The 103405-nt window shown below is 48.2% G+C and overlaps 2 protein-coding genes across 2 annotated transcripts; both read right to left on the bottom strand.

The window, feature by feature from the left end:
* Positions 1 to 3743: 3743 nt before the first annotated feature.
* On the bottom strand, positions 3744 to 19298 carry Clptm1l (CLPTM1 like). The gene is made up of 17 exons (XM_051151075.1): positions 19060 to 19298; positions 18379 to 18479; positions 16952 to 17141; positions 15326 to 15474; positions 14327 to 14405; positions 12717 to 12834; positions 12268 to 12362; positions 11547 to 11631; positions 9883 to 9986; positions 9310 to 9375; positions 8743 to 8793; positions 7961 to 8043; positions 7193 to 7227; positions 6458 to 6513; positions 6327 to 6371; positions 5708 to 5823; positions 3744 to 4334 (listed from the first exon to the last, which is right to left on the bottom strand). Exons 1-17 carry the CDS (start codon positions 19219 to 19221, stop codon positions 4250 to 4252), a joined length of 1620 nt encoding a protein of 539 aa, XP_051007032.1. The 5' UTR covers positions 19222 to 19298; the 3' UTR covers positions 3744 to 4249.
* A 30357-nt stretch (positions 19299 to 49655) lies between these two features.
* On the bottom strand, positions 49656 to 87953 carry Slc6a3 (solute carrier family 6 member 3). Its single transcript, XM_051151074.1, has 14 exons — positions 87643 to 87953; positions 85590 to 85721; positions 79098 to 79329; positions 69574 to 69712; positions 68451 to 68585; positions 65879 to 65982; positions 64354 to 64478; positions 61124 to 61236; positions 59978 to 60106; positions 59336 to 59435; positions 57435 to 57535; positions 55892 to 56059; positions 54847 to 54918; positions 49656 to 50153 (listed from the first exon to the last, which is right to left on the bottom strand). Exons 1-14 carry the CDS (start codon positions 87926 to 87928, stop codon positions 50130 to 50132), a joined length of 1860 nt encoding a protein of 619 aa, XP_051007031.1. The 5' UTR covers positions 87929 to 87953; the 3' UTR covers positions 49656 to 50129.
* Between the last annotated feature and the right edge of the window lie 15452 nt (positions 87954 to 103405).

Below are 103405 nucleotides of genomic sequence, written 5' to 3'. Positions count from 1 at the left end.
GTTTTCAATTCAGGTGAAAATATTTTCTTAGTGCCCCCTTCAGGAGACAGGGTCTGTCTGTGCAGCCCAGGACGGCCTCAAACTTATGTCTCTCCTCCTGCCTTACCCTCTCAAGTGGTATGGTAACACGTGTGTAACCATGCTCTTTTTTGACCCATGGGTATTTCAAAGTGTGGTGTTTACATTGTCTTACCACCAGGAATATGGTCTTTCTTGGTAAATGTTCCATGTGTTCTTCAAAAATGTATTTTGCCAATGTTTGTGAGGGTAGGGTCTGCAACTGTTAATCAGGTGGTATGGTACGTGTGTTTTGCATGACTCTTGCATCCTTACAGAACTTCTGCATGCTTGTCCTGTCAGTGCTGTAAGATTCTGTCACTGGTGGATAAACATTTGACTTTCTCCTTGTAGGTCAATCTCTGTTTCCTTGTTTGAAGCTCTGAGGCCGGCCATATAAACAGGACTACTATGTTCCTATGAAAAGTGGTATTTATGAGAAAACATACCTTACTCCCAGATAATACTCTTTCTCCTAAAAACCTACTTCCCCTGATATCAATAGGGTCAGCCTAGCTTTGTTTTGCTAAGTATCAATGTGGTGCACCACCTAGTTGTGTCTTTATACTTAAAACAGGTTCTTTCTTTCTTTTTTATGGGGGGGGGGGGACTGTTTGAGACAAGGTTTCTCTGTGTAGCCTTGGCTGTCCTAGACTCGCTTTGTAGACCAGGCTGGCCTCGAACTCACAGCGATCCGTCTGCCTCTGCCTCCCGAGTGCAGGGATTAAAGGCATGTGCCACCATGCCCAGCTAAAACAGGTTTCTTAAAAGCAGCACACAACTGGATCTTTTTATTCAGTCTGGCAATCCTTGGCTTTAATTGGAGGTGTGCAAACCATTTATATTTAATGTAACTGCTAGGATGTCTTAAGTTTACTATGCTGCTGTTTTCTACTTGACCCAGCTGGCCCTCCTTCATCTTCATCTGTTTTCTCTTGTGTTTTTGTTTTTGTCTCTTTGCTATTTTTGAGACAAGGCCTCATGTAGCCCTTGGACTTATATATACATGAGTTAGCCTACAACTCCCAATCTTCCTGTCTTTCCAGGGCTCGAATTATAGTTATATATGACTTGGGTTCAGTACTTAGAATGTTCTATGGTGGTTTAATGGAAATACTTGTGTTATGGTTTAGAAGTTTTAGGGTTTATAGTATGCATCTTTAACCCATCCCAATGGACCTTTGATTTACATTCTATCAGTTTAGTCATGTGCAACCTGTGTTTCATTTGCAAAATGCCAAAAGATGCTTTGGTCATTCCTCAACCAAATATGTGACAGTAGTCTTATGGGATGGCACTGGCTAGTGATACTGCACCCACCTGAGTTTGTACAGCACTGTTTACATAAGGACACATCTCTCAGAACCTGTCTCTGACATTGTGACTCATGATTCTAGCAATCTAGCAACTAGGATGCTATTGCTATCTTCTTCCCTGCTAGTGTAGATATGTTGATTTCTACATGTTATGAAACCCAAAACATTTTTAGCTTGATGTGGTTGCCAATTAAAGTGATTTAAGCAAGATGAAAGTTTTTTTGTTTTGTTTTGTCTTTTTAAAGACACATTATCCTCTATGAAGCCTTGGCTGTCTTGGACTCGCTTTGTAGACCAGGCTCTGGCCATAAACTCAGAGGTCTGCCTGCTTCTGCCTCCGCAAAAGCTGGGATTATAGGTGTGCACCACCACACCTGGCAAAGAACATTTTAAAATGTCCCCACCTGAACACTCCACATTACTTGGGCAGACCTGGATTCCAATCAGTGTGTCCCCTTTGGCCTCTCCTGCTGCTGTTTTGTGTTAATAAAATTCATGAAACCCATTTAGGATTTGAACTGTATTTATACTGGGCAGCAAATTCTAGGTTAGCAGAACTTACTCATTTTAGTGGTTTAGGTCCTCTCAAAGACATCCTCAGCTTCATTTTCTTTGTGCTTTGAATGTCATGCATCTTGTTTTAGGCTATTTTAAGAATTTTCTCTTATGGCTGAATCTCAGCAGCTTGAAGGCTACTGTGATGACTTGTAGTTTATTTTCCCCTTGAGTCTGGATCTATACTGTTCTAGTTTTTGTCATGTTTGAGGTTTTCCCAAACATGGTTTATTCGATACTCCCTCTACTTCTTCTCTTCTCATGGTTTGCTAGAAGCTCTGCTCCAATCACTGGTACTGTTTATATTTTCAGATGGTGGGCTGTGTTTCGCAGGACAGCCTAGGAACTCCTGGGCTCAAGCAATCCTACCTCAACTTCCTGAGTGCTGGGACTACAGTTGTATGCCATGCTGAACAGTACAAGTGTACACTAATGGGAAAAACAAAACAAACATGTTCTCAGAGGGCACCCAAATTATGGAGGGGACAAAAAGGCACCCACGTGGTCAGTCACAGGGTCTAAACTACACCTTCCTTACTCTACCACAGCCCTCATTCTCTGCAAATGCAAATATAATCCTTTTAGAAAAACTTGCAATATTGAGCTGAGCACTCATCTAACAGTCTGCTGCTCCTCTGCCCATGATTGGAAGGTATGTGGAGCCATTCCTTATTCCATTACAGTCCAAGTGGGAATCTGGCGTCTGTCTTCAAGGGTCAGTTTGGCTTACCCATGCCTGTGGTGGGGCTGAGACAACGTGCCAAGATTTTTAAGCCCTCATACCCAGACCTGTTCCTCCTCAGAGTTCATTAATGGGGACCCATCTTACACTTGTTCTGAGCCACGGAGTGAAAGCTGACTTTGTGTTGCAGCCTAGTGCCCTTCCATGGTTGTGTCTTGCAGGCGGTGCCATTGCTGAAGCAGCTGCTGGAGCCAGGGGTGTCTCTCACGTTTCTCAGGGAAGGGGAACGTTCTAACACAGGTTTGTAGAGAGAGACCTCTATTTCTTCAGTGCTCACTGAACTAGAATCTGTCACAGGCACCCCTCCATGCCTCAGCTACCCAAGCAAATGTCATTGCTTTTGACTTGTGCTCTGCCTGGTGAGGGTCTCCAACTCAGCTTCTAGCCTACCTCTTCCCCAGGACCCAGGTATAATGAACCTCTGCATGCCATGTGCCTTGCACAGCTGTGTTGGGGGTTTCCTTTAAAGACCCTTGAGGGTATGTCACCCATTACACATATGTGCATTAGCATGTTGACTGGTAATATTAAAGGGACTACTTGAAACTAGTGTTTGTCTTTTAAATCACTGAATCAGGTTGATATTGAGATTTGGATTTCAGTTTACTACCCCAGGATCATATCTCATGTACAGATGAGGTACAGAGAAGGATGAATGCATTCCACTTAGAGTAGCCTTCCCGGCGACCAACTCAGAGAAGAGTCTGACACTCCAAAAGGAAGAATACTGTCAAGAGGGGCAAAAGAAACCATTTTCAGCTACCCACAAGCCTGTAGGGACAGCAAGCTCCATGTCAGCAGAGCATACTTCCCCGACGGTTCCCACCTCACTCCACTTTCCTCTGGAAGCACTTCCTTGCAGCCTACTCATCTCCACAGCCTTTCTCCTACAAATATGACCAACCTGAATGCTGGCAACTATGACCAGTCATTAAATGACTAACGTGAGCTCCTAGGACATTCGTGGCTCCGTACCTGGGAAGTACCACGGGCACTTGCTCCTTTCAATACAGAAACAAATCTTTAGTACTGATTTCAGAGAAAGGCTCAATGTAAAAATCTGTAATATTTTCAGTATTATTATAGGTTAAGAAAAATTCACAGCCAAAGAAATTTATTTTAAAATAGAAACATACATACATTAAGCTTTAAACAATCAAATTTTAAACAAAAGGGAAAAAGAGCCATTTGATCCCAGAGTCCATACAGAACAACTTTATATGTGTGTGAAATCCACATAAGGAGCACTTGGACAAGCTGACGTGGAAATCCATCATCCTCTCTACCCTTTGTGCTCAGGTGTCCAACTGGCTGCCATGGGACACTCATGCACTGAGAGTTACCCTTGGGTGACTGCCCGTTGGCACCATCACCAAGACCCACGTCCATGTAGGGTGTATGGTTAAGTGTTACGGTTCCTTCAAACACGAGAAGAGAGGGTGCTCGGGGATACTGAGATGCTCAGAGGGATTTGGCAACGCAGAATATGTGGTGTCTAGAACTCCCCAAAGCCCTCAGGAATACTCATGGCCCAACTGTGGTGCTGTGCAGCGCTGCCTGGGGGCCTGGGCCAAGATGCTCAGTCTGGGTGGGGCTTCCGCTTAGGCTGCTCTTCATAAGACTCCCCAAATTCATTGACCCTGCTTTTATCCACAGGGTAAAGCCTGCAATGGTAGGGATGGATGACTATTAGCAAGACAAGTCCTTACTGTCCTCGAGGGGAGGACATGGCTCCTCTGAACATCTGGGACTTTCAGAGGTTCTGGGGCTGCCTCCCATCTCATGTGCCACAGCCTGCAGGGTTGGGGAATGACAACACCCCTGCAGTAGGGTGGGACCTGTGGGAAGCTATCCAGGCAGTCACCTAAGCAGCAGCTCTAGATGCTTCTCTGGCTTTGAGCATTCTGTCCGCAGTGGTTAATGCTCCTCAGTCCTGAAACCTCCCACCCTTATAACACATAGCCCTGCTTCTGGGAGGACACCAAGGCAAAGAGGGATGCAGTGTCCACTGTCTGGAGTTCTCCTTGGTACCCCACAAACAACAATGCCACCGCCCACCAAAAGCCCCAGGGCTGGGTTTCTGCTTGGATACCTGGAACCACCTCAGGGGGACCCCGCAGGATCCCACAGAACAACCTTGCATCCAGTAGTTGAGTTCCCACAAGTTTACTTCTACTTTCAGGTGTGTCAGGAAACCAACTATGGATGTGATAACCTCGGAACCAGATATCATTCAGCACATGGATGTGATGCTGTGTTCCTACGACAACAGTTCTTCCAGACACACAAGTACACGGACAACAATCCTAGCCCAGGAACATCTGCAAGCAGCTGGAGTAGCTTTGGGAAGACAGGCTCATCCTGCACTGCATGGCGTGGGAAGCTAGAGGAAGGCACTGTCACAATATGGGGATGGGGGTAGGGTGGGGACAGAATAGCATGACCCCAGTTCCAGCTGTTGGAGGATGGAAGGGAGGTGGCAACACTTTATACAGAAGCCCTTTCCTCAACATGCACTCAAGTCTGGGATCAAAGGAGATGAGGTTTTAAGGCTTGTTCTAGAAGATCCCCAAACCCGGCCCTACCCCAGGCACAGCCCACAGGCAGGGGCTACATGTGCACAAAGGAAGGCCAGAGGGAAAAGGGAGGCTAGGCAAGCACTTGCAGTTTAGCATTATTCCCCGGAGGTTCCTCCTTGGCTGAGCAGTTGGTCTGAGGCCCTGGTGGCTACTAGCTGTTGCTGCCGAGTACAGTCTAGGCTCAAGTGAGGAGCCACTGACTTCCAAGCCAGGCAGCCTGAGAGAAGACCAGTACCCCAGCCCCAGCCCATGCTGAAGACCTGTGCTTGAGGATTATTTGCCAGACACTCAGAAGTGGCACAGGACAACTGCAGAACAATCCTGTACTGTGTTATCACAAGACACAGCTGGGACGTATTTTGGGTAACAGAGAAAAGCCACCACCTGCCAAACCTGCCCGCAACAACAGACAGATGCAGGGCTCTACGGCTGAGGAGGTACTGCATGTGCACACTCACCACCGCTGGTAAAGGTAGACCAGGAACACCACATCGTCTCTGAAACAGGCCAGCCGGTGGGACGTGGGCATGGTGATGATAAAGGCAAAGACATCATCAATGAAGGTGTTAAAAGCCTGCAAAGCCAGATGGAGCAGTGAACTACCGCAAAGGCTGGAGCCCCGCCTTTCATAACCCATGTCAGAGAGCTGCCCCTCAGCAGATGGTGGGAACTTTATCTGTGTGCCAAGAGCTAATGCAGAACTAGCAGAGCAGCACCAGCAGGACAGGGAGTTCCTAGGCCACACGATCAGCCCTCTAGGGAACTGAAGCTGCTTCTTATCAGCTCAGCCAACCTAAGCCTGTGTGAAGGGTCCCAGCACTGCTGGGAAGACAAGGGCTCTGGTCTCAAACACAGAGCCACAGGATATTTGCATTTTGACAATGTTGCCAAAAAGGAATGTGGCCTTCACTCAGAACTCTCCTTTACCATGACTATGAGAACCTTCATCCTCCAGAGTTCGTACTTCAGAATCTGAAAAGATGTTTTAGTAGACAGGGCCAAAAGTACTGTGTCTGTGTGTGTAGGTAACCCTACAAAGGGTCCTCCAGTTGCTCCTAAAACAGCCCTGGGGCTTACCTTGTAGGTAAAGGCCTTCCAGGGTAGGTGTGCCACTGACTTCATCTGAAACAAGAAAGACACCACAGGTCAGCCAGAGGCAACACAGAGAAGACAGCTATATTGCCTTAGCAGTGACACCATGTCCTTACCTTGTAATTGACAAAGAGCTGGGGCAACATGAAGAGGAAGCCAAAGGCATAGACACCTGTGGAAACAGAAAACATCCATGAAAAAGAACCAAACATGCATTTTGTCTGGGCTATGCACCCTGAGACACCCAGCTCCCAAAAGATCGCAGCTGGCCTTCTCATAGTGCAGCTTCCTGGATAATAAACTCTCCAAGAGTCAAGGACAAATCAGAAACACAGCAGCACACTTTTTACTGATTGTCCCAAGGATCAAGCAAGTGCTGGGCACCAAGGTCATCAAAGACACACTGGGGAAAGAGGCAGGGTTAAGTCTGGGACTCATACCTAGAAGCATGGCCATTCTGCCTACTGGGAGGCTGCCTGACCTTACTGCGCGGCTCACTGGCACAGCCCAACTCTTTTGCTCTGCCTGGAGTCACACACAGTACACAGAGGCCATGTGCTCTGAGCCACACACAGAGCAGTAGGCATTGCCCAGCCCCCCCAGGATGTTCACCAAGGGTAACTTGCCATACTCTGGGCCTGGTACTCTGAGAAATTTGATGGAGTGAGATGTCAGATGGGCTCTGAATGCTTGTGTTGCCGGTTTTTTCTGGTTTTCAGGGAAGGAAACAGACTATCTACTAGGGTAGATACTCAAGCTGGGGAGCAGACACTAGCCTCTCATCCTAGAAATCTGTCCCAAGTGATGGAGAGGAACAGGAAAAACATCAAAGAGGAGACACATGTACTCACCATTCACAAAGCTGTTGATGAGCCAGGAGTACCAACTGAAACAAAAGTAAAGGAGGTGTGACCTTCGGAGAGGCCAAGGACATGTGGCTGAATTTGACACCCAAGCACTCAGGGTAGCTGGGATGCCAAGGTAGCCTGCAGATAGTGCTCTGTGGAAGCAGGCTCCTGAGGGGAGAGACAACTCTCTATGGAAGCAGGCTCATGTGGGGAGGCCCCACTGTGAGTGGACAGATTTCACTCCCAGGACTTTGGTGAGATATGAACCCATGTACAGCATTCAATCCTGGGGTCCTATCTAACTAGGGCCATGCTGCCCAACCCAGAAACACAATGCCCACATCTCTCCACCCGACACAGGGTCCTGAGGCATCTCCTAGTCCTTTTGACTCTTCTTGTCAGGCTGAAACCAGTGAGCAGAGCAGCAAAGCATTCACTTCTTCCTACTTCAAATTCTGTCAGTCTCTTTATTCAACATCAGTGAAGTAGGCGGAAAGCGTGAACTTCCCAGATTAAAAGTCTGTATGCCTGTGTCTGCTGTGTGGTCCCTGCAGCCGTTATCGGGAGCTGAGATGCACAGGGCATGTCAGTGTTTCCTGTCCTCTTCACAACCCAGAGCCTCGCACTGACTTTCAGAGCAGAAGAGGTAGAGCCTGGCCTGCATCTAACAAGTGTCCCCAGCTCCTGGCAGCCCAAGGGGGAGGGGAGGCAGGTGCATATCCCCTGTGCTCAGAAACCAAGTTAGGGTTTTCAGAACTCTGCAGCACCCACCTCTTATACTTGATATTCAGAAGTGAGTAGACAGCGCCCCCGACACAGAGAGGGTACAGGAGGTAAGACAAGTACTTCATGGCCTGCAAGGGACAGAGGCAGCTTCCAGTTAAATACCCCAACCACCAAACATCTCAGCAGATGCGGCATCTAACTTATGACGACAAAAGCAAGCAAAAAAGGCAAGCAATAACGTTTCAGATAACAGCACAATTGTGTCTAGTGGCCATGGAATTCTGCCAAGACCCCAAAGCAAGAACCTGAAAGCACACCATGGGCAGCAATGACTGTGATGCATCACCCCGATGTATCCAACATGCTGCCTCCATCAGAGAGGCAAATTCAGCCAGGAGAAAGCAAGGAAGCCTCCAGGTCACAGACCCAGGCTGCAACTGCACCACAGGCCCTGTATTTACTTTGGTTTGAGATTTGTGTTCATCTCACTGAAATCTGAACTAAACACCAAAACCATCCTGCACTGAGACGTCCTGTTAAACACATGTCTCATTTCCTAGCAGCAATGGGAAGGTACTAGGGCCTCAATGCCAGAGGGCTTCCGAGCTGGCTGGTAGACATGGTCTCCTAAGCAGCAGGAGCTGTCCTGGTGACACACTGGAAACCAGTGGCCAGAGAGCTCGTGCCATCCCTGGGAACAGGGCACAGCTACATGTTTACACTAGGGACTGCTGTTCAGGCTGGTTCCATCACATTCCCAGGACAGGTTCCCCACATTACAGAAAGGGCCAGTACTGCATGGTGTCATGGAGTTCCCAACTGCTTACCTGGGCATCATACTTCTCAGTCTTCCGCTCAGACTCACTGTGGGTGCCAAACTGTTTTAAGATTAATATAATGTCAGCTGACATTAATATGCATACATAGGCATACATTAATATCAGCACAGCAAAACTGGGACTGTAGCAATTAACAGTGTAGGGCCCACTGTACTACCCTCAGTGCCAACACTGGCTGCACCCAGCCTCTGGCCTAGGCACGAGCCCTGTTCCATTATCACAAAGGCCCAGACCCTTTGCTTCTACTGAGATAGCCCCAGTCTCCTAATGAATCAGATGAAGAAAGAATTAGCAACTGATAAGAAAGATGACTCGAGCTCTATCAGTGAGGTGCACACCAAGACCTGCAAAGCCAGCCTGTGTGAAGAGCCTCCCATCCTGTGAGGCACCTGTGCACATGTGTCCCTGTGTACTGGAAAGCTCTGTACCAGGCATAGAGACACAGACAGGGCACAGTGCCTATAGAAGGCTCAGCACTAACTTGGAGGCAACTAAGAAATGACAGCCTGTGAGCCTGCTCAGGAAAAGTATGGGGAGTGTCATCACAGGTCTCACCTGAAACACAGGTCTCAGGCCCCTCCAGGATACTGTCATTTTCAATGCCTTCTTCACTTTCCAAAGCTGCAGGGAGAAAAGGAAATGTACACTTAGTTCTAAGATGCTGGGGAAGGAGCTAGACTGCGAAGGACAAGACTGGCACCCATCTGCCCTGGTCCCATTGGTCACTGTTTCTCTTCCCTCTACCGCTCATGGCCACTGTGGACTGGGAAGGCTCTGCACTGAACTCATGGCTGTCCACTAGGTGGAATGTGCAGTCACTGGTAAAACACAAGGAAACCACCTCTGAGAACTAGACCTCTGTGTCTGCCTGTGCTTGGTGCCTTCCCTCCAGACTGGGCTCCTATGGCTCCTTTTCACAAGCATCTTGCAGAAGTTCACTTGGCTGTTCATTCAAAATCTGTCAAACCAGGAGCTTCTCTGATGTCACATCATCTGTCTCAAAGAGCTTATCACTTGTTAACACAGGGTCTACAGTCCCAAGATGCTCCCACAGACAGCTGCCTTCCTGAGCCTGCTGTTCCCAGGCGTGTAGGTCCTCACAGAGCCTCCTGTTTACCCAGGACTCACCTCAATGGCGGCCCCAACACCTGCAGGGATCAGCACCAGCAGGCTTGTTTGTTCATCCAGCAGGAAGAGGAAGATGACCACGGTGCTGAAGCAACGCCAGAGCACTGCGGACATGAGCACACAAGGTGGTGAGGGCATGATGATCCATCCCTTGCACACGCCTCCAACCACCTGGGAACCCCCTCAGCTCTCCTAGCCTGCCATGCCAATTAAGGAAAGGCAGCTGGGCTGGAGGTGGAGCTTAGCAGTAGAGCCTGTACTTAAAGAACACACAGCGAGGCTGGAGAGATGGCTTAGAGGTTAAGAGCCCTGGCTGCTCTTCCGAAGGTCCTGAGTTCAATTCTCAGCAATCACATGGTGACTCACAACCATCTATGGTGCATGCGGGCATAGCACAATGTGCATAATAAATAAATAAATAAATATTTAGCTAGGTGTGGTGGTGCACGCCTTTAATCCCAGCACTCAGAAGGCAGAGGCAGGTGGATCACTGTGAGTTTGAAGCCAGCCTGGTCTACAAAGCAAGTCTAGGACAGCCAAGGCCACACAGAGAAACTTTGTCTCAAAAAACCAAAAAAAAAAAAAAAAACAAAAAACAACAAAAAAAAAAAAAAAAAAAAAAAAATAAGGGGGGGGGGTGCATAGACCCTGGGTTTTTTGCCCAGCACCAGGTGAGACAAGACAAAGGGATAGCAGACAATAATGCAACTCTTGGAAGCACTTTAATAAATTACCAGATGAAGCAGAGGTCAGAGGGCATGGTCTAAGCAGGTGCCAGGTCTGAGTGATGGTCAGAGACACAAATGAGCAGATACTGGGTTGGCTGCTCTGGCTGAGTGCTTGCTCACCCTACACTTTGCTGTTTTGTACCATTCTATGGTTTGTTTCTTTTATAAAGCTGTGCTTTTGTTCACAGGATAGACTCTGAAGACACAGTCTGGTCAAGGCCACAGGTACCAGATTCAGCAGGCTTTTTCTCCATAGGTGCCTGGTGGCACTGAAGGGCTTCCCTGGCAGCCTTGTGTTTTACACTCACTGTGGCTGACCTGACAGTCAAATCCAGTTTTTGCTGGAGCAGCCACTCCATTCTATCCCTTACACTTACCTCAAAACTTGGCACATTACAACTCGACCTACCAGCCACGGCTTCTTCTTTTATGCAACAAAACCATCATAGTGGATCTTACACAGTGAAATGATTCTGCAAAGTCAGGTCTCACTAATGAGGACACTGCTCCAGGTACTGGGGAGCTTATTATGAGAACTGACTCTACAGGCAGCAGCCAGACCCCTGAGGCTATGGACAAAACCCTGGGGCACCCTGTTTGAAGGCAGGAGTGAGATGCTAGAAAGAAGGTCCGGTGCTATATCAGAATCTAGGAGCAACCAAGCTGCCCAACAGGACCATGCACCTTGAACCTCCACAGGCTGGCCAACTTCACACTCTCACACAGAAGGCTGTGCCCTGTGGCCTGCAGCCCCAATGGGATTCTGAGATGCTCACTGGCTGTTCAGACTGCAGAGACAGGGCTTGGGGTTATGCTGCTTGACTTAAGAGATATCTCTACAGGCATGCACAAGTCCACAAGTGTTGATGAAGAGCAGGCAGGAGCTCTAGGCTTCTCAGTGAGCCTTGGGCCGGGTGGACTGTTCCTGGGCCCTACCTGCTTTGGTAGACATGCCAATCATGCTCTTCTTTTTCTTCCAGAAACTGATGTCATTTTTAAATGCCAGGAAATCAAAGAGAAGCTGTAAAGAACAGGCAAATCAGCAGCTTGCAATCTAGTTCCTTACATCACTTTCCCTGACCAGCCTCTGCAAGTACACTAGGCCCAGATCTCAGGTTCAGCAAGACATGCTCACTTCCTACTAAACCCACTCCCACACATGCTCCAAAGGCCAGGCTTTTGGAACTTGGGGAGAGACATTAGTGGGGAATTTCTCAAACAGACATCTTTGACCCAAATCCCAGGGTGTTAACCTTGGAGTGTGGCCAACCAGGTACCCCAACCTAGGTCTAACCCCATTACTTACAACATCCCAATTTCTCACTGTGATAGACAGTAGAGTTTACTTTGGGGTAACTGGTATCTGAAAGCTCCACTATACCTCATGCCTCCCTACCTTGCAGCTGTTCCCAGTACACTGTCAGAGAACTCTCTGGTACCTCTATGCTCTACATATGACACACACAGGGAACGGCTCACTTTCCTAGCGCAAGAGTCTACTAGGGGTGTTGGCATGTGGACAAGGAACAATAGGGGCCGGAGGCCATGCAGAACCCAGGAACTAGGTCAGCTGACCCAAGTCACATGTGCCAGTGCCTGAGGGGACACCTCAATGTCTGTCCTAGTCCCTGTGACAAGAACCCAGGGGATAGCTCACGTGAAAGGCTGCAACAAAGAAGGTCAACGCTAAGAGATATAAGTTGGTGTCTACAAAAATTCCCTTCACTTCATCTGCGTCTTTTTCTGAAAACCCTGCAAGGAAAACACATTATAATTCAAGAAGAGCCATTTCAGTCTCAACCAATGTCACAAATACTCTTCCAAAGGTAGAAAATTTACATCTTGTCTGGAGCAAAAGTCAACAGATGTTGTAGTATTTAAAATATTGTGTTCTGAGTAAAGCCAATTTTCAGCTAACTTCTAAGGTCACATTCTAAGGGATAAAAAGAGCTGAACATTGCAAGCTTCTTGACCACAAGGCCAAAAATGACTGCTAGCAGGAAGTATAGCAGTATGGGTCTGTGTCAACTATTGGACAAATAGCCACAGCATGGTTTGGATTCAAACACCCCATCCCACCTTGGCCCAGGGCCCAGGGCCACCCACCAAACTGCTGCAGGGAGTACACAGCATCCTGCATGTGGATCCAGAAGCGCAGCCGCCCTAGTGAGATCTTGTCGTAGGACACAGTGAGTGGCAGCTCAGTGGTAGAGCGGTTTATCATCTGTCACCAAGAAACGCATAGGTGAGGGAGGGCCATAAAACACGGCCAGGACTCAGTACAACCTTGGGGACAGCTGTAGTCATGCACCATATCCCAGCAGATGTTGATACCCTGAGATCCCCGCACAACCTTGTGCGGGTCCATGCCAACCCAGGGGGCCTTACATAGGCCCTTTCACATTCAGACTGAGCCTTTCCCACAAGGACTCTACTGAACCACCCACTGACAGCTCTGAGCACCCATTTCCTACTCACCAGCTCAATGCTATGAATTACTTCTAACTATACCTGCTATAAGCTCATGCTTTAAGTAGCACCCTGTTCCACGTGTATCCAGCATTTTCCCAAGCTGCACAAGCCCTGACAACTAGGAGACAGGCTCACAACTAGCACTGGCTAGAAACTAGCCAGCTTACTAGCTAAGCCAAGGGAAGGTACCGGTGCCTGGCTGAGGTGCCATGGCCCTGTCCTAAAAGAGTGGGAGACTGTACACAAGAAGGTGTGTGTGCTCTCAGGTGAACCATGGAGGAACAGCATTTGAACCTGCACCCTATAGCAGGTGAACTGTGGCCATGTTGATGGTGCAGGACATGTGCACTAGTCATGAGCTGGAACACGCCATCTAATCTTCCTGCCCTGCCTGACCTCCAGCCATTAACACTGCCGGTGTCAAAAGGTTACACACAATGAAGCTGGCAACCAAACTGTGTCAGGGCTAAGCAGCTCTACAGTCAGACCTCCTTATTAGAGACTGTCCTGCCCCTAACCCACAGGTCATCTAGGTGCCGATGACACCTGAGGAAAGAAGACAACCCTGTATTACGGACTGTGGTAGCCTGGCATCCTGAACCACAGCCAGAATCAGAGCCCGGGAAGGGGCGGGGGTGGGGGCTATGCTAAGTTCCCTGCTCAAGAGATCTAGGCTGGCTGTTAGGGAGCACTCACAAACACCGGTAAGAGGCACACAGGTGCTCATCTGTGACCCCAGTCAAAGCTCTCCTTTTTGTACCAAAGTACTTCCACTGCTAGAAAACACTGACACAGCTCCTGGCAGCACCTATTAGGATGAACATGGGGTGACTTGATGCAGTACTAACCGCCGTCACTCTTCTTACAGTGCAAGGTCAAATTCAGCCAGATTCTTCTCCTCTCAAAACACCCCTACTCTCTCTGGAAAAACAGCTCTTTACTGCCTATAACAAGGACAGCAGAAGAGCCACCTCCATAGGACCTTGGCACTGCCAATGGCTATCCTAAGAGTTGTGGCACCCTCCTAGGCTTGTTCAAATGTGAATCTCTGGTCCCATAGCAAGACTGTCCCTAAGGATAAGGTGTACACGAAACTCTGATGCATCAAAGGCCTTACATACCAGGAGCAGCACTCAGGCCTTTTTGGTGGAGCTCTGTAGGACCACCACCTAAGAGGCAACACTCCCCACTCTGAGGGAAGCTCTGTGCTGTGTCCAGAGAAAGGCAAGGAGAGCATGGCTCACCATCAGGTCTTTCACCCGGTTGCTCAGCTGGTCGATGAACAGGATGGGGAGGTAGTGCACTGTCTTCCCAAGTTGAATCCTGGGGGTGTGAGGCACAATAGCCTAACGTCAGTGTCAGTGACCCCTTGGGTCACTAAAGATGTTGAGAAACTAGGAGCATCCCACCCACCCTCACTATTGGCTACTGGAATCTCAGAGGGACCTTCCAAATATACGCAGGAGGTGGTAACATCACATGACAAGTTGCCCTCTAAGTGGGTAGTGGGCACTAGCTAGGAAACAACCCCTAGGAGGGGTCTATCCATACACCGCAGCAGGCTGCCCGAGGAAGGCTGGGTCAGAGCTGGCCCTTCCTTATCAAGTGTTCAGAGTCTGGAACATGTACACTAATCAGATTTTATAAGAAAGTTTAGGGTTGAGGATTAAACTCAGTGGTAGAGTTCTTACTTAACATGGACAATGTCCTGATTTGATTCCCTAGCACCACAAACACACAAAGATTTAAACCTTACAAAAGAAAATATGGAACCTTTGACAATACCACGGAAATTATCTGTTGTGAATAGAAGTGACTCTGAGCCAGCAACTTTCAAAGCCCCACGACACCATGATGGCACAGTGACGATGGCAACACTGGGCTTCCTAGACACGATCACAGGCACACTTAACTAAGGGGGGCAAGCAATATTTAGGTCATGAATATTCAGAGATGAAATCTTTAAGTGAGTTCAGCTACAAATCCCACATTTCATAGCCCAGGTACATGTGGACAGGGCAAAGCCACAGGGTGCATAGCAGTCACAGATAACCTATAACCTATGCTTTCTGTTTCAGCCCAGTGGGACACTGTGATCATCATAACCTCCAGGTGGTAAGCAAGGAGGTGGATGGGGATTGCACAGGCATGGCATCCTCTACTTGAGGCCACCCACTACTGATGCCTGCTCTGTCGTCAGTTCCACGAGCAGCTTCCCTCCCTGGGTTCCACTTGAGACTTACATCTTCATGTACCGATGCACATCTGCAGGCAGGGAGGAACCATCAAAGACAAAGTCATCCACCATCACATTTAGTGTCAGCCTGGGTCGCCAGTGAGAGACAGGTTCGTCCAGGGCATTCAATGGCTTCTTCTCTGCTTCTATCTGTTGCTGTAAAGGACGGAAATGGAGGCCATGCTACTGGGACCAGCCTGGGGCAACAGGCTGGTCAGGGCCTCCATCTGAGAACTCACTGGCTCCCTGAACTGGTACAAGTAGGAAAGGAGGCCCAGTTGAGGGGTTCTAGTGATCTTAGGCTGCCAGTCCCAGACCACATCCTCCCTCCTCCCAACTAGTTCTGAGATCTTGAGGAGCAGTGCTGAGGGATCAGGGTCTGGGGAACTAACACAGCAGGCCTGCATCCCTGTGGGCTGGGGAAAGACCATCAAGAGACATCACTATACCAGATACAAACGACCAAAGAGTGGTCTTGAGAGGAGATGCATAGGACCAGGCACCAATTCTACACAAACTTAACGCAGGGAGAAACCTCTGGGCAAATCAACTTTATCTCAAATCCAGATGACTCGCTCAGGAGGCAGCACCGCCCCATTTCCTCCTGAACAACAGCTCTCACACAGCACTCCACATCCCAGGCAAGAGTAGCAACAGCCTGCATTTAATGGCTCCTACCCATCACACAACACACATAATACCATCATGGAGCTCCTCCCCGATGGAGACACAGCAGGGACAGCAGACAGGAAGAGGATTTTAAAGCTTGCTCCTAACCCCTAGACTACGGTTACTTTCTGCAAAGTTGCCATCACTCTTGTTTGTGATTTGTCTTACCTTATACTCAATACAGAACCAAGCATTGACTATTTGTCGCCCCCCCCCCCCCCAAGACAAGGTCTCTCTGTGTAGCCTTGACTGTTCTGGACTCGCTTTGAAGACCGGACTGGCCTCAAACTCACAGCGATTTGCCTGCCTCTGCCTCCCGAATGCTGGGATTAAAGGCGTACGCCAACACGCCCGGCTGACTATTTCTTGTTTTATGCCACGAGTCCATGAATGATTCCCTTGCTCCCAACAGTCTTAGTGTGTGGTTCAGACTGGTCTGGAACATAGGGCGACCCTCCTATCCTAGTTTCAAGTACTACACATCAGGAGTGAGCCATCTTCTTGGTTGAATAATACTTTTGTCAGTAAATTTTCCTTCACATACAGTTTTCTACAGGTGAACAAAATACAGTACCTATACTCTTCTTACAATTTTGAATTACAAGCATAAGAAGAAATGCCCAGTCATGCAGCGCGCGCGCGCGCGCGCGCGCGCGTGTGTGTATGTGTGTGTATGTGCCTGTACATACGTGGTGACTCTTACTTGAAAGTGCAGGTGAGCTCTGAAGAGTAACTGACCTACCAGGAAGACATACACACTCACCCGAAGATGCGGGAGGTGTGGAGCCATGGAAGGAGTCTGCTAGACCTTATCACTAACCCGATGCAGTTTATCCACACATCTATGGCATATTATGTGAAAGCCAGCCGTGTTCAAATTCCTTTAAGCTGCCATTGAATGACATGCACACAAACTCTGAACAAGAGGCGCAAACTTGCTCTGGTGTTGTGCTAAGCCCCTTACCTGCGTAGCAGACTCCCCAGTGAGCAGGTTAACTTCTTCTGGTTTGGGGATCATGTAGGTAGTCAGAGGACTGACCAGGTGAACCTGCTTCCCATCATGCCAGGGCAGAATCCCAGCATGATGTAGGAAAATATATGCATACAGCGTCCCATTGTTTCTTGTTTTCTTTGGTACAGAAACATTAACTGTCCTGAAACAGAACAGTCATTTTAAACATGTACACGTTAAGTTCCATGTTTATTATGTAGCCCACAGAGCCCTCAAACTCAAGTTGCCCAGCTCCCACTTTCTAAGTAGCTGGGATTAAGGGTATGCACCACCATTCTGGCTGACATGACAGCTGTCGTTTTAGATTTACACAATCTAATTTTAGGTCAGAACTACTAAAACTGAAACCTGCCTGCCTGTGACTTTACTGTCCTCAGAACATAACTGTGTCTCAAGCACTATAAAAAGTACAGCACTTCCTGCCTCCGTTTCATGAGCCTCAGAAGGGACTAGAACTGGCTTTAAAAGCCACGGTGGGAACTGCTACAAGGAGCAGCACACAGGACATGACTCCTCTAAAGTTCCTAAAAGGAAGTGTCTCTACCAGGGAACGGAGAGGAAGTCAGAGGTCATAGGTGCAGACTCTGACAGTGCTCCGCTGTGGTGTTCCTGGCAGGTGCACACTGAAGTGGGTGCAGGAGGGGCTGTTCCAGGAGCAGCACTAACGCTTTTCCAGCTTCCTCCAGGTTCTGAAGTGAATGCTTCACTGTCGCCCTGGACAACTGGCCCAGGTCTCATGAACGGGAGGCAAGGTTTACCTCTCTACAAGCAGTCAATAGTGACAGCACTTCCCACCCCCAGTTCAAGAGGGTGGGAGCAGGTGGTCAGTCACTGCCCTCAGGCCACAGGCTGACAGGCCTGGGCACTGATGCCCAGGGTGGGAGCTGAAGACTGGTTGAGTAGTGAGTCTGATGCCTGATGGGCAGTATAGGACCTTCACTTAATGAGCAAGCCATTTTAAAAATTTTCATTTGAACTTTTACAAGTTAGAATCATGTCAAATGCTAAATCATGCTAATTCTTCAAAGTTCCTATACAGCGTTGAGCACGGATGCTCTATTTTAATATCAAAGGCCGCTCAATTATGGCTTTCAGCACAAGCTTCCCACCATCCCACTTTCCCTCTTACAAGGAGCAGGTGAGCTACTTCTACTAGGTAGATTGATGTACCTACCACTCCTTGGGAGGCTACCTGGGCTGTGGTGTACCATGGGGCCATCAGACAGCAAGAAGAGCTACTTTCTAAAGTGACAAAGTCCTCAGCTCTTACTTCCAGCTCGACTACGGCTTACACACACCCCCAGACAGGAGCACTTCTTCTAGGATGCCCTCACCCTGTACACATTCCTATCAGTGGCCATCTGTCCCCACAGCCACACCTTTCAAATTTGGACTCCACATCAAAGTCTTCTACGTTCAGGACCAGGTCCACATTGTTCTCTGCACCAAGGCTGGACCGTGTGGTGGTGTAAACACTCAGCTGGAAAAGAAGGAGCAAGAACGTAAAGCCAAAAGGTTCTGACAGAAAACATGCCACTACTGGGAGAAGGCAGGCAACTTGAGGGCTACCTCCCGGGGGTGGGGGGGGGGGCGGGCGGTGAGCTTGTGCTTGAACAAAATGGCTTTTGTGTGACAGTGCTGTAAAGAAAGAACCTAAGTGTGGAGCTGACCTGTTGTGAATTCCCAGTAGAACCAGGAAGTGACACACAGGTGATGGGAGGGCAGAGCCAGCAGCCTGATGCAAAAATGGCTGGAGACTTCCCCCGGTAGCTTCCACTGGGGTCCCACATGTAGGGGAACTCGACCTCAGTTATAAACGGGGCAGAGCAGGGCACCAAGGGGGTAACAAGAGGGCAGCAGAGAACAGCGACGTTCCAACTCCAGCTCTCAGAGCCGCTTAACCAGACCACTGGACAGTGACATCTGTGGTTTTGGTGGAGGGGGTGGGGACACTTGGAGCCAGCATCCCGTCCCTGACCAGTGCCAATCGAGGCGGTAGCATCTGGTCGGGAGGCGCCCCCTTAGGGCTCCCTCCCTCTCCTCCCCACCCCCACGCTCACCTGCAGCTTGGGCCGCCGGGCCAGGTAGGGCTGGATGCAGTTGGAGTCGCCCGAGCACGGACGGGTGTAGACGATACCGTACATGACCCAGCAGGTGTGCACCACGTACACCACGAACACGCCCACCACCAAGCTGGTGAAGGAACTGCGGCCGCTCCACATGGCGCTGCCGCCTGCGGGCCGAGCGTCGCTGCCGCCCGCCGCTCACGGGAGAGCCGTAGCGCGCCGCCGCCTCCGCCGCGGGGAAACCAACGCGCCTCGCGCGGGCCGCCGGCCGCCCCGCATGCTCCCGCCGCCCACACCCGGCGCCGCGGGATTCGCCGGATTTGCCGGCCACCGCTTCCGGGACCCGAGCCACCGGCGGAAGTGGACGTGCGCGGCCCACTGGAAGCCCGACGCTCGGCCAAGCCTACGCGTCAGCACGCCGGGCGCGCCCGTGACGTCAGCCCCTCGCGCCGAGCTCCCAGCGTGCCCCGGGGAGACTAGACGGGCCCTCGGGTGGGACGGAGAGGGCCCTCCGGAAACTCAAACACCTGATATCTTGGGTGCGGGCTCACCGTTTTGATAACGTGCAATTCGAGATGGCCAGAAAAGGTCAAAAGGCCTTTACACAGGTCAATTGCCCCCTTTGCCAGGAAAAAAAAAATGAGTTCCTTTAGGTGATATAAACGTGGGTCCCGCCTAACCTCTGCGATAGGTAGGTTCTGTCTCAAGCTGACCTATGTTTTCCCGACCTGCACATCCACCACACACCCAGATAAAACCGACTGGGCTTAATTTTAACCTTTTAATACTTCTTGGTTTACAGTATACACAATTTGTAAAGTGGCGAGTGCCTTGACAGAGCCCAGGACAGTGGCCAGCTGAGATTGAGAAGGAAGTAAAACTATTCCTCCTGTTCCGGGAAGCTTGTTGTCGGTTGGCACTTTTCTGTAGGTAGTGGTTGCTTACTCTAGGGTGGGCTCACAAACCCAATTTTGTCTGAAGAGTTGGAACTCGTTGTACCCGTAGCCATGCTTGGTTATGGGACTCTGCTGTTTCTCACATGTATAGCCGGAAGCATGGTTAATCATTCTGTAAACGTGGTGCCATTAAACTGAAGGTTTCAGAGATGGAAGCAGAAGAATCCTGCAGACTAGCTTTCTCCCCATGACCTGCTCAGCCCATCTGCCTATAGCACTCAAGACCAACAGGCCAGGGGTGGCACTGCCACAGTAATCATCAATCAAGAAAATGCACTACAGACTTTCTCACAGGCCAGTCTGTTGGCGACATTTTCTCACGGAGGTTCCTTCTTTCCCAAAGACTCTTAACTTGTGACAGGCTGACATGAACCCTGCCAGCACAGGGCTTGGAAGGATTCCCAGGGAGACTGGCTTTATCTGAACAGACGAGAGCAGGATTTGTGGCTGCTGTGGAAGACGGCAGGGGTGGTGCTTGGTCACAAGAGCCCTACGGGGCTGGAGCAGGGCTGGAGCAGAGAAGCATTGGATACACCTGAGACTCCCTGCCCCTTACTACTTGTCAGATGAGTCTTCTTTTCAGGGTCACTTAATCTTCTATTTTTGTCAGCCTTGCAGTAATATTTGAGTCCTATGCTCAGGCCTTCCTTCTGGGTGATCTCACTGATCACGTCAAGATCTTTGCAAAACTGTCTTACCCACAGGTTACTCTTTCTATTCTAGCCAGCCTGTGGGTGAACTTACAGTCTGCAGTAGACTGGTAGGGTGAAGCTCTTGAGATCTACAGGGGCCAGGATGCAGAGAGACTTCAGAAATGGGATTCAGAACCCAGGAGCTCCGGGAATTCCCACCATTCTTCAGATGCCTAATTTTTTTGGTCAGGTTTCAGACCCATTTCTAAAAGGCTTTTTATTGATTCTTTGTGAGTTTCATATCATGCACTCTGGTCCCACTTATTTCCCTCCCCCCCCCTTGCTCTTGCATCTTCCTCCTAAATAAAACACACAAACACACACACACACACACACACACACACACACACACACACACAGAGAGAGAGCTAAGGCATAGGAAAACGTTTCATCATGGAAGCTGCAGTGTGTCACTATGTCCCACAGCACACCCCCTGCCCACACATCTTCACTTGCAAATGTTTGTTGCAATGAGTCAGTGGTCTGGTTCGAGGTCTCTGGCTTCTGTGACACCATCAATATTGGATCATCACCAGGCCTTGTTGCCAGGTGTCGTGGTGACCCTGAAGGAGAGATAAACCTATTTCTGCTTTGATCCCAAGTGTGGGATGGAGAAGAAGGCAAGATGTTTACCACTTAGATGTGCGAAAGCGGAATGTTTTCCCACTTAGAAGTCGAACTACTTCGTGGGGGAGCTTGGTGAAAAAAATATCACCGAAGAGACTGAGAAGATATATCTATATCTATTTAATCTATATCTATCTATCTATGCCCAAAACAGGAGAGGAGGCTTTGGTTGGGACTTGGTTTTTGGCTGTTCTTCCCTGCACTTCAAGAGGCTCCTAAAGAGAACTGCCCCAGGGAAAGCTTCAAGGCTTTGGACTCCAGCTGAGGCTTGAGGTTCTAGCTGCTGCTCCCGGTTCCAGCAGCAACTTTGGTGGAACTGCTGGTCTGCTGAAATCCTGCTGACTACGCCAGGGACTGATGTCGCTAAGGTGTCGTTGTAGTGTTCTTTAATATCCTTTATCCTTTTCTGATAGTTTGGGTTAGTCGGGTTGTTAGGGAGGTAGGCTCCTTTAATAAGTTCATAATAAAATATAATTGGTAAGAAAATTGAGCCTTCAAGACTCTGGCCCTTTCACGTGTCCCAAACATATGCACATAGATTTGGGGGTAGACCAACTCAGAGACCTGGATCTAGGCCTGGGTGGTAGCTGAGCTCCCCGCTCTCCCGTTTCTGCACCCCCAGGGTGAGTTCTCCAGCGTTGCTCCAGCTAGGCCACCCAGTGCTGCTATCTCCAGGAGGCAGGGTTAGCTCTCCTGCTCTCACGCCCTCTGGGCTGGCTCAACCCACACCCATGCCCCCAGAGCCATTTCCACTGTGCTGCCCAGTTGAGGTACAGGGCCTGCTTTCCCAGGTGCCGCAGCCAGTAAGGGGGCAGGGTTAGCTCTTCTGCTCTCATGCCCTACTGCAGATGGCAAAGAGGGTGAGGGGGAAGGCATCAGCCCTTCACCCACACCAACCACCTCACAGCAGAGAGTGGCAAGGCCAATTCTCTTTCTCTCTCTCTCTCTCTCTCTCTCTCTCTCTCTCTCTCTCTCTCACACACACACACACACACACACACACACACACACACACACCCTTGAGGCTGGCTCACCTGCATCTCCTCAACCAGGATCAGAACTATTGTGCTGCCTAGGCCAGGTTCAGGGTTAGCTCTCCTGAGTGTTGTAGCCTAAGAGGGACAGGGCCAGCTCACCTGCTCTCATGACCTTTGGGCCAACTCTTCTGACTGCTGCAGGTGGCGAGGGGCAAGACATATGCTCGTGGGGAGCATCACCCCTACACCCACACTAACTCACAGCAGAGAAGTGATGGGACCAGCTCTCCTTGGCTCTTGCCCTCTTGCCTCACCCGTAGCCTCTTGACCAGAGCCAGCTCTTCTGTGCAGGACCAGGCCAATTTTTATAGCTGAAATGGGCTTGGTATCACCTTGGTCACTCTTCATTTCTGCCGTCAACCAGGCTGGATTGAAGAGTGGAGTGTTTGCCATTTGGGGAGGGGTCTCATTAAGTAAGAGCCTATATGTACATCTGCACAGACTTTTCTGAGAGATTTGCTGTTGTGGATACAGCTGTATGCTCTTGGGGCCTGGAGTAGTGTTTTCACAACCTCCTGCCCTGGTTGGGTCCCACATAAAAAGGAGACTCCAGGATCAATCCCCTTGCCATGCTGACTGCTGAAGCCTGGCTTCTGAGCTGGGCTAGCATGTGACAGCATTCAAGGTTGGCACCCTTTGTCAATCACTGGCTATTGTGTTTCTAATTGAACATTGATGGGAGGAAGAACCAGGGATTGCGAACATAGAGAGAGATGCAGCCAAAGAGGAGAGGAGAAGGCTGCAGGTTGGGACCACACAGGTGGTGACTGGGAGAGGATCAGTGTGCAGGCTTGGAGACACCTAGGGATTCATCCCATGGAACTGATACCAGAAGGTTTACTCTTGTTTCCCTTTAACCTTTGCCCCCTCCTGTATAGGATAGTTGGGTTGTATAATAAAGTCTGGAGCTGGCCCCAGGGTCATGAGAGCAGGTAAGCTGGTCCTGTCTCTCTTAGGCTACAACACTTAGGAGAGCTAACCCTGAACCTGGCCTGGGCAGCACAATAGTTCTGATCCTGGTTGAGGGGTGCAGGTGAGCCAGCCCCAAGGGTTCCAGCAGAGCCCCTTGAATTTACTGTTTGTCTCTAAATGTTCTTCACAGGATAGAAACTTCTTGCTCGATCCCAGAAACCAGTGTCCAACCTTTGCTGGTCTCCTGTCTCATAGCTCATCCAATCTCGGGTACCCTGGACAACTGGGTATAATTGAAGTCTAGGTAGCTGCGACTGCTCAGGCGTTAGGGAGAATCCACAGTTCCAGCACTGACTTCAGCTCTGTGAACACTGGCCACACTCCAGCAGCCAACAGAGAGCAAAGATAGCCAAACACTTGTCACAGTTATCAAGACTGTCTCTGGGCCTAGGAGATCCTTATGTTTGTTCTTCTGAAAAACAATTCTAACCTTATAATAGTAAAACTGGACAGGCTGGAAATGGCTCAGCAGTTAAGAGTGTGTACTGTGCTTGCACAGAACCTGAGGTAGGTTTCCAGCACCAGCCCAGCTACACACACACACACACACACACACACAGGGGCGGGGGAGAATATTAAAAAAATACTTTTGAGACAGTTTTTGGTTTGTTTTGTTTTTCAACACAGAGTTTCTCTATGTAGTCCTTTCTGTCCTGGACTCTCTTTGTAGACCAGGCTGACCTCAAACTCACAGCGATCCATCTGCCTCTGCCTCCCAGAGTTCTGGGATTACAGGCTTGCACCACTGTACCCAGCTACTTTTAAATGTCTTATCAGTATCATTAATTGAGGTTCCTTAGAACATTTCAGAAAACAGGTTGAGAAAAAAAAATCTGAACCTTCGTGTTTGTGTTCAGTGTGAACTCTGACAACGACACAGGTCACAGTGCAGTATGATTGGGGAAGTGCAAATCCAAGACACGTTATCCCTCTGTAAGCTCCTGGGGTATTGTCAAAGCACAAAGAAAGTAGGAATGGCTTTCCTGTAAGGAACATCCCGGCAGTCTTGGGAAAGGGAGAAAAGATAGAAGAGAAGACAGGGCAGGATCTGGGTCTGCACAGGGCACCAGCCTGATTGGGCCCTGCTGACTCAGGACCAGGACTAACTCTTAGGTGTTTGGGAGAGGAAGTCATGAAACCCCTGCTCTTGTCCTCCCAGGATTTGCATTCCAGACACCAGGCTGGCAGGTGCATTCGGCCGGTTTAATTACAGTCTTCTGTTTGGGGATAAGGACGCCTCTGTTCTGTGACTGCTCAGCATGGTCCTGGGGCTGATCCCCACAGGGTCAATGTTGTTGGGCAGAAGCTTCTGGTCTCTTAACCAGGGTGGGCTGGAATTAGAGGGGCAGGGCGAAGGTGGTGGGCAGTAGAGGCGGGCTGCTAAGCATGAAGATTTGGACTTCTGGATTCCACTGATGCAAACTGAATGTAGTGTGGACATTGCTGGTCCACTAGGGTCATGACCCTCATTGATGGTCCAATTCCACTGACGGAAAATCAATGGGGTTGCCAGTGTCAGCTGTAAAACACAGCCCTGTCATTATCACACACGGAGCCAGGCCAGCCTCCCACAGAGCTGTCAGTGTGATTCAAGGCTGGGGCTTATAGCTACCTCAAGAAATCTGGTTTTGAGAAAATAATAGATTATATTCTCTGGAGTTCATGGGGAGCTGAGTAGCTTCTGACAGCCAACAAGCTGATGGAAATGGCTCTTTTTTTGTGGCTGCATCTGTTGCCTCATCAGGTCTTCAAGCTCCAAGCTAATGCCTTCCCTAAGCACCAGATCATCCCTGGCTGCCTCTGTAATTGCCCCCTTGACAGGTACAATAATGACAGCTCCTGGATATTTCATCTCAAGACTTAGTGTTAGTGCAAAGAGCCGTTCCCGAGCTAGCAAAAGTTACCACGAACAGAGAAGACTAAGGGTAGGACATAGGCACAGATACGGGCACCTAACTGTTCAGGCACATCAGAGAGAACGCCTCATTACAAGGGACACAACCCATCAAGAATCAGTATCAAGTGGGAGAAGAAAGATAACTATATGTGACAGCCTCCTGCTGAAACCAGTTCCCACAGCAATGTTCACGCAGTGACCCCAAGTTAGGATAAAAAACCCTCATACCCTACACATGTGGAAACTGAGCCAAGAAAGGAGCATTTCCTCTAGATATCTGAGGCATGCCTTTAAAGGGGTCCCCCTTTTTTAAAATTTATGTAATTTATTCAGATTACACCTCAGTTGTTATCCCCTCACTTGTATCTTCCCGTTCTTCCCTCCCCCCCTCTTTCATCCTATTCTCCTCCCCTAGGTCTGTGACAGAAGGGGACCTCGTCCCCCACTATAAGATCACAGCCTATCAGGTCTCTTCCTGGTAGCCTGCTTACTCTTCCTCTGAGTGCCACCAGGCCTCCCCACCAAGGGGGAATTGTCAATAGGAGGCACCAGGGTTCATGTCTGAGTCAGTCCCTGCTCTCCACACAATTGTGGAGAATGTGCTATCCATTGGCTAGACCTGGATACTGCATGCATTGTCCTTGGTTGGTACAATAGTTTGAACAGACCTGCCTGGGTCCAGATCCACCAGATTTAATGGTCTTCTTGAAGGTTTCTAGGACCCTCTGGATCCTTCTATTTCCCTGTTCTTCCTTACCTCTCTCACCTAGACTCCCAGTGGGAACTATCTAAGGGGGTCATCTTGGTTAGGTTAGTTGAATTAGAATGTTCTACCCTAAATGAGGATGGCACTATTCCTTGGCCCTGGGGGCCTGGACTATATGAAAATGAAAAAGTAAACCGAGCATGGTATTCATCTGCCCTTGCTTCCTAACAGCTAATGCACCTTGACCAGCTGCCACAATCTTCTTACCAAGACTTTCCACCATGAGGGAATAGGACCCTGGACTGTGAGCCAACATCAACCCTTTCTCCTTTAACTTGGGTTTCCCAGAGTATGTCACAACAATAAGAAAAGCAACTAAAACAGTATCATTGCCTGGTTTCCACTTGAGCGGGCACATAATGATTATGTAACAAGGATAAAGCCAGTGGAGAAGAGCCACACTCCTTATCTATGGATATGTTCAGTTGCCCTGGCCCTGTAGCCTTGGCAGAGCCCATGGACCTCTGCAACTCTCTGTTCAGGTGTATTCCTCATGGCGCCATTATAATAAGCCATGAAATGCAGGCAATAGATCTGGAATTCTTGGTGTCACCCTAGGAAGTTATTGATTCCAAAGTTAGGGGAAGAAAAATTGTAGCCAATTCCCTTGGGGGATTGGAATCCACTTGTGACTGGGTCCCCAGTGGGGACCCTTATGATGCTGAGCCCTCATCTTGTAGGGTCTACACTGAACCAAGTCATTGACGTCAGAAGTGGGTAGAATGGTAAGGTACCCAGTTAGTGCCCACAGAGCACTGGGGGATTGCTTGGGTGAGAAACACATGTACAGTTCAGGTTGTCCTATCTACAAAAAAAAAAATCAGTTTTCATTCTTGATTCCTTGGTGAATCACCTTACTTTCCTTGCCCATTCCAGTTCTCCAGGTGAGATGCTGACATGTTGGAGATGTCCTTCCCTGCTTACTTTCCATTTCTATCTCAGTTACTAAAGCCCACCTTGGTTTTACCAGGCAGGCTGTCATGAACACAGTGGCTGGTCTGGCTCTTCACAATGAAAAGAAAATCAACAGCAGTTCAGACACAAGACAGCCTGTGAACCCAAGAGCTTCTTTAGCCACAAGTGGAGGCAGCTGTGGGTCTACTGCCTGTTGGTGAAGACAGCTGGCATGTGGCTCCACCCCAGGCCAGGCACCACCAAAGGAAGCTAGAAACTCTTGAGGGGCTTTCAGCAGTTGTCTGATGAATAGGTTGACCTGCCAGTATTGGACATTGGACTGCCTAAAAGACACATGTAGGATTGTAAGACTGAGACCTCTAGAGAGATCTCTATTCTATTCCTGGAGTCCCCACTAAGAGACGAAGTCCGTTGTCAATGAAAACGCATAGGAATTTATTGAGCTATTGTGATGGGCTCTGTCCAGATCTTTCAAGCTGCAGACTCCGAGAAGCAGAGGCATGGGCCTTTTATAGGTTTTAGACAAAGAAATGAGTTTTACAGTATGTGATTGGTTGGCATTTGGGCAGGAAAGCTGCAAGTCTTGGCGTTTCGTGGTTGGATAATGGGTGGAGGGACAAGTTAACCTATGGTTGAAGCAGTCACAGGGGGCATTTAGGAACTTTCTTAGTTGGGGAGGGGTAGTGGAAATTTTAAACACAGTTAGATGTCCTTGAGTCCAGATGGACCCTGAGCATAGACTGAGACCTTGAGTCAAGTTGGACTCTTCAAGGTTTTTCCTGTCCCTGCCACACACACACACACAGTGATCTGATATCTATCTGTCCTTGGTTCAAGCTGGACCCTCTAGAAATTCACATGCTTTGGTCTTAATGGGGGTCCTTAAAGGGAGGACTGAGTAGGCCGACTTTTACATTTTTCCAGACTTTGGCCTTAATGGGGGTCCTTAAAGGGGCTGGTTACTTCAGGATTGGTCTCACTACACTTTCCTAAGATTTGTCAGGCATGGAGAAGCCTGAGCTGGGGATGTCGCACATACAGAGACACATCATTTCTAATGATACCACTATGTTCTGACCTTTCCAGGAATTTATCATGAATCACATACACTGAGGGCAGCTTGGGTTGTTCAGAAGGCTCCAGTATTTGCTCATTGTTCCCTGTGTTCATCTGCATTAGCCACAGACTCATGGCTTGTGTTCCAGAAGGGCTAGTGGTTCTCTGTGTGGTGTCAGCAGAAGAGGGGTTCTTGAGCCAGCACCCCAGGAGTGTTACCCTTGTCCAGGTTACCCTGATAAAGTGCCATGATTTGAACTATGGTAAAGATGGGAAGAGATGAATTTTTGAATAGTAGTTTCCTTAAGGCAATTACATAGGCACTTCAGAAAGATACCACCGAGTCAGCACTTCCTGCTCGATGGCCCTGCTCAATCCTAGAGAGACTAAAAACAGCTGAGGATCTAAATGTGAAAAAGGAAACATGGGCTCTGTGTAGTGGATGTAAACATGTTTTTGTTTTGATCTCAAGTGCGGGATAGGTATTGGATGGAAACATTTTTTTTTGTTTTGATCCCAAGTGTGGGATGGGGAACAGATTTGTGAAATAGCAGGTCATGTTTATCCACTTAGAAGTGAACCACTTCTTGGGTAGGGCTTCGTTTTTTTGCCAGCTGAAAAACATCCTAAGAGGATATGTATATATGCCCAAAACAGGAGCCTGGGTGTTTTTGGGTCTTGGATTGTTTGGTTGTTCATCACTCCACTTTGAGACCAGAGAACTGTTCAAGGGAAGGCTTCAAGGCTCTGGGCTCCTGCTGAGGCTCCGGGTTCCGGTTGCTCCAGGTTCCAGCAGCAACTTTGGTGGAATTGCTGGTCTGCTGAAATCCTGCTGACTACGCCAGGGGAATTGTTCCCAGGAACTAATACCCAGAAGGTTTCATTTTTGTTTTCCTTAATCTCCTTTCCCTCCTTTTTAGCGTAGTCGGGTTGTAAGAGAGGTACATTTATTTAATAAGTTCATAATAAAGTGTAATTTTTAAGGAAACTGAACCTACAGCCCTGCCTAAGAATTGGATGGAGTTCAGTTGCCTTGTGGGAAGGGAGCCTTAAATGCAGAATAACAAAAGACTGAGACATTCCACCATTATAAAATCAGTACACCCAAACAAATCTCAGCAAGGCACCACAGAGCTATGTCCACAGGCTGGCTCTATAGTGAAAAAAGACCCAGGATGGCCAGTGCAAAGCTAGAACAAGTAGATCAAGGTGGGAGGGCGGACATGACTGACTTCGATACTACAGTCATTACGTTGTCAAAGCACCTGAGACTATCTTAAAAGGAGAACTTGTTTATTTTGCACAGTTCTAATCAATCATGGTGGTGGGGGATCCATTTACATCTTGTTAGGAAGCAGAAAGGGGAAATAGAAGGAATGCTAGCAAGCCAAGGACAGACTCTCAGTGACTGGGTTTCTCCATGTAGGCCCAACCTACCTTTCACTACCAAAATGGTGCCATTCTGTTGTCAATCCATTGACGTGTTACTACGCTGAACAGATCAGATCCTTCCTGGAGATGTGCCCCCTCTGACCCAGCTGGGCCCTAGGTGGTCCTCAGTGAAGTTGATGGGATGAATCGTCGCCATGACCTGCTATGCAGCTGCAGTAAGCAGGAAGCGTTGGCACCAGTGCAGGAGCAGGCAGATGGACGGACAGAGCAGAGAAAGTTCAAAACTTGGCTCATGCGGGCATGGCCAACTTGCCGTCTTGGGGGAAAAGCAGGTCACTGGAAGGAAGAGGAGGGGCCTCTCAATAGGGGGCAGGGGTCAACAGATAGTCACAGAAAAACACAAGTTAACGTCAGGTGCATGAGACCTAAAGCTAAAGTGACGAATGACAAAATTTCTGGAATATGAAGGAAAAAGAACCAACAACCCCCAGGAGAGGCTTCATTGATGCATTTTGCTACACAGCATGAAAGGCACAACCCAGGAAAGAGAATCAACAAGTGTGCTGCTGAGTGGGGCAGTAACCAGACCCGCTCCAGCTGCAGTGGGAGAGGGGAATGTGGGAGCTCTCTGCTCTCCCAGGTTTTCTGTGGACCCAAATTTGGCCTGAAACATACTTATTTTAAGAAAAGTAATGTTAAAATGTGCATGAATTAAGTCACCACGAGCAAACCAAAAGCAGACATCTCTTGGACTAGCAGAGACACCGGGGGAAGGTTGAAGTGCCGAACGCTCACCCAGTGAAGGAAAGATGTTCAGAGGGTACAGATCCCAGCCTTTCTCTGGGTGCAGCTGGTGGGTGCAAAGACGCAACCATGGCATTCTATAGGACTTGAATCCTGCTTTGTCATTCCCACAGTGCCCAGTGGGTGTGGCTCCCTCAAAACAAACAAACAAACAAACAACAACAACAAATGAGCAGAGTAATAATTGCAAGAGTGAGGGCAAGGCAGATCCTGTGGGAGACTCACACGTGTGACAGTAGGAACAAGGATGTGGCTTTTCCACTTTGGAAGCCGCAAGCCTGATATCAGTGTCTCCAGCTCCCACTTCTCTGAGAATCGAGTCTTCCCAAACTTCCTGTGGCTTCTCGGGCTGCTGGAATGAGGTGGCATTCCTTGTCTCATGGGCCCACCATTGAATACGTGCTGCATCCTACATGGTCTCTTGGGGTCTCTTCTCTTCTTATGAGGACACATCCGTTCTTAGATTTAGGTTCCACCTCAGTTTGACATATCTCATCTTAACTAGCACATCTGTAAAGATCTCATGTCTTTCTTTAAAAAAGATTTGTTTATTTATTATATATACAGTGCTCTTGCCTGCATGTATGCCTACAGGCCAGAAGAGGGCATCAGATCACATTATGGATGGTTGTGAGCCACCATGTGGTTGCTGGGAATTGAGCTTATGACCTCTGGAAGAGCAGTCAGTGTCCTTAACCTCTGAGCCATCTCTCCAGTCCCCAAAGATCTCATTTCTAAGCCATGTGTCCTTCTAAGGTCTTAGGGGCACTTGAATTTGTGGGACACCACTTCCTTAGTCTGTTGGCTATCGAATGGTCATGATATAAAATCACACCACGGTGGTGGGGAGCTCGAGTGATGTTGGAGCACAGTTCTCACACTGGGTGTCTTGGCTAGATCTACCCTAAGGAAAAGATAATCTTCTGTTTCCATTCTTTTAATTTTAACTAGTCATTTTTAACTAGCTTACCAGAGTTTTCAACACAGTACAGAGAATTCTAGCACATCCAATATCACTCCCCCCAAAGCCATCATCTTACATAACCAATAGTGCAGGGTTCATGGTTGGGACACTGGTGACAGTATGGTACTGCCAACTGTGCAGAGCTAATGTACATGCTTTGGCCGAGTGTCCAGTCCAGGACCTCTTACTGTACCTCAACATCTCCTCCCTTCAGTGACCCTGGAAGGGGACATGCTCCAGGACTGGTTGTCACTGAGCACCAGGACGCTGTGTTGTCATCTTGTCTGTCATCTATTGTTGAGCTGGAGCTTGTGAAGTGGTGCCCAGACCTCTCCATGGTGTAGTCACCATTTGTTCTTTTCTTTTTCTTGGGGGGGGCGTTGAGACTTGGTGACTAAGCGACAGGCCACTACTTATCTTATTTCTGAGCACTTACTGTCCTGTGATGACTCTGGCCCAAACATTAGTGTGCTGTTTGATGAATGGCCCTTTCTGGGTCTTGGGTCTGGCCTTTCATTCTCTCCGGGTTGACTCTGTCCTTTTGGCATTTCACTTTGAGCCCTGCCTTACTTGTGGGGCACGAGTGCTCTGGGTTCACCATAATGCCCCTGTCTAGAAAGAGGGGTTTCCTTGGGTTGTGGGAGTACTCAGGGGTACTGGATATGCCTGTGTCAAGTTTTGCAGGAGCTAGGATGAGACATATGCTGTGGTGCCAACATCTGTGATGTGTTCCATCGCACACACCAGCTGGCTGTGTGTGTGCCATTTATGTTCAGTTCCGCAGCTCAGCCTGCTGCCTTCTCTCCACATCCTGGTCATGTTCCTCCTTCACAGCTGGTCTTTCCAGGGCAATGCTTGTTGTCCACGTGACAGCTTCTGGCTATCCTAAGCCTCAGCACAAACAAGAGGACACATTTAATGCTGTGGGCTTGTCCTGATGTGTGTGCGTGTGTGCGTGCGTGTGTGTGTATGTGTGTTGTCCAGGATTTTGCATGTTCTGGACAAGTGTTCTATCCCTGAGTTACATCCGCAGCCCTGGTTGTTTTGAGCCAGGGTCTGACTATGTTGCTCAGGCTGACCTCTCAAGCACCGAAGCAACAGGGTGTGACCTCCCCCCAGCTCCTTAGCTCTTCATGCATCCTGGCTAAGGGCCCCGAATGCGCCTCTTGTATTGGTCCCCACTAATTATGTCACTTGTTCTAATTACCCATAATATGTTTGTTTGCTTCTCAGTTCTGGAGCACACACAGTGATTTCAGAATTGCTATGTCTCGTCTCTGTAGACCAGCTTCACAAATGAGGGAATGAGGGCAGTGCACAGCTCTGCCTGCCTTCCATCTACTGTCAGAACTCTACCTCCACAAGTGCACTCAGACAAGTTCACTGATTCCTCAGCCACTTTGGGGATGGTTACTATTAACCATGTTTCTTCTGAGGGTCTGCTGCATATCTCTGTACCTCCAAAAGGATATGAAGTCCCTTGTAGCAACCAGACCTGCTCCTTCAGGCAGGAGGCTCCCTCTTTTGTTCTCTCCTCAGATGCTCTCACCCTTGCATGGGTAGGCATACAATTGGAAGGAGGAGATTGATGTCAGGGCCACAGACAAGAGAGAGTCCCAATAAGCCCTGGTGCAGGGTGCCCAGTGGCTGGCCATGCACAGGCAAGGTAAGTAGTCCATGGGCATTGATGTGGGGGACAGTCCAGCTAGGGGTGCCCACGTATGGCAAAGAGAGGCTCAGTCTGGGCAGAGTCCAGGGACTTGTGAGGGTACCAAACTCTGTCTGTGCCTGGGGAGGAAGATGTGCTGATGGTGGCATCTACTTTAAACTTCACCGGCAGAGGCTCAGGTGAGTTCTGAGAGACCTGGGTGGAGTAGGACAGGATCAAGCACCAGTGGAAGGGCCACCCTTTCCACACCAACATCAAAGAACATTGACACCACAGGAAAATCTGTCTGAGACCAAGGTGCAAATGCTAGGCCTCCAGATGGGGCCAGTGCAGAGTCCTTCCCTACTTTGCCTGACACACCTGGATCCCTGACTAGGAAATGTCACCTCTTCATTAGCAGGCTCCATAAATATCCACTCTCATTTGACTCAACTTTTACACACTACACTCAAGAGTAGATTCATGGTGACCAGACACAAAGGCTGGTTGCTGTGGCTGGATAGTGATGTCCTCTCTGATCATGTATACACATATACTATATACACATACACATATACATACATACACATACATATACACACATACACACATACATACACACATATGCACACACATATATGCACTTATAACACATGCACATATACATATATACAAACATACACATGTATGCACACACACACATATATTGGGACCTCAATGTGAGGTTATTCAGAGGTACAGCAGTGGGCATGGTGGTGCACACACATAGTCCCAGACAGGAGGCTGAAGAAGAAGGATTACAACAGTTCTCAAATCTGAGACCAGCCTGAACAATAGAGAAAGATCTTGTCTCAATAAAAGGGACATGGGTACAGCGCAATGGTAGAACCTTTATATAGCACATGTGAGGCCCCTTTAACACTACAGAAAACAAAAGAGGGGGCTTTAGGAGGTGAAGTTGCTGTGGGGTCCTTGGTGAATGAACAAGGAGGCCATTTGTAGTCCTCCAGCCCCACTCCCCCCAGGCATATTGAGTATGAGAGCACCTAGGCTCCCGCCTTCAAGCGATGAACAGTAAAACCTTAGGTCACAAGCCTCAGCAGCCTGTGACACAGCCTTTTCCACCCTCCTCCTCTTGGGGACAAAACTCAGGTTCCAGGAATTCAAGGGGAAGATGATGGGGCTAACCCTTTGCCACTGTGAAAAGGGTGGGAGACAGAGTTGCCTCTGCGGGGTGGAGCCCAGACACAGGAATCCAGCTTGGGCTCCTGAGCCCTGGAAAGCACATCTTTGTGTCTTGGCATGGCTGATCCTCAGCTGGCCACAAGGTCTTGATCCTGCGGGGAGGCCTGCTGATGAGTACCTAGCAGCTCTGGAGCCCTTTGAGGGCCTTTTCCTGATGTGCTCCAAGCACAGCTTCCTGTGGTCACTTCTGTTCATTCTGTGGACTTTCCCCCTTACTATTGAACTCTCAGGCTGAGTGGCCACACGGACCCCACCTCCAGACCCTGCTCTTCTCCAGACTTCACAAGAACAGCAGTGTGGGTTTTTTTGCATGTTTCTCTCCCTGGCTAGTTTGTGACTTTTCATGTGTGTGTGTGTGTGTGTCGGGGGAAACAGAAACAGGACACAGGTGAGAGTTCTAGGCTCCTGCCAGTACTTTATCAAAGCTCACAAGCACTCAGGTGTGAATGCACATGAATCCACCCATTCATCATGCATGCACACATTCTCACACATAGACATCTGCCTTGCATACACATATCACCAACTCGATGAGTGGTAGAGTAGTGCTGCTGATGCTGGCATGTGTCCCTGCTTTGCTTCACTGTAGGATGCTGTGCAGCAGCCATGGCCTTTCCACCCCCAGAGAGCTAAGAGGCTAGTAGCTCAGTTGAGCTTACTTTGACTGTGTTTTGTGAGTTGAAGGGGGTTGTGATGCAGGCACAATATAGAGATGTGTGGGCTTGGGGTAGGAGTGCCTGACAACACTGCCTGCAACTAGGAGGTCCTGGTTGTGACAGTAGATGCAAAGGTGTATAGTTTACTTTCTCTATGGCCGGATACATGACAAAAAAAAAAAAATGGCTTAGAAAGGATTTACTTTGGCTCTTGGTTTGAGGGTACCCATAGTGATGGAGAAAGCATGGTAGTTGAATGATGCCTGTGGTAGCAGGAGCATGAGGCTGCTTCTTCATCATGGGAGACCTAGAAACATAGAGGGAGAGAGAGGGACTGGAGCCAGAACCAGGGAAGGCCTGCCCTTCTGTGACCCACTTCCCCCAGTTAGGCCTCTGCCGCCTAAAGGTCCCACAACCTCCCAAAACAGTACTGTGGAGCCGGGCGTGGTAGGGCACACCTTCAATCCCAGCACTTGGGCGGCAGAGGCAGGTGGATCGCTGTGGGTTCGATGCCAGCCTGGTCTATAAAAGTGAGTCTCGGACAGTCAAGGCTAACACAGAGAGACCCTGTCTCAAAAAACCAAACCAAACCGAACCAAACCAAACCAAACAGTACTGTCCCCTGGGGACGATTGCTCCACTGTAGGACATGCTGTGGACATTTTGTGCCCAAAGCATAAGTACAGCGGTCTAACCTACTCAGTTATAGACCTCAAGTATTCCTGAGCTTCTTGGCAGCCAACCTGAAAGGGACTGACTGAGATGCACACACTTGCATATGCAGGGTCGGTCTTATGAGGACCGTTGTCATAGAGCAGCTAGGCAGATACTGCCTCCCAGGGCTTGCTGCCGCATCTGGTCTGCGCCATGGACACGCCTCTGAGTCCAGTGCTGTCCCCTCTAGGTGGCATATGGCCCAGGCTGACTTCTCTAGCGTGACTTCTGCCGGCTCTCTGGAGGCCACACTGAGATTCCCTTACCCTTTGAGAGCACAGACCCCTGAAGAAGTGGCTCCTGGCACCCTGGTGTGTCTTGGCAGAGCCAGCCAAAAGGGCAGTAGCTTTTCTGAGCCTTTGCACCCAGCTTGCATGATCATTTGCATGCAAGTATGTGCTCCAGCTGCTCCTACCACCAGGGCTGCGCCAAAAGTCAAGGCAGCCTTGGCCTCTCATCAGACTCCCACACATCTACAAGGTCACCAGCCAGTCTGTGAGAACTGACACACCAGTAGTAATCTAGGGATCACACTGACTCAGGACACAGCCACTCCAGACTCCTTTCCAAGCACTTACATCATTGCCTCCAGTCCTTTCACCAACCAACCAGGCTGGATCCCAGGTCCCCATGAACAGATGAGAAAAATGAGGCTCCGCACCTGGAAACCTTGTTTAGGAGTAGAGGAAAACTTGGGCTGTATGGCCCCAAGTCCTGCCTGCTTCCTTCTTGTCCACTTCAAGTAGAAGAGCTATGCAGGTGAACCAAGAACTGGGAGTGGGTCTAGCGCAAGGTGCTTTTTGATGCCTTCGGCCAAGCATCACAAGTGGCTGGCTTTTCCCTCTCCCCCTAAGCTTTAACGTGAGTACTTTTGGAATGATAGAACTTTTTAAGATTTCAGATTTTCTCTCTCCGTGTTCACAAAGCCTACAGGATATCTACATACCCAGGGGCTGATGACCACAGTCCAAATGTCAACCTCAAGCTCAGAGCCAGACATGGGCTTAACCATGGACCTGAAGGACTTGGTTGATGCAGTTTGCTGCTGACGGGCCCGTTGAGGCCAAAAGCATGATTTTAAAAGGGCATTTCTACCTCGCTGATACTGTGTAAATATGTACACCACCCAAATATAATCAAATAAAATGTTCCATCTGATGGAAACCTTCGTCTATATGGCAAATAAATCCAAGGAAAAGGGAGCTTAGCTCCTGGAATAAGTAAAATTATTTAAATTCTAGACAAACACCCTTGGCGTTTGAGATATTCAACATTGGTTCTGTATACGACGTTTAGTTATGAGTGGAATCTTTTGCATTCGCTCAGGAGAACAGCATTTTTAAGCAAATGCAGTTTGGGGATTTTCTTGCATACCATCTCTTAACTGGTATCTGACACCTGTATTGGGGACCTCCTGGGCTAGGTCCTCTAAGAGAGGACATTTTGTGCTCACCCAGGGGCTAGGGGTGGACTTTATCAGGCCATGGTGATTTATCCTTGATTATTTTTGCCCTTTGAGGCCAGACAGGAAAGAGCAGAAGCTTGCTGCTGCAGCCAGACATGGCGGTGGGCATGGGTGGCCTCAAATTGGCATGAGATCCTGAGGGATATGTTTGTGTGTCTGTCTGTCTTTCTTCTTTCTTGTTTATTTCTTCTTTCTTTCCTCCCTTCATTTCTTCCTTCCTTCTTTTCTTCTTTTTTCTTTCTATTTATAGTTATTTGAAAATTTCATATATTAACCCCTACCTTAACTCTTTCCATCTACCCAAATTTGTGTCCTTTTTGAAAACAACCATCAAGGCCAACTTGTGCTTTCCAAATATCCCTGGATATGTGCCCTTCCCCTGGAGTGTGGTCAACCTCTCAGGAGTAGAAACCTCTTAGAGAAAACACTCTCTCCCTGTCTTCAGCAGCTAACGATTTCCAATAGCTTTTGCTTATATATGGAGGAGGGTGGCATGCTCAGCTCCCCTCTCCATACTGGGATTTGTTCTGGATTGGGGTAGCTTAGGCTTCTTTCACACGGTCACAACTGCTGTGAACGCCTGTGCAGGCGTCCTGCTGTGTTCAGAAGACTGTGCTTCCAAGTCCCCTGCCTTTTCTATTTCTCATTCTGCAATGACCTCCTGAGCCTCGGGAAGAGGGGGCTCAGTATATATGTTCCATTTAAGGCTGAATATTTTCTAATTCTTAGTTTCTGCATCATGGACAATTGTGAATCTGCATTAATCATCATATACTACTGTTGTTGTTAAATGACCAGGATGGCCTAATAATGTTTATTATTAGGCCTATAATTATTATTACAGCAGTATAACCCACTAGCAATCAATCAAGACACAGACACCTGTTATATTTTAAAATAGTCTTAGTTAACCTGAGGTAGGGCAGATATCAGTCCTCTAAACTACTTTCTATAGTGGGGCAGGTATGGGATACCTGTCCCAGTCCCATGCCATCTGCTTCTAATAATTTCTATCAAGCTACCTCCCATCCGTAATCCTATGTACTTGCAAATGTTCTTCATCTGGGCCAAATCCTCCATTCATGCCAACTATGTGCTTCTGTTCCACCTAACCCATGATGGCACAACCTTCTTCTTCTCCCTTGTCCTCAGGTCTCTCTTCTTCCCAAGATTCTCTCTGTCTCTCCAAGCCTGGGAACCTTAGCCATGCGTATCTCATTTGTCTTGCTTAGATGGTGTGGCATTTTATTAATTAGCATCAAAATACATCAGACCAACAATTCCCCTTTTCTGTCTAAGTAAAAGGCCATTTTTTATATACAGTAAGAACAATTGTGAAAAACTATAAAGACCAATAGGTAAGACTTACATACATAATGTCTAATCAACAGATATTTGGCAACCTTGAAGAGAGATTATTTTTATCTTGGTGAGTCCAAAATTCTGCATGTAAATCAATCTCTATTAAAGCTTATATCTATTGGCCTAAAATATTTACCTAGACCTAAAAGTGTATTAACTCTTAAACAACTAAGTTTAAATTTAAAATTAACTATCTAGTCTTCAACCCCATCAGAAACTTGAGAAGGAATAAATTTAATTACCTGAGTAAACAGGAAGTGCAGGTTAGTAGCGTCCAAAATGAAAAAATGACAGAGACAGTTTGCTGCCTGACCGGTCACCCAAAACTCTCTAGTTACACTTGGCTTATCTGTGCAGGTATCCTGGTACTCTGCCTTAATTCCAGTTGCAGAGATGTTATGAGCCTAAAGGCGTTTGTTGAATCTTGAGATAATGGTCTTATTTAGTCTAGGCTGGCCCTAAACTCAGTATTCTGCCAATCCCGATCTTGATTTTCTTGTCTTCTTTGTCTCCACCTCCAAAGTGCTGGGATTACTGCACCACCATACCTGGGACATGAAGGTGTAAGGCATCTGACATGGAGATGGGGCTGACTGAGCATGTTCTTTTAGCAACTCTTACCCTCTTCAGTTGTTGGTGCAAGACACAACTCTTGTCTCTGAAGGTATAAGAGATGGTTTATTCTGAAGCCAAATATGAGTGACCATGGCTAGGGAACTCAGATTTATGTCACCTCAAATTTCATGTTTAAATGTGGTAACAATTCAATGATAGTTTTTATAGTAATGGAACAGAGAAAGCAATACATCAAGGCACTTTTCAAATGCATTGGTTGAAGCCTTAAGTAGGCGTGTTGAACTGAAGCAGGGAACTCTCTTCTATAAGCCGCAGATGCTATATGATAAATCTTAGTCTTTTAGCTGATGTAGACTGGGGTTCTGTGAGTATATTCCAAAGTTTTATATGTTAGTCATATGATGTTAGGTCAGACATAGAGATGGGCGAGGAAAGGCTTGCAGAACAGCCAAAGAGCCCAAGATAAGTTGTAATTAGGGTCTGGACCTTCAAGATTCCAACCTCTCCTCATTTAAGTTCTAATTGGTTCATCAGCATGACAGAAGGCTTGGTGGAAAGTACAGCTTCTGAACATTTTGTTCACACTCTGATTACTGAATGCTGGGACACCCAGGAGATGCATAGCCTGACTCTACCACCCCTACACTCAGGGCTCCATGACTCTTATAAAAATGTACCTGCTCTGAGACTTCAGCGTTTGTGAACCCAGGCCAGTGGTGCTAAGGGTTGAAGTCTCTCCTGCAGTCCTGGAGGACTCGGATAGCTGGTTGGGTGCTGACCCTATCCACTCCTGGCCAGAAGGCAAGGGTCCATTTTATTCGGTTGTGCTGACTCCTTGTATCAGATCCCAGCACTTGTAATTTGGTTTGGGGTCTTCTGGGAAAGCATTAGGCCTTTATACCATTAACACTGAGACTTGATTTGGTATCATAGCTGCGGTATCAGGTTGGCTGTGGTTGTGGCCTGGTACCTTGGGAAGAGAGAAGCAAGTGGGTCCTTCTGAGGCCAGGTGTGTTGTGTTCTCCACAGGGAACCAGGAACACAAACAAGACATGCTAATTACCCAATTTTTCAAAGATGGAACCATTTTTCCCCCTGTAGTCAGTAATCAGAGAGTAGGTAGATTCTGTGACCTTTGGGCAGGGCCAGTCAGACAGATCTACAGAGACTGAAGGAGGATTTCAGGGGAAAAAAAAAAGCCAAACAGGAATCTGTTTACCCTTTAAGCCAGGTATTTCACTGTTGCAGAGCCTTTATTAAAATGCTTCTCTCAGAGGAATCACGTGGCTTTTCTGGGCTTGAATACTCAGACTTTTGTGTCTAAAGGTCAGTCAGCAAGGAGCTCAAATCCGATGGTAAAGAGCAGAGGGGGTGGTAAGGCCCTACTGAGCATGAGAAAGCCTACAGTGGCCCTCCCCTCTGAGAGCTCAGCTTTGGCGCTCAGTGCAAGAAGAGAATTCTCCTTTACATATTTCAAATTTAACACAACAGTCTGTCCTCTCTTTATAGAACAAATGCCAAATATAGCATTCACAGGTCCAGTCCTGCAGGATAAATGGATTGGACCAGACTTGTGGATGTAATACAAGACCACCTATTCACCCACCCATCCATCTATACAGCCACCCACCTACCCATATGAACCCACCTATCAACCCATCCCATCTACCCATCATCTCTCCACTCACCAATCTACCCGCCTATGTATCTACTACACATCTATCCATCTACCCCTCTACCTATCTATAAGTCAGTCCACCACATTCACCCATCCAGCCACCTACCCACCCACACATTTGTCCACCCATCTGGTCCCTCACCCACTTACCCATCCTCCCTGTACGTATATGAGTGTATTCGGTGTCACTATCTACTGTGTGACAGGCTTATTCAAGACACCATTGTAAACAAATGAAAACAAGTCAGCATCTGCTCCCAGCCAAACTTGGAAGAAAGAGGAAGGGCAGACCTTATGCAAAAATGACAGAGGAGCCAGAGGAGAATGGTGGGTTCAGGGAGCATGGACCAGGGGTCAGAATCTAGAAGCTTGGGTCAGTCTGACTTCCAGGGGTGATATCAAAGTAAACTGGGCTGAGGTAGAGGTTGGAGAATGGTGGGTGGGATTGGAAAGAAGAGTTTTTTTTTTTTTTCAAATGGAGGGAACAAATGGGCAGCATAAGACAAGGAGTGTGAAGCCCGGATAAGGACCATATGGCGTCTGCAGCCTCGGGCCCCAGATCCTCACTCTGGTGACTTGATTTCTTCAGCACCTGTAAGCCCACATCCTAGGGCTTTCTGGTGCTTATGTGGTGGTTCTCCAACCATCCGTGCCTATTTAACACTGAGATCTTGAAGACATGAACAATTTAGAGAAACTCCCAGGAGAATTAACACAGGCTAGAAATAGTCACAAAATCAAGATAAAACTGAACTATACCATGAGAGCATCAATTGGATGTAAAATGACTCTCACTACTAGAAGATAGTGGTGTTACAATGACAGGCTGCTAAGAAAAGCTGAGTGCCAGGTGTGGGAGTCTTCCCTCAACTTGCTGGCCAGGAGTGTTCTGGAGACCCTGAAAACAGCGCAGGCTATGCCACTGCTATTGTCTGCCCATCAGAACTGGTAAAACCTTACTGCCAAAGACACCATACATACTGGTCACAGGCCATGGAAAAGTCAAGCTGATGCTGGCCAGGAAACTTCTGTTCTGCTGGTTAGATTTCATAGTACTGGAAGGTGCCATGAAGGCTGCTGGGAAATAAAAGTCATCAACAGTCTTACACAGCTGTGTAACTTGTAAGCCACAATGATGACCAGAGTGACAAGAGATGCCATGAAGGTAATAGTGGTGCAGTGTCATGGTAGTAACTAATTACTTTCTGATATTTTAAACCTGGCTAAGAACCTAAATTTGGGGGAGTTGATAGGTCCCAGGGGTGAGTCTACTAAATATTATTTTGCTAAATGGACATAGTATCTGAATTCCTATTTCTAGACCTATGGATTAGTAAGGCTCTTAGACCCCTTATTTGTTTCTCAAAAATTTCTTTTTAAAACACTTTAATTGAAATAGAATTGTAATACTCTCCCTTTATTCTCTCTAGCCTCTCCCAGTTACCCTGCCTTGAATACTTCCCATGACCTGCACTGTGAAGCTGATAGCTTGTTTTTCATTGGTTATATTTGTTTTACACACACACACACACACACACACACACACACACACACACGCCTTAAAGGCAGTTAAGCTACATGTGCTGACATCACTCCCTACAAAAACCACAGACTAAACAAACCCCAGGACCAGGCATGAGAAATCTCCTTTTAAAGGGTTGGTTAGGATAATCCAGGTAACTTCACAAATTATATAGAATATAGATATATATAGCCCTTGGTTGTCTCTTAGGGGTTGAGGGTTAGGCTCCTATTGCTAAAGACACTGCACACTGGGGACACGTGACTCAAAAGACTCAAGCTGGATCTGACTTGAAAGAAATTCTAGCTCTAGCAGCCTAGCCCTCATGGTCCCAGCAAAGACTGTGCCAGCTGCCCAGGAGGGAAGCAGATAAACATACCTATCTACCCGTGACACCTATGGACCATGACAATCACCCACACATCTATGTTTATACATAGATATGTATAAAAGTGCAAGAGATGCCACCTTGAGAACGAAGAGGAGTACATAGGAAGATTTGGAGGGGGAAAGAGAAGGGAGGAAATGATGCAATCATATTATAATATCAAAAAATAAAATAATTACAAAAAGAGGTGGCATTCACAAGTTGGTGGCAGCCAACAGCTGTCTAATTGGATTTAAGGTCTACCCAGCAAGGAGGACATCATGCCTAGTACTGGAAACCTAAGCCACTTCCCTGTGATAGTAATGTCATGAGCTTTGGAAAATAGTCTACTGCTACCGCCACTTTGCTAGACCAGCACCATTTTTTTTTTTTTTACTACATTCTAAATTTTATCCTTATACCCACAGGTAAGTGTAGCTACCAACCCTCATTGAAGAAACCTCTCTTTCCATAAAATGGGGACCATCACAGAAAACCACAACTGCACACAACGGATTGTGGGGATCCCCAATGGAATACATCTACATTACCGTTGGCCATGGCTTAGGGGACGTTACAGAAGAAGGGGCAGAATGACTCTTGCGAGCCAGAATTCAAGAAAATCTTCTAAAAAACAATCTCTTCTAGAAATGGTTGCACCAGCAAGACTGGAACAACTACCAATGGACATGCTAACATGTAAGGGGGGTGTGTGTAATTTTGTGGGGTCTCACAACTAGACAGAGAACTACAGCCTTTAAACACTAGAAAGGTTTCCTTCTGCAGTTAATAGCTGTTAATGTAGAAACTCAGTTGGTCAAAGTGCAGGGAGTAAGTGTCTGCAGAGTGTTCAGCCACGAATGGGACATCTACATTATGTCCCCTCCCCAGGGCTCAGGGGCCATCATGGAAGAGAGGCCAGATAGATTGTAAGAGCCAGAAGTTGAGAAGTACCAGAGCAGTGTGCTCTGGACTTGCCAGGAGTACTGCACTCATAAGTGATGCATAGCAGCTATAGTTGCCTGCACAAAATAAGTTCAGCTGGCATTCCAGCATGGGTGTGTGTAAGGGTCGTGAGCCCTCACTGTCGGCTGAGGAGCTACTGACCGACAGTTGATATCTTTTGAGAGAGGGAGAGTCAGTTTTCCTTAAGGGTGTGGCGCCTGGTAGGCGCACTAAACTTCAGTGGATGAGTTTATGGGCAGTACAAACTGGAATTAGTAGGTCATATAAAACAACAACAACAACAACAACAGCAACTGCCACCCCAGAGGAGAGGAAGTTCAGATGGCTTGGCGGGCTGGAGTTTGATCTGGGAGAAGTGTGAGTCGAATATGGTCTGAAAACATTGTATGCATATATGAAATTCTCAAAGGATATTAAAGGAGAGACAGCTCAGCACTTAAGAGCACTGGCTGTTCTTCCAGAGGACCCAGGTTCAATTCCCAGCACCCACATGGCAGCTCACAACTGTCCGTAACTCCAGTTCCAGGGAATCTGACAGCCTCACACAGACACATGCAGGTAAAACACCAATGCACGTAAAATAAAAACAAATAATTTTAAAAAGTTATAAAACACTTAAAACAGTTAAGACATTATGAAAAGTTAGAATTTGCCAAAATTCACGGACACAAGCCTTGCATATTGTACATGGTGCCTCTTGAGGTTGAATCAAACATGAAAATGCAGAATTAACCACACAGGTACAAAACTACACAGAACATTGTGCAGCTCCTCTGGGGATCTTGAGGAATTATCTTCCTACATGGTCTCCAGTCTCTGGTGGGTTTGGTGAGCCTGGTGTGCCTTGATTTGCAGGCTCCCTGTTCCATCTCTGCCTCGCCGGACCCAAGGCATTCTTTCCTCATGTGTTTCTATCATGGAGTCTTTCTCCGTCTTCATGGGGACTCCAGTCACATCACATTTGGGACCGTCTGTAACACTGTCTGTGATAACTATATCTTCTACTTAAATCAACTTTTGGGTCAGCAAGGTGGCTCAGCAGGTGGAGACACCAATCCTGATGGCCTGAACTCAATCCTTGGCACTCTTAAGGTGGAAGGAGGGCATCATCTCCTTCAAGTTGTTCTCTGACCTCAGCATGCATGGCATGGTTTGCTTATTTGAGTGGATGTACATGTACATAATAAATATATAAAATATCTTTAAAATCGTAGGCACTAGGAATTCTTCAGATATGTGGGAGCCATTTAATCTATAGTTCAGCCTATAGCTCTACCCCATAGGTCAGTGTCACTAACTAAAGGTTCTTCCTTAAACCAAGCAGGAATGTGTTTACTTAACACCAGCTGTGCCCAATTTTAACTTTTGTGAACACTCCTGTGTGTTTGGGGTGTGTGTGTGTGTGTGTGTGTGTGTGTGTGTGTGTGTGTGTGTGTGTGTGTGTACTCTGGTACACTGTTGATGCACTCAGGATGGACACATGTCCTCTGATGGGTACACAAGGTTAGACTGTGGGGTTTGGGTTTGACACGTGACTCTTGGACGGAACACTGAGGTAGACTACAGGCGTGGGTGGACACATATCTGAGGTTGGAACTCCTGAGAATTCCTGGGTAGGATTCTTGTGCCCTCACTCCACGGTGGAGGTCTTGTGAGAAGATTAGAAAGGGTTAAACAAACAGGATAAAGAAAGGAAGGGGCTAGGAGCAAGCACAGTTTCAGGTGAAGTCCAACTCACTCTGGTCCCAAAGGGATGTCAGGTCAGGCTGGCTTGGTGGTAGGCTAGGCCTGGGGCAGGCCCTGAGGACAGGGCACAGTGTCAGCTAGTGTAGCATCCCCACAGTCGACGGGGAGGTCACAGCTGATGGGCAAGGAAATGCCACACATGCAGAGAGGCTCCAACAGTACCTACAGCTAGAAAACCAATGTTCTTGGATGATGACACACCCTTCCCGAACCACCACACTGATGCATGCTTCTACCCAGAATGCACTAGTGTTCTTGGTCCATATCCTTATCCTACCCAGATTTTTTAGAGCTTAACTGTTTCAGCACTATGAGGGTTTATTTCCTTGTGGGTTCTTTGATAATGAGTGAGTCTGGGCTCCTTTCCCTAGATTCTGACCACTTAGCCACCTCTTTTGTAGTAAATTTGCTAAAATCTGGATCTGGAATGTACTCAAATGTACCTCTGTGCTAAATGCTTGGTCTCTAGCTTGGCTTTGTTAGGGATTGGTTGATCTTTTTATTTTATTTTAAAATTTATTAATTTATTCACTTTACATCCTGATTGCAGCCCCCTCCTCTTATCCCATTCCCCCCTCGCACACTCCTCCCCCACTCTCCCCTTTCCTTCTCCCCAGAGAAAGAGGAGGTTCCCCCATGGGTACCAACAGCCTGGCACATTAAGCTGATGCAGAACCAGGTGTATCCTTTCCTACCAAGGCAGCCCAGTTATGGGGACTGGCTCCAAAGGAAGGGAAAGGGTCAGAGAGGGCCTCCGCTCCAGTTGGGGGATCCACATGAAGACCAAGCTGCGCATGTGCAGGGGGCCCAGGACCAGTCCATGCATGCTTTTTGGTTGGTGATTCAGTCTCTATGAGCCACCATGGGCCTAGGATAGTTGACTATGTAGGTCTTATTATGGAGTCCTTGACCCCTATAGCCTCCTCAATTGCCCCCCACCTCTTCCATAGGACTCCTGAAGCTCTGTCTAATGTTTGGCTGTGGGTCTCTACATCTGTTTCCATCCGCTGCTGTGTGAAGCCTCTCAGAGGAGCTATGCTAGGCTCCTGTCTACAAGAATAATAGGATAACATTAATAGTGTCAGGAACTGGCTTTCTCCCATGGGATGGTCTCAAGTAGGGCCAGACTTTGGTTGGCCATTCCTTCAATCTTTGCTCCATCTTTTTCCCTGCACATCTTGTAGGCAGGACACATTTTGGGTGGAAGGTTTTGTGAGTGGGTTGGTGTCCTTATCCCTCCACTGGAAGTCCTGCCTGGCTCCAGGAGGTGGCCACTTCAGGCTCCATATCCCTCAGCTAGGGTGACCCGCCTCTAGACTTCCTAGAGCCTCTCCTATCCCAGGACTCTGGCAAGTCCCAAAAAATGCCCCTCATCTCTGACTTCTCTCACTTGGCCTTCTTTCCTCAGCTCTCCCTACTCCTAATCCACATCCCTGCTCCCTTCCCCTCTCCTACCCAGTTCCCTCCCTCCATCCACCTTCAGTGCCTATTTTATTTCCCTTTCTGAGGGATATTCAAGCATCCTCCCTTGAGCCCTCCTTCTAACTTGGCTTCTTCAGATCTGTGGATTGTAGCATGGCTATCCTGTACTGTATGGGTACTATCCTCTTATAAGGGAGAACATACCGTGCATGTCTGTTTGGGTTTGGGTTACCTCACTCAGGATATTTTCTAGTTCTGTCCATTTTCCTACAAATTTCAAGATGTCCTTGTTTGTTTGTTTGTTTTTAGAAAGAGTAGCCCAAGGGAAGGGTTTAGGTCAGTGGGGGAATTTCAAGAAGTCCGTGTGTGTGTGTGTGTGTGTGTGTGTGTGTGTGTGTGTGTGTGTGTGTGTGTGTGTGTGTGTTTAGAACGAGGAGCCAAGGGGAGGGGGTTAGGTTAATGGGAGAATGCTCTTGAAGGAGACTGTGGTACCATTCTTGAAGGAGACTGAGGTACAGTTCTTCCTGTTTTATGTCCCATCCCATGATGGATCCATTTTGCTGCTAATTGTTGTCATGAAGGTTGAGCTGCTACTGCCTAAGTCAATAGGACGATCCGCTCATAGACTGAAACCTCCAAAGCTGCGAATGAAAACAACCTTTTCTATTTATGAGTCTCTCAGGAAAGTGTTATGATAATAAAAGATGAACAACTCAGTACTCACTCATCTCTTGTCTGCTTCCTCAGATAACCACCCTTTTATTGATTTTTAAGAGCTTTTACACATGTTTGGGGCACACATTTCCCATGCCCTTGGCCCATGCGACATCTTCTGAATCACATGTTGTAATGGGCATTAGGAAAGTCTCCAGCCGTTGACAGCTTTCTGCACAGCTCCTCCTAGGTTTGGATGCCTGTAAATCTTGGGAGGACAGTTAATGGTTCTGGGGACATGGTGGTGGTCGCCTCACTTGGGGCATCATCTACATGAGGTTCCCTGTGTTCTCTCAAGGTACTTGTCCTTAGCACTCACCTCTGAGAGCTTGGACTTCCACTTAGCCCTCATGCCTTTTCCTCTTATGCTGTGCATGGCATAGTGTGAGCAGTCAAAAGCTAGAGGCTAGGAAGGGTGGAGTGGCAAGTAGGCCCAGCCCTCCCTGTATATGCCGTGAGCCACAGGCATTGGCAGTGCACCCCTCCCCTAACCCTGACCAAGCACAGCTGTATGTGTAGCGCAGAGTGCCATGCACTACAGACAGTAGCCACAACCAGTCAGGGAGCTGGTCTTACTACTCTTGAAACTGAAATGGCCAGCATTCTGGAGCTCACAAGCAGTGGGCCCTGGCGACGAGGCCTTTGCTCATCACGTGGATTTGGGGTCAACATGGATTCTCCAATTATTTTTTCAGAGGGCCAAGACCTGAAGGAAGTGAGGTTCTTCTTTTGAGAAATGGCAGTGGTCATTGTGTGGATGGAGGTGCCTGTTCTATCATGGGCTATAGGGAGACCGTTGTATTGTCATGGTATTGGTGACTATATGGCTTGTTGCAAGTCACATTAAACATAGTCCGCTAAACCAGTAGTTCTCAACCTGTGGGCCGTGACTCCTTTCGGGGACTAAACAACCATTTCACAGGGGTTGCATAGCAGATATCCTGCATATCAGTTATTTACACCATGATTCCTAATAGGAGCAAAGTTATAGTTGTGAAGCAGCAATGAAAGAATTTTATCGTTGGAGTGACCACAACATGAGGAACTCTATTAAAGGGCCACAGCATTGGGACAGTTGAGCACAACTGCAGCAAACCAAGCATAAGGAGACACGTGGGGGTTTCCTCCAGATGTATCTTGGTTTCCCAATGTCCAAGGAGTCCTCCAGTCACAGGGTAGAATAGACAACATGGAGGCCCACTCAGAAGATCCTTGGGTGTGTCTCTGGAAGGAGAGCTCAGCTAGCTATGGTGGCCGTTGGGCTGAGGGCCTGAATCTGGATGTGAAAGAAGCTAACAGGATGCTAATGGGAGGAGGAGGGTGAGCAGGTGGGCAGTGGGACCTACTGAAATGAGCAGGTACAATACAAAGTGAGTGGTACATACATCACAGCAGAATGGACCTGGAGCAGGGTCAGTATTACAACCAGCACGTGTGTGAGAGAGTTCCACAGGTGAACTTGATCCAGACTTGGAAGATTCAGTGTGGAGATACATGGGGGATGTAGAGTGGCGTCCTGGGATGGAAGAAAGAGTTCTTTCTAGGGGAGCTGGACCCACCCCTTTCTCCATGTATGAGCAGGCGAGCTGGATATTGTATATGACAACAGAGCCAAGAAACACATGAAAGCATGGATAAGCCTGTTTCCAACATGTATTTCCTTTATTGTTTATAAGGACCCACACAAGGTACTGGCTATGGAGACAAAAACAGATGCCGACAACACCTAGATTTCTACATGGAGCTGCTCCTCAGAGAGGAGATAGTAAACTTGATCCTTCTCAGCCACACTACAGTCTCAAAGCCAGCGGCCTGCATTTCCATCTGGTGGCGCATTCAAGTCCCTCGTGCCAAGGTTGGCTCTCTCTGACAGACACACGGTGCCATTTCTATGGGATACAGGCCAGGCCAAAGCTCACATTTGTCATCTCAAGGGAAAATCTTGACAGCCACTTTTCACAGGTGTGAAAGCCAGCACTCTGTGGGGAGCTGGTTCTTGGCATGTCTTCTTCCTATGGTATTGCTAATTACTCTTTAACAAATGGATTTGAACAAACTAACACTGCAGTTTGAGAATTATTTTGAGTCACACAAATATGATTTTTTAAAAAGCCATTTATAACATGGATAATGTACATTGATGTGACAGGTACATGTGGGAAATCAGACCCAGGAGCAGGTGTCTTTCCCCAAAGATCAGGCAAGGCTCCAGGCCAGGCTTCAGGTTGCCTTGGGACCCTGTGCAAAGCAGGTGCCCAGGAGGTGGGGACACACTGGCTATGAGGAATACACTTTCTCTGTGGCCTAGAAGTCCATACTGAAGTGACTGCAAGCTGACCAGCCCTCCTAGGGGCCAGGAGTAGGGGTTGTCTCCTAACCTTATTTCATGAATTCTATTTATCTCAAATAAAGGGGGGGGGGAGAAACAGAATCTCTGGTCACCTGCACCAAGTCCCTTGTCCTCCGTGGCTCAGAACAGACCCTGCATGTATAATGTATGAACAGGATGCTAAGGTCATGGTGTCTGTTCAGGGCCAAGCACCAGGAAAGGACTTGGCATGTATTAACTGTCTTTTCTACCAACAGCAAAATAGGATACCTGACATTGTAAATTTAAGCAAAAGAAATTATCTCGGCAACTACCGTGAACACAAGGATCTGGCATAGTGTATATACAGGTACCAAGGTGTGTGTTTTTACAGCCATACACAGACAGAGGACTCTTTGTGGCATGGATTGGGGGTGAACAGTCAAAGACTGAAGCCCATGCTTTGATTATTCTTCCACATGTCAAAGGGGAAGAGTGGAAGTAGCCCTCCTTTCTTGACGCTTTGGTTTTTCCTTGTGTGATCTCCCTGTCCCTGCTGTTTTAAGATGGCCTGCCTGGCTGCTGTCTCCTTCCATTTTACACCAACAGCCAGTGGCGCAGCTGGAAAGAAAGCATCATTTATTCAGAAGCGAGGAGCAGACCTTAGAACCATGGCTTATGGGCCACTGACCCTATAATGAAATCAGGATTGACTTGACAGGTGGTATACCACTCGCCCATGGGGAGGCTTACCACTGATGGATGCCACTCTTGAGGGGCACCAAGGGCCAATGACCTGGTGTAAACTTTCAAGTACTGAATTACTCGATGAAGAAGAGACATGGAAACTAGGTGCAGTGGCTAATATCTGCAGTCACAGCACTGAGGAGGCTGGCAGGAGGATTGCTATGAGTTTGAGGCCAGCATGAGCTACTGTAAGATTCTGTCTCAAAAACAAAAACAAACAAACAAACAAACAAACAAATGCCAACCAGCCAACCAACCAAAAAACCAAAGCAGAATAAAGCAAAGAAAAACAGAACCAAAATAACAACACATAATCAAGCCTTGTGGGGCTCATATGCTTACAAGGCCAGAGTTCTGGCCTCAAGCGGGCGTATTTGTGACCAGCCACTGGAGTGAGACATGCAGAACATCTTTAGATCCAGGCTGGCTCCTTTTGCTGTTTTATGAGTGGCCCAGCAGTGTCCTCTTCCCCTGCATGCTGAAACTCTCTTAGGTCCATCCCGGGGAATGCTGTGCCCTGAAGCCTCTTTGGCTGGGTGTGGTCCAGGTACAAGTGGGGAGCAGCACTTGGATGGATGGCTTGGGAAGTGAGGACATCAGCCTGCTGTTCTGCTGCTCGCTTAACCCATTTTTTTTTTTTTTTTTTTTGTGATTGCGAGGCATTTGCTGACATTGACTACTGAGACCTGTGCTGCCAAATGCTTAGAAAACAATGCTCACATACTATTGTCTGACACATTCAGCCAGAAATGGAAGAGAGGCCATGACCATTGCTGCCATATGAGAATAATCTCTTTGGTTTCCTCCTCAAGGGCTCTTTGGGGCTTTTTTCATCCCTGGTCAGGCCGTGCCACAGCATGGCCTAGGGTGGGCATAGCCTAAGGAAGTCTGCAGGTTAGGCCAGCACAGGCACTGGCCAAGTGTGGCATGGGGTCCAGGGAAGAAGCAGAATTCTGGTTGAAGGTATACGGATGAGGGACAGAACCCAGAACACTGTCCAAGTACAGCAGCAATGGGTACAGCCCCACCCCCTCTGTCTTTGTCACCAATAGAAGCAGATGATTAGATGATACTTTCAAGAGAAAGGAGGCTGCAAAGTGACATATTTTCAAAGACTAGGAATGCGGAGCTCTGAGCAAGGATCATAAAAAAAAAAAAAAAAAAAATGGAACCTAGAACCCAGAGCTTAGAGTTCAAAGTTCAGGACCAGAGATGTTGCAGTTGGCACAATATAACACAGATGTGTGTGGGATACTAGAAAAAGTGACGTATGTTCTGCTGGACAAAATGAGGCTTAAAATGTAGCCACTAGAGGAGTGGATATGATTAGGGAGATAGGGATAAATTATAAATTACTGAGCAGGCAAAATGGATGGACCAGAGCCACACCCCTATTTCTGATCAAAGGGGAATAACATGGCTGAATTTCCTCTACCATCTGAACCAGCCCCAATTAAACACCACATGTGTTCATGGGATTTGCAAGACACTGGACATCAGATGGCCATGGTTAAGTGATACCTCAGGAAGAATGACTGAGGCAGCTACCCAGCTTGCTGCTTTGAGGGCTTCTGAATTTCAGAGTAGGGTGAGAGCCCAGAGAACTCTCTGGAATGTGGGGGATCCGTGTGGCTGGAGCTTGCAGGACAGAGCAGCAGGGAACACCTGGAGAGTGGGGCTGAGTCTTGAGCAGCTTGTGTGACACCCAGGGCAGCTTTGTGACCGTGTATGGGAAGTGACACCGAGGGACCTGTGGGCCCTGCCCCTCTTGGACACCCTCTTTACTCAAGCCTGTGCTGCAGCAGAGGGACAGATCTATGCCCACACCTCTTGGGACCCACCCAGCAGATCTTAAAAAATCACACCTCCAAAGATCCAAGGAGCTCCAAGAATATTTAAAGGTATTGAAAAAAATCTAGCCAGGTGTGGTGACACATTCCTTTAACACCAACACTCGGAAAGCTGAAGCAGGTGTATCTCTGTGAGTTAGAGGTCAGCCTGGTCTGCAAAGCATGCTCCAGAGCAGCCAGAGGTACATAGTGAAACCCTGTCCAAAATAAAAACAAAACCAAAATATCTCATATATAGGGGGCTGGGAGAGGGCCCAGTTGGTAAAGGGCTTGTTTTGCTAGCGCGAGGACATGGTTCAACCCCAGGAAGTCTGTGTGGAAATGTCAGGCATGGTGGCTTGTGTTTCAATCTTAATGTTGGGGAGGGAGAGCTAGATGGATCACTGGGGTTTGCATTAGGATGGCCTGGTTGGTGAGCTTCAGGTTAACGAGAGACCCTGTCTCAAATGAAGTAGATGGCATTCTACTTCTGAGAAAACTGCTACTATGGATGACACTCAGGATACCCTAGAAAATTCCTACAGCTTCCACAGGCATGCACACACATGCATGCACCGATTCCTACCCCAACATGCACATACATGCACGCACCACTGCCCACCCCAATATGCAGGTACACAGATGTTAAAAAATATCCAGGATGCATTAAGGGAAAGCCACATGCCTTGGCTGTGATTAATCTTTAACACACACACACACACACACACACACACAAAACCATAGTGAACAACATCAGTCACCTGACACTGACCCCAACTGACAGAAAGTTTTAAATCTCAGATAATGTCATAGAAGATATAAAAAGACGCAAAACAAACCTTAAAAGAAGAAACTGTGACAGGCAAAAGGGTAAATATTCTCTGTACAGGCTCACAGAAAAACATTGATTAATTTAAAAATGATTGGATGGATCGATAAAGGCAAAGGAACTTCCCATTGACTTATGGGAACATGAATCATGGGAGATGCATCATAAAGCATCAAAGATACAGAGGGAAATGGCAGGGAGGGAGCAGACAATATGTAGACCAGTGACCAGAGCCACTGTGCAACTGTGTCTCTAAGTCCCAAAGGACCCAGGCATGTACTCTAGAGCCTAGAGGCAAAACGGGAGAGAAAAGGAGGGATTTTTCATTGTTGTTGTAGTTTAGTTTTTGAGACAAGGTTTCCTAGGACTTGCTCTGAAGAGCAGGTTGTCCTTGAACTCACAGCAATCCACCTGCCTCTGCCTCCCGAGTGCTGGGATTTAAGGTGTATGCCACAATGCCTAGTGAGAATTTTTAAAGTGCGGCTGTGAAGGTCCCATAGGACTAGGGGTCTCTGAGCTTTCAGGGACACAGGCAACATGAAAGGCTTATGGATATATGAGAGTGGGGAGTCAGTAGAGCGAGCTCGCTAAGGAGATGTCTCAAGGATTTTTGAGAACCCAGAAAATGATTCTAGAAGAAAATATACACACCAAAAATATGGTGAAGTCAAGAACAGCACGTACGCATGCATGAACCCTGGGCATGGCTCCCACAGAGCAGTAACACAGTAAATCCACGGCAGCAGTGTCTAACTCAGGGTTAAAAAGATGGGCGTGGAGCAGAAGGCAGTAACTCCGTAACCAGTAGCAGGAGTTAAGCCATGTAACTAATATTCATACAGTTGAGTTGAGACATTAACTTTGGACTTTGAGGGGGCTATGTTACCCTCCAAGATAACTATTGAAAGAATTAAAGTGTGCAGGTTCCAAGAAAGTGGAGGCAGATGAATGGAGTAAGAAAAAGCAAAAAGGTCAACCAACAAAAAGGCAAAAGGAGGAAAATAAACAGGAAACAGGGCAAACGGAATTAAAGTTAGAAGATGAAGATCCCCTATATGTGAAAGACCCAGTTCATCAGGGTGAAACGAGGCTTATGTTAGCGTTGCAAATGATACCAAAGTCTTAGAGCCACTGAGGCGGTGAAAGGGGCGGTTCCACACAAGCCAAAGATACCAGGTGCAGCTACATTCACCACCAAACAGAATGCTCAGAGTAAAGAGCATTGTGTGTGTGTGTGTGGGGGGGGGGGACAGTCTCTCAACAGCATACATGCTTACAACACTTGTCACCTGCCTGTGTGACAGAAGAACTTACCTGGCTCTCAAAGGAGAGAGCAGAGGAGTGAAAGCAGGGGCCCGAGGGACCCTACTCTCATCAGAGCCTCCCCAGCCTGCCTGCTTCCTCCATGGACATCTCACCAGGCTGGACTCCACTCACTCAGTTTGGCCTCCCTGCTCTCACGTTCCCTGATGGACATCTGACTAAATCCGAGCTTTCCTTAGCTTTTCCCCTAGGAACCCCGGCCCACCTGGCTTGGCCTCTGGAACTGCTCCAGGCCCTCTGTCTCATGATACTTTTCTTGTCTCCAAGAATGGACGGCATAGAGGCTAGGGACTTTCACATTTGTCCCCACAGGGCTCTTCCCCCAATGCGAGCATCCCTGCCAATGTCACCCTGGCTGCTCATCTTCATGGGCCTCTTCTACATGCTGGCTGCCCTGCCCACAACCTAGGGCTTCTGGGTGGCCCTGGCCAGCACCAAAGCTCTGCTGGTGTGGCAAATGCTTTCCTGTACACAGCTTCCTGGTCTTCTGGCGGGGGGGGGGGTGTTAGAGAGGCTATGGGGTGAGGATACTATTCAAATCTCTCTGAATCCCTTCCCTGAGGGTTAAACAGGACGGCAGACTCACCGTGAATTGGCGCACCTCCCCTCTGTCCACTAGTTGGCGGTCTTTCTCAGGCGTGATGGCATAGGCCAGTTTCTAAGAGAGAATGGGGTTGTTGATGTAACAGCCACCTGGGTTGGCAGAGACCAGCCAGCACCCGCTATGATAACAAGGACTCCCCCAAAAGGAGTCAGGTTCAGGGGTCATGGCCTCAGGTCTCTAACTCCGAGTGAGAGCAAAACAACAACGCTGCAGTGCTAGCTGAGGTCTCTGTCCCTCCCTCAGGCCCCGTCACTTGTCCCCTGTACAAAGCATTGTTTCTGTCTACTAATCTGTTCTTGAGGTACAGCTGTCACTCAGGCTCCCAGAATAGACTTCAGGTCCTAGGATTGTTGTTGCTTCTCATCTGGACACCATGGCAACCCCATTCCTTCTAGAAGTATAGTAGCCAAGGGGCTGTTCCCTTAGCCATACACAGTCTGGCCTGACTGACAGGGGCCTTTGAGTGCCAGCCTGTAAAACGAGCGACTCGACACAGTGTCCAACATCATAGGACACTGTGGCTCCAAGGTGGAGTCAGTCACTGGGCCCCACAGGTACAGTGGGCTTTACTGCTCAGTCCAGGGAAACTGCTTTGAGAAGCCTCTGTGACTCAAGTGTGGGATTGGCTCTGGGCATCAGTCCATTCACAATTCCACTCACAGAAGTTCTTATCTCTTCCAGGAACAGTGGGGGTGGGGTGGGGTGGGGGGAGTGCCAAACAGGACATATGGGCATAGACTGGCATCATCACATAGACACATGGATGCACAGAGGCAATTCACAGAAAGTGGCATACATTTGTGCACACAGACAAATGGACATGCATAGTCACAGATGTGATGTGTACACCTACCACACGGACAGGTGTGGACACACTGGCACACAAACACAAATATGGCATACCCCTCCTTTCCATTGAATCAGCCCATCACCCCATCATGATACCACCTCCAGGTCCCTGATGGCTGATATGGTCCAGATATGGGGACACAACCATTAGAACGAGGAGCCCCTTGAAAATACTCACCTCTCGGAAGGACCCTGGCAGGCTGCAGAACTTATAGGTGGCATAGATAGGCACCATGGCCATAGAGGATGTGGCGATGATCCAGCCCAGGGCATTGGCCCAGTCTGGGAAGATGTAGGCTCCATAGTGCGGGGGTCTGAAGGTCACAATGCTGACCACGACCACATACTGAAAGAAATGGGCAGAGGTCAGGCAACTTTTGCTGGCAGGTGTAAATATAGAGCCGAAAGCCAGCAAGCTTTCTAAAAGAGATCTCTAAAAGAGAGCTAAAAGAGATCCTCGCCACATAGGCCACAAGTCCCAACCCTAGCTAGGATGCCTGGGTCTGGCCCAAGCAACACAGCCTCTTCCTGAGGCACCAGTGGTACATCTATACACATGCTGTGCAACTACACGTGTATTTCATACCTACACATAAGTGTGCTTACATGTGTACCTAACAGCCTGCTCGTGCCTATACTGTACACCCAGGCATGCACTATGCATTTGCAGCTTACGCTTGCACATGTACAGTGTACATAAGCTTGTGCTTCATATTGCACCTGTAGTTTGTACCTGCACATGATCAGTGTAAACTGCACACCTACACATGTCGTGTCTGGGCACAATAGCCCTTCCTAAACATACAAGTCCAGTGGATGTGGGTTAGGATGTGTTTTTGGGTACAAATCCTCACCTGTTGTGTCTATCTTGCAGGGTCAGCAAAGTTTACTGTTCAAATATACCATCTTGGACAACACTTGGTTGGACACACATATTTCACACTTGTTTTTGGTTTCAACCGAGGACACATTTTTTTTTTTTTTTTTTTTTTTTTTAAAGAAAGCGCTGTGCCTGCCAAAGCCACACTTCTACATATAAGTTGGCTTTGGTCTGGTTAGTTTGTTTGGAAGTGTTACCTGCTGCAGAAGCCACATAATAACATGCCTGCAGTGTGCACTGGCTGTTGTGGCCAGATGGTAACACAGTGACTTAGAAAACCACAAGGTAACATTTTTTTTTTTCTGCTAAGGTTTTAACTTTATATGGGATGGATTTAAAATTAGGCTTAAAGTTACATAAATTATGCTTCCATGAAGTTGGTGGAATGAAACGTGTAACATAATTTAAAGGTTTCATCTAACACTCTGCAAAACAATATAGGATGAAGACTTTGTCACGTCTCCTAAGATCAAGGCCAGCTGTTTCATGCTGGAGAGGGAGCTTGTCAACAGGGAGAAGACAGAGATGAGATAGTTAAAAAAAAAATACAGGACCAACTGTTTCAGTCAGACACAAGTGGCCAGTGCTGCGCAGGGTTCCCAGGCAGGTCACCCTGGCCATTGATACTGGTTGTATTCCACATATGACCATGGAATGGGTGCACGAGTTTGACTGCAGCGGGCTATAAGCTGGCTGTGTAGCTCACATATCAGTTGGATCTAAGTGGCTGCTAGCCACTGCATGGATCCAGGCAAAGCTCTGTTATCCTTCTCAGTGACCTCAAGGCATCGGGATGGATTCAAGGGCAGCAGTAGGAAGTTTTAGGGCCCACGGTCCTTACCAGGAGGAAGCAGGGACTGACCAGCTTCCAGCATAACCGCCAGTACAGGTTGGGTCGCTGCCCTGTCATCTGCTTGATGTCATCGCTGAATTGCTGGACGCCTAAGGGGGAAGAGGTGGCCGTGGGACTGGTCATGAAACTGGACATATGTAAGTTCCTCTTGACACTAGGGGCCTCACCCCTCAGGCCCCATAGCCCTGATTCTACTCAGCCATGTACTGGCTGACTCTGGTGGTGCTTCAAAGAGGCCTGTGGTCTGCTGAGCGGAGTTGAGGGCCCAGCAATACTTCAATCCTACCTCGGTTCAGCTCCTTCTCTGGGCCCCACAGCCTCCTTACTCCCTCTGCAAGCAGTAATTTCCAACCTGTCAAACACTGTGTCTAAACACATCTAACACAAAACTTCCTGTTTTGAGGGCTGGCTCAGTGGCTGCATCACTGCCTTCCATCTTCAGAGGTTTCTCATGTGCCCCAGCTGAGACTCTGCATCAACTCCAACTCTCACCCCAACACCTACTATTCCATCTCTGCTTCTAGGGACTTGGGCCCTTTCAGGGTCATTCATTCATATATATATTCACACACACACACACACACACACACATATATTCACAGTACATGTCCTTTGGGGACTTGTTTACTTCAGTTTTCATGTGAGCTTCTGAGGTTCACCCATGTTAGAGCATCTATCAGAATCTCTTTGCTTTTAAAGGCTGAATATTCGTGTGTGTGTGTGTGTGTGTGTGTGTGTGTGTGTGTGTGTGTGTTTGTGTGTGTGTGTGTATGTGTTGATTTTTCTTAATTTAAGGCTATCTCTAGATACTTAATAACTGGTGTTTTTTTCTCTCAGCAGTTTACTTTAGAAACATTTTTTCTTTCAGTGATATTATTCCACTTCTCTTATTCAAGAATTGGCAGAGATTTTTTTTTGAGACATGGTCTTTCTGTGTAGCCTTGGTTATCCTGGACTCACTTTGTAGACCAGGCTGGCCTTGAACTCACGGAGATCTGCCTGCCTCTGCCTCCTGAGTGCTGGGATTACAGGCGTGCGCCACCACGCCTCCCTTGGAAAGGGGATCTTAATGGTGATTCCCTTCACCCACTTCTGGCTGGTCTCTGGCTTGTGGGACTGCAATGGGGTGTCTAGCTTTGGGAAGTTTGGAAGACCTCACGGCCTCATCAGAAAGAGTCTCTGACTAGAGCTCCATTCTTGTTCCAGGGCATCGTTAGAACCCCACTGTGGCAATATAAGCAGGGATGGTTTAGAAAGAATAGACCTCAGTCCCTAGGATCCTGAAGCTCATCCCCCACCTTCATCCAGCTCCTAAGAGGCCTGTGATCAGCGTCAGATCTCCAGGGACACTTAGTGCATAAATGGCTGATGTGCTATTCTCATAGAAAGACCTCAGGCATAAGCTACTTGGATGGTCCAGAAGGTACATGTCAGGCACAGCTGTGTGAAGTGGCCATGTTTGACATTCCTCTCACAGACCAACTGAATTATCTGATCAAGGTTCCTATAATGACAGGCAGGCCATCCTCTGCCCGGATAGAGATAAAGCTCTTTTGTGATTGTTAATAAGGACCTGATTAGTTGTATGAGGCATTTACCCTTTGCCAGTAGCTGTAAAGGGCCCAGAGCTCAAATAATCCTTACTCTCCCATGCAACACAACCATTCTAAACATCTCTGATCACAACATGGCTTCCCAGACAGCCACTTGACTGTCCTTCTTGATCCAATAGAGAGGCCCTGGTCACACACCCTGTGATGCCAGGAGAGCCACTTCTGGAATCCAAATGCCCCCTTTCAGAGTGGTTTTGCCAGAAAGCAAGCCAGAAGACACTAGCCCAGTTGTCACACTGATGCCACAGTGATGCTCTTCTGACCACCAAGACTTACCATAGAACCAGGCCACCCCAATGGCTTCAATGAGCACACCAAAGAGGATGGACGTGCCAGCCGCAAAGTGGTCCAGCAGTGTAAAGACATAGATGCCACCCTGAAAGAGAAGGAGCTCTCAATGAACAGAGGGACAGCTGCAGCAACTCCACCATTGCAACATTCTCCCTCAAAGGCAACCCATTCTCTCGGTTCAGTGTGGAGATATTTCTTATTCACCTCTATAAAGTTTGATTTGAGTCATGGATTCACACACAACTTCTTAGGGACACACCCATCACAATGAAAATAGAAACCACTTGATGACAAGGGTCAGAAACACTCAAATGCCCACGTGTGGTGGTTTATCTCCTATACGGAAGTAGCCAAGACCCCACAGATAGCCTCTGCCACTCTCCAGTTCCATTTCATGCCCCAGGAAGGCAGCTTCAGCTGCTGGTGCATCCCGGAGGTTGAATTCTGTCTGGGTCCAGGTTCCAGATGCGTGGCTGCCCTGCTTGTGACCACAGGGAAGTAGGTTTAATTTACATAAGGTAGAGGACAAGGCTTCTTAGAAGTCATGCGGTAAGCCTGTTCCCATGGCAGCAGCTACATTACCAGGCACCAGGGCTGACATTGCAACAGGAGCAGGCAACTACATACGTTGGTGACGCAGAAGAGAGACAGCAGGAAGGTGGCGAGGACAATGCCAAGAGTGAAGAGCTCGCGATGACGGTGCAGCAGCTGGAACTCATCGACGAGCCCTGTGATCACAGACTCCATGCCCCCCATCTGTGGGACATGGAGAATGGTGGTTGGCGCTATCCTTCCCAGGGGGGGCCTAATTTCTCCTTTAGTGAGCGCACCCTCAGGGGATGTGCAGCAGACCTGGGGTAAGATGAGGAAGGAGCCCTTGCCCAAGCTTCCCTGGCAACACATGCCTCAGGAAGAGTCCCAGGATGGCCAACACAGTCACCTTGGAGTCCCTGGGCCTTCAAAGTGCCAAGTGGCCAAAAGTCTTATGAATGCAGCCCCAGGCTGGGCATTGGATATGTCCCCAAGTTGCACTACAGTGGGGCTAGCCAGGTAGGGCCCATTGTCTGCAGGAAATGCTCATGAGATGTGCCTTCTTTGATATAAGTCAAGAAACCCATCGGCTACCAGCTGGGTGGAAGATGAGGGTGGGACTGTGGTATGCCATCTGTGTTCTTGGGAACAAGTATTCCTAGTTCAGGCTTTCCAGGAAGCCTAGGGTGGCCGAGTTCTGTCAGGGTGGATAAATGGCATGGGGCAGCCAAAAAGTGCCACCAACCAATTCTGATGTCAGGACCCAATAAATGGTCATGAGGAGTTGATGGGGCTGAAGGAGTCTAAGAAAGCAAACTGGCTCTAGCTTCTGAGGTTGAACACCAGGGGGATGCAAACAGAGCTTCCAAGGCCCAGCCTGGGCTACATCCAGTTTCCATTCATCATCAGGGAGTCCAGAGGTCAGGGAAGGTCTTTGTGTACACCCCATGGGGCCAGTCACTCTGCCATTCTGAGGCAACCCTTTGGCTACTGGGACTCCGCTCTGTGTGTTCAGACCCTGATACTGGATTACACCCCATTCACTCCCGCTCAGGTCTGGAGAGGGTCTCCAGTGCCCATGGGTGTGTTTGCACCTGATGTGCAGGCTCTGTGATAGGCACATGAAATGGGGACTGTTTGGAGTCATGCCTAGCCCCCCCCCCCAACGGGGGCAGGGTCCTCCTCCAGGACCAGGCCCACAGTGAAGCATGGCTGTGGAGCCTTGGGGTATGCACTACTCACAGCGCTGTCGATACCCAGTGTGAGGAGCATGAGGAAGAAGACGGCAGCCCAGGCCGAAGACAGGGGGAGTGTGGCAATTGCCTCAGGGTAGATGATGAAGATCAACCCAGGGCCTACAGGCAGAAACCCCCATTATTACTCCGACCTTGCTTCTTGCTTCCCCTACTTATCATCCCCAGAGCTCACCACTGCCACAAGCTTGCCTCCCAATTCCCTGCTTGTTACAGTTTGCTTTTTGCTGCTGTCCCACTGCCCTCTAAGGCTACTCAGCCAATGCCAGCAGTGCTCACATCACTTGGGATTCCCTCCCCCACTGCTTTTCTCCTGTTTCTCTAGAGGGTCCTCCTTCTTGAGGAGACGCTGGCTGAAGTGCCCCAGGAGCACTTAGTAGGACTCTTGCTCAGCCAGCTTACACCCTTGTCCCCCAACTCACATCCATGAGAATGACATGAGTGAAATCAAACCAGAGAAAGGGATCAGTGGGTACTTCTGCCTCAGACAGCCCTAGATGTCTTTCCAGTTAGTCTTTCTGCACAGATCATGTGTCCCCCCTCCCACTAACACACACACACACACACACACACACACACACACACAGAGCACCACACATAAGCACATGTATATAACACAGACATGCCACATGCACAGACATACCACACAGGCAGGAACACACAGCAGCAAGGGCACACATGTGCACAAGTATGCACAGAAATATACATTTTTTTCTCAAGTAATGTATATTTTGATTTTTTTAAACACAAAGTGCTACATTTAGGGTACACTCTCGACTTCTACCTTCCCAGCATATGAGAAAACAAGACTTCTCCCTCTCCTCTGAAATCAATGGCAGCCTGTGGCTGCTCTGGCTATGCAGTGCATAATGCAACGTCACCTTCAAGTGACTCTTTCCTAGGTAAGTGAGATTTATGTCACCCACAGGCTCTACAGTAGGGGAGCCTGGATATTTAGTTGAGAGTTCGTCCACTGGGGTCCTGAGGGATTCAGAGGGAGTAGAGCATGCCATCAGTCCCTGGAGAACTCACAGAAAGAAAGCGAGAAATGGCTGCAGCCTTAAGCCCTTGATACTCTGAGCTCAAAGAACCAAGGGAACAATGAAAGTGGACCTGGCTTGGTGCTCAGGGCACAGGTGATATAGCTCACTGATCTCTACCTTCCCCTCTTTGTACCTGATACTCAGAAGTGATCAGCCAATGGTAATGCAGCCAGGGCAAGGTGCCCCTGATTCTAAGGGCAGCATCCTAATAGAAGACAGTCCCTGGGGAGGCAGATGGGAACAGGATGGGCACCCCCCCAACCTAGTAGGTCAGTCTCTAGAGAGTAATGATGTGCTTGTCATCAATAATGGGCCACAGGATAAGCCTGAAGGCAGGGGAGTGGTCCCATCAGACAGCCTCCTCTGTAGCCCAGTCAGATTTCTTCACCGCCAGAGGCTCTTCCCTTCTCCCTCACTCTGTATGCCCTCTTTGTCTTCTACCTGCATGTCACACCGAGGGGTTACTTCCTGTCCATGTTGGTGTTTATGTACATGGATGTGAGTGTATATGCACATGCCACATTGCTTCTCGTTGGCCCAGAAGTCATCAATTAGTTTAGGCTGCGTGGCCGGCAATCCCCAGGGATCTGCTGGTCTCTGCTCCCCGAGTGCTGGGATTACAAACAGGTGCCATTGAAAGCAGCTTCTTAATGAGGGTTCTGGGCATTGCATCAGGCCCTCAAGCTTGCATGACAAGTAGTTTATCAGCTGAGCTAGCTTCTCAGTCTTCTATGTTGAAATTAATTGAGGTAGTTAGGTGGTAGGACCTTCAAGGAATATTGGGTTCTGGGGGCACCACCCTCGTGAAGAGATTCTAGAGATTGAATTGGGTCTTTCAGAAGTGAGTCTCTTAGGACTGGATTGAGACTACATTTCAGATGTAGAACTTTACGATGAACCATGTGTTGAGGAGCTTGTCCATAGCTGGTGGTTTGTTGAGAGATGGTTGGATCTTGGGGAAACCAACATCATCAGTGAATGCAATTATACGAAGTGGGCTCTTGTGGGGGAGACCTAGGTGGGAGAAGTAGGTTATACGGGGTGTCCCCAAATCCTTCTGGTCTTGGCTCCTTAACCATCAGTTTCCCAGCAGCTTGTCTCCCTTGGCTGACCCCATCATGATGCTCTGTCTTGTCACATGTCCAAAGAGATGACTAGGGGATGCTGGGCACAGATCTCTGAAACAGAGCTCAAACAAGCTTTCCCTCTTTTAAACAGATTTTTTTTTTTGGTGTGCATTTTATCACAGTGACAGAAGGCTGTCTAGTATAATTAATCACAAAGAGAGCAGGCACTTACAAAGCTAGTCTACCCTATGTGCTTAGCTCTTTTGCACTGGGCTGATTCCTTTCTCTCTCTTCCATCTGGAGTCCCTCACACACACACACACACAAAATGCACTCATGGTTGCACACTCTTAGACCTCTGTGAAGTAAATTAACCTTTCTTTATAAAGTCACCCAGCCTCAGGCATTTTGTCACAGCAACCTAAAATGGACTAAAATGTCACATCATATGACAACATTGAGCCCTTCCCTCCATGTTTCCCACTCTTAGTCACAACTTCTAGGTGTGGATAGATATTCAGTGTCCAAAAATCAACCAAATGAGAAGGAAGGAAAGATCATATGCCAAAGGCTCGAGGACTTTTCTGATCAGACCCAAATCTCATCCAAGCCTGACAACATCTCTGGACACTTATAGGAGACACTGATAGCTAATGTCAGAAACAACAGATTTCATTTTGGCAAGCCATGTTGAAGCCCAGTTCCTTCCTCTCCTGATACTATATGACTGGGACAGCTCAGTCTTCACCTCCCCTGTGCTTTACACACTCCACCATGGCATGAAGTTCCAGGGGACGCAAATGACAATGTTGACAATGTCCACCCAGACCTCCAAACAGTATCTACAGGGAACAGGCTGGGGAAGTGAGGTGTTGGCTGAACTGCGTGGTTTCGTGAGAGCACAGCAGAGAAGGTCTGGGGGAAGCAGGGCAGGAAGAACCTAGGGGTTGGACTGGGACTGGTAAGCCGCATGAACACAGGATGGTCATGGTTGCTCCTGTTTGAGTCAGCAGTTCTTATACCCAACATCCTTTGGGCTCTGGCCATGTTCCTCTGGCCTTTCTCCAGGGAGGGCAGAGTGGTATGTATGTGGTGGGGTAAGCGCTCACCGTCTGTGGCCACATCCCTGATGGGCACATTGTGCTTCTGTGCCATGTACCCCAGGAAGGAGAAGACGACGAAGCCAGAGGAGAAGCTTGTCAGGGAGTTAATGGAGGTGGTGATGATCGCATCTCTGTAGGAACAAGACAGACTGTCCTGACACCAGTTAAACTATGGCCCTGGGAATGCCAGCTATTATTATCCATTTCCAGCATCTATAGAAAGGGGTGGGCAGGCTCAGAGAGAAGCTTCTGAAAGGAGTGCCATCACAGCACTTACAGCTGGGGAAACCTGCCTGGTAATCCTGGGGTCTCTCGGGGCTCAGGGTGGTGGAAAAGATGACCACTCTGCATCCCACTCACTGGGCCATCATGCCATTGGGCCACCTCAGAAGAGTCTGGGAACCTGGGCATGCACAGGTTTTAGGGTTGGTGAAGCAAAGCTTTGATGCACACGTGGGGGTGCTAGAGTGGCTGGTCTGGTGAATTTACTGTAAGTAGTAATAATAAGGAACAGAGGAGGCAAATCTAGAGACTATTAGGAGGGTCAGGGTCCCCCACTGTGGTCAGCTTATAGCAGAAGACCCAGCACTTTGCTGTGCAGTGCCTATCCAAGTACACACGTGAGCTTCGGGGAGGGCTTGCCTCAAGATTATGACTCAGACCCAGCTTCCCTTTTATTTACCTCCATGAAACTGCCCTCAGTACCTTGGAACCATTTTTCTCTGTTTATTCTGTATTTCTATTGCTTTTTTTTTTGTCCTTAGGATGAGAAAGCAAACTTAAGCTTCACTAAGCTCAAAGAGGATAGCAACAACTGCTTCTGTTTTTTTTTTTTTTTTTTTCCAGGAGGATTGGGGTTCTAATATGTAGTTGCAGGTGACTCAGGACCAGGAACATCCTCCCAGGTCCAGGATCTCTCAGTTTAGACTATGGGGATTGTAGAAACATGCCCTGGGCGAAGGTCTTAGGTAAAACTAGACTTTGAGCAAGGGAGAAAAAATCCATGGGGGATGGCTGGGTGAGAGGGGATGGAGAGGAACTGGGGGTGGGGTTTAAGGAGAAACAAAGGTGTATATGCAGAGGGAGGGCTGGCTTGCTATCCTGTTCTGGGGACCTGGCTCTTCTCAGACGGTGGCACACATCACCACATGTCTCAATATCCTCTTTAAAGTGAGGAGTGAGATTTTGTTGGAAGCGGTTGTGGGGAGCCAAGCATGGAGATTCACATCTTGCACACACCTCTGTTTGCAAGGTTAATGCAGGAGGAGGGAGTCATAAATTCAAGGCCAGCCTGGGCTACATAGTGAATTTCAGGACAACTTAGGTTGTAACATAAGGCCCTACCTCTGGAAAAAAAAAACCCAAAAACAAAAGCAAAACAAACACAGCTAAGGAAAGGAAATCTGTGTGGCCCCGAGGATTTGTGATTTTTCCTCAAGGAATACTTCATTTCCAAGAGGCAGACCCCAGGGTCAGAGACACTGACTAGGTTTCGTAGACCGTCTCCCAGCAATAGTAGGTCAGGGCTCACCGATAGCAGTTGTTGGTGAACTTATTGTAACTGGAGAAGGCAATCAGCACCCCAAAACCAACGCCGAGGGAGAAGCACACCTGGGTGGCAGCATCGATCCACACCTGTCACAGTCAGAGATAAGGAAGCACGAGACAGCCGGTTAGAGAGAACTGCGAGAGGCAAGTTCCACCCGAGGAGAGAGTGGGAGCTGTCACCAGACAATCTTCCAAATGACATAACAGGGAACCTATCTGCACTCCATGTTCACCTCCAGCCGAGGCGGCAGAAGTGCTCACCTTGGTGGTGGTTGGTACCTGCTGTCTCAGGAAACAAGCCCTCCTGCATCCCTGGCCTGAGAGCACATGGCAAGAGGTCCTGCATCCCTGGCCTGAAAGCACATGTCAAGAGGTCCTGCATCCCTGGCCTGAAAGCACATGGCAAGAGGGAGGCTGTGGTTTTGTGTATCACTTGTGGTTTCACGAGGCACATGGACAGAGCCTCAGGCCACCTAAGGCCAGAAATAGATGCCCAGAAGATAGCAGGCTCGCTTCTCTGAATGTAAAATGAAAGATGCAAGAGCTGAGTTCCACCAAAAGGATGAAGTCAGATATAACTGCTTGAGTTAGGGCCGTGCTAGGGACCACCTAGGCAGCCAGGCCTGAATTGCTCCTGGGTAGCCTTGGTGGGAAGGCTAAGGAGGAGTTGCTGAAGTCTTCTCCCAGCGATCTGGGCCAGGCCTACCACTTGAAGTATTTGGGAGCTGGGCAGTACCAGGAGTTGTTGCTGAGTGTCCATAGATCAGGCTATCCCAGAGTAACCCAGGGGCCTAGACACTGAGACAAGAATATCAGAAGCTGTCGCTGGAATTTGCAACGGACGAGCTGAGGATGTCTGCATCCTGAGCTCATGAGGCAAAGGACCTGATGCTGCTAAGGAGACTGGAGCCCTGGACTGTGGGAGTCCAGAGCTTTGTGTGTACCATTTACTGGGCTCACAGCATGCATTCTGCTTGGGCCATGGTCACACTCCACTCAGTGCCTCCCTGGGCAATGCTCAGAAGCTTGGCTGACCTTATCTGGACCACTTTGCTCCAACGTACAAGAAACAGCTTCTTTTCTTTTCTTCTTTCTTGGTTGGTTCTTTGTGTTTGTATGTTTGGTTATTTAGGCACCTATTTCTATCACATATCACTCAATCATCTATCAGAAATCAAATCTATCAATATCTAGCACTCTCTAGCATCTATCTGCCTGTTGTCTACCATCCATCCCATCTTACTGTCATCTTAATTCCTCACAACAACTCATCTTTGTGATTCGCTTTATTTATTTATTTTTTTAAAAGCCGTGTCTCTCTGCTTTCTTTCGTGGGCTGCATGCCCACTTGCTGAAGTCCTAATGGCCTTCACTTTTTTTCTCTTGAATTCTCAAACATGTCTTCCCTGACCCTGACTTCTCCAGGTTCCTACAGGGCTGATGTCCTTAGTCCTGGTTCTGGTTCCACAGATTCTTTTTTCTGTCCCCTACCTCTTCCTTCACTCTGTGGGACACATGTACACGCTCTCAGGCCTTGCTTCCACCTTCACACAGACTTGGCTGGCACTGTTACTCCCCGCTGAACCTTCCTTACTCTCAGCATCTCAGCTCACTCTTGCCTGCTTCTGCCTCAAGTTTGAATGAGGCAGCAAACTTACAGAGGACCTTGGGACCCAGCCCTCCTGCTCCCTCCCCTGGAGACCCACATACCTTCTGCCTAGCTCAAGCTCCAGCCCAAGTGAAGCCTGCACACCTCCTGCCCTCGCCCCAGTCTCAGCAGAAATCTACACCCCTCCAGCAGGACTACACAGTGTCTGAGCTCAGCTGTATTGCCTTTGGGTTGTATCACCTGTCCAAACCCAGCCCATATGGTTTCCAACAACTCCTCATGGCATCCATCACAGCTGTCTCTCTAAAATGGTTTCATTCATTGCTTTCCAAAGATGGTTTTGCCCTTTTTATCTCTCAGAAGCATCAACTATAGCCTGGAAGAGCAAGTGTCTCATGAGGCCTTCTCCAAAGCTTCTAATCTGGAATAACTCCTCCCTTTACTTAGAAACCTTCAGTCTATCAGAAATTGAGATTCCCAAGGACGGACCTTGGTTCAAGGGGCCCAAGGGCAGCTCATCCATGCAGATAGTTAACACAGAGCCACAGACTATGCTCTTGGCCCCAAGTTAGACACACACGCACACCTCTTGGAACCAGTAGTATCACAGATAAAGAAGATGAGGGGTGTTCAGGGTGCTTTGAATGGTACAGGCTTCCTCCATTCCTGTGTAGAGCTAGAGATGGCCATTACCCTGTCTCCTTTCTCTTCATCCTCTTAGCTCTCTGAAGTGTCTTATGACACCTTCTACACTGACCCTGCTTATGAAGGAGACAGATATACAGGTGAATGGACCGGTCTACATTTGCTGACCTCACAAGATAGGAAGGAATTGCTATTGATTGCTGTTAATTCACATATTGGGTCTCTGGACCATATGCAGGAGCCCTGTCACAAAGCCCTACCAGCCCAAAGGACTGTCAACCATGATGGAGGCTGCACTCACTGATGCTTCACAGAGACGGTAGAAGTCCACACTGAGGTAGGCTCTGATGCCATCCATGGCTCCAGGGAGGGTAACCCCACGCAGAAGCAGGGCTGTGAGGACCACATAGGGCATGGTAGCTGTGATCCACACCACCTGGAAAAGAAGACAGTGTTTCCAAGAGGCATGAGTCACCTACAGAGGGACCTTGGTGGGAGCGTATGTTGACACATCTAGGGTAGCATGTGGAAAGGCGTGACAAGGCACAAGGAAAGGGAAGGAGATATCTGCTATTGTTGGAGGGTTCCAGGTGTTGGCACATGCATTGTCACAGGCAGCAAGGTCATTTTTGGCTAAATTGCCATAGACACCCATACCAACAACCCCCCCCCCCCGGATTTTCAGTAAGAAATAAAATGGCTTCAGTTCATGATGGACACACCATTATGAATGATGTTCTTTTCAATGCCCCACCCCAAACACAGTGTTCTATTCTCACCCACCATGATCATGTGCCCCCTGCTCCCCTTAAGTCATGCTCACATGTTCACTCTCTTCAACCATGGCCATGCATCCCTCTTATCTAAACATGGCTGTGTGTCCATGGCCAAACCAATCACAGCTACCTGTCAACTCTCAACTCAACCATGACCAACTATCTCTGTCAACTACACTCATATTCCCACCCACCAAGCATGGCCTCATGCCCACCTACCCAACCATAGTCACGTGTCTAGATACCCAAGGTTACATGCCAATTTACCCAATCATGGTCTCATGACAACCCATTCAATAATGGCTACATGTCCATATACAAATCACAGCCACATATTATCCACTGGCCACTGCCACATGTTCACCCACTCATCCATGGCTGCCTGTCTTCTCACCAGCCACAGCCATATGTCACTCATCAACCATGGCCACGTGTTCACCTACTCAACATGGCCACATGGTCACTTGCCAACCATGGCCATGTGTACACCTATGCAAATGTAGCCACCTGTTACTCTACCCAACTACGGCCATGTGTCTACCCACCAGCTGTGACCACGTATCCGCTCACAAACTATGGCCGTATGCTTATCCACCCACCCACCATCCACAGCCATGTGTTCTCAGGTCCTGTTGGCTAGCGCCTCACCTTCCCTGAGGTCTTCACTCCCTTCCACAGGCTGAAGTAGAGCAGGACAATGACCAGCACCAGGCAGGCTGTGAGCTGCCACCGTGGAGGGCCCAGGTCATCAATGCCGCGGCTCTGGTGGAGGTGCAGCACACCACGCCTGGAGGAGAGGCAACAGGTGATTCTGGAGGGAGCAATTGTCTCCCAGGACTGGAACAGGACACCGAGCTAGTCCCTACCCTCCTCATCTTTGTCATATGGAAAGTATCTGGTATGACCTGACGTAAATACCCATTCTCACTGTGGAAGGCCCAAAGCTGTCTCCAAGTCACAGAACTGCTTTAAGATGGACAAGAAGCTGGGTGCCTTTCCAGAAGCCCCTCATGAGGTCAGCGCGAGTCTGCTCCATACACGGATCTGATCTCTGGAGGTCGGGGAGGCGGGGAATGGGCAGCTTGGGTATACAGAGAAATGGAGACCTTAGACAGGGGAGACCTGGCAGGGGTGAAGCCAGGAGAGCCCTGAGCAGTAAAACTGCACATGCATGTTCCCGTGCAGTCTGTTACGGCCTCTCTCACCCTTGCTCACACAGTTCTGCCAGTCTACTCGAGCTCCCTGAGGAATGATCTGGTTGGAAGCCTGGTGTGGCTGCAGTCATCCTGAGGCAAACCAGCCTAAGGCAGATGTGTGGAAGGTACAGTTGCTCCTGATGAACCTGGCAGTGTGAGGGTGGCTGAATCACCTCCACAGACAGGAGCTTTGAGCCCCCAGCCTATTCTAATGTCACTTCTGCCAAAGGGAGTGCGACTTCACAGTGAAAAGAGCCACCACAGCCCAGATTTGTCTGTAGGTCAGATGAGGTTTCCCAGGAAGTTAATGGCCAGCCTCATAACAGAGCACAACTAACCCCAACTATCTGGAGAGTTTTGTTTTGTTTTTTAAAAAAAATCAGAAACAGGCATCATGGCTTCTTGATTGTCACAGCCTGGAAACACACCTAGGATGAGCTCTGTTGCCAGCAGGGGCAGGGCAACACTGAAAAGCCAGCTCAAGCATCCCATCATACTCCAACAATAGCTAGAGCCAAGGTCCCCAGACAGGGGTCCCAGGCTGGTAAGGGTAGGGGAACAGGCAGCTGCACCATCAGTATCTTCTTACAGAGTATAAGTTGCTTGCTCAGCATCCTGTCTTCCATGGGTATTGCGCAAGCTCTTAGCATGTGGATATGCAGGGTGAATCACATGAGCTAAAGGAGACAGGCCAGTGTGCCTTCTGGTAGTGTTATTGGCTCTATCTGGTAGTGGGGGTTCCTTTTTTCTTATTTATTTGTTTGTTTATTTAATCACTTTACAGCCTGAATCCAGGCCCTCCATCCTCTCCTCCCAGTCCCACCCTCATGTCCCTTCCACACTGCCCCCTCCTTCTCAGAGAAAGGAGACCCCAAAGGGTACCAACCCACCCTGGCATCTTAAGTTGTAAGATGGCTAAGCACATCTTCTCCCTCTGAGGCAAGATAAGGTAGCCTAGCTGGGGAAATGGATCCAAAGGTAGGCAACAGATCAGAGACAGCTCCTACTCCCATTGTTAGGGGACCCAACATGATCACCAAGCTACACATCTGCTACAGATTTGTAGGGGGCCTAGGTCCAGCCCATGCATGCTCTTTGGTTGGTGGTCCAGTCTCTGTGAGGCCCATGGGCCCAGGCTGGTCTACTCTGTAGGTCTTCTTGTGGTGTCCTTGGTCCCTCCGACTCCCTCTATCTTTCCTCATAGTGGGGATTCTCAAGGCCCCGCCCTTGCCCTGGGTTTGCTGTCCAGTGCTCCTTGCTTTGCTGTCCCACTGGGACCTCATCTCTTAGAGTTTCTTACCAACACTTCCTGGGGCCTCAACTGTTCTGCTCCTCCCAAAGGAAGAAGTTGCTCCTCAGTAAGTATGGCCAGTGTCTGGCTCCTGAAGCTACTATCCCACATGATTACGGCCCCAGTGACCATGCCACATCACTACTGACATGAGTTGGACCGCACTGCTTTGGGTCCATTCTAGAATAAAAGCCTCAATGCTTTGGAGTATGTAAGACTCCGTGGCCTGGAGGCGGGGGAAATGCACCTGCCACACAAGCGTCAGGAACTGAGTTTGAATCTCCAGCTCACGCATTAAAGGCAGGTCTGCTGGTGCATACCTATAACTCCAGTGCTGGAGTGTGGTGCAGAGGACAGGAGGACCCCTGCAGCTCGTTGGCCAGCTAGCTTAGTCAAATCAATGAGCTACAGGTTCAGTGAGAGACCCATCTCAGAAATGATAAAGTGAAGAATGACTGAGGAAGATAACCTGTGTCAGTCTCTGAACTCCGCACATGTATGCACACACACACACACATACAGACACAGACATGCACACACACACACACACACACACATGCACCCACATGAATATGTACATATAACACATAAGCACATCCAATAAGATGGAAAGTGATTAGAGAAGAACCAGAATTGATCTCTGTCCTCAACATAGACATGCATGCACATGTATTCACACATGTATGTATATCTACATGAGCACATATTCATATACATATAGACATATGTGCAGAGGCACCTACATCTATATGTGTGTACACACACACAAACATGCACATATATTGCACACACACAAGTACATGGCATGCACATGCACACAAGATCTTATGGACCATTTAGAGGATTCACTTCCCCAGTCAGCCACAACATGGGAACCAACCAGCCCCACTAATAGCCACAGAAAGCTCCACATTACATAGCAGGGACAATGCTCCTGAGAGTGGGGGCCTGCAGTCAACAAGTAAGGTGACAAGTAAGGTGACTTAGGGGTGATGTTCAGACATTTTTGAACCTTATGTGGCATGAACAGCCAGGAATGGTTAGGCTGGCATGCTCACCACCGCCTGGAAAGGCTTCATAGTACCAGTTCTGTGTTCTCTTCAAAGCTGAGATCTCAGCAATGAGTCGTTTGCCTTGAATCTGTACCGGGGCATCATGCACACACTCTCTCTGGGTCCCCGCCCCTCCTGCTCCTTTTACAGGTAGAGGAATCAAGGCATAGGGAAGATGAGCTCTGCCAACAAGTAGCAGAGCTGTGGTCTGGGCCTAAATTTCTACCTCTAGTCCCTAGCTCTGCCCACGGGAACATGCTACAATAGATAGATGAGGCAAGACTGCAGCCTTGGCCACAGATGTGTGCTATAACGGAGAAGTGATGCCATGCAGATAGCCTGGACCCAGCCCTTCTGGAAGGGGCACCAGACAGTGGACTGGAGGTAACCCAGGACTGAGATTTGGTGGAAGGGCACATGAGAATGTGTCCAGACAGTGAGCACTTCCTCCTGCAGGAGCCCTCACCCCTGGCAGGGTCAGGCAGGGTTCTGAGATCAGTTCTCAGAGAGCCCAGGGCCCTTCCAGAAAGGATCTCCACAGATCTACCTGCATGAGCGTGAAGGCTTCACTGAACCCTAGGGTGCAGTCTGCAGGGGACTGAGGCCAGGAAGAACACCCACTGGAGCTGGGGTTGGGAGTAGCGGTCCTCACTAGCCAGAGGAGAGGACTTACTGGGCACACAAAGCCATCAATGCACAGAAGATAAAGCATCCCCAGAGGGAAACTCCTAGAGCCACAAGCACAAAGCTTAAAGCTGCAGAAGATCGCACTGCCCCCACCCACCTGACCTCCCAGGACAGACCTGATGTTCCTAAAGGAAGACATGCTAAATGCTATCCTGGGGTGGAACTCACTGGGTCTCCCAGCTAATAATGGACTCCACTCTGTATGGAAGCACCTGCTATCCCATAATTAATCAATCCCTGTAACCCCAGCACTTGGGAAGCTGCAGTAGGAGGTCCAGCTAGGCTTCATGGAAGGACCTTGTCACAAACCAACAAGACGGGATTGTTTGTGCTAGCCTTGCCAAGAGCAGTGAAAATCCAACAGTTATGGAAAAATGATTCATCGGGACCGCAGCCTGACACCGACTCTGTGTTCTTAGTTTATATTTGTTTTACACAGACATATTCTACCTCATGCTGAGGTGTTAAGACTAAAAGTGGGACTATATTGAATGTCCAGCAGGGGTGAGACTTGTGCTCCTCACCTCTGGCCATTAGACTATTGAAATAATTCACCCCATGAAACTGAGGTCTCTCCAGGAATGTCATGCCAGTACAAGGGAAAGCCCAGCGTCTGGGCCAGACGGAAGAGACGCTTTTCTCTGGAGAGAGACTTATAAGTTGTTAGACCACCTTGCAGAAGAGACAGTGTTGGGCCATACCACGACTTAGCTATGCAGTAAGTCTGGCCCCCACTTAAACCTTACCTAAGGTTGGGATCCCACTGAAAATGGACAAGCTACAGTTTATCACCCAACAGTGCAAATAAACATAAGAATGAGAGTCAAATAACTCAAAAGAAGAGGAAGAAAGAAACAAAACAGTAAACAATGAAATGAGACAAAGAGAGAAAACACCAAGCGAGAGGATCTAAATTTATCCATACTGGAAACTATTGGACAAAAATTCCAGTTAACAGACAGAGATTGTTACACTGGAGAGAAAAAAAAAAAAAACCCCACAAAAGAACCAACCCCATGCTGCCTCCTAGTCACTCACTTCAAATGAGACACATTGAGGTTAAAATCAAAAGGATGAAATAGATTTATCAGGCAACCACTAACTATAAAAGGAGGCAGATATACTTGTAACCAGACACAATAAACTTCACAAGGAGGAATATGACCAAGAGGGACATTTCCTCATGTTAAAGGGGCAAAATGAAAGCTTAATATTCATGAACATGTGTGTTTTAAAACACCAATCATCACAGCCAATGAGAGAGCTTGGTGGGTAAAGATGCTTGCCACCAAGGAGAGAACTGACTCCCACAAGTTGTCATCTGACCTCCACATGCAGACCTTACTGTTGTAAATGCTCATGTACAAACTTGAATGCATGCACATGTGCTTGCACACACACATATGTGCACAAAGACCCACAATTAACTAACTAACTAACTAACTAACTAACTAACTAACTAACTAACTAATAATAGAACAAAGACTTCAGCTTCAGATGAAGCAATAGCCATTACTGCTATAAGCAGTAACAGACAAAAAAAAAATCCCAATTATAATTGAGATTTTTAAAGCCCACTCTCAGTAACTTATTAAACAAGCAGACAGAAGATCACTAAACAAATAAAGATCTAAACAACAATATTGAACATGAGTAGCTGGCATTCATATAATGTTCTATGTTTTCTAGTGTAGCCTCAAACTCCTTGGTTCAAGTGCCCTTTCCACCTCACACTCCCAAGTTCTGGGACCACAAGCATGCACCCTGCAATCTGGCTGGAAGGCATGCGTAATGTTTACTGACAAAGACCATAGCATAGGCTGCAAAGTATATTTCAGTATGTATTAACATTACATTTTTATAAGTAAAACCTATAATATGTGTTTCCAAGACAATTACATTTCAACCTGATAAAAGAAGTATATCAAGACAACCCAAGTTTCCCAAAATTAAACAAGTATCTTCATAAAATATCTTCTTATTAAAGTAGGGACCACCCGAGAGATTAGGGTACACTCTAAATTGAACTGAGATTAAAACATCAAACAGCGAGACGTAGCTACAGCAGTACGTTAGAGGAACATTTGCAGCTTTAAATCTCTGAATTTACAATAATTTGTATTAGAAAGTTGGTGGGAGTGGTATTGAGCATTTACAGAAGTCAGGGAGTCCTGAGTGGCTAGAGTTATGCGGGCTTGTCAGGAGGTTCTAGATCATATGCATTTTCCTGGTCTAGGCTTCACATGTATCGAGTATATTCATACTTTCCTAGCACAGCCACAAGCATGACAGTACTGAACTTGCAGTTTCTGCTCTGAGCCTGTGGTATATTTTTATGCACGCCTATTAATGGGCATTGGAGAAATGTCAGAAAGAATAAGGAAACAGGCATGTGGAGGAGAAATGTGTGGGCTTATAAAAAGAGATCAGGCCAGTAATCCTAGAACTGGGAGGTGGAGGCAGAAGGATCAGGCAATATGGGCTACACAGCAAGACCCCGACTTTAAGCAAATAACAAAAAGGGTAAAGGGGCCTGGTGGTGGTGGTGCATGCCTGTAATCCCAGTACTTGGGAGGCAGAGGCAGGTGGATCTCTGTGAGTTCGAGGCCAGCCTGGCCTCAAAGTGAGTCCAGGGCAGCCAAGGCTATACAGAGAAACAGAGAAACCTTGTCTGGAAAAAAACCAAAACCAAACCAAAGCAAACCAAACAAAAACAAAACAAAACACCAAAAACCAAACCCAAACCAAAACAAACAAAACAAAAAACAAAAAACAAAACCAAATCATGACCAAAGCAAGTTGGGCAGGAAAGGCCTACTCTTCCACATCACAGTTCATCATTGAAGGAAGTCAGGACAGGAACTCACACAGGGCAGGAACCTGGAGGCAGGAGCAGATGCAGAGGCCATGGAGGGGTGCTGCTTACTGACTTGCTCCTCATGGCTTGCTCAGCCTGCTTTCTTCTAGAACCCAGGACCACCATCCCAGGGAAGGCACCACCTACAATGGGCTTGACCTATCCCGTCATTCACTAATTAAGAAAATACCCTACAGGCTTCTCTACAGCCTCATCTTATAAAAGCATTTTCTTAATTGAGGTTCCCTCCTCTTGGGTGACATTAGCTTTGTCAAGTTGACATAAGACTATCCAAGCACAGAGTGTGACTTGGTGGTAGATTCTTTGTCTAGCATATACAAGGTCCTGGGTTCGAGACCCAGAATCTTAAAAACAAAGAGACAAATGGGTTTAAGAGTCACTGAAATAAAAGTAATTGTGAGAGTTAGCCAGTTGACACTCTCTAGACTCGACTTCCTTTCACTTTTCTCCAGCAGCTGTTTCTATCACCTCTAGTGGCTGCTGCCTGGAAGGGAGGTTGCTGGATGACATGGGACAAGGGGGCTGCTGTGGTCACTCTCCGTTTTTTTTTTTTTTTCATTGGTCCTGGTAGACATGGACTAAGTTGACTCTAGGCACAGGAACCAGTTCTGTATACAGGACTGGCCACGTATGGGGAACATACCTCATCCTGGACAGATGGGCTGTCCCTGTGGACAGAGTCTGGGGATGACATGACAGTGTTTGGTGTCCCATCGAGACCTTGCTGCTATTCTCTAAGGATACAGCAGGCATGCTTGGTACTACTTTTCTCACACATGTTCCTACCAACATGTAGGAACCTACCAACATGCCAAATCCATGATGCAGTATCACACAGGGACAGCAAGGGTAGGACTGCTACCCATGGACACCCGTGTTACAGGACACAGATTTCCCGACAACCACTAGATTGGCCTTTACACACTTCATAGGGCAATGTATGCTATTTTCTTCTCCCTGCCTCTGTCCTAGACGCATTTAGTAATAGCTCAATGTCTGGCCATGGCTACAGGCCCTCACAGAGCACAGAGTTGAAGGCCTCTGCTCTGCGGTCTTCCCTTCCAGACTTAAACGATAACGTTCTTTCCTTCATCATTTATCACAAACACCCAGACTAATTACGCTTTCCCTCTAATTTTCTTATCTGAAAACCACACAGTGGAATCAATGCTCCCAACATCTTCCAAAGAGAAACCAAGCCGTTCCCCCAGACCCCTCACCCACTCTGAAATCTCTGTTCTTTCCAAGTGCTTTGAACCATATTTCAGTCTCTGGCAGTTATGAAAGGCACATGAGCTCACAAACCTAGTCACCCTTTTCTCTGTGTATAAACTAACCCTGACTCAAGCTTGACTTGGCTCTGTGCTTCCTTTAGTGCAACTGATAGACCCTCTACCTGAATCTGTGGCTCGCGTTTTCATGCACTGGTTTCCTCACACTCTTGCTGGTCCCTCTACTTTAGTCAGATACTGCTGCCACAGATGGGGACACATGACAACCTTACACACGTGTGTAAGGTTGGGGGCTTTTTTCCCCTTAAAGTATTCAGTAAGAGAATTGTGGTAATGAACAAGCCTTAAGAATGCACTAGAATATACTTCAGTAGGTGTTGGAAGTGTTCTTTGAGTAATGCCATCATTTCTTGTTTGCTTGCCACAGGAAAGCCTCTATCTAAATATTCAGGGCCATGCTGCTATTAAAACAGAAGTGGCTTCATTTCTATTGATCAAAGCCCCTTATGCGATGCTTTTGCTTCCCCTCTGTACTCTAGGTTGGCCCTGAACTTGCAATTCTCCTGCCTCACCCTGTTGAATACTAGGATCATAAGCATTGGCCCAGCTCCAGCTTCTCCTGCTAAGTGGTATGTGAACTCTTAGACATTTAAACATGAGTAGTAAGTCATGCTCAAACAGGCCAGTGAGAGTTCAGGCCTACAGAGAATATCAGGGCCTACGGGAAATCCTCTCCTTGACAGCGATTGCATCAAATGCCTTCTGCTCATGCCTGTCACAGAAGCCACACTTCAGCAGACCCTGCCTTAGACAGAGTAGGCCATCCAGCACCAGTAGTGTCCCAAGAGAGGCAGCTCAGCTCCAGAGCCTCATAGAGGAGCCAGACTCCTTTACACATCTATACATTTACATCTCCATAGCTTCCATCTTATAAATCATATAGGGAAAACATTGTGTGTGGCAGTATGGCTCCTTGTGGTAAGCATTCACATTCATATACAGATACATATGTGTGCATACATACACACATAAGCATACATGTGCACACATATATGAGTGAATGTACACATGCGCACATGCCTGGACTCTAAGAAAGGTGAATGGTGGGTCAATGGGTGTCACAGCCTTTCCAGGATGGGTCACCTGGTGATAAAGAGGGACAGGAGGGCTCAGGGAAACAAATTCCACAAAGGGGCAATAGCCTACAGGTGGAACATAAAAGGCCAGGCCTAGCAACGAGACAGAAAACCAGAAGGCTTTCTGGAGATCAGAGTGCACCAGCGTCAGGCAAGGAAAGCTAGCACTATGCATGGAAAAAGGATACAGTGGAGTAAGTGAAGAGAAAACTTCATGGCAAGGGGGCAGCCCTTACAAGCTGTCAGCAGCCTCCCTGTGAAGCTGAGGCACCCAGGCAGCAATGCTCAGAGAGCTCCTTTTCTGGAGCTAACAGAGAATTTGCTTGTTCTGTGTCCTGTGCACTGGGAGCCTGAAGCCGGAGCCCCCTTCCTTCTAAGCAGTGCTGCAGTGTCTTGGGCAGCTTCTTCCCACCCACTATAGAGGCGGGGTGGAGCAGGTGGGCAACAATGCAGGGTCCATCCCTCCCGAGACCCCTAGCATGAGTTGGATGAGGATGTGTGAGACCATCCTTGGGCAGCTCTGAAATATACTGCATAAGGAACAGGGCTCAGTACCATGGGCAACGACAGGAACCTGTTCAGCACAGCTTTGAGAACAACAAGGTGACGTGGTGTCTTCAGAGCTGCTCCTGAGGTCCCTCCCCGACCTGCCAACCCTCCCATTCTCTAGGCTGACAGGAAGAACCCACCACTCACTTACTCAAAGTACTCAGCAGCGGGAGTGGTCCCAAAGGTGTCATTGAGGCCCACGCCATCACTAGAGTTGCTGGGATGGGCATCAGAGCAGTTAGGGCTGTTCCAGGTGTTGTTGCAGTGGATCCATGGGAGGTCCATGGTGAAGGAGGAGAAGAAGTAGTGCAGTGCCCACGCGATGATGACATTGTAGAAGAAGCCCACGTAGAAAGAGATGAGGATGACAGTGAAGCCCACACCTGGTGATGATAGGAGAGCCACCATAAGCAGGGTACTCTTCCCATTATACACTCACCCTGAGCTGCTGCACTGACATCCCTCCCACTACACAACACCTTAGAGCGCCCAGGAAGAATGGGTAACAGACCTTATTCTGTGATTATGAGAAGGGCTTGCCACTTCGCAGATTCATCTGTATCTACCAGAGACATCAATAGGTCTCAGAGAGACATTGAGAATCAGAGGGGTCATCTAAGGCCATCAGAGAGTTTCTGAGACATTCTCTGAACATTCAGGTATTCCTCCAAGGGTCAGCCATAGATATTCTAGACCACCCAGGCTTACCCTACAGACATACAGATTTAATAAGGCCAATCACTTCCACTACAGTCACCCAAGAAGCAGCCAGAGTCATTTAGACTCATATAGGGTAATCTATAGCTTTCTTGGATCACCCAGGAAAGCCAAGCATAGTTATCTATGGCTATGAGAGCCACACCAAACCTTTAGAACAATCCACCATCATCAGGGCTGCCAGAAACACCCATGATAACAGAACCATCAGAGGCCACCTAGAGTTACCCAGAAATGTCCTAAGGTGTCCAGAGCCACCATGAATCATTAAAAGGATAACTAGGACCCTTTGTGGCCATCCACAAGAACCCCGAGTTTATTAAAAACCATCAAAGAGTAATTCATTGCCCAGGGAAATCAGGACCACCCAGAATTGTGTAGGCCACACCCAAGCATCTGTATTCATCCATATATGTTAAGACCACCAAAATCTCTCAAGACATAGTCACTGATAACTACTCATGCCCTTTCTCCATGACCATCCAGGTCAAACAGATATCTAGCATGTTCACAGCCACCTAGAGCTGCCCAGATCTTACATGACCATCTACCATCTCCCAGGCCATGCATGATTACCCGGAGATTCAAAGATCAGTCAGACCAAGTAGTTGCACCTGTGTGAGCCCACCCAGGACTATTCTGAACTACCCATGGTTGCATATAACCACTAGGAGTACCCAGGGTGTGGTAGAGTATTGTTTTCAAGATCACCAAATCTGGCATTTGGGATCAGCCATTTAGTGGGTGTTCCTGTAAATTGGAGTAGACCAGAGAGGCAAGCAGTCCTCAGAAAAGGGCTATCCTGAGCAGTGGGCGGATGGTCAGGCAGTTAAAAGACTCCTCACATTGGTCAACAGTCTGTTCTTTGCACCAGGCAAAATAAACACAGTCATACCCCTGCTACTGTGGTTCATTTGACTGAGATACATATGAAGGATTCTCATTTGAAAGTCCCTCCTCAGCTTTGCAGATATAATTGTTTTGGTCTATGACTTTAGTTGATTTTGTTAAAATTTAGTTAGACTCCATGTCGTTTCTGGTCTGCTTGTGGCTTGGAGAGGAGTATGACTTAAAGGTGAGGTTTTCAGGTTGTGTCTTAGCTGCGTGGATGGCCTTTGGAGAAGGCATTTTCATGCTCAAGGTTATTTTCCTTCCATGAATGCAAAGAGAAGGCACTAAAACATATTTGTGTTAAGCCGAGAAGAGGAAGTGAACTACTTGAACGTGCTCAGAAGCAGAAATAGTAAAATCCAAATGGTTTCCTTTGGAAAACAGTCTTCTGTATAGAATTAATCAAGACCAAACAACTCCACATTGCAATTTCATCCACCAACCTCCTTAGGAGAAAGGTTTTGATTTCCAGTGAACTCATCAGGCAGCCATTTTGGGAAGCCACGCAGTTTGTCAGCCATGTTGCCGGGAAGCCATGTTGTCATAATCCACGTTTGTTTCCACATTGCACAATGAAGGTTTTCCTGAAAGGTGGCTGGCTGATGGTGGATGCCCCCATTTGAAACTTTTTAAGGTTAAAGCTTTGTATCTGAAGTCCTCAGTTTTTCAAAGCTTTAGGAAACCAAAGACGCCTTTGATCATATATTATGGTGAAATATAAGTGCAGTGTCTGAAGAAAGAGCTGACTGTGCCCCTCATCCTTTGGGGACCACCGCTGTGTGTGGCAGGAGTGCTCCATCTAGGCTTAGTGACAAGCACACCTTTCTTCACAATGGGATAAAGCCTGACACCAACTGATCTGGCTCCTAGGGCAAATGGGCTTGCAAGAGAGAGCGCTTGCCACAGACCACTCTCCCATGTGTTCAGCTGCCCTAGGAGAGGAAACTGTCTCCATGGGAAGGCAAGTGCAAGAGTTGACTATTTAGTTGGTCGCCATGAGCCCTGCTCTTCAAGAAGACAAAGCCCAAGAAAGCCACCAGCTTTGTCTGCAGAAACTTATCACCAACAGGCCAACACTACTGGCTTCTCCCTTCGTGTCCCGTAAGACACAGCCTTTAGAAACCTGGCCCCCACCACAAGAATCTTCTTATAGCTGCGTATAATGGAATATACCTGAAATCCTAGCACTCAGTAGACTGATGCAGGAGGATCACTGTGAGTTTGAGGTAAGCATGAGATATAGAGTAAGACCGTCTCTAACAGAAACAAAATCAACAAAAAGAATGGTCCTGTGATGGCTGTCATCATATGGCATATACTTTACCTACAGCTCCACTTGTTGCTCTATTTTATTATAAGCACAAGCTGCAAAAGTTACCAGGTTATTATCAAGGCAGGAGAACGTTCTCATCAATCTGGATGGTTTTAGTGTGTGTGTGTGTGTGTGTGTGTGTGTGTGTGTGTGTGTGTGTGTTTACTCACATCTGAGAGATAGACATGGAGAAAGATGACAGGAGAAAGAGAGAGATTTAAGGACCTTTTCTCAGAGATCTTGTGATGCTGTCTTCAGATGCTGAGGCCACTTCAGCGTCTGTGGCCACCCTCAACGCTAAAGCTGAGATGGACTCAGATTTCTTACGTTGGGCCTCACTGTCCCTCATCCTGGACTTCACTGTCCCTCATCCTGGACTTCACTGTCCCTCACCCTGGGCCCTACTGTCCCTCACCCTGGGCTCTACTGTCCCTCACCCTGAACTTCACTGTCCCTCACCCTGGCCTTCACTGTCCCTCACCCTGGGCTCCATTGTCCCTCACCCTGGACTTCACTGTCCCTCACCCTGGACTTCACTGTCCCTCACCCTGGCCTTCACTGTCCCTTACCCTGGACTTCACTGTCCCTCACCCTGGACTCCACTGTCCCTCACCCTGGGCTCTACTGTCCCTCACCCTGGTCTTCACTGTCCCTCACCCTGGCCTTTAATGTTCCTCACCTTGGCCTTCACTGTCCCTCACCCTGGCCTTCATTGTCCCTCAACCTGGGCTCCACTGTCCCTCACCCTGGGCTCCACTGTCCCTCACCTTGGGCTCCACTGTCCCTCACCCTGGCCTTCACTGTCCCTCACCCTGGCCTTCACTGTTCCTCACCCTGGGCTTTGTTTTCTGTTCTTACCTTGGACTTTCCTATCTGGCATTTGAAGCTGGAGCAGCTTCCCGAGTTGGACACAGATAGATTGGCAGGAGGCAGAAGAGCCCAACTTCTCCTGAGGAACTGCTCAATCTTTTATCTTATAGTTATGCTGAGTATTTTAGCTGTCATCTTCATTGTCATTGTAAAATTTAAGTTTATGAGCCCTGAAAATAAAGATAATTTTCTTAACTAGACTTTGAAAAGATGAAGAAGGAAAGAGAAGGCATGTGTTCCAAGAGGGTCGGGAAAACAAGCAGGAAAGATCCTCTGGGATTGTCATTGAACAATTCAAAGTGGAGAGAGAGAGAGAGCGGGGGGGGGGGGGGGGGCGGGAGCACGCACATGAGTGCACACAGCTACAGTTTGCCCCTTTGAGTAAAGGTTCTCCAGCCTCAAGTTAGGAGCTGACAGAAAGTCTGACTGAGATCCTGCACCTGGGGCTGATAGGCTCCTCCCACAATGTTGCTTCTGCTCCAGTGTGGCCTCCTACAGCCCAGGGACCAGGGGTAGGATCACCAAGGACTAAGGCAGCACAGCTCTGGGCTCTGCCACCTTGAGGTCCTCTCACCTTCCTAGCCACACAGCCACAGACTTCTTTTCTCTACAAAGCTACGAGCATACATGTCTGCTCAATTCCGCTGTGCTCTGAGCCAGGTTATTAGCGCTGTAATACTTTGCAGGTCTTCTAAGTGTTTTAGTGATGTTTTACAAGCAGGAAAAAAAGCTTAAAAAAAAAAAAGCTATACTGTTTTTGCTGAGGAGCTTTTTTCAGACAGCCTTTTATGCTTCCAGGGCTGTCCTAGTATATACAATCCTCCTGCCTCGGATTCCTGAGTACTGGGATTGCTGGAATAGACCATCACTAATACCCAGCTAGTGATAGAGAGTTCTGGGTTGTGAGTGAGGCCATGTTTGAGTTAGCTGGCTTTCCTGGGATGACCAAGGCCTGGGTGCTGAATCTGCCCTCTTCCCTGGTTTCCTGCGGGCCTTTCAGTCTTGTGACTACCAGTGAGGACTGAGGCATAGCATAGTGTTGATTGTATCTTGTGGAAACCTATGACATACACTACAATCCAGGGGCATGGGCCTCAACAAAATCCAGCAGAGCAAATCCTGGCATCCTTGCAGTGTGTGTGTCTACGCGTGTCCACCAACCCTGGACAGGCAGGCCGGCTCTCCAAATGAGTTCTCAACTGCCACCTGAATGCCACATTTGGTTGAAACTCATGATGGGTACCATGAGACATAGCCTCAGAAGTGTCTACTCCCTGGGCCACATTAGCACTGATAGATAGTCTAGAAGGACATAGCACGAGTCGCTCGTTTTCACCTGGAGCTCTTAGATTGAGTTCACTGACCTTGTTCATATGGTAATTGGACTTCAACAGAAGAATTATCTCCCAGAGTCCCAGGGTTCCCAGGTGCCTCAGTAGTCCTCTATTAGAGACCAACGATGGCGTCAGACAGCCTCTACAGTTCTTCCAAGTGCTCAGTCCTACATTTTGATCACAACTGGGAGTATCCAGTGCCAATACGGGCTCCCCAGAGGGTCTGCGTGGCTCTAAGATTGTGCATAAAGGTAGTTTCATTTCACTGTGATCCAGAGAGTAATTTTAGCCTAGGAAAAATTGCTGCCATCTTAACACTTACCAGTTGTGAACCCCAAACTGAGAAGCCTATCTGTGGCAGCAGCCTCTGCATTTCTCATTTCCACTGTGAAAGAGCGGTATATTCGCGTAGAGTACGGCCTGAGCAGCTGGGAGCAGCCTTTCGTGTCTACTACTCAAGGCTGTCGTTTCTGGTCTTGGGTGTCAACCACTGGCCCGCAGACATGCGTAGGGGAGCTGGGGGCTCTGCTTTCTTCCCTGCAGCCACTGCTCAAATACTTGTGAGAAAACCCAAATGCTAGTCTCTCAAGAGACATTGGGGGGAACATCACCAGAGAAGAGTCTTGCAATCTCCTGGAACCTTATCTCCTTGGGATGCCACTGGGTCAGGGCAAGGGAGGTCCAAAGCTGGCTGGGGGTAAACAAGACTGAGGGGGATACAGAATTGGCTTTTAAGACATAGAGAAGCCCTTCTTCTTCTTCTTCTTCTTCTTCTTCTTCTTCTTCTTCTTCTTCTTCTTCTTCTTCTTCTTCTTCTTCTTCTTCTTCTTCTCAGCGTCAGCATCTCCCATGCAGAAGACACAGCGTTATCTACCTGGGATCTCCTGGGAGCAAAGGGAGGGAACATCTGGGAAGTATCAACCCCTCCGCAGGCCACCTAGGCTCAGTATACGGTACATCTGCCTCCTAGTCCTGAAGCCGTGTATAAGCATTCTGGGACTCAGTGAACTAGATAGGTGATTGATAGATACATGATTGATAAATGTATGACTGGTGGATGGATGATGGACAGATTGGCAGGTGAACAGATAGAGATGTATATGGATGATAAGTAGATAGATAAATTAGTGAGGAATGGAGATAGATAGCAGATGGTAGTTGCCAAGGTAGATGATAGATTTAAAAACAGTGCTTGCTGGGTGGACCGTACATAGGTAAGTAGATGACTGTGGACAGATTCATAAGGTTTTTGTTTTGTTTGTTTGTTTGTTTTTAATCTTACCTTAACATGCTGACAAAAATACCACCACTTAGCTTCAGGGAAGCCTGACCTGGGAGCAAGGAATGCTCTAGAAGATGCCTGGTCACTACCATCTTTAGGGTAGGACCCATAATGGAAGGGCATGTGCACACGTCCATGCAGTTGAGGAAAGCAGAACCTGCACATAATGTCATCGTCTTGTTCTGAAGCCCCAGAGACACAGCCATGGCTCATGGGGAGCATGTCCCCGCATATTACCTTTCAGGATAGGGCAGATCTTCCAGACACCGGCAGCTCCTTCTCTGTTGAACTGCCCGAGAGCCAGCTCCATGTAGAAGAGTGGCATCCCAGCAATAACCATGAAGAGCAGGTAGGGCACCAGGAAGGCACCTGTGCACAGGACAGCAGCTTCAGCTTGGTGGCCGCTATCGCTCGGGGGTTCCGATGTTGTAACCTCAAGTGTGACCTAGTCACCCAGCTTCCTGTCTAGAGTGGAGGGCTCCTGCATATCCACCCAAGGGGATATCCTGGATGGGGGGTGAACCCCACCTCCTTGCCTGTCCCAGCTGCTGTCAGTGTTGGACGCGTTCCCCTTAATGCCTCTGGTTGTCCCTGCACCCTATGTCCTAAACTCAGCCTGAAGCAAAGAAGTTGAAGACCCTGACCCACTTCTCAGCCTTATTCCTAGCTCTTCCTGCCCCTTCATGCCTGGTCATGCTTTGTCTTGATCTTATTTGGCCCCTGAGAGTTGCAGTCCTGGGATCTGTCACCCAATCCTGGCATTTAGATCCTCCCTCTCTGGGGGACTAGAACTGAATTTCTGCTGGAGCAGAGTGCAGGGCTTGGTCTGCTTAAATTGTGCACTCTACTGCCCAAAGGCCCCACCCACTCACCCAAGTTTGACCTTGATTGAGTCAGAGACTGGCCACAGTTTTCTCCCAGGGTTTGGATGAGGCCGGTGGAACCCTCTCGCCTATGTCTTTGGGTCACTTACCTTGGACCTCTTTTCTTCAAGAGCACATGATGAGACCACTGTGTTCATGTGTTTACTGCAGCCCTTCCTTCCCAAAGCAATTCTTCATACCCTGCAGCCAGTCAGGGAGCCCAAGCCATGAAAACAGCAGCTTCTGGGCTCATCCTGAATTTCTCTGGTAACCCTACCCTTTGCCTTCTTTTTAGCTCCACTCCACAGCTATGGCTCTATAGCTGAGAAAAAAGTAGGGGAGCCAGGCCTGGTGTCAGGGACCTGTAACCCCTCCTCCCCCACTACTCTAGAGAATAAAGGCAGGAAGACCACATGTTCAGGGCCTGCCTGATACACAGAGTGAGTTCAAGAACTGCTCACGAAATAGTATAATCCTTACTCAAATGAAATAATGTAAGAGGGCCGTGGGTGTGACTCGGTGGTAGAGTGCTTGAGAGTATATTAAAAGCTCTGGGTTCAAGTGCCATTACTATATTTAAGGAAAGGAAAGAAGGGGAGAAGGGGGGAGGGAGGGAAGAAGTAAGGGAGGGAGAAGGGGGGAGGGAAGAGGTAGCAGAGATGGATGTATGTCAGTTTAGAAGCGTCGTCTGCTTTTCTAAGTTCAACTTGAAGTTTTACAAAGTTCAACAACTCTATAAACTCTCTGAAGTTGACTGAAAGCATGTTGCTTTGGCCTTTGAGACTTTTCTTTCCAAAGTAAAACTTGTAGTGGAAATAGACGTCAGTGCCTGATGTCTCCACCCGCTCCCTTCCCCTTTCTGCTTTCTGGGTTCCATGTTCCTTGGGGTGAGATATTTCTCTGAGCTCTCCAGCTTGGAAAGACTAAAGAGCATTGAGGTTGGCAAAACAGCCTCACCATCCTACAGGAAGGCGGGATTGTCCTGCTGAAAGCGTTTCCTGTGTGTGCACATTCCTGTTTGTGCAGGAGCACGTTTGTACATACCTGTGAGGCCAGGCATCATTCTTGGGTGTCATTCCTCAGACACTGTCTGTCATTGACCTGGTGCTCCCTGGATAGGCTAGACTGACACTAGATGGCTGTGGATCCCCAGGGTTCTATCTGTCCCCACCTGCCTGGCACTACAAGCATTACACGTGTGTGCCATCATGCCCTGCTTTTTTATGTGGGCTCTGGAGATCAAACTGGGGTCTTCAGCTTGCACAGGAAGCACTTCACTGACTTGGTTATTTCCCCTTCCTTCACTGTGAGTGTTTCTTGACAGCACAGCTCCCACTGTACCATGCCTCCCATGGTCTCCGCTGCATCCCAGAATCCCCTGCCAAGGCCCCACCCTCAGAAGGCACAGGAGACCAGGCAACACTCACCTCCACCATTTTTGTAGCACAGGTAGGGAAACCGCCAGACGTTGGCCAGGTCCACAGCAAAGCCAATGACAGATAGCAGGAAATCAATTTTTTTGCTCCAGGTCTCTCGCTCTTGAGCCTCCGCTGGTGTCTGTGGTGGGTTGATGAGGGTGGAATTGGTCAGCTGCACTCCGTTCTGCTCCTTGACCAGGATGAGCTCCACCTCTCTGGGGCCCATGGCATTGGGCTCTTTAGCTGGGGCCACCACGGAGGACATTGGTCCCACGGAGCATTTGCTTTTACTCATGGGTAGGAACTCTGCTTCTTTCTTCTTGTACTTCAGTCAACATAAAAACAACAACAACAACAAAATACATACACAGCAATGCACAGATTCAGTAGCCATGCCCACAGGGTACCTCAGTTGGGCACAGAGACCTGAGGTAGTCCAAGCACCTGAGATGCTATGGCCAGCATAAAGGATAGCTGGGAGATGCCGGGAGAGGCTCGCAGAGATGGGTAAGACTGGCTAGGCAGACCAGAAACAGACACATCCCTGTGGCTCCCTTTCCCGCCAAAGCCCTCATTCCCGTTAGTGCAGACTTGTGTAATTTCTAATTTTCTTTAAAAAAAAAAAAAAAAAAAAAAAAACCCTAGGTCTTGCACGCACTGCTCATCCACATTCCCCGGAGGCAGTTTTACATCTTGCCAACAGCATTCCACTCTCTTCGGCCCTTGTAAGGGTGTGTAGCTTTCTTTATACTTAAGTACTATGACGCAAAACAAAATGAACGCCAACAAAAGCAGTCACAGTAACTGAAAGTTTAAACAAATGGCCATCGATTTCTCCAAGGTGCCCATGATCACGGCTTCACAGGCCTTTGAGCTGACAGAGAGTCGGCAGACTGTCACCAGGAGAGGGATCAGGCCACTGCTACCCTAGCAGCACTCCTGGAGCAGGAGCAAGGCTGTGCTGTGCTTCTGCAGAACCAGGGTCATAAGGAGGCAGCAGCCTCACAGCCAGTGACAGCCTCTTTCCACTGAACTCAGACAAGCACACTGATGGAAGGCCCACATCTGGGTGGCTGCTCTAATGGGGTGACTTTCCTCTGCATCCCTAAACAAAAACTCCTGACAGAAGTTATTTTATGCACCACTTCTCTGTGGCCTCTCTACCCTGGTGACAAACCCGAATGCAAATTCCTCACATGTGTCAAAAATGGGACAAAGGGTTGCAGCTGCTAGAGAGCAGGTAGGACTGACAGAGGAGGTTGGTGTGAGAACGCAAGGGGTAGAGCAAAGGACCTGGTCCAAGGCTCTGCTCTCTTATAGACACACAGGGACAGAGGCACCTGTCTGCCCCACCCTACTCCTCAACTGATGCCTCAGAGGCAAGGTTTGGGCACAGATAACAAATTGGCCTCTGGGAAAACATTTTTCTTCACCGACTGGATCAGGAAACAGGTGGTTCATAAGCCAAGATTCTCTGTTTTCCCCACAACCTAAGTTCAGTCCAGCTTAAACAACACAACACAACAAACAAACATACAGAGAAGGGAGATGGATCTTTTGACATGTTATGAAAATAACCCCAGGGGATGTGCTTTCTCCAGATCGGGGCCACTCAGGTGATGTGAGTCCATCACCGAGGGTCCGAGATGCCCGGTTTCAGCTATAGACAGCCATGTCCCCTGGGAAGCAACAGCAACCTCCTGTGAAAAAGGTCTTGAGCCTTGGCTTTGTGAAACCCTTCGCTCTGAGGACAGGCTCTGAGTACACACTCCTAAGTTCTGTATGGAAGCCCTGTCTGCTGGCGACTTGGACTAGGAACTCTGATGGCTCTGGTTCCTGACCCTGCAACGGCTGTCCGTCCAGGGTCAGAGTGAAGCAGGCATAGTGTAGATGCCACCGCTGAGGATGCCTAAGAAGCCTTGGTCCTTACCTGCCTCCTGTGCCAGTCTTCAACTCTGGGGTCCTGTCAGCCTCCAGTCCCCTTCACAGCTCTGGCGGGTCTTGAGCTCTTATTCTGTCGCGGGGTCGGTCCGCTTAGCCCCGCCCGCCTTCGGGGAGGGGGGCGCCCATTGGCATTGGCTCCGCCTCCGTCCCGCCCTGGGTGGGCGGAGGACAGCAGGGCAGCGCCCCTGCATCTCTTGGGGGACTAGGCTGCCTGTGGGAGAGCCAGAAGCCACTGAGCCTGACCAGGCTAGGAGGTTGTGCGGCTAGAGAGCCTCAGCCACGTGGGGTGGGATCAGGGCACCTCTGGGTTGGACGCGTGGCGGACCAGACGGACAGTTGCTTCCAGGAAGGGGCAGTCCAGGTCTCCCATCCCTGCTTGCTGCTCCTCGGGGTTAGCCGCCCAGCGCCTGCACGGGACTCCCAACAGCTGCTTCCAGCAAGGTTATCAAGAGAGAGCGAATTCGGGAGCATTGACCTGCTAGAAGCACTCAGGGCTCACCCGGGTCTCCCCACTTCTCCCTCACCGTGCTCCTGTGGTCCTGAACAACCTGAGAACAAGATTCTCAACTCCAACTCCGCGGGGACAAAACAAGTGGGACATGCCCAACAGTGCTTTGGTGGTGGTCCGGCCCACCTGTTCCTAGCCAGGTCACAGCGAGGCTTCCCGGCCCTCACCTCCACCCCCACCCCCACCCCTGCTTTGGGCAGTTTGCTCAGGGACTCTTCCCTCCTCGTTCCGTAAGCGCTGATATTAAAGCCTAAAGAACCAATGCTCTTTCCATGTGTCCTGATCCTCTGCCACCTTTCTCAGGGTCCCATGGTCACAAGTGCATGTTCATAGTGTGTGAGGTGCATATCTGTAGTGCGTGCACCAGTTCCCAGACCGACCCCAACGCTGCTCTAGATTGGTTCCTGGAGCCTCTCCTGAGCATTTTTTTTTTTTTTTTAAACACGGATCCAGGCCATCTGATTTAAACCCGGAGCCTCCCTCCCCTCAGCTTCTTCAGGAAGCAATCTCCCTGGAGGGACCTATAAAGCCTATATGGTCAATACTCTGCTTCAGGGTCCAAAGGGCCAGGAGCTGGAACTCTCCTGCTCAGCTGAGTGTGACATACGGCCGGCCGGCCGCCTAGGGAGGTCCGGGACACCTAGGTGTGAGCAGGCTCTAGGGTAAGGGTAAGCAGCACCGGAGCCCTTTCTCAGAATCCAAGTTTCCTGTCTGTACTCCTGCGTTCCCTGTACTGGTACCTTCTCACACTCTTCCCTCTCTTCCTTTTACCCTTCCTCTCCATCTTTGCTTTCCCTGAAAATAGCTGAGAGGTCTGCCAAGAGCAAGAGGGCCCTGGACATGGCATCTGTCTCCCCTGCAGGTCCCACTAAACCAACTTCCTAGCAGTGTCTCTTTCTACTTGGGACCCCAAAACGGCCTGACCCCTCCCCTACCTGGTTACTCCTCTGTGCTTCCGTGTCCTGTCCTGCTTCCCATCGCCCCCACCCCCCAAACCTGGGGCTGATGCCAGGCAGGAGGGCCCCTAGAGTTGCTCTTTCATGTGGTGTTGGAATGGGGTGAGCAGGCAGGAGGCGAGCACCTGGAGCTGCTAATAAGGAAACACCACAGCGCTGGAGGCAGTCAGCAAACATTTGCTCCTATGTAGACTTGGAAGTCTCAGATCCCCAGGGAAGATCTGGGGAGGGCTGCTCCCACATGGCAAATGGGAAGTTCTCTAGGGTCTCTCCAGAGCAGAGGTGAACAGAGTGCCCCGGAACCATTTTATAAGACACAAATAACATTTCTGAGACCTGATCACCTCACAAGCCCTGATTCTCAATACTGTCTGACACGAGAGGGCATGATTTCCACATTGAGAAGAGGGTGGTGGAGTGGTCTCAGTCCTTGACACTCCAGGTGGTAACAGGGAGCTCAAGAGATGATGGGTATCACCTCTGGTCTCCAATGCACCAAGGGCCGTCTGCTCTGTAGCAATACAATTTTATTCAAATACCTCTTGCATTCAAAGAGACTGGCTCTTTCTGGACCTCACAGCCAAGTTAATAATACATTTTGAGCTGGGCATGGTGGCACATGCCTTTAATCCCAGTACTTGGGAGGCAGAGGCAGGTGGATCATTGTAAGTTTGAGACCAGCATGGTCTACAAAGCAAGTCCAGAGCAGCCAAGGGTAAACAGAGAAACCCTGTCTCAAACAACAACAACAACAACAACAACAACAACACACTTTGAGGTCACTGAAGACATGACCTGCTATCCTACGGTGAATCACCTTGTTGAACTTTAACCTGCCTTTAAGAGAACAACGTAACAACTAGCCTTACTTGCCTCAGTTTCCCATGTAATGCACTCTCACAACCTACACTAACGCACAACTTTAATCTTTTTTTGTTTGTTCGTTTGTTTTGTTTTTAAGTTTTTCAAGACAGGGTTTCTCTGTGTTAGCCTTGCCTGTCCTTGACTTGCTTTGTAGACCAGGCTGGCCCTTGAACTCACAGCGATTCGCCTGCCTCTGCCTCCCAAGTGCTGGGATTAAAGGCATGCGCCACCATGCCTGGCTCAACTTTAATCTTAAGTTATATACTTTTCCATGACCCTGATCCAGAGTAATGTATGTGTATATGTGTGCACTGTGGTAGTCATTTCCTGACAGTAGCCAACAGCCTGGGAGCCACCTTATATAGCAAATATCACCACAATGGTTCAAATCAGCCAGGGGATATAGCTTGATGAGGTATCTCTGTGGTACTGAGCATTTCTGTGTCACTCAGGATCAGTAACCTAATACCTTGTAAATCTCTGTTGAAGATTTCTGCAAAGACTCTCTCATTTCCCAATAAACACTGAGCACAGCCTCTTGTTTGATACAGATGGAAGACACAAGGAGAGAAGAGGAAAGTTCAAACTTGGACTCACCAATCAGTCAAACTAATCCAAGTGGGACGCGCTGAATTTTCATTCCCTTATGTGACATCAAAACATTTTTGATGACTTTGAGGTTGTCTTTGGTGTGTCTTACCAACACACTGTTCAGTAGTTAACTCTGATGTCAAGAAAGGGCCAGGGGTCCACCTGCAGGCATCAAGAAAACAAGTGTCTGAGTAAGGAAGAAATTGTGGGAATAACTAAAGGGTTGCTTAAAAACAGAGATACAGGGCAGACCTTAGGCTCATACAACTCATAAAACAGAGACAAAGCTGAGAAGAAAGACTCGTGGAACTCTGAGAATATTTCTGTCTGCACAGACAGAAATACCGTGGAGCAAAGGGACCGCTAGACCACCCACAGTATGAGGAAGAAGATACCATAAGGTAAGGTGGAATACAGACAAGACACACCAGTTCGGTAGCAGGGAGTAGTCACATGGTGCCTATGTTGGCCACTGTCCCAAACCCAGGAGCCCTTAACTCCTAACCATGCAGCTAGGACACATGGGACTTGGCATGTTCTCAGAGAGAAGAGCCAGGTGTGGGGGTGGGGCCTTCAGTCTCACCACAAACGGCAGAGAGCTAACAGTACATATGTATCTCCACCTCACTTTCTGGGCTTGTGCAGGTAGATGAAGTGTGGTTGGCTCTGAGTCGATCAAACCTGATTGAACAGCCGATCAGTGAATGCTGGCACTTTGGCCAAATACAGAGCTCGATCCCTTACAGTCGTTGCCGAGGCTGTTGGCTCAGAGCATTGGGTGAAAACAAGCGGTGATTAGAGGTGTCTGAAATGGGAGGATCAAATGGTGATGGAAAAAAGGGAGGAAGGAGTGGAACAGAATAAGGGGAGAGGTGGCTAAAATGAAGGAGCATGTGAGGGGTAGTATGGAAACCTCTCACACACCCATAGATGAAGGCGAGCTAGATGAAACTGACAAATAATGGGAGACAGAGACCCACCTGGTCATCTCTTGTCACCAAACGAAGCTTCCAGTGCTGTGTTTGGTTTATATCTGAGTTGCTGGCCAAAGGGGCTCCATAGGCATCCACAAACAGGCCAGGCTGTTGCCAAAACTATATAGACTGCTCTCCACAAAGAGCACAGTATGGTAGCAAGTTCCCATAGCTGAAGTCAAAACATACACAACTCATTAAACATGGAGATGTTGAGCTGGTGCTCACAAAGAGCCTTTACCCCTATCTTCCGGGAAGGTACTCCATCAAATGAGAAATGTAAACACCAAGCCAGCCACAAACCCTTTATCTACAACGCTGTATGTACCTCCTGCAAGATATGCTAGGGCAACGGCAACAAAAAACTTGTTGCAGTACCCAACTGCGCTGGCTAGTCTTATGCCACTTTGACACAAGCTAGAGTTATCTGAAAGGAGGGAACCTCAATTGAGGAAACTCCTCCATAAGATCCAGCTGTGAGACATTTTCTTAATCAATGATCAAAGTGGCAGGGCCCAGTCCATTGTGGGTTGGTGCCATACTTGGGCTGGTGGTTCTGGGTTCTATAAAGAAAACAGGAAGAGCAAACCACAGAGAGCAAGCCTGTAAACTGCACTTCTTCCATGGCCTTCGTGGCCTCCATGGCCTCCTGCAGGTTCCTGGCCTATTTGGATTCCTGTTCTGACTTCCTCTGATGATGAACAGCACTATGGACGTATAAGCCAAATAAACCTTTGCCTCCCCAACGTGCTTTTCGGTCATGGTGTTTTGTTGCAGCAATAGAAACCCCGACTAAGGCAAGTTGAAGCCAGGAGTCAAGTATTGCTGCGGCAGACAGATACTGATCATGTTTGAGAGAGGATTGTGGAAGGACTTTGGAACTTTGGGCTGGAAAAAACCATTGAGTGTTGAGACCTCTGTTAGATGCTTTTTTGGAGCTTGGAAGATAAGAACGCTGAGAGCCATGAAGATGATGGAGGCCTGGCTTGTGAAATTTCAGAGGAAAATGTAAAGACTCTATCAGGGCCATTGCTATTTTGAATTACGATTCAGCCACTCTGGTCAGCTGAGGCTGAAGAGCCAGCCACAATTAGCAAGAGACCAGTGGCACTAAAGTGAAAACTTTGCATTACCGAGACAACTAATTGATGCTGGTCAGCTGGAGCTAAGAAATTAGTGGTGATTAAGACGAGACCAGCTTCACTGAGGTGAAATCTTCTGGAAAGTGTTTCCTGAGAGCACAGAGACGCTGTGTTCTAGAAGTGGCCATGGTTGTACCTTGTGTTGGCAGCCAGGCTTGGTAATGTGTTAAGAGTTGCCAGTGTGAGAATGTTTTTGAAGGCTTGAAGGGGTCATGGAGAGCAAATATAACTGTGTTTCTATTAGTTTATTTCTTTTCTTTTCTTTTTTTTGTTTTTTGTTTTTTTTTTTTGTTTTGTTTTGTTTTTCGAGACAGGGTTTCTCTGTGTAGCCTTGGCTGTCCTGGACTCAATCTGTAGACCAGGTTGGCCTCGAACTCACAACGATCCGCCTGCCTCTGCCTCCCGAGTGCTGGGATTAAAGGCGTGCACCACCACGCCCCGGCTTTTAGTTTATTTCTTAACGCAGCTATCACACAAATAATCAAGACTCTTTTATATTGTTAATAATAACCTTTACATCACAATCTTAAGCAGTTTAAGTCTGTCCTTAACCCTCTGTTATCCTGGTTCCATCTTTGCCAAAATTCCCATGTTACTTGACTTTTAGTTCTTTCTTTGCTCCAGTTGAATCTTCATCTCTCCTGCACCTCTCTGCCAGTGGCTGAATCTCCCCCCACCCACCCGGGGGCTGGGCGGGGCGGGGAGGACTCTCCCTCTTCCTCTTCTAACCCCTCCTCCCTTACCTGGCAGGAAGTCCAGCCCTATTCTCTCTGCTGCCCAGCTATTGGCTGTAAGCTGCTTTATTGATATACCAGGGGACAATTGGGGAGCAGTGTGTACACAATATCGAGACAGTAGATTTTCAGAAGGAGGATTACAACCAGGTATGGGGGAGGGGCGCAGAAACCAGCGTTTGAATTACACAGTAACCTTATGCCTACCGAGGCTTGGCACTGTGCGAGGCCAGGAGAGGTGATGGTGTAGTCTCAGTGGCAGTTGAAGTGCCTGGACTGAAGGGGTCTTGCAAAGAAGTTGAGGCTTGGCACCAGGACGAGAGCCTAGGAGAAGCTATTGCTGAAAGTGCAGTCCAGTTGCAGCCAGGGATTGGGAAATTTTGAAGGTGCCAGTACCATGGTGACCACCAAGAAAGGCAGCAGCGGTGGAGTGGAGTCATCCAGTGCCTAGAAGACAAGATGTATGTGCTACGAGGGCAGAGCCAGAGAAGGACCTATGCCTTGTGGAGAAAACCAGAAGATCATTAGTAGATCCCAGACATTGGGCAGTTTTTGGATTTGCTTTTGCTTTGCTTTGCTTGTGACTATGCTGTGATTTTCCCCTCTTGAAGTTAAAAAGTATTTTACTGGAGGCCACAGATGAGAGATATTTGAATTTTAAAATGATTTTGGATTTAAAAAAAATTGCTGTTTAAAGGGACTGAAGTTTTAATGTGTTTGAATTTGTGAAGACTGTTGGACATTTAAGTTATTTGTCTTTTTAGAGACCTTGGGATTGAATAAGAAAGGAAGGGTTGTGGCTTAGTAGTGATGTGTTTGTGTGTCGAGTTGACAAGGGGTCAGTTGTACTGGCCAGATGTGTGTCAACTTGACACAAGCTGGAGTCATCAGAGAGGAAGGAGCCTCAGTTGAGGAAATGCCTCCATGAGATCCAGCTGTGAGGCATTTTCTCTATTTGTGATTGATGGGGGAGGGCCCGGTCCATGGTGAGTGGGGCCATCTCTGCGCTGGTGTCCTGAGTTTTATAAGAAAGCAGGCTGAATAAGCCAGTAAGCAGCACCCCTCCATGGCCTCTGCATCAGCTCCTGCCTCCAGGTTCCTGCCCTGTTTGGGTTCCTGTCCTGACTTCCTTGGATGAACAGTGATTTGGAAGTGTAAGCCAAATAAACCATTTCATCCCCAGCTTGCTTTTGGTCATGGTGTTTCACTGTGCCAATAAAGACCCTAACTTTCTTTCAGAGCTCAGGGAACCCCACAGAAGAGAAGGTGGAAAGAAAGTAAGAGCTGAAGAGGATGGAGGACATCGAGGAGAATAGGGCCTCTAAACCAAACACAGCAAAAGTCACATGAACTCAGAGACTGAAGCAGTGTGCTCAGGCCTGCACCAGCTCTTCAGCGCATATATTATGGCTTCCAGTTAAGAAGTGCTTTTATGCAGCCGGGCATGGTGGCGCACGCCTTTAATCTCAGTACTCGGGAGGCAGAGGTAGGCGGATCACTGTGAGTTCGAGGCCAGCCTGGTCTACAAAGTGAGTCCAGGATGGCCAAGGCTACACAGAGAAACCCTGTCTCGAAAAAAAAAGTGCTTTTATGCATACGATGAGTGGGTTTCTGATTCTAGTGCCTCTTTTCTTTCTGTTTGTCTGTCTTGTCTGACTTTGATATGATAGTTTTGCTTTATTTTGTTATATATATGTATATATATATATATATTTTTTTTTTTGGTAAAAAATGAATGAATGTAAGCCTAGCCATAGGTAAATGTTAACTACAGAACTATCATTTATACCTGCTGTGAGAGGAAAAATCAGCTCTCTCCAATGGAATATGGAGAGAGAGAGAGAGAGGAAGAGAGAGAGAGTGAGGAGAGGCAGAGAGACAAAATCAGAGAGAGAGAGACAGAGACAGAGACAGAGAGAGGCAGAGAAAGCGAAAACAGGTGGTGCTATATGTGGTGGTTTGAATAAAAATGGCTCCCGTGGGCTACTTGACAATGACTAGGAGCTGTGGTCTTCTTGGAGTAGGTGTAGCCTTGTTGGAGGAAGTGTGTCACTGTGGGTTGGCTTTGGGGTAGCAAATGTGCAAGCCAGACCCAGTGTCTTCCTCTCTTCCTGTGGCCTGCAGGTCCTGGTGTAGAACTCGGCTCCTTCTCCATGACCATGTCTATGTGATTGCTGTGCTTTCTGCCACAGCAATAATGGAGTAAATCCTCTGAACCTGTAAGCCAGCTTCAATTAAATCATTGCAGAGGCAGGTTCAGCCCCTGTTCCTTCTGACCTGAAAGCAACTTTGTGTAGCTTCGGAGTGGCTCAGCACCCAACCAGCTCTCACAAAACTGCACAGGTAGGCACTGCTCCTCATCCTGAGGCCCTTGCTGTAACTTCTTAGTGTACACGGCTTGCATTTCTTGCCGCTATGGTTGCAACAGCTCAGTTCTGCCCATGGGCAGGTTTACATAGATGAGAGAAGAGACATACTCACCCTGACCCCGCTGCTTTGGAACTTACTGAAATTAGCGTTAGAGCCAAGGAACTGGGCTGTGGGGTTTCACTACTGTGATGGAGAGGGCCATTTAAGTTTTTACATAATTACATTCCCTTCTCGGGAAGGATCAATTTCTTAAGAATTGTCTTCAACCATGTTCAATGCTTTATTGCCTTTAGACCCCTTGAGGGTGTTTAGCTGACTCTGAGTTATCAGTTCCTGAGGACTTCTGTATCTTACGGAAGGAACCTTCCTGCCCATGAAATGTCTTTGACCTGAAAGTTTCTGTCTCAAAGTCCACTAGCACAGTGAGGCCTTTCAAGCTGCCCCATTCTTGGTCATAGCAGTCTGTGGTATGACATTTCCGTGATTTTACTTGCAATCCCCACTTTCTCTGCATACCCTTAGCCTTTTCACTTTCCTTCAGCCTAACGATTGCCATCTCGAGTTTCAGTCTGAGTTTAATGGAAATACTAACAAGTTTAAGGTTTAAACTTGTCACCTGGCTGTTTTATTTTTGTATTGCCTTCATTTCACTCCTCCTACTGTCCTGCCTAGTTTGGGTAAAATTCATGTTTATAGTAACCATGCTATTTGGGTCTTGTTTCCTTTGGAAGACTTGCTATATATGGTTCCCCCCCCCCCCCTTTTTCTTTTTGGTTTAGTGGTGGTGGTTCTTTGTTTTGTTGAGACAGGGCTTTTCTGTGTAGCCCTGGCTATCCTTAATGTGCTCTGTAGATCAGGTTGGCCTTGAATTCAGAGATCTGCCTGTCCCTGTCTTCCAAGTGCTAGGATTAAAGGCAGCTGTCCCCACTCCTGGCTGTGACATTATTTTCAACAGTGTAACTTTAGTTAATACCTAGCCTTTATGCCTGTATTCTTGCACTCTTGTGATTACTGTTGACACTGTTGGCTCAGCTCCTGCTTACTAAAAGTTGTCTGAATTTTGCTTGACTTTAGAAAATTTTAAGCACAGAATTCCAGGCTGGCATTCTTCTTCATTTTGAGGACGTCACCAGCCTTCTAGCTAACATAGAGGCCACTGAGTAGTTGGTGGCCATCAAAGAGTCGACAACTGTCAGTCACCAAGAAGTCAGTAGTTGCCGAGAACTTGGCTGCTACTGAGAAGTCACCTGCCAGTCACTGAAAACTCAGCTTTTAGTCACTGAGAAGCCAGCTGTCATTCACCGAGGAGTCGGCTGACACTGGGAAGGCAACTGACAGTTACTAGCCAGTGGGCACTCAGCAGTTACCTGGGTGGCAAGATTTGTTCCTTGGGAGCACACACATTTCTTCTGGATGCTTTTCCTTTTAAAGTTTTTTTTTTTTTTATCACTGTGTGTGTGTGTGTGTGTGTGTGTGTGTGTATACACACACCTATGCCAGACACACAGGTGGAGATCAGAGGTCAAACTCAAGTCCTCAGGCTTGGTGGCGAGCACCTTTCCCCAGGTCTGGCCTGCTTGGTATTTGTTTGGTTCGTCGCTCACCGAGCTGCTTCTTTTACATCTGCATTTATAGATTTGGGGAAATTATGGCGATTATTTTGTCAGATAATCTTCTCTGTTCCTGAAGGGCTTGTGACTGTGTTTCTTGGACTACTCATTTCCTTTCTTGGTATTTCCTGCCTGTGCTTGCAGGTACTGCTGCACACATTTAACCTCCGGGTTCCTGCTTTTCCCCTTAGTGCGTCGCCCACTAGGACCTTCTCAGGTGTGACGCGGTGTGGCGTGAGCTTGCCTCTTCCCACCAGCCCTGTGCTCACTTCATGGGTTCCTTTCTAAGTACTTGGAAAGGAGATGTGGGGACCACATGTGCATCAGCAGCAAAGCTGGTCAGCAGCTTCCTAGCCTGGTCAAGGTTGTCCTTGAATTTTCAGACCTGAGCTGCCATCACTCCTGGGAGGGACCTTGCAGCTCCCCCAGGTAGGCTAATCTTTCTGGACCTTACCATAATGACTGCAGAGGGTTCTTGATTGATACACACCCCATATACAGATTTGGCTTCTGGGTTTTCCAGCCTGAACACCACCTGGAATGCAGTGAGAGTCTTTATGGCTGTGTATCCCCTACCCTACAAGCTACAACACTTATTACACAGGCAAAGCAGGCTGGAAGGATACAGGGCTGGGCTCTGACATTGGAGGTGGACTTGAAATACTGAGCTGCTTTCCTTCAGATAGAGTGTTTCCTTGAGTGGGGACTAGTGCACATTGCTACCTAGGACCAGAGAAAGCGTCTGTAATTGAGGAATTGTGCAGTGGTTCAGTTATGTCTGGTGATGCCTTGATGCCTTCTCAGCATTCTTCTCCATCACTGTCCTCCAGCCTATGGCCAGGAAGCAGGAGAGTGACTGACATAACACAGTGCAGACCTCTCTCTTCCCTGCCATCTAACAGGCAGCCTCTGGAGCAGGTGGCCTGTCAGCCTAGGACAGAGTGACTGTAACTGTGGGCCAGGGGCAGATGGGAAAATTTTCAGGAAAGAAAAGGAAAAAAGAAACGTAGTTAAATTGCACTCTCAAAACCAACCAACCAGAACAGTGGGAAGAGCCTTCCTGTCCTGTGGGAAAGAGATCTACTTGGCTGACCTGACTCTGTGTGGCCTGTATCTGTTACTGTGTAACTTGGCCTGGGCAGATTCACAGGCCCTTCCAAAGATTCTGTGTTTCCCTCCACCGCTGTGATACTTTGTTCTAACAGCCTCAGTACCCAAGACCAGAGTGGTCTACCTGGGACCACAAGATACATGCTGAGCCACATTAAACAGCTGTCAGCCCTAACTGGTCCTAAAGATGGATGGGAAGGGACCAGTCAATGAGTCTGGACAGGAATGAGCCAGAGACGGGTGATGTCACTGCCTTTGGAGCCCAGTGGTTCTCCGTGTGCTGCTTGGCATTGTCATGGTCAACCCTGGGACTAGGGTGCTGCTGTATCTGGGGTCAAGGAAGAATAAGTACTGGAAGAATCTGGAAACATGTTTTGCCACCATCTGGTGAGACACAGAAACAAGGACAGGGCAGCTGTGAGATTGTGTACTTGCTTGACTGGGCATGTCCATACCTTCATGCATGTGAGCTCATGTGCAACCCTGTACATGTGCATGCTTGTGTGTGTGAACTTGCACATCAGCTGGTTAAATGGTTACTCATTTTTTTTTTCCCCACAGAGAGCATCAGGAATGCTGAGCAGTGAACTTTGAAACTCAGTTTTTCCATAAAAAAATGTTCAGATGGGCTCTGGACCAAACTCAGCTCATCTTAAGCTGGAGTCAGGGCTAGTGGAATCCATCTTCCCAGAAGAAGGTACAACTTTGTGGTTATGATTCTAGCACCATGCAAGAGGACACACAGGAACATAACCTACACTATGTAGTGGATGCAAACATGTTTTTGTTTTGATCCTAAGTGTGGGATATGAAACTGCCTCGTGTGAGGTCGCCAGTTTGTCTGATAGAAAGAGAACTGCTCCGTGCAGGGGCATAGTCTTTGCCCATTGAAAAACATCCTGAGGGCTAGAGAGATGCCTCAAAGGTTAAGAGGACTGGCTAGTCTTCCAAAGGTCCTGAGTTCAATTGCCAGCAACCACACGGTGGCTCACAGCCATCCATAATGAGATCTGGTGCTCTCTTCTGGCAGGCGGACACACATGTAGGCAGAATATTGTATAAATAAAAATGAGTAAATCTTAAAAAAAGAAAAAGCATCTTGGCACACACTCTTAAATGGAGATAAATAGGAACCCCCAAAACAGAGGGTTTGCTTTTGCATACTTTCCTTCCTATCTCCTGGCTGCTCATTGCTCCTGCTTTGAGATACTCTGAGAGAGAGAGAGACTGACAGAGACTGAGACTCCAGAGAAAGCTTTGGGGTTCTGGCTGCTGTGGTGGTGGTCGCATTCCTGGATTGCTGTTTAATGGGTCTGCTGCAATCTTGAGGATGAACAGTGGAGTTGCCCCAAGGAACTGAGTCTAAAAGGGTCTGCCTCTCCTGTCCCTATTAACCTCAGACATCCTCTCTGACCAGCACAGGGCCCCAGCATTTGAGCACGCTGCTCACCTGGCAGCTCTGCTGCGTGTGTGGCCAGCCTGTGCTTGGAGCTGTAGTATCTCCTGTGACCTTGAACCAAATGACGACAGGTGACAACCTCCTGAACCAGCTCTGCACGGAAAGAACTCGGCTCGTATCTCTGCTTGAACCTTTAAGAAATTGTAAGCAAGCCATGCACAGTAGCACACACCTTTAATCCCAGCACTTGGAGGCAGAGGCAGGTAGATCTGAGTTTAAGCTTAGCTTACTCTCCAGTCACAGCTGGTGAGATCCTGTCTCAAAAGTAAGTAAATTAAGTTTAAAAACAAACAAACAAACAAACAAACAAAACCTCAAAGAAACTTAGTTTCAGAGTTGATGGTCATTAAAAAAAAGGACAAGTTCATTTAAAAAAAGCAGACAGGATGGAGAGATGGCTCCGCAGTAAAGAATACCTGTTGCTCTGTAAGACCCGAGTTCGGTTCCCAGCACCCACACGGGCAGCTTACAACCACCTGTAACTTCAGCTGTAGGTCTCTGACACCCCATCTGACCTGCGAGGGCACCTGCATCCATGTGCACACACACATTATTAAAACTGATAAAAAAATATATCTTGATTTCATATATAGTGTGTGTGTGTTTGTGTGTGTGTGTGTGTGTCACACACATATATATCTGGGGCTGCCTCAGTTCTTGTTCCTCAGGCATCATCTCCTCAGTCCTCACCACACCTTTTTGAGGGCCGAACTCTTCAGCTGTTGTTTTCTTCTTCTTCTTTCACACTGGTTTCATAGGATGATCCGCTAACAAATGCGCTTGGAGTTACACATGCATCACACAGAAACACTAGAGACTCCGCCCACCAGCTGCAGAGAGCCATGTGTGTCTCTTGTGGGTGGGAGCGAAGCCTCAGGCTCTGACACTGCCAGGAGAGCTTCGCCACAGCGCGCTGTTGTGTTGTGCTTTCCCACCAGACTAAGAAACAAAACACACTCGGGGCTGCAGAGACGGCTGTTCTTCCAGAGGTCCCTGGTTCAATTCTCAGCTACCACACGGCAGCTCACACCTGTCTGCTCCGTAACTCAAATTCCAGCGGATCTGATGCTGTTACTCAGACATCTAATGCACATAGGAATAATTAAGTTAAAAAAAAAAAAAAAAAAAACCAAACAAACCACACTAGAGCCTGTAAAATTTTGCTTTGTGTCCTGTTTATTCCATTGACAACCTGAAAACCGCACCCTAAGGAAGCCTGCAGGCAGGGTGGGCACCGCCCCTGCCCCTGCCTGTTATGTACATTCACAGTTCTGATGCATGGACTGACGTCACCAGCAAGAGCAATCAGGAGAATGAACATCCGTCCCAGGTCTGCTCAGGATTTCCTCACCATGCCCAGGGGGCACTCCATAGGAATCCTTCACTTGCAGCTGGCAGGGCAGAGACCCTGGCCTCAGGACATCTCAGTTCACTAGTCTCCTTCATTAGCCTTTTTGGTGGCTGTCCTCCTCTAAACATTTCTACTGTACAGTTGTTAAAAAACCGACCT

The sequence above is a fragment of the Acomys russatus genome, chromosome 9, assembly GCF_903995435.1.
Source record: "Acomys russatus chromosome 9, mAcoRus1.1, whole genome shotgun sequence".
In the NCBI taxonomy this organism is placed as follows: Eukaryota; Metazoa; Chordata; class Mammalia; order Rodentia; family Muridae; genus Acomys; species Acomys russatus.
This window is presented reverse-complemented; position numbering and strand designations above follow the sequence as displayed.

Coding starts and splice junctions, on each gene's coding strand:
- Slc6a3 (XM_051151074.1), bottom strand. CDS start 87,928: ATGAGTAAAAGCAAATGCTCCGTGGGACCAATGTCCTCCGTGGTGGCC. Junction 79,330..85,589: donor GATCTGCCCTATCCTGAAAG/GTAATATGCGGG, acceptor TATCATCACCAG/GTGTGGGCTTCACTGTCATC. Junction 54,919..55,891: donor TGCCAGGGTCCTTCCGAGAG/GTGAGTATTTTC, acceptor ATTCTCTCTTAG/AAACTGGCCTATGCCATCAC.
- Clptm1l (XM_051151075.1), bottom strand. CDS start 19,221: ATGTGGAGCGGCCGCAGTTCCTTCACCAGCTTGGTGGTGGGCGTGTTC. Junction 9,376..9,882: donor GTGTTGGGGCCGCCATTGAG/GTGAGTCCTGGG, acceptor TTCTCCCTGCAG/CTTTGGAAAGTGAAGAAGGC. Junction 6,372..6,457: donor AGCTCTTTGTCAATTACAAG/GTAAGGACATGG, acceptor TTCTTGTTTCAG/ATGAAGTCAGTGGCACACCT.